The sequence below is a fragment of the Ascidiella aspersa genome, chromosome 4, assembly GCF_963924565.1.
Source record: "Ascidiella aspersa chromosome 4, kaAscAspe10.2, whole genome shotgun sequence".
Lineage (NCBI taxonomy): Eukaryota > Metazoa > Chordata > Ascidiacea > Phlebobranchia > Ascidiidae > Ascidiella > Ascidiella aspersa.
Genome location: NC_139450.1, coordinates 15,934,569 through 16,078,747, shown reverse-complemented (window position 1 = coordinate 16,078,747; position 144,179 = coordinate 15,934,569). Strand labels below are relative to the sequence as shown.

Below are 144,179 nucleotides of genomic sequence, written 5' to 3'. Positions count from 1 at the left end.
CATATTATTTATAAGTCAAGATTAAAAAAAGAAAAGGGCTTGTTTTAGGTTAACAAAAGTTTTATTAAAAACGTTCGGCGGTGTGTTATAAAATTGCTATCCTGGTCCCTTTGAGGTCTGATTTACATTATTGTGAGAGCCGCAGTACACTAGATAAGGGTGGTTCGAGACAGGGCGGATTAAGGCGGGGGCTGAGGGGGCTGCAGCTCCAGGCCAACCAACAAAATAGGCCCACCGCTAACAATTTAATAAAACCAACCGATGTTATCTTTGTATAAAAAGTTATATTCTAGAGCAGCGATTCCCAAACTGGGGTCCGTACAGCTGTTTCAGAGGGTCCGCAAGGAGAATTAGTCTTTAAGTTTTTAAACATTAGTCTATGTTTTAAACATTTATCTGTCATCATTATTGTCTTTAGTTTTACTTTATTATTCGATCATATAGCGTGTTTTATGATGCCTCTTGTAACATCACAAATCATCTGTTATACTGTACTATCCGTTGTAAGCGAATCGTTTGCCTTAGTTAGAAAGTTGTTACTTTAGAAAGAATCGTGACTGCACTCGTAGTGTATTACAAGAAAAATAGGTCAACTGACCCTTAATTTTTTATAGGGCCGCGAAATATCAAAATAATTGCAACGGGTCCACCAAGCAACAACACTTTACCTAACCCCAAACCCCACCCCTAAGTAGTCCACTAACTTCCATAATAACCCTAAAGCATTTTATAATCCCAACCATTACCCACCATTAACCTAAAACAAAACTCGCGTGCGAATACTTTAATGTTCGTTTTATTTTTTTTTCGTCATAACGGGACGTCGTAAAACAAGCACTCGATTAGTGAAAACCCTGTTCTGGAGCGAACTCTTGCGCAAATATGCAACTTAAGTTAAATCTAATCATGATAATTTTGGAAACAAATTATTGGGGCTATCAACTCTACAGCTGAGAGACTACACAGAAACCAAAAAGTAACGAAACACAAAAAGTATTTATACAGTTTCAAACATCGTAAAGCCATTATGGATTCCTGGCCCGAGTCCACATGGCCCACGTCGGTGCTCATACAGAAAAAAAATTGCTTTTAAGAAGCGGAAAACTTTTAATAGTGTAATCATAAAACATACCATGATATATGCATGGTACCTGGACTAAAGATATGCTATATTACCCGGCTAAAAAATAAAAAAGATTTGCACGCAGTGTAAAACTTGTTGTTTTTACATGTAGTTATAAGATGACCAAAAAAGTAAAAGGGTACCAAGGCCTGCTTGTTTTAAATATTTAAACGCATGAGGCACTGAAAAAAAAATAATAATTAACTGTTTTAAATTTAAAGTGCATCGCGGATTGCACAAATTTTCATAAGAGCAGCATATCTGCAATCCACGATCTAATTTATAATGCGTAAATTCACATTTAACGGAGCTTTATTTTGTCTATATTTCTAACGTGAATTTAAGCCACGGCCACATAGCAGCATTGGCTTTTGAAACAATAAACAACATTTCCGGTAGTTATTGCACAGAAACACAGATGCTATATTGTCTCAATGGAAGGCTTTTTAAAAGTTACTTTTCTGTTGAGCTGTGTTCTCGGCTTTTTGCAATTCCTGTCGTTTGTCTTGGTCCCCAGTATCATCGGCGCGTTTTCCGCACCAACGATTGCCGTTGTTGAGCTGTTTAGCTGCACAGTGGACCTGACTTCGTGTGGGCTGTCCGAATTCGGATTCAGGTTAGGTGATCCCGGTTGTTTCATGATGGAGCGGACGGGCGACCTGGGAGTGTTTTGCTGCAGTGAGTCCTCGGCGAGAGAAGTCGCCGCACTGTACGTTCCACGTGACACAAAAGTTCTTATGGGCAACTTTCGGTTGTTGCGCCCTTGTACTAATATAATTATACCGCCAAGCAGGAGTCCTATCGGCAAATAGAATACGACGTGTGCATAATCGAGATACCACGGCTCCCTACGCCGCCGTCTATTCTTGTACTTTTTCCGACTATTCTCGTAAATAAGTCGAAAGCCGTTACCTTGGTGAGGAAACACTGTTGTATAGTTTAATATGGTTGTACTGCCGTTAAAAAGAACCGCTATCACGCGTTTGCTGCGAATGTTTAGTGCCTTGACTCGAATCTGTGAGGCAATTGTCTCTTTGTTGGTGTTATTACTGAATGAAGAAATATTTACTTTTTGTTCTGTTGCTGATTCAGTGGAACTCGGGCCTTTACAAAAATCGCGACGAACTTCATCAAATTCAGCATAGTCAAGATTCGTGGAATTATTTTCCGTTGTAAACGTTTCATTATTGTCCTCGATGGCCGCCAGGCTGCCGTTATATGTTGTCACCACGAGCCCTTCGCAGCATGAAATGTCGGGGATGTCAAGGTGGTCTACGATGAAGTAGCCATACCGAGCTGACTTGGGACGTTCGATGCGCCAAACACAATGAAGGAAATTTGGCGAGTCATCAGGAGTGCTAACATTGAACACCGGACTTCGGAGCACCAAGTTGTTTTGCACTAAACCCCCGCAGATATAGTACAACAGCGATGCTTCGAACTTGCCTACGGGTCCTGTGCGCGTGTAGTTAATAAACAGGGTGTTAGTGGTCGAAACGGTGTGGGCCAGGAAGCGACCGATATCTTGAGGTCCGCGAAAGAAACTGAGAAGGCTTGAATTGGAAGGTGTGCCATCGTACACGTAAATTGTAATTACATATGGGTAGTAATAGTTGAACTGCACATTCGTCACCGACAGGCCAACCTATAAAAATACACAAAAAACAGTGTTTTTCACAAATGTTTATTTAGAGGCCAATCAAACCCTTACTCGCTATGAAGGTATAATCAATTATATATATTAACTAAGCTTGTAAAATATTAAGCATAACAATATAATTAGATAAAAATACAGACTCCAGCAAGAAGCCCGAAAATGGAATAATATAACGTCGGAATAAGACCCCTATCTATAATACTTACAAATAAAATTCCCATTAATGATAAAATCGGAATCAAGCTTAAACTTGTCGGGAAAAGACGTATACTTTATAATAATTAAATTTAAACAACCTCTTCCATAATACCAAAACTTTATCTAACTCCACAATTAACTAAATCTTTAACAAAACTTCTGGGTTCTTAAACGTCTTTTAACGAGGACCCCTAAAAATACTTAAGTACATGTAAATTAGGTTCGGCATAAGATTTATTATAAATGGCATCGTAAAACGAAGTTATATAACAAGTAGACCAAAGAAACATGTTGTTTTCGGTCATACAAATATAAAACTGGAAACAGTATAAACACATTCATAAACAAGGATGCAAATGTTTTTTGTGTTAAACTCTATTCATTTGAAAAATAAACGCGATACGCATTATATGGCATCTTGCGTAGTTTCATTCATATACTCTACTCTACACTACACTACAGTCCAAGCAATATTTGAATCTCCTTATGTGCATAGTGCGACACGCTTCCTATTGAAATTTTGCTGATTCAAAACAAGTTCACGCAATTTTTACGTGCTACGCACAATTAGACTGGGTTTTAGTAACATATTTGCGCACTATAGTTTGCTCGAGAACAACAGGTGTTGTTTAGATTAATTGTATTATAACGTAATGTTGTGACGTTATACTAAAAAAATCGCATGCCGCCAACCTAAATAAAATTTCTGGATTCCCCCTGTTCTCGCAATGGCTTTATGTAGTGGACCTTCAATAGCTCTGTCAAGATTATTATGGACCGCGACAAAAAAGTTTGCCGACCAATGGTCTATATTGTATTATAGATTATTCGCTGTTAATATTGTTAATTAATAGGTTAAATTACCAAGTTTTGCAAATTATTATTGATAATAAGGCTTACTGTGAGAAATGGTAGAGGAGCCCGTATCCACCATTCGCAATGAACAGTTTCCACCCTTCCGAGAGGCTGATCGATCGGTCTCGCGAGGTAGTCTGCTACCAAATGTTGTCCACATGCAGGCGCTTAAGATTAAATACTTCGTGTAATGTCAATTCATGGAAATCAAATTTAAAGCAAACGCTGTATGCCAACCAAGTTCATCGCTTGACAATTTTAAACGTTTTCATCGATCCCTATGTTTGACAAAGCGTATACACCGCGGTTAACAGTATCTGGAGTTGTCTCCGCTCTTGATTATTTCCAATTTAGTTGTGAATACAAGCTAACACAGTTAATATTGATGTTGTACCATCCTTGTCGGGCTGAGCAGGGCAGATTAATCATCTACCTCTACTTTACTCATTGTCAACAAACATGTGAGTAATATGAACTGCTATGACACAGACCGACATAATGGAAAACCCTTTACAGCCGGAATTTTTTAAAACATTTTACCAATTTAATTTTATTGTAATTTACCACGTATTCAGAATAAATACAGTTATTGCAAAAAGAGTATTCTTGCAAAAAGAGTAACATGAGACAAAGAAACCGCAAAACTTTAAATAGGTTTCTGACATGAACATTTTCTTCCACAAACAGTAAAGTTTATAAGTCATAAAAAATCGTTATTGCTCAGGTTTGTTTTTGTAATTACAATAAGGAATAGTAGCCAAAACAATTTTAATCCAAGTACATCAATCGAAAAAAAAAACAATTTCGATCATGTTGCGATTTGAATGACTCAAAATTTGGTCATTCATGTCAGTCGCTCGAATTCGGACTGTTGCCTAGGCAGGCGATCATAAATTATTTAAAGGTGACAGCATGTCGTTTATGCAATGGTTCCATACAACTGTGAGAAACTTGTCTGCAACTTGCTGTTGAGGACGGAAAACGTCATTAGGAACAAAATTTAAAAAAATTATAAGTTAAACCCATGCAAAATCATTCAATTCACATACCCGTTGCTTCTTTTAAAGTTGATCGACCGTTATTCGGTGATTCGTTTTTTGAGGTATCAATGTTCAATATTGATGAAGATTCTGCAAGTAGTACTTGAACGTTTAGCTGTTGGCAAAATTATGTTTAACAAATTGCTACCAGCAAGCGAATGAGACAAGCGTTTATAGCAGGGGTCGACAACCTTTTTCTAGTCGCGGGCGAAAACCAACTCAGAAAGGTCTCTGCGGGCCGCACAAAATGTTAACTAATAATTGTATTATTAACATGTTAGAATAGTGAATCAGGAGGGCCTCGGATCGTTTTTGCACTTAAAAACGTCCAATATTTTAGAATAAGTACGTTTTCCGTTTTTCCGCGACGCACTTGGCAATCTTCCACGGCGCAACGGTAATAAAGAGCTAATCTAGTTCAAATGACAGCATCAAATCGTAAACCAACCGGACGCAGAATGGTCATTCTTACGTAGTTAAAATAGTCAAAAAGTATGTGAAATAGACTCGTTTCTAATTTATGAAAGAGGCGGCGGCCGGATCCGGCCCGCGGGCCGTAGGTTGCCTACCCCATGGTTTATAGCTATAGGATACAAGCTTGAAGCTACCACGAACAGTGCAAAATGCGAAATCTGTTAATGAGTTTTTCCACACTTAAAAGCAATTCAAAAATCAAAATTAAAATCGAAAAATTACTGAAATCTTCTATTCTATCACATTTGATGAGTAGCCTATTTAAGCACGAGAAGTAGAAGATAGGCTTCATGAGTTTACATCTGAACTATATGGTTTTGTACCTAATAATTTAGTAATTGCAAGAATAAAATGCTCTATAGGCAAGCTCAACAATTAAAGATTTAGTAAGCCAAATTAAGACTGTTTGGCAGTGTTGTAAACAAGTCATTTTGAAATGACTGAAGTCCCAGTCAAGTGATTTGAAAAATAACTTAAGTCCAAGTCAAGTCTTTTGCAAAAATCACAAGTCAAGTCCAAGTTATCGGTTGTCCAAGTCAAGTCCCAAGTCATTATGAGAGCAAGTCAATTTCAAGTCATGTCATTGACATAAAAGCAAATTGTTAACCTTATCAAATTGATAAACTCGTCCGATTATAAGCAACAATTTGACTAAAAAATAACTCAAACGAAATATACAGCAATAAAAGTGTTTAATGTGTAAAACTTGAGATGAATGTTAATGAAAAACACTTAATTAAATCCCAAGTTATTTGACAAAATGACTTAAGTCCAAGTCAAGTCATTTGTCGAAAAGTCTTAAGTCAAGTCAAGTAATTTTGGTCAAAGGACTTAAGTCAAGTCAAGTCATTTGAAAACAGTGACTTAAGTCAAGTCAATGACTTAAGTCATTACAAAGCTGCTGTTTGGCCTCAAAATGGATGACATTGCTACGGCCAAAACATATAAAGCTTGTGTGAATAGTTTTGGAGAAAAGATTTGTTGCATCCAATAACTTTTTTGCGCATGGTTATCTTTTAGCAATAATTGATTTCTTGTATTTGTAGAAGCCACTTTGTCATATTGTGTTTACACAGAGAATTTTTGTTTTAATCGATGTGTCGTAACGGAAAATTTTCAGTAAAAATCTATGGCCTAAATTCTTTGCAACCACATTGTAATGTTTGCGTTACTCCTTGCAGCCAATGTGCAAACGATAAGCGGAAAGTTTTCGGTAAAATTCCGTTACGTAGATTTCTTGCAACCACATTGTAATGTTTGCGATATATCTTTGCAACGAATGCCTTGTTACACCAATTTTTATGCGTCAGAGCTGTATGTGATGTGACGTATATCCGTTTAATGTGAGCGCTTTGTTTTGAAATTCGCCTTATTATCAACAATCCAGAATTTTTAGAATCGAACGCCAGTTACGTCGCAATGTAGATCGAAGCGCTTTTGTTCAAGCCATATTGGGACAAAAATATTATTTCCGTCTATAAGAGTCGAGAGAAAAAGGTTTAGACCACGCCTTGTTATCACGTGATATTTTGTTAAGTATTATAAGAATTAGTGACGTAAATCTTTCTTTATCGCAGAAATTTTCTTAACTGATTCTCGTCTATAAATAGCGTGTTCAATCAATATAAAATGGGCTTTTATAGCTACTACTCAGACAGCAAACTCGAGTGCTTTTGTGACTGAACCAGAGAGAGGCTTTTACAGCTTTGACTGAAGACAGCAAAAGTTGACTGTTCATGTATCTGAACTAAAGGAAAGAATTGGACCTGAATGGCCTCACGAAAGACAGGCCATCTCAAATCTTGTAGGAGTGTGGTCGATTCATCTTGGCAATTATATAAATGAAGACTCATTAATCGGACCCGCACCCCTTCAAATTCAAGGCAAAATAGCATTGATATATTCAAAGAGATAAATTAAAATGGATCAGATTAGGTCATAAAAATCAAAAGTAAAATGTGTTACGTGCAAAACTTAAAATAAATTACTTAATTTTATAATGAAAAATACTTTTTGTCCAAATGATTTAGGTCGAGTCAAGTCGTCATTTGAAAGCCGTGACTTAACTGCGCTTTTGACTTATGTCATTACCACACTGGCACTGCTAAGCACAATTCAATACAGAGGTAAAATCAATTTTAGATTCAATGGTCAGATGAAACAGTCAACTAGAAAGATTTCAAGTTTGTCTTAAACTGGGGTATTGTCTGGTTTTTAACCATGGCGGTTTACGATTATTATATTAACTTCACTGCAACTGGCCGTCTGTCTCTGTGGCGCAATGGATTAGCGCGCTGGACTTCTAATCCAGAGGTTCCGGGTTCGAGTCCCGGCAGGGATGAACGTTTATTTTGTTAGTTTTTAAGCAGGATGTTATTATCGCAGCGTCTTAATATTGTAAGTTTCAAATCAAAGGAAAACACAAGGCGAGCTCGTAAATACAACTATACTTTAGGCTGGTTTAAATTATTCAGAAATATAAATTTTGATTTACCTCCATTTGAATACAGCTGTAGAAAAATCCAAATATACAGTATACGATTCATCTGATTCGTTTTGTAGATGTCCAAGACTTGTGGTATAGTTTCGATAACATTTTGTTCCTCATATATTATTATTTTAATCACTTTGCATTAAATAGCACATGTTGTTCGAAGCCTGTTAACATGTTAAACATGACGAATTTATAAGCAGTGAAAGATATAGACTTGTGTCGGCATACAACTTTTTGAGTTTGCAACATTTGAAAAACAGCTTTTAAATAAAATAGTCATTGTCTTTCTAATTAAATTTATAAAATAAGTTAATTTCCTGAAGGGCCTGGAATCTCGTTTAATGGCTTTTGGATTTAGGAAATACCTATTAAACATATATATGAGCCTTGGACTAAGAAGTACTAAAATACGGCAGTCCACATTTAAGGTCTAAAAACAAACGAATTACAGTTCACAAAAACAACAGCTAACGAAACTCGATGAGTGGTTTTATTGAAAAGCTTATGTGCAAAATAACAGTGTTTGGATGATGATATCACTTTTGTTGCCCGCTCACCTGTCTTGTTTTTACTTAAATAGCCTTATCCGAAAGAGTTTATTTACCCGACAAATACCGTATTTTTCAAGTTTAAACCGTCTGTTTTACATAGGACAGCAACCTTTTACTTATCGCGAGTAAAAGTCAAACTCAGAAAGCTGAACCATAAATTCGTAATAAATCTTAACTGACTTTTCGCTGTTGTTGTAACGTGTTGTTTTTAGGCATTTTTTCACAACAAATGTTGATCTAGGGCGGACCTAGGGTTTTATGCAACTGAAAATCAACAAAAACAAAATTTTGCTCTAACAAATTTCGAAAAGAAGGCGCCATCGCGTTAAAATTTGATTCAGCACCTCGTCATCGACGTTTCAACTAAAAATCGAGTTTATGGTGTAATGTAAAGGGACGTTGGAACACTATTTTCGTAAGTTGGAAAAATTATATTGTTACTAATTCCATAGTATGCACGGCGTCCTTGGGCCAAAAAGATTTCATTGAAACGCCAATATACGAAAGAAATAAATAATTCGCGTGAAGTATAAAATATGAAAAATCGACTGGTAACAAGTTTATAAAAGTGGTGGCGGGCCAGATGAATTACATTAGCGGACACCAGCTGGTTTAACACATCAATGTAAGGTAAACTATTCTCAAGCCTGCTACAGATCGTTAACAGCAAAGGAGAATTTTGACCACAAACGTGTGAAATCCGGAGTTGTGTAAGTCCAACCAATTGTTGTTAAGCAACTGGAATTCAAAATAATTTAAAAAAAAAATAAACTTAGAATTGTACAAAACTTTTTTTGCAATTGCGGTTATATTTTTTAAAGATGATAAAACGTGGAAATTTTTTTTATTTCATTTGTGTTGAGGTTCCTGGCTTTATGAAACATTTTAATGATGCACAGTCATTTAAATAAATAACAATATAGCCTACTTAAAGCTGGGAAGGAGAAAGTTGTTTGTTTTCTGCCAAACATTGCTCGTTTCTACGTCAGAAGATTAACTTTGGTTGAACCCACAAGGCGGCAGGAGAAACAAATTACAGTTATACGTCTAACAAAAAAATATTTAACAGCATGTGCTAACAGAGAATAACAAACGAAGTACAGGTAAAAGTAAAAATTACCTAAGATAAAACGATGTTTGTCAACATGAGTTCGTTTAACCATTTTATTTAGCTTCAAAGCTTAAACGGTGAGTCATATAGAAGGTTTTAAAGCGTGGAGAACTGTCTCGACTTTTTCTCTCCCCAGGGGTCTTACGAAAATGAAGATACAATGGAAACATTTGGACAAAAGGGTAATCCTGTCTTAAAACCTTTGTGGTAGGATGTGATAAGGGCCGGGACATCTTGGCAAAAAAATTAAACCGCATTGTAACATGATTGAACTAGAGAAAACCTTAAAGAACTTATGACACTTTTTTTTGTCCGAACCTGAAATACTGCCTATTAAAAATTATACCAATTTAATACCAACAGTCCAATATTTGACTGGTTAAGTGCGTACATATCGTAAAAAATATTTTGGACGTTCACGGGGGTAGGCGGGGGTCCCAGTAAAACAATTATTCTACTGTAGAAGAAGCCAATGTTCTCAAAACGCTTTGGCTTTACTGCAAATACAGAAATATGCACGCCACGCCTCACGGAACTAACTCCGCACTACATTAAGTCTCGCACCACATAGGCCTATGTATTATGCCACTTGTCTGATAGATAACCTATTTTTTCATTTGTAACAAAAACAATACGTAGGTTTACGAAAACAAAAAAACAACCAACATGTAGGGTTGCGGAAGACTAAAAGGTGACGTCTTTAGCCTCTTTTGGACAATAAGTTTTAAGCTGTTAAACACGTTCGTTCTTTTAATTCAACGTAGCTCTTATTCAAAAAACAAGCTAAACTTTCTTCCTTAAAACCATTAAAATATTGAAACACGAGATAATCTTTCAAGAAACTTTGGTAGTTTTAATGTTTCCTTGTAAACAAACTCAAGTATGGAAAATTTACAACGGAAAAACAGGGGTTAAACGATTAAACACAACCAGAAAACCATAGAGCCCTGTTTACTGTTCTTGGCTTGCAAACGTCTCGGCACCTGTCTGCCTACACCACATTCCCATGGTCTTTGTGAAGCGATAAGGCGGTCCAGTTTGGTTCAAGGCGCAAATATATGGGCTGCGTTGTGTCAAACGTTTCGCCTTGAGTGGAGTTTCTCCACAGTCGACATCGCACTTAATGCACCCTGTCACCATGTGGCCTCGATTCTCGCAAATTCTGACAGAAAGCTTTTGACGCAACTAGCTTGACCTGACGAAGCTTTAAAATCCCTTATTGATTTTAAGCGGCCTAATTCAACCAGCCTAATTGAGGCTTTTTTATGCACACGTCTTGCTGCAACACAAAACTCGTAATACTTAGTGTGCTCATATACCCTGCTAAGAAACATAAGTATGCAACAACAACCACACCTAAAACGATTTCAGAACCGCTATTGGAATTATTTGTATTTTCACTCAAATAGATAAATTTCGCAATAATTTAGGGCCACGGATACGCTTGTCAGCAAATCACATCTCTCTGCTTCAGATACGTCATATTGATCGTCGATTTTTTTAGCCCTTACGTTCCACCACTATGCATAAACGAAATTTTTTTGACAGCGGAAAAGAATTGATTTACTAATCGTTCTTGCGAAAGCGCGAGTAGCTTAATGGCTTGGGTAGTAGGCTGCAATAGGCTTCAGTTCATTGGGTTGAATGTTACATTATATGGGTATAGGGGTAAGTCGGTAAAACAACAGAGAAAATACGACAAATGTACGTTGGTGATACCAGACGTTACTTACTTTGTTGAGGTGTTGCGGCGACGACTTTAATTGCACCACGCCACGTCCATGAATAATAGATAACCAAATCGATCTATTTAATTTAGGAAATTATTTCCGACAGGTCTAAACCATTAAACCAAAGCGCCGAATGTGAAACGGTAAAAGTGAAAACGAATTGTTAAACTACAAAAGGAAAAAAATTACCGACATAAAAATGTTTAAAAAATAGAGTTAGCTCCACCAGGCAACATATCAATAAATATAAATCGCTCTTCTGGTGTAAACGAAGTATAAAACGTCGTTGTAGCTATGCGCAATAGCTGATAAACGCCCGTTGTCCGACGGCGCAGTACTGCACCGGATGACTCCGGCGCGTCACAGCTTATCGCATACTTCAGCGACGTCTAGAATTATTAATTTTAATCTACATTTTTTACTTCTCAGTATATAAGATGGCTAACGCACTCTCGTTTTAATTATTAACCCTGGTGAGGTCAGCTGGTATCTGCTGCCGAAACGTCGGTTTATACTTCGTTTACACCAGAAGAGCGATTTATATTTATTGATAAAAATGTTTTGTTGTTCAAAACACGCCTGGTAAAGAGTAGCGCTGTTTTTTATTATGAAATAAATAAAAACTATGTTGAGAGAGCGTTTAAACTTTAGCACTTATTCTGCACGTAGGCTATTTTTTTTATCTAGAAAAGAATACAAGTAAAAGATTGCCGGTCACATGAAATAAGTCACGACCAAGCCGACTGATGCCAAAACAAAATGTAATACTTAAACTCAAAGCCGGTTGTTGCATATTTACCGTTATGCTTTCTATTAACTATTAAAAACTCTGAGTTCAAATGCATTAAAAGAATATGCAAGTTAACATGAACATTGGCCACGTGATCATAGTACATCTAAAAAGCAGAACCGACTGTAATCCCATTAAGTCACAAAATTACGCGTTTGACCCTGAACACATGCTGCATTTATATATACCCGGGGTCACCAAACTACGGCCCGCACGCAAGATCCGGCCCGCCGGTTCAATTAATCCGGCCTGCGGCATATTTCCTTAAAGAGATGCTGTGTTGCACAGACTATCTTATTGTTCGTTGTGTGTTGTTTTCGCCTTATTTTCACTATTGTGTTCAAACTCGTTTAACTTTTCTGGACTCTTCACTTAACAAGGATGTAAGAAAACATTTATTGTCAACATGCCTCGATGGGGACTTTTTGTTCGATCTGAGCGATGGAGAAACTGAATTAAACGATTTATCTTATACAACTATTTGAACGCGCTTTAGCGGTTAGCAATTTAAAAAGCGGTTTTAACAAACGAGACGAGTTGCTAGACAGGATCCAAACGACAAATGAAAGCACAAGAGAATTTCTTCAATGTTTAAAAAACCTTGGAAATTTAGCCTACCCAGCCGACAGTGATAAGGCGATAAAAAATGAAATGCTTTATAAGGTTTTGCTGCGCGGCTTGAGCGACAGAACGCTTGCCGCAACTATTGGTAAGCCGTCACTATAAAGCGCAACTTTAGAAAGCAGCAAAGAAGATGGACACACGCGGATGTTACGTGTCAGCCTCCACAGAACATGGCCCATGTAAGCAAAAATGCCTTACACGACAAGTTGATGGACCCAAAAATGTCTTCCAAAATTCTGTCTCGTAGAATCAGATAAAGCTCCTGACCAATACCATTTATGGGTTACGACAGGAGGTGGTAAATATTCGCTTTGATCCGCACCGAATGTCAAACCGAGAGCCAAATGACCTACGTAAAAGCATAGCGGAACGGCGATTCTCACCGCAGAGAGGCAGTGCCTTTAGAGTGCATCGTCCACTAGACGCAGTAGGCTACCTTTAATTCTGCGGAATCGAGACGTCGTTAAAAAAATCCAAGTTTCAAAATATGTGGAGTTCGGCAACCATTGCTGCCGCGTTTGGAACATGAGCATCGAAGTATCAAGTGTTTACTGATAACTTCCGAAGCCGCCATGATCGACTCAATCCAACGAAAGAGGTGACGTGTGCCCAAGAAACGCAGGCCGCGGGGGTTATGGCACTATCGAAAGGCGGACGGGATCTCTTTCAATGTCAGCAACACAAGTGACATTTTTGACGGCCGGTCAGCATTCAACGGTTGGCTCCAAAACGTCTACAGAAGCGGCTTGAAGCACTTTGGGGGATGTTGCACAGAACATTTTATCGTCCGTTGTGTGTTGAATTTCCCTTAATTTCACTATTGCGTTCTCACTCACTTGGCTCTTCACTTCTGCACCTAACCTTCCACCTATTTATCCCATATTTATAATCACATTTGATGTTGACACCTTTATATCTTTTGTTCCTGTAGCACTCACACCTTTTTCTCGCGGTCTGCAGTTTTGGGAAGGCTTCATAATGGTGGACAGTCAGGTTTGGCAAGGCTGGGATTACCACCACTTAGGATCGTCCTCATTTACGCTCGATTTTAGTCGCTGGCCGTTTTATATCACGTGCCTTTATTGTTTTATATGGAAGGTTGCCTGTATCACCCGATATTGCATACAACACTGAGAGTTGAGACGTCTCGTGTAGTGCTCAGGCATCCGAAATTTTGGGCGTAACCAGAGTACAGTTCAAAATATTGTCGAATGCAATTTAGAACTGTTTCAATTAAATTTTAAACTGTACTATCCTATTTAAAAAAGGCTCACTACCGTTTTCTTGCATAGGTGTTTATATTTTATTCGTATAACGACAGGCAAGTTAGTAAAGTTCAATAAAAAATATATATCGCGCCGGCGATGGTCAGGCCTTACAGGTATCAGGGCCTTTATAAAAAAAGTTGATGAACCCTGAACACCATAGCCGCGTTAGGGTCAAGTATTAAAGAACTAGAGCAAGCCTGCAAAACTAAAAATGGTAAGGGTCACAACAAGCAAAAAAACAATACGCGGTCCAAATACTGAAATTAATATCGGACGACGTTAGAAAGTTATGCATAAAATGATGTCATAAACAATTGATCTTAAAATCATCTATTGTTCTCGAGAGAACTTCTGCGTAAATATGCAAATCCAGAATTGCGCAAAGTTCCCAAAAATTGCGTTGATTTGGTTTTAACTGGCAAAACTTGCGGTTTCAAAGGTGATTATTAGGCACAAAAAGGAGATTCGCATATGGCTCGAAATAACGGAATTTATAGTCTGATGTAACAAAATTCGAACAAACAAAAAAACTCGCGAGCTAAAAGTTCGTCAACCCCTGGATAGATATTTCACTAATCTATTATGCCTACAGCCACTTCAACTATTATGCTCACACCTAAACTATGCGTATTGTTATTTTCGCCATAAACATTACAATAATTATGTATCACAATCCATAAGCAAGTCCGCCTTGATTTAAAATGTAAGCAATTAACCGAAAAATGTTATTACATCGTGGGCCTCACGCGGGTCGCATTAAAGGTTGCGATGCCGCAGGGGGCCCACTGGCCGTACGTGCCTAGATTTACCCTAAAACCGAAAGAATTGCAAAAAAACGCAAAAAACCTGGTTTAATTTAAGTTACGAGTTGGTTGGCTTTGACACAGAACTAAAGGGAGGTCGTGTGATTTAAGTGGCCGCAAAATGGTTGTATATCCTAATGATGTCATTCATTTTCTTACACTGTATGTTTTAGAAATATAGTTAAGCCATAGATGGCAGGGAATATATGACAAAATAGGTGTTACGTCATAACAGGGCGTCTAAAACAAGTCACTTTAAGTAACCTAAAGTTATCGTTCGATAGACGTTGAAAATTTATCGCGATCGGTTACAAATATTAATATCGGTTATAGTCGATTTAAACCCTTATGCCCCATACCAGTAGCATCGAGTTTGGTATCTTTAGAAAGGTGTGGCCAAGGTCTACCACAATTTGTTAATTAAACGATGCGGAAATGTTTTCATTTTGTATTTTAGGGTGAATATTATTATTCAATATTAATATTTTTCATAACTCTTTATCATAATAAAAAAATATAGACCATTTTTGGTATTGTGGTATATTTTTATTATTTTTTTTTCATTTATATGTTTATTTTGACTTTATTTATCTTGTGCTAACTATTTATGCTTTGTAGCCTCTGGTCAATTAGATCGTGGTTTATTTCAGTCTGTTTATTTCATTTCTATCTTTGCTGATAATATTTCCAAGTTATACGGTTATTAAGTTAAATAGTACTAATAGTTGCACTATTTTACATAAACAATGATGTGAATTAAATTAATATAGCTGCTGTACTAGCGGTTTTACCACACTCACACCACACACGTTTATTCAAATTAATGTTTATAATAGCAAAAAATCATACAAATATTTTAAAATATAAATATTAATTATTGACAAACCTGATAAAAGATACATAGGCTACATACATCGATACATGTCCAACAACTGTAATCTAGTCCTTTTAAAGTCGCTTTTTGCCAACGATAATGGCTTATGTATCACAGTATACACCGGAAGTACACCGTCGCAGACTAACCGAACCTGTCGACCAATGATGCAAGCAAGCCAGGCTACAAAAACAACTAATGAGGTTTGAACTTGCGACCTCCGACCATACCGGGACCGTCGCTCTACAACTGAGCTACACACGGACTCCAGCCATAAGACCGGGATAAGAACAACACCAACGTCAGAATAAAACACACTTCGGAATAAGGCCAAAATAGGACTAATACCTAATGGTATTAGTACGGTCTAAATCGGAATAAGTCCTAAACGACACTTTAACTAACCCTAAACCCCACCCCTAAGTGTATCACTAACTCCCCTAATAATTTCAACACTAACCCATTTTCTAACTCCACCCATTACCCACCAATAACCCCAAACAGGACCAAAAATCCGAAGCCAAAACAGCGGCGCCCTGACGGCTCAGACTAGGGCGTCCAAACGTAGTTACCATGACGGCCGATGCCAGACCGATGGCTCCCGATCGTCTCATACCCTCTACCCACCGGTTCGGGCGTTATGTAGGCCTTCTTCCGATGCATTTAGGCCTTATTTCGATGAATTTAGGACTTATTCCGATTAATATAGGCCTTATTCCGTTGAATTTAGGCCTTATTCCGATAAATTTAGGCCGTATTCCGATGAATTTAGGACTTATTCCGATGAATTTAGGACTAGTTCCGATGAATTTAGGCCTTATTTCGACAGATTTAGGTCTTATTCGGACGATTTTGATCTAAAGCTGTACTGAATATTACTGCGTATTTGGCTTTATTATGACGTTGGTCCTAACACTATGGTTTTATAGATTTTTTTGCTTTAGGTATTGTTGCTTTTCAGGTCTTACTGTGTGTTCCCCTACACACGTTCAGAGAGGAAGGAGACGAATAACAAACCTTACGCCAATGTTTCTATATTCTGTTAATACAAGCAACTTCAAATTAAAGGGGATCTAATATTATTCAAAGAAATATAACCTTTAATATGAAGTTGTTTGCTTAATTTTTATTTTAAATACCACACATTTCCAATTGTCTAAATGGGCTGAAATATTTATGTTGTTGTCGAATTTATGTCGGCAAATAAAATACTCGAAACTTTAGCGTACGGCCGACAAAACATAGAACCTTAAGTCTACATTAAATATTCACCCGATCCGTTAGAAATCAGTGCATTTCTAAGCAAAAAGGTCTACGACAATCAGGGCATCCAATGGCAGAAAAGTCTAGACTTTTAGACCTTGAGGTCCTGGCAATGCACTGATTTGGACCTTTAGGTAAACTCCCGGCGTAGATAAATTGAAAATATTCATTAAAAGTTCAGAAAAGATAACAAAAAGTATGAGATAGGATTAATAACACTTGACCCACCTAAACCCTAACGCTAACCCGAATCCTAACCCAAATAATGTGCGTTATTTTAATAATTCTTTAAATGCTGGGGAAAAAAGCCCATACTCGGATGGGCATAAGATGGTTTCTCGTCCATTGTATTTAAGATTATTACGTCACAATTTGAGGTATTGGGGCATGAAGCGTTATAATTATCAAAATTATCGCACATTATTTGGGTTAGGGCGCTGGTAAGCGTTTGGGTTTGGTTGGGTCAAGTATTGTTAAACTTAATCTTCTTATGCACATTTGTTAATGCAAATTAGTGCATTGTCCAAGACCTCAAAGTCTAAAAGTCGGACTTTTTGATCCTTTGAATGCACTGATTGTCGTAGACCTTTTTGCTTAGAACTGCACTGATTTCTGACGGATGGGGTGAAATATTCATGAAGTTCCTTACAAAAATACAAATTGGGCGGCAAAATCCTAAAAATTTGTTACTCTGCTGTAACAGTTGGTATACTTATCCAGACTATATGTTATAAAAAATGAATATGAGACTTAAAATAATATTCAGCCAACACTGTTTCTTGAATCAACATTGAACCCATTCACCCCACAATAATCGCACTTCGTAGATCACGACCTGCCAAACCTAAGAACCATTAAATACTCCGGTTTATAAAGCACAAGAGAAAGTAAACCACACAAAACGATAAAACATGCAGTCGTTGCTGGGAATGATTACTTGGTAAACGTAAGCTTGTTTTTTTGCCCTTTTAAAAATCGCCAATGGTCTAAACATTGTTGGTAAACTATTTTGATTTTGGTAAACTGTCTGAAATTACAAGACTTCAAATTTAACAAACTGACTCAGCTCTATTTTTTACAACTGAAAATATATATGCTAGGCGTCACAGGACAAAAGCCTCAGCCACGCAAGGCATTCGAAGCAATTGAACCAAAACCAAATTGACATTCTCAGTTGCTGAAAGCCCGACAAACGACATTTATCTGCATCGTGTACCGCAAAACTAATAAACAATCTTGAAGGTTATACTCACACAAGGAACAGGTCTAAAAGAAAGGCAGTGCAGTTTTGTCTGTTGTCCAGTTAATAATTAAATTAAAACAATAAACGTTTATCGTTAAAGACTACGTTCATCATCAAATATATTACGTTGGAAAAAATTATGCAAATTAACTCAATAATGCATTTTTACCCCACGCTTGAAGCGTTTTAATTTTCGAAAACAATCACAGCAAATTTAACTAACTCCTGTTCGATCTCTTTATAAAAATGAACGCCTCGCTAACTTTAAAGCATGTCTTTAGAATGTGCGTAATACATCGTTAAGTAACATGTTTTATCGTGCGTTGTGTAAATGTGAATGGTTTCAGTTTGGTCCTACACGAGGCGTATCTTTTTTTATGGGAGAATTTTTTTTCCATTGCAGTCTTTAGCGCATTTAAGCTAAGATTTATATTTTATGAGAAACATGTGAGCAAGAGTTACACATTTTTAGGTTACATTTTCATGGCGAAATATGGCCGCGTAAAATTATAACTTGATCCGCCTCTGGTTTACAAAAGCCACTCGGCACAAATTTTGATTACGACGCATATATTGTACTGCACAGTAATGATCAACGCTGGTCATAGAACGACACACGCGCTGCAAGAATATTTACGCAGTTACTAAAAACTTCAAATAATTGTTAAGTCATTTGAAGACGAGCAAATAAGTAGCCTAACTTAAATAACGTTTCATGTTTATCAAAAAGTGTCTAAAATTGCACTGAAAATTTTGAGTGTCAGGTCACCACATTAGTCCTTTTTTATTCTTATCGTGATACAAATTAAAATAATGTCTTTGCCTTAATTTCTTAAATTATCTTTCTGCTGTATTTGATCAATGACGTTGTCTCCCTGAGTTAGATGGTTTTAACTCATGTTGGTTGAAACATTCTGTGGAACACACTGCGTTATCTAATGACAACATTCTGCTTTCTTAACGCTACCGATAATAAGTGCTGAACCATGTCAATCATTACCACTGAAACGCGAACTGACGAACACTTGCACAGTCTCTAGCATTAAGTTGTCTGGTACTTCAAATTAACAAGTATTTTTTGTCAATTCCCTGGTTGTGAGATAACACATTACTAAACCAAGCAAATAAGATCAAATTACCACAGCAATTATGGCCTCTGGCAGTTACAGTCAAAACATTTATTACTAAACATTGCAACACTCAGTTAGCTGAAATAGATTGAACAATAGATGGCATGTGTGCCAATTTGCCCTTTTTCTTTAAAACAGGCTTTGCCGCCTGGTTGCGCCTCAACGTAGTGCAAACCCAGTCCTTAACACTACTAGCAAACCTACACAACACCCATAAACTGTGGCATAGTTTGGTGCGAAACGCTTATATGCCCTTCGGTCTTTGTAATACCACAAAAGAGGCGTAGGGCAACCTGCTAACAGGTTGCTTTGAAATGCGGACAACAATTCGCGACCTCCTGTTGCTAAACAAATCTGTCTGAAATGCTGGCGCGCGGTAAGCCTTCCCTCTCGTATCAATTATGTCTACATCCTGTATATGTAGCCTACTCGAAAGCCAAATAGCTTTGCCGCGTAAAGAGCTTTTATCTCCCTTAACTGGCAAGTCTACAGCAAAACTTGCCAAATGTTTATTGTACCTAAGACGCACAAACCCTTTGGCCTTTCTTTGTTACAAGATATTGTGTTAACAAATCTACAACGTGGCCGGCTGGTGCAACCTACTTGACTTTTTCGTACCACTCGAAGTTGTTGGAGAAACTGAGGCAACAATATTGCAAACAAAAAGGGGTTGATCCACTTTGTAAGGTGAACGCTTCCATCGTACATTTGGCTGAAAAGCGAGTTGCGGGTGAAAGTTGTTGAGCGAAGCTTGTAGTAAGCAATTCGCGAAATAGATTTGGCAAACTTGTGTTTTAATGGACCAAGTTTATAGAATAAGACCCACACAGTTATAATTTATTCATTAAAACAGTTATCACATTATTGTTTGTTATAACTACAATTTCATGAATTTAGAAATTTGTTTAGGTAGCCAAGCAATTTTTTCGAGTTTAAAGGATTTTTGTTTTCATTAGTATTAAATATATTAAGCTTAAATCGTTTTGTATACTTATTTCAATAAAAACTATATTTGCTCGGATTTCTACGGAATAAAATTTTCCCAACCAAATAAATTTCTTTTCCACAATTTAAAACGAAAATGAATGGCTAAGTTCGGTCTACCCTGCCAGCTGCCACGTGTGCCATCTGAATAAGAGGTGGATTCAGGATTTTTGTTTAAGAGAGACCATTACATTGTTACGGCATAGGCTAATGTGACGTTATATTAGAGAATCTTAACAATAGGCTAATGTGACGTTATATTAGAGAATCTTAACAAGAGCATTATAGAACCGTATATCGCACAAGATTCTCATAGACAACCGTCGGTCTCTGAGACCACTAAACGTAAGAATCTGCTAGAGCTAAATAATATATATATTACATTTATTATTACGAGGGAGTTTACCAAGTTATGCATCCTTGTAGTAGTAACCGGATTGTTTACCAACATTTTTTACGTGGCTCTGCCAACCTTAGTCAATATAAATCGTCCTTTTCGTGAATCTCAATTATTTGTAAAGCAGCAGCATTTTTTGCATAGGCCTACGCGGTTTTACGTACCCAAATTACGAAAGTACATTTCTTCGGACTTGCAGATTTCTTTGGTGTCTGTAGTACCTAGCAGCAATATACTCAAAATATAGTTAAAATTTAAATACCGGTCAATTAAAATAATAAATCAGCAGACAACAAACTAGCATTTTTGAATATTTGTTGGTCCTAATTTCCCCCTACTCAAACCTATGAAATGCGTACTGTGGATATACGTTGCGCCGGTGAGCCTTGTAACAACTATTCGTATTTCTTTATTATCTTCGCCACTCGCTTTAGATCTCGTAGCTGTGTGAAAGATCGAACCACCAGTTTAGCTATCCTTTGTTACCCGTTTAGGTTTTGCTTAGGAGCATCATTAATTTTGCTCGAGGGCGCTACTCAAATTACACCATAAACTACATTACAGAACATTTATTGCGGTTCCCTAAACTTCTTAAGGATTTTCATCATGCCTTTCATTCAGGACCGGATTAAGGGTACTGTTGGCCTAAGGCTATTTACCAGTAAAGGGTCTAATTGCAAACGAAGCTACAAAAAGTAGTAAAAATACATAGGCCTACACGAAAAATTTGAAATTATTTACTGCAAAATAACACAAAAATAATATAAAAACATGTAATAAATGTAATTAAGTGTCATAGACTCAAAGTGTAGTGAAGTGAAGATGTGGGACCAGTGGGTCAATTTTAACGTTTTATATCTGCAGGTTTTATTTGCGTCATCAAATAGGATTTAGAGGTCGTAACGTGAAGTTTAATCTACCCTTCAACATACCAGAGCATTTAACTCAAAATGTAAGAAGAGAAGTGAATAAATGCAGCTACTTTATAGTTATTTAACACATCAGTTATTTTAAATTAAACTAACTTAGTTTGTCATTGCAAAGCTTGTTTTGAACTCCGCCGAGGTATTTTTTGTATGCAACTTTGTTTTGTCACTACATTCGCCTAGCCTATTCCTTTCCAAATACGCTGTGCATAACCTAGCTGAATATTGGCCTTAAAATTGACCTTGAGTAACCCAGTAGCATACCTTGCGCGTTTCACGATGGAATGTTCTTTTGCAAAATCTTTAAGGAAATTGCGAAATCTCTGGACCAGGCATTAGGCTACAAGTTAGTTGCATGCCCAACAGCATTTGATGGAAACTTAAAGATTAGGCGAAGGTTATCGTCAAGTAATTGGCTGCCCGAAAAAACTCTAACGCCGCACTATATGGCTGAATATAAAGTAACACAGTAATTGTTTCGCCACAGCAACAGGACTTTATGCAATCTTGCCACTCGCAAACGTAGGATAAGTCGTAAAACTTTGCGATAAAAGTTATAAAACGATACAATATTCTACTTTGAACATCCCTACTTGCGAGTAAATCAAAGAACGTGTCAGAAAAATGAGTTACAATACGTTACAAGAAAGGTTATAATTAAATCACAAGTTTAAGTTAACAGGCAAATTTTATAAATAAAGACACTTGTGTAGTTTGGTTTTGCAAACTACGACCTAGCTATAAAGTTATGCCCGTGGGCCACCAATGAGCTCTCCGTGGCTCCCGAGTGACTGGTTCCTATGATCTACTGGTCCTACATCTCCCCTATTGCAATTTATGGATAGCCTATATTTAAAATTACATTTTCCTTGCCTTACCGCCAAGGCTGCGGAGTCGGAGTCGGACTCGGAACTCGACGGAGTCGGTTTGTTTTGCCGGAGTCAGACTCGGGACTCGAGTAAGACCGCGTAAAACTACCCCAGTCCCGAGTCCGACGTGCGCATGCGCAGTATCAAATTTTAAAACAGTTAAGGCGGCAAAATGTAAGTTGTAAAAGTGTAATAGCAAATGTGAAATAATTTTAACCATGTAATGCGAGTGGACCAATTATGAAACCAATATGAGTGGATTGCAGAAAGTTGCGTAAATGGGTAAAATACAGGTTGTAGAGTCAGAGCTGGACTCGGGAATCGGGAGTCGGACTCGGGTGTACTTTTTTGGCCGGAGTTGGATTCGGGTTGTTTTTAATCGACACCGCAGCCTTGCTTACTGCCAGCATACGTGTAGTTGGTTCACACTAGACGCGTTTTGCTCATAGCGTTAGCGTCTGGCGCAAAACGCTAGCGTCGTTCAGTTCAGACGTAAAGGGTTGCCAGCTTTAACGGCAAATTTCCTCGCTCCTAACCGAAAGCGTCTCAAAGTTGAACTGTTTCAACTTCCGTAACCGAAATTTAAAAAACGTTTTACGTTAACGCCAGACGCCTCTAGTGTGAACCAACCTTATGAATGATGTCATCGACATTCAAACCTCTAACAACATGACTATCTATGCTTAAAAGGGACAGCCATAAGACCGAAATAAGAACGACATCAACGTTGCAATAAAACTTACTTCAGAATAAGACCAAAATAGGACCAATGTATAGAATAGTGGTAGTACCGTCTAAATTGAAATAAGTCCAAAACCCGTCAGAATAAGACCTAAAAGGGTCAGAATTAGGCCTAGACAACACTTTACCTAACCTCAAACCTCACCCCTAAGTACATCACTAACTCCCTTAATAATTTTAAACCTTACCCATTTTTAAACCCCACCCATTACCCACCAATAATCCCAAACAGGGCCAAAACACAAGGGGGGCGTGAGAAATTAACGAACTCTGTATAAATTATGACTAAACATTAAGGCGAAGTGATATTTACCTGTTACTAACCTCGAATTAAACATATGGTATCAAAAAACAGTTACAGGTATATCCTTCGCATTAACGCAATTACCTGGAAATAAATTGCTGTTCTACTTTATGTTTTTTGATTTTGAAAAGTGGGGCGCAAGTATTGTTAAAATTGTAAAAGTGGAGCGCGTCTCAAAATGTTTAAGAACCACTGCTATACACAGTTATCTCAAGCAAAAACATAGTTTGAGATGATTAAGCAAAAAACAGGCCTGCAATTCTGTCGGCTGGCAAATGAAGATACAACACAGTTGACATGTTGTTGAATGTAGTCTAATTCAAAACTAAATTTTGATAAAATTTGAAACTCTATAAACGACAATTTGAAAAAGCTTACGGTACTACACTTTTTGTTAATTTTGTAACGAGTTTTTGCATTGTGTGAACGATTTGAATTTAAATAATTTTAAACTAATGCGCACATTTTGACTATAAGACGAAAATAATCGCATTCTTTCGCACTTTGCACGAACGCTTAATTACTGCCTTCTAAAATGTTAAATTTTTTTAAGCAAAAACTCTAGGTACAGTGATCGTTACCACAGTTGTCATAAAAAACATAAAAAAAATCACATTTAAACAACTAATGGTCAGTTAAACTTTAACGGCCCGCAGAAACCTTTCTTGGTATTACTTTTTCCCTCCTAAATGATTAATTTGTTTTGATGAACTAAAATATGTAAAATTATTGTAACGACAATATGAAAATCTGGATATGTTACTCTGCGTATGGCAATAAGACAAATAGTAGCCTAGAGTTGAACATATCCGATTTTTTATGTCATCCACAAAGGACTACTTTCTAAATACAATTTGAATATGTGCAGTTTTATAGGCTACATTTGGTAAAAAATGTCCATTTTTGTGCAGTCAGGTAACGGACACAGTCAATTTAACAATGCGGGCCTATAGAAGGTATGTTAGAAGTAGCCTACTTGTCTAATACTAGGGTGGGATCGGTGCCTATAACACACCAAACGTAGGCATTCCAGCCATGGGATCTAACTTAGAGTTTAACACTTTGAAAGGTACCCGTTAAAGTTTGTTTTTAAAAAAGTAGGACTGTAATTAACATAGAGGTAGGCTAAGTTTTCTAGCGCCAAAAAGCGCTTATGCGCTGAACAACTTGCAATATATTATGTTTACACTATTCAATTTAATCCATTTTGCGCTTTTTATAAAAAAACCTTATAAAACTTCAGAGATAATGTTACAAAGTTACGTCGTATCTTGACGCATGTTACAGGCAATCTTATAAACTTTGACAAAACCATGAAAAAAACCGTTGCGCAAGTGTGCAACTAAAATTTGTCTAAGAGAAGACAGTATTAGGTAAACGTATAGTTGTTGCGTTTGGTCTTGCGCCCACTGGATCCCGTTGACTGTTTACACTTGACAGGGGTTACACTAGTAGGCCTACTAGTTAATGGTAATGTAATGTCTAGTTACCTAACCTACAACGTTGATTTTACCCAATGACGTCACGCGCGACGATGTGTGACGACAAGGAAGTAGCAAAACATCGTAAACAAGTGTGCCAAGTCGAAGTTATTTCGTGTTTTTAAACTTAGTTTGTGTATTGTTTTACAATTGCAGGCATTATAGTGTGTAAATGGTCGGCGCTGGTCTTCAATCTTACCACAACGAACATTATTTGGGTAAGGGTGGGGGTTATCGTTTGGGTTGAGGTTAAGCAATATTATTAAATATTAATTGTAATACTGCTTGACCCGGCGCTGGTCTGAAATCCTTCAACATTTTTCTCCGGGGGTTTATAAGGCGCTGGTCTAGAATCCTACCACATTACTAAAACAACGCACAATATTTGAGTTAGGGTGTAGGTTAGTGTTTGGGTAAGGGTGGGTCAAGTATTGATATATTCATTATTTAATAATAATACTTGACCCACCCTAACCCAAACGCTAACCCCGCACCCTTACCCAAATAATTTGCATTGTGGCAGGATTCTAGACCTGCGCCGTTTATAATGCTAACTCTATTTGGGTTGGGGTGGAGCTATTGTTTGGGTTGATTAAGTTTTAATATTATATTTATTCTTATATATTTATGCTTTACTTGCAAATTGACTTGACAACTTGTTTCGTTAGTGTTAAAATAAATGTGGTAGGATTCTAGACCCACTCTCACCCAAACACTAACCTACACCTTAAACCAAATATTTTGTGTTGCTTTAATAAATGTTTTAACACTGTGGTAGAATTCTAGACCAGCACCTAATGGTGTTTTGATTTAGCGTATATACATTTATGACTGAAATATTTTAATTATAAATGATTTTTTCAGTTTCATATAATGTTTTTTCCAAGGAGTAAAAAATAAATTAGCCTCAATCAGGCTAACTTTCTGGCTTAGTATCGATTCCAAAGTAATTTTGACTGAGATTAATATGCATTCTCTGATGTGAAACAACAAAATTGGGAATCATCTGGAACAGAACCAAGCGGGTATTGCCAAGAACAAAGATTACTTTTTAGTCTAATAGAAATTTGTTGACAGTTGGCACAGATGAAATTTTAACAGCTTATTAAATCAATGTTTTCTGTCGCCTTAAATATGGTACGAAATCGTTAATTGAATATACACCACCAAGCCTCAATTGAAAACTTTGAATATTACATGGGAGAGATGTTCAAGCCTACTAAAATTGCACAGCTGTAAAAGCTTATATATATATATATAACTAACATCTGTATATCAATTACAAAAATAGGGTAAGAGAGACCATTTGTTGACTCGAGTTTGGGCAGCTAGATAAATTTTGCAGTGATTTTCTGTATAATGCGCAGCCAAGGCTAAGATTGCAAAGGCAATCTTTCCGACCTATTTAAAAAATATTGGTAAAATACAGTGCATCTAACTTAACCAAAAATATTATTGATTGTTCGTAGCCTAATAAATTTCTTGAAAACACATAAACAATGGTATGTAACTATTTTTATGTTAATTTGTATGGAATCATTTTATCAATAATATTTTTTTAAACAAATGATTAAAAACAAAGAGCCAAATGTTTTTTTAACAAATTGAAAGTGCAGCACATTGTTATATGATCTGGTTGTGTTTGCTCTAACATGCACTTTTATAATATTTCCTTAAAAATGTTGTTTATTCACCACTATTGGGACATATACATGTCTTGGTGCTTCTAAATTGTTTTGTTAATACAATCACAGTATAATGGATGGTTATGGTCACTACCGTGGCTCGGTAATGTATCCACCCCAAGATGAGGAATCTATATATGATGAATGGGGTTTTCATCATTCAACCAATGTGGATGTTGATTTTCTTCTGCCAACAGGAATTTATATTCCTCTAGATGTTCCGAGAAATGCAACAATCCGTCATGTTAAACAAGTATGAATAAGTTTTAAATGATAACTATGATCAGTTTTTTTTGTTGCTGCCAAAAATACTCTTATAAGAACTATTTATGTGAAATCACTACGCCAACAGGTGCGGATCCAGGTTTTTTGTTTGAGGGACATAATATTTTTAACATGACCTCATAAATTTTACATCCCAACAAAACATTATAATCATTTTTAATACAGATGCGGTTCAAGCGAACCAGTGCGCAGACATAGCTGTGATACAGTCTAAACCAGTGGTTCTCAACCTTTTATGCTTCGTGGCCCCCTTTGAAAGGCTCTTAACCCTTGTGGCCACCCTGCTTTTAAAAAATCCCATTATTGTGTTTAACGTATTTTCACTTGTTTTACTTTTGGGCAAAATACAGCCTTAAATAACAAATAGAGCCATTAATCAACGAACAAATGCACTTATTTTCTAAAAATTAACAAATTAATCATTTAAATTCAAATTAACTTAGTTAGTCATTACAAAGTTGTTCTTAAACTCCGCCAAGGTATTTTTTATATTCGGTCTGTTTTGTACAGAGCCAAGCGATGTCACAACATTCGTTGAGATGATTTTTGATTTTCGTTTTATTGATGCGTTACTATTACCCGACAAATAAGCTGTACATAACCTCGCTGAATATTGGCCTAAAATTGACCTGAAGTAATCCTGCAGCGTGCGTTTTCCTATGAAATGTTTCTTATGCAACTAAATGTGGCAAAATCGTTTCACCTGGTATTACACGTTAGTTGCTTGCCCAACAGCATTTGCCGGATACTGATAGGCGAAGGGTCAGCAAGTAATTAGCCGCCCGAAAATGGCTAGCATGCGTAAAGCACAGGCTAGCGTAAAGCATCACAGTGCCACTCGCGTGATAAGTTCAATTAGACAAAACTTTCGGCGATAAAACGAATAAAATAGATCCAATATTCTACTTTAAACATCCCTACTAACGAGTCAAAGCAGTTGTCAGAAAAATGTGTTTACAAAACATTTACAGTCATATTAAAAAAACATAATACAATTTTTTTTTTAAATAGTGACACTTTGTACCTAGTTAGAGAGTTAGGCCAGTGGCCCCCCAATGACCGCTCTGTGGCCCCCCAGGGGGGCCGAGGGCCACGGTTGGGAAACCCTGCTCTAAACGCACAAAGCAAATAATTTTTGTTTATTTGTTTTAAATCAGCCAAACTTCTAATAAAAGCATTTAATGTTTAAGGCACACAAAAGATAGACAAATGTTGATCAAATATCGGAATTTATAGTTTTGAAGTGATTATGATTCACACAGTGCAACATGTAATAGTATGCATAGTGCCTTTGGACTTCCTAGATTTAATATAAATCAGATAACAGTTACCAGTATTGTATTTATATTAAAACTGGGCTAAAAGTATAGTTTGGTAAAAAAAACAAAAAATAAGCAAAAATTCTCATCCACACCAACTTTAAAAATACATGTGGAGCTATAACATGAAAACTAAAAGATAATTGTCTGAAATATTATAAATAGCTTGTGGCCCACTAAAAATAGCTAAAAGGCCCTTTAGCATACAAATTATGCGCTTAACTTGGTTAATATTCAGGCAGTTTGGTGCATGTCTTAAAATGCTTTGCCGAAAATGGTTTGGGGCACTTATTACTGTGTCCTAAAGTTTAACTTCTTTTGATGTTTTGTGATGTGTCACACCAAGTTATTATATAAGCCGAAAATGTTATCGCGTTTTTTATTGTTTTTTAGTTGTTATGGGAAGAAGCAATACACCACCCTCTTTTTAATCAACTTCTAAACCAGGACAGTTACACATTTGTGTACATCACAAGTGCTGGCTTGCAGGAAGAAATTACAGACGAAAACAGACATTTGAGTGAGGTACCTTCAATTGATGTTGTACTAATCTGCACTGATGTTTTGTGTGAATTTGTAATCTAATTAAACTTAATTGTATTTAATATCAAATAGGTTTATAGCAGGGTTGCGGAGTCGGTTAAAAATACCCCGAATGCGACTCCAGCCAAAAAATAAACCGTTTGACTCCGGCGTCCGACTCTGGTCAAATGCACGATTTCGTTGAGTCAAGTCCGGCCCTGGCTTTACAGCCTGTATTCCTCCAATTTACGTAACTAAAATTATGTAGATATTTAGCAATCCACTAATGGGGATGTTGTATACCTTATTCACTTACAATACATGGTTGAAAAATATTCCACCATATGCTATTCCACATTTACAATTTCCAGTGGGCGGCCAATTTGTTATTGCGCATGTCGGACTCGGGACTCGGGTAGTTTTACATGGTCTTACTTGAGTCCCGAGTCCGACTTCAGCAAAACAAACCGACTCCTACAGTAAAGAGTCCCGAGTTAGACTCCGCAGCCCCGGTTTATAGTCAGTGTTCCTGCTGAGCACTTTATTTGCACAAGTGTACAAAATGTCAGCACAAATTCTTTTAGAAGTGTTCACTAAGCAAGCTAAAAATGTATACCAATAAAAAAGGTCTTTCACAGCCCCTGAGATTAATTTTACATTTAAAAATGTTGTGCAAACTTTTTGGCACCTGTGTGGTAAAAATAAGTGGGAACACTGTTTATAGTGGTATATTTTTACTTACTTTATTTTTCTTTCTTTGTTATGCCTAAAATTTATAATTTACTTGAAGATTAAAATTATGTTTATGTAAAAAATCATTTTATAAAATAGAAGACTTTCCTCAATTTAAATATTTCTTTTTTAGTTTGATTTGATTCGGAAATTTCCAGTTCTAAAACTTATTCAATCACAAGGAAACATTGAAGAAAAGAGAATTGTTCACAACATTCACCAACTAGCTGGAATTAAAAGTATTAATATAAAAATAAACTTTCAGTGGTAATTTACTAATAATGTTGATTGTTACAACCTTCTGTCAAGTTCTGTGTAACTCCAAGTTTAAATGATGCTTTTTGGCTAGAACAGGGCAACATAAAGCAATACCGAGTCAGAAAATACTACTGACTTGTAAAAAGAGGCATTTTTATAGAATAAAAACCTTTCAATCCTGTAATTAGTATGTAAATTGTTTTTTGTATAGCCTTTTTTGTAAAGGGTTAGCATCACAAAAAGAATTTTTTACCCATTCTAAGAAATTGACCATATCAGAGTTAAGTTGATGTACTGTATGTAGAGAAATGTTAAAAAATTGTATTTAGTAAAATGTTAATGTATTAAATACTCTTCTACGAAAGATTTTTGTATTTGTAAAGATGTTCGAGTTATAAAAGTTTTTTTATGATCACAAACTTAAGTAAACTTATATACACGAGTGTAGTTTTGTTCTTATCGTATTACTTGTTATTTTCGTTTGTTTTGATTTTATTAACTACATTTTTATGATTGCCCTACAGCCAACCTAACAACCTTGTTTAAATTAAATTTCTCGCTTGAATTTTTGTTTTATGGTACACTGTGCTTAGTATTAAAATCAAGGGTAAACCAACCAACCCATGTAAGTTTGTTATTCACGACATATTCTTTTGCAGATGAAAATGACCTGGATGTTGACGCCGAAGCTAAAAGCTTTAGAAAAGAAATGCGTGAAGAAGCTATTAAAGCAAGCATAAGAAGAGGTTCACTACATTGGAAGGTTTGTGTACAGTTGTTATTCAACTATAAGACTATTTAAATGCCAACTCTGGTAAAAATGCGCTTAGAATAACTGAATAACAAATAATTTAACTGGACACCATTATCTTCAATTTCCCCTCTTCATCAGTGTGAAGTGTTTTTTTGCCTTAAGTTGGCACATGATAGCTATCCTACGTACTTTGATAATCATACCTTGTAAAATGAGTTAATTCATTGAACAAATTTCAGGATCATAATCTTTAAACTGCAATAGAGTACTTTAATCAAAATTAAAAAAAAATTGCAGGTCCTCCTTGAAAACCACTTTCCTCCAACAGTAGTACCTTGCATTAATGAACAAATGCATATGCAGAAGGACTATGGGCTAATTCAACTAAAATATGAAAACACAGATGTAAGTACCTGCATTTTCATATTAATTTAAATGATTTGTGCTTTTTTATTTTAAGTGTAGTGCAAAGTTTTTTTTTTAAATCTAAAGTTTAAACCTACCCTAATTGCAACTGTTTATCACTTTACTTGCACAATTTGTTCACGTTCTCGTTTAACAACTTTCACTTTTTAAGCTTTCACTTTGGATCACGATCGATATTTCCTTGTTTGTTTTAGACACTGCCTTTGTCGCAAACGTTGCCTGAAATAAACATGTTTTTTGTTTACTGTGATAACACATAGGCAGGTGTTTTTTTTGTTTTTTGGATTTCTATGTTAGATATGAGCCATTATAATTCGTTTCAATACTCAGGATTTAGCCAACTTATGTTTAATTGCGATCGACTAGAATTTTTTTTAAAAACTCTGATCGACTGGTTCGGTAAAAAAGTCACAAGAACACTTATTAAACATTTTAAGCGTTAGTTGCATTCCAAGCCAGGGGTCGAGATTAATTCATTACGTCAACGCTTTAAGAGGCTTGACCAGACAACACATCGACATTTTAATGTTCTTCTTGTTTGTGTGACAGCTACTAATGACGTCATATTCGGCGCGATCGAACACATATTCGTCGCGATCGACCAGGTGAAATGCGACGATTTTCTACCCCTGCTCTACAATATCTACTACAGCCGATTTTTTAGTGTATTGTTATATCTTGTTAAAAAAAATAATGTACAACAAGCAGAACACCATCTTGTGAACAGTAGGATTGATGGCTTGGTCCTCATCCAGATTTTATTTGTTGAAAAATTGTACATATTATACCGATGATGTGTTTATTCGTTTTCAATTAGTAGATGTACTATATAATGGAAATTGAACAGAACATAGATTCACCAATTAGGTCAATTAGCATAAGCAAATAGTAAAGTTCTGCTTGTTCGCCAAAACCATCCTGCACTTCCCTTTCGTTCTTTGCAGACCTCCTACACGATAAAGGTGAATCCCCGCTGGCAGACGTACGACTTGACCAAGGAGGCGTTGCAGACCTGGGACCAGAAGTCCAAGAACCGTTTGCCTTCCACTAATCCCGACGACTACGTTCTCAAAGGGACCGGTATGGAGTTCATTGTGGGCGACCACCGAATTAACGCATACAAGGTATTCTGCAAATTTCCTTAAAAAAATATTTATTGCGCTTTAAGGAGTCAAGTTGTGTTAGAATTATATAAAAATCAATGTGCAGAACCCCGCTTTAACAGGTTTAAGTTTAAATGAAAGTACAAAATATATACAGTGTTAATTAAAGCGCGAAATAATAAGGAAGTGACCGGATTACGAGAATTGATTTTATAGTTTATAATGAGTACAATTTATTTGCAAAGTCAACTGGTGCGCTTCCAGCACTACAAATAGAGAAGGCAATGCTTTCAGCATGAGCAACACGCCGTTTTTTGACTCAGGGGTAATTCTATTGACCAAAATCACACACTAGGTTACCCACATGTAAATACCTTGAAATCAGCTACTTCTTTACTGCTACTCTGGATGGACATACCGAGTAAAAACTGTCTGGTAATTTTTGAAAAGGAAAGTACAACCTATAGTTTGGTGGTTGTCACATTTTAATTTGACCTCAAAAAACAACAACACTCGCTTTCCACCCCAAATATAGCAAAAACTGTGCTGCGTATTGTAAACTCTCGTCGCCTCACGCCGCTAACACAGCAAATGTTTAAAATCCCTTCAACGCAGTGTTTACGCGACGCAATGATGGCGCGCCGCGATTCCTCCAGCTCGAGCAAACCGCCTCCTCTACTCACGATGATGCACGTCGCCTCCGTGAGGAAAATCCTTCCCGAGTCGCACCAGGGACTGCAACTCAATCAGGTAATTCTCTGCCGCGGCTTGAAACGGTCATAAACCTTTTCGTGACCAAAACAATCTGTGCCCTTTTTAGTGTCGTTATACCTGAGCAGAAGTTAACTGGTTAAAACTACCTAGTGGTTTTGACAAAGGGAAAATTGGGTCTTGAAATTAGTTAAGGTCTTGAAATTAGTTCATCATCCTATTGAAAGCTGACTTTGACATTATGACATGGAAGCCTAAGAAGTGCTTGATTTTTTTTATTTGCTAACATGTTTACCGAGTCTATATGTTTGTTTTTGTTTAGAACTCCAACGCTCCGCCAGTTCCGGACAAGAGAGGACGTCAGACGTGGAGTCTGTGGTCGATGGACATGAACTACAACCCGCAAGTTATAAGAACCGGCAACGTCAATGCCATGTTGGAAAATAACAAGAAGGTGCGGCTGCATATTACAATTGAATATAAAATACGTTAGCAATCTGTTTTCGTCCGAATTGTTTTCTTCGGTTTAGTCAAGCGAAAGTCTCGGCCAACTGTTCGTTATTAGCTTGCGCACTTGGTGTCGTGCAGTGCATGTTTGTGTTCTAGGCAATCACACGGGACTAGTGGTAGCTTAGTAGCACTAACGCCGGGAATGTCTACTTCTTTCTCCATGTAACTGGTTTTACGAACTTCTTTACTAGTCAACAGCAAAACTTTTAAGGTAAATGTACCTAGGTGATTCTTGAAGGATTTTCGGCGCTGATTTCCGAAAATAAATTTTGTTGACCACTGTTATTTTCCCTACCTTTCTTGTTTCCTTGGTCAAAACAACGGATTTCTTTTTTCCGGCATATTTTAGCTGTGTTTTCCAGCGGCACGAATAGGCCCAAGCCAGAGTTGCTTTTTTGATAACAGCATCTGGCTAGCAGAGAAATCTAAGCCGGAATTTCTTAGCATAATTGTTACAGATATGACTTTTCTACAATAACGCAACAACCCATTTGTATCACATGTGCTAAGAAATAACATGCGGAATTTCGGTCACTTGAACTTCTTTTTGAAGTTTTTTTTTAGTCGAGTTGTTTGTTGAAAGATTTGTTTATTAAGGGGACGGGGCACGAGGCCATGGCCCCAAGCAATGATCTACTGTAGAGTGTAACGGCCCTACTTAACCACCCCTTTTATTGAAACTATACTTTTTTTAGACTGGAGAAATATTATGTCTATCGCGAAATACAATTACAAACTGTAGCGTTTACTCCTCATTCAATCAAAAAGGTTCCCGGTCACCGGCTCACAGTGTTTGGTAACTTTTCTGTTTTTTTGCCTTTCAGCTTGTGGTCCACATCGGTTTATACCACGGAACCGAGACGCTCTGCCCGACAATCTACACCAAGGAGCCGAAGAAAGAACTGACAGGTCGGAGCATATTTTTGTGTTGGTTTTCGTCACCTAAAAAATTTGATAATCTTTATATAGCTTTGTAACAAAACAAAAAACTTGCATAAACGACGACCTACAATTATAGCGTTCTATCTATTTTTTTCTGTACGGTTTGAAAAATAATGACGTGTTAACCGTTTCTAGTTTCACAAAGGGCACATGGTTAGCGTTTGACGTTGTTTAAATTATTGTGGTTTTACACTTAGTGTACTGCTATTGTTATGATTGCACAAGACAGTTCAGTGGTGGATTTTACTATGTGAATTCAAGTGTTTTGAAATAGCAAAAATGTAAAGTGTCGGGTGTTTTACAACGACACGTAGGCGTAGTTCACATTTTAATGGATATGTTTCCAGCAATGTGACACAATCTTTTCCTCAGGTAACGAATATGTGTGGGAGGAAGTATGCTTTTTTGACATGAGCACGCCCAACCTGCCGCGTAATAGTAAGATTTGCATCACAATCTGCACAATGAATACGAAGAAACTGAAAAATACTGGAAATAAGAAGGGAAAACAGGTAATCTTTTTATGTAAACGTTGTAGTCTTATTCTCCCAATTAGCATGCGGCATTTCTGTGTCTCTGACGTGGCATTATGTTCATTAAATTTAAAAGGATGTATATTTGAAAGAGTTCAGCTGTTTTTAACATCTGTGTGTTGTCTTTGGTATTACAGGACAACAACCAGAAGAACTATATGCACAACAACGCCACTCCAATCGCTTATGCTAACATGATGGTGTTTGACTATAAAGGAAACCTCAAAACCGGACTGGTAGGTTGCTTAATACTCTGACGCTGATCGCACCTTTTTAAGTTTATTAATGATCCACGGACAGTATTGTAAAACTCTAATAAAATACAAAGTATTTTGCGGGGCCAATAAAATGAGAAAAATAAATAACAATAACAATTACAAATAAAAGTTTGATAAGATCGATGGACTAGCTTCACTTTAAATAACTTTTGTTTTGTATTCAGTTCGTAAGACAAACTTGTCTTTAGCGAACCCCCTAAAACTACTTTAGGGGCTTTTCAAAATCCATCTACCCCACTTTGGGAACCACTGTTCTGAAACAAATCAAAATAGGAAAAAACTAAAAAATACAAGTTGAATCCAAATCATTTGTAATTAATCAGGTTCTTGTTTTCCATATTTGTCAGATTAAATTGTACTTGATGTTGCAATCAGTTGATCCTTGACTTAAAATTGTTAGGAATTAAAAAAAAAACTTACATTTGAATCTCAATTAGAATTACCGTTTAGGACCCCACTAATTTTTTTAACACGAAATTTGAAAAAAAAATCTCATACAAACTACTTACTGTGTAACTGCACACAATCTCTCGAATGACAATATTAAAAATCAATAACAAGGATGTGATCCGGCTATTTATCAATTCATTAAAGAGGTTTCGTCGACCACAGTTTAAAAAACACTATGGCTTGTATATAATAGCCTCGCGCAGTCCCAAACTTAAACTCTGTTTTTTCTGGAAGTATCGACTTTACTGTTGGGAATGGCCGGAAAATCTGGACTCGAACAACCTGCATCCGCGAGGTGGCTTAACAACTAACCCCGACATTGAGAACGCCCCTTTCATAGAAATCGCCCTTCCAGAATACGACAACAACCCGATTGTGACCTACCCGATCCAGGAAGTGGTAAGTTGATTTACACAATCGACAGGCTCATTAATATAAGACATCGAAACTAACTGAGTTTGTTTTTTATTTTTTATACACGTTTAGGAAATGTACCAAAAAATTTAAATTTATTTAAGTGAATTATGGAGTTTGTTTATTTTTTTGAATTCGTCATGTTCCGTTTACAACAATGTGGCAGTTTTTTTCTTCAAAAGAGAGTTATCACACTTTTTCGATTTTTTTACCTGTAACCAATTATCTTTAACTTTTAATATTATCTTTCCCAACCTAGGGGTCGTCAAAACATTCCTTAGAATTCCAGCGGCTGGTGTGTGGGATCACATATATTATAAGGTTTGCTAATTGGTCCACGTCGCGCGATATACGCATTCTACGTCATTACGGTAAGATTTTCGCCGGCGAACGGTGTATAAGTCCGTCTTGTGCGTAGGTGCTGGAGACCGCAGCTATCGAGACGACGAGCAGCTCGAGTAGCATCTTTCCCAATCCGTCCAAGATGCATCTCTCTCAGCTTGCTGAGATCGTAAAGAAAGATCGATTCGACGACCTTTTCGACAACGATCGCAACCTACTATGGTATAGAAATGTTTTTTTAACACCTGAAAGCTGCTTAAGAAATAACGTTATATGGTTTCTATTTTCCTAAACTCCGCCTAACATCTGAATGCTGCATAAGAAAACGAGAAATTATAATTTAGGTTCACGATAAATGTGGGCAAATATATTTCCAGATGTTTTCTATTTTTAGCAAGTTTAATCAAGAATCGAGTATATCATGATGTATTTTGATAAATGGGCCTTGCTTCTGACGTCCTAACCTTCTACTCTTGGTCAGGTTTTTGCGCCTTGATTGTCGCGAACAGTGGCCGGAAGCTTTGGCTAAAGTTCTCACGGCCGTTAAGTGGAACGACTACAGAAATGTAGCTTTGGTGAGTATATGCATTTTAATAGGTTTTTTTGTGACAAAATAAATGAATGTTCTTTACGATTATACTTTAGCGCAGTTAAAATGCTCCCTTTTTTGGCAAAATTTAATAAATTGATATTTCTATTTACGGTAACATTAAGTTGGTGAACCATCCATTACTGCTTGCAGTAACAACTGTCATTCGTTGAATTTTTCCTGGACGAAAATATATGCCTAAAATAATTGTTACCTAGGCGCAAGCGATGTTGGTTTCGTGGCCGCCTTTGAGCCCCGATCGCGCCATGGAACTTCTCGACTGTCAGTTTGCTGACGAAAGAGTGAGGGACTTCGCCGTGCAATGTCTCAGACAGCTTCGGTGAGTTTATTACAGTATATAGTTTACCAACGATTTTGTCCTGTCAACTTTATAATACTATTCGTTTTTCGCTTCACAGTTATACAATATTGGTGGTAACTACCATACCGTCAATTAAGTAATGTTGTTACATGAGGGTGATTGAGGGTGTATCTGTTACATACTGGGTTACTATTACACTGTGCAACCGTTGTTTTCAAAAACCTTTGTATTATATTTGCTACTAAAAATACACGACAACGAATAAAATTAAGTCGAAACTAAGTTTCAAAGGTGCTTGAAAGCTTGAAAGATCCATTCGATTTAATTTTGTGCGACTTTATTCGTGATGTTGTGCATAGCGATCGACAACATGACCTTTTAGTTAGCAAACGCGTAACTGTATTTTTTTAGCGACGACGAGTTGCAGCAATACTTGATGCAGTTGGTCCAGGTGCTTAAGTTCGACTCGTACCTCAACAGCAGTCTGGTTCGCTTCCTCCTAGAACGCGCCTGGAATAACAGGAAGATCGGACACTTTCTCTTCTGGCATCTCAGGTTTGTTGGCCATGTGTGGTGACTTCTAGCATAACTGCAAAAGAGATACATGGTATAAGTGCTTTTTCGTCTGCTCAAATTCCACTGCGTTTTTTTTTAAACAGACATGCATCTGCAGAAAACAACGTAGATAGATTTGATAGAATTATAAAAAGTGTTCAGGGTTTTAAATTTCCTTGCGTTCACCAAGAAAAACCCTAACAATTAAAATAATCGCAATTTATACTATTATAAAAAGCACATGATTATTTGCAGTGGCGTGGTGCTTGAACAAAATTCACGAGGGATTGCGAGGTTTAAGGAAACAGATTAAAATATTAATTGCTTAAAAGAAGAGAACTTTGCTTGTGTTTCCTGAAAATGAAGGGTCCCGATCATTTTTATTTTTTAGGGCAGAGATCAAAAACACATCTCTCAACCTTCGCTTTTCCCTTATCCTGGAGGCTTATCTCTATGGCAACATTCCTCACATGAAGATCCTTTACAAGCAGTTTGACGCGTTACACAAGATGAAGGCGCTCAACGAACGGGTTGGTGTGACGTTCTTACCTTTTCTTCCTACTACGTTAGTCGTTAAGTCAACCTAATGTGGGTAACAACAAAATTATTTTTCACGAAATGTACAGAGCAGAATAATAGCTGTAAGAATCGTGTTGAATCATTTGCTAGTAGCAAGAAAAGCATGGTATTTTATTGGGTTTGATGTTGTAAGAACACCTTGCACGCATCGTAATGTCCCGTTAGTGTATGGGCCAGCAACCGTCATAAAAGGCCACTAAGTGGTTTCTTAGTGGTTCAATAACTTTGTAAAATAATTTCAATTGTTCTATTTTCTTATTTTAAGCCATCACTGGAAACCGATTTGGTTGCATAAGTGGTGCCTATACACCCCTTCATACCGCAGGCTTAAATTTGCGTTAAACGGTACGGCTTTACCGTTCTGCAGGTGAAAGGCCCCGAGTTCAGCCAGAAGGACATCAAGGTACGGGCGCGCAAAGCACTGCAAGAGACCGCCAACCAGGATTCGTTCGCCGAAGCTCTCAGCGACTTCGAGGACCCGCTTAAACCAAACTTTAGACTAGGAAGGCTCATGTAAGTCAATGTGCGACATCGGTATCTGTCCCAGCGTGTGCGGCATTTCAATGTAGATTGCTAAATTGTAGCTTGGTCACTCTCTGGTCACTAAAACGCTATGCTCTTAAATTAAAAGAACAGCTAAAAATCTTTAAAATTAGGTTAAAGTACTTTTGTTTGCTTTCCCTATTTCTACTAAAGGCAATTGAACAGCTTATTTACTGCCTAAATATTATAAATGAAATTCCGGAATGTATTTTAAGAAGACTAACCTAAGTCTGCGTGGTTGCTATACTTGGCACTATTTATAAATACTACGTCGGTCGTTGACATCCTCATTACCACTTTCCAGAGTCGAAAAAATCAAAGTAATGAACAGCAAAATGCGTCCCCTCTGGCTCGTCTTTAAGAACAAAGAGGAAAAGATTTTGGAGAACGTGAGCATCATTTACAAAAATGGCGATGGTAAGCAATTCCACTTGTCCGAACCAAGGAACTTCAGTTAACCGTGTATTTATGTCCTACTCTCGGGCGTCTAATAGTTTGTAAGTCTCATTTAGGATTAATAAAATTAAACACTAAACGATTAAACGATTAAACTTAGAGAAGAATAAATGACGACCGTACTAATTAATATTACACTTTGTCTCTGCTCCTGTAGATTTGCGCCAAGACATGCTAACGCTGCAAATCATCGCCATCATGGATATGCTGTGGAAAGCGGAAGGTTTGGATCTTCGGATGATACCCTATGGTTGCCTGGCAACAGGCGAGCAATCCGGAATGATCGAGGTAACAATGATTTATATATATGGTACCTTTGTACAACAGGTTGCAACTAGTGTTCCTAAATGCTTTAAAATTTGACAAAACATTAATTGGACCTGATTTAGAATCTGGAAAACGTATAGTTGCAGTGTGACAGCTACTGCTGACCTGGATGAACAATGAACAATTGAACATAAATAAACTTGTCTGTGTAGGTTGTCACCCAAGCCAACACAATCGCGAACATACAGAAGAGCAAAGCTGGCAAGATTGCGGCTGCATTTCGTCACCAAACCTTGCTTGAGTGGATTGAGGACAAGAATCCATCTAAAATTGAGTAAGTTTTTGCCATGCTTACTACTTGCGAAATGACAGGTAGGCTCGATACATCCGTGGGACGCAAGATTGACCTGTAATAGGTAAATTTAGTTAAACATGAAGTTTAACTAATTATAAAACATACTAATTGTCTTTCTACCGTGCATCGAAAAGACGCAATACCAAAATGGTCTATTTCTTACGCTCTTAAGATACTATAGGTTGAGTACACTATGCACGAATCTGTAATGTTGCTTGATAATAGCAAAGCCGAAAATGTTGAGTAGATCGACATCATCTTGTTTAAGACGTTTCGAGACGTTTAAATCAGTGCTACTCAACCGGGTATACTGTATACAAGTGTATACCAGATCTAAACTAGGGTATACAGCTGGAGAAGGGTGTACGAAAGATATACAGCTTAGATCTGTTTTAGTGGAAGTCACAACAGAGACAGCAATTGGCATATTTGTAAACTTTTAACCGGACCTGTTGTGCGGTTATTACTCGCCAACCTGCTTTGTGCTTTTGAAACAGATCATTTTGGATGCGTGTGCCATGTGGTTCGCATTTGACTTTGGGATTGTTGCGTCATTAATGCTCAAGTACGGGCGTGTGTCCGCCTATTGTCAGACATTTTTCTTTTTACTTTGGAATATTGCTAGTTTCGCTGAGATGAAGCGCTTGAGTGAGTGAGAATTAGTACGGTAGCTTGCTTCTATTGCAATCTACAGCAGCTACTGCTACGTAGCACGTTTTCAGCTGCGGCTAATTAAGGCTAGTACGGTGCTAGTTAGTAGTACCAATCGATTAGCGATGGTTGGTCTTACAGTTGAAGTCCTGGTGGATTCTTGAGCAGTTCTCAGTTAGCATTTAACCAGGTGGGTGATACCAGCACGAAAGATACCGCTAGGTAGCCTATTTCAGATGGGAAATAGTTGTGACTAATTTTTGAAAACTTTGGATTTAAAGGTTGCACTGTCTTTGTTTAAATACTTTAGAAATGATAGTAAAAAAGAATCTGATGTAGCCCCAGTCTCATCTTCTGCAAATGAGCTTCTTCCTGCTAAGCGTCGTAAAACAACGCTAAAATGAAGACGAAAGTGGAACGATGATTTCATAAATTGTGGGTTTCGTCGCCCAATCGGTGAAGAAGGAAATTCTTATCCATCTGCTCAGTGCCTTTTTTGCTCGACCATATATGGCAATGTTAATGCTGTTAATTTGAAGCTCTTAAATCATCTTACAAAACAGCATCCAGAACACCAAAACAAATCTAAGAAGTTTCCTCAGTCAAAACTAGCTGCTCAGCAGAAAAAGAGCAATGTGTTTGATAAGCAAATGGGACACCAGTTAATCCACGACAAGAACATATTACACTGGCCAACAAAAAAATTTTGACATTGAGGGTAAGAACGATTTTAGAGTATATTAGGGGCGCTGAGCTCGAAAATGCCATTAGTTTTTGCAAATTGGCTCTAGTTTTTGAGATATGATCGAATTTAGGTATTTTCGTATCTTTGAATGGGGGTGGCTGGGACAAGAATGAGCAAAAGATAAAGACACAATGTGATTACCTAGATGAAGAAGTGCTACATATATATATTCTTTTCCACATATAGAACACAAAAGCTGCCCCATTTATTCGTATTTTTATCAGACTCTCCTAACATATTGCAATTTGTGAGACTAATCTTCCTATACCACCAGTATGCCTAAGCCTACACAAGAAAGACGACAATTTGTGAAAAAAAAACAGTTGAAATTTCTCCATGCACAAGCTATTCACATATATAGGCCATTCCTTTTTAATCCAGTGTTGAACAGTGACCCGACTATCCCAGTAACAAATAAAGCAGGGATATTTGGTAGCCGCCTTGATGTCCTAAGAGAAAGTTGACCATTTTCAAATCTACGCATATCTTCCAGTTATGCTCACTATAAGACATTCTTCAGTAGCATCTTTACACTTTGGTTGAATGATAGTGCTCCTTTAAAACGATTAAGTGGCCAATTGGAACACAGGCAAACTTATTTCCGTTGAGAAGTAGCACACATTTCAAACTTGTTTGAGGAGCTGTCAATGAATAACCTTCATTCTTCTGGTTTATGTTCAAGTAGACCCATAGATAAACGAAGTACTTTGATTTTATTACAATACAGAAAAAATCTTCTTAGGATAAAAATTGCATTAACATTTCTTCTCTGACCCGGTAAAACATTATGCTTGTTGCGGAATCAAGAATGTTACGGAGACGAGAAGACAGGACTTCAGACACTTCTTTAGATAAACCTAAATCACGAACAAGGTCGTTTAGCTGATCTTAAGTAAAAGGCTTCAGTTTACTTTGTATTTATGAAGATGTTGAGTCGGTGTCAGTGCAGTTGCTAGTATTGCCATCTTCGTCTTCCACTACATCCAACATCGCAGCTTTATCCGAAATAAAATCTGGCAGGGCCATAAAAACGGGAACAGGAATTTGAGGGCGGTATGCAACTGACCGTAAAGCAGAGTTAATGTTGGGGTAGTGGCATGACTTCTTCTTGTTTCGGATCCAACCTGACATGTCATTCATGCAAAAATATCAATCATCGTGGTGATTCTTAGGCTCACGTATGTTACTGATTTATGTAAGAGAGAGAGTAATCTAAGGCCTGTTTTACCTCCCAAGCGAGACATTTGTACCAGACATCCCAACATTAAGGCAAAATTAAATAGCTGCTTCACATGGCTTCAGCTTTTATTAACTCGTTGCTCACTAGCATACATTTTTCATGATATATAGGAAAAAGCCATATCTCAAAAACTAGAGCCAACTCAGCAAAAGTAATGGCATTTTCGGACTCAGAGCCCCTGATATACCCCTAAATTGATCTAATATATCATGCCTTTTGAAATTTTTTTTTGTTGGCCTGTGTTATTGGCAGCGCTGAAGATGTCACATCACATGATAGTCAAACGCCCATTCATAGAACTTGAACGTGTAGTGTTTCCTTTACCTTGTTTAGAAATTGCGGCTGACTTAGTTCATGGCGGAAGAGAAGCAGTTGATAAAATCAAAGAAGTTCCACATTCCGACACTACTGTTGCACGATGTTGTGCCGTTATATCCGAAGATTTAAAACAGCAACTAATTAAGAAATTATTAAAAGCCCCGTCTTTCGGCATACAGTTGGACGAAAGCACTGATGAAAGCAGTGGAGTCTCAGCTGATGGTGTTCTGTAGATTTCCGGACGTAGAAGCTAACATAATTGTTGAACTTTACCTGTTCTGTCAACCAGTTGGAGAAAGAGCAACTGCTGAAGCGATTTTCAAAAAAAATGAATGAGTTCTATGAAAAGGAGGGGTTAGATTGGTCGAAATGTAAAGCTGTGACAACAGATGGCGCTGCAGCTATGCAAGGCTCACAGAAGGGTGTGGTTAAGAGAATACAACGACTGTCACCCAAATGCGTAGGAATTCATTGTATTCTTCACCGCGAAGCATTAGTAACGAAGAAACTCAATCTGAATCCAGGTGAGGTTGGTGGTCAAGAACATGAATTAAAGGATGTTCTACTGGAAGTTTTGGCTATTGTAAAGGCTATTCAAAAAAGTGCAAAGCAACAGAGCTTTTTTTTCAAAACTTTGTGATAAAATGACCTCCTCTTCTAGTTTCTTTCCCGTGTGTTTGAACTTCGCAAACAATTAGAGGCATTTTACACTGAACACGGAGACCCAAGTGCTTCCAAGTTTCGTGACATATTCTGGATTGCAAAATTGGCCTACTTGCCGTCGATTTTTTATCGTTTGAACCAAGTGAACATCAGTCTTCAACAGAGAGGGGTGATATATTTCGGTAAACTAGCAAGATCAATGCACTGAAGATGAAAATTGCACTCTGGAAAAAGAATGCTTTGTCGAGGAACTTCAATGACTTTCCTGTATTAAGTCAATACATAAAAGAGTCTAGCTGGGAGTTTGAGGACATTTCTACTGAAGATAACTTGTCTGCCCTTAATGTTGGTCAGTTGAAATTACTTATTTTCCTGAAGATAACGACCAATGTCTGGAAGCAAACTCGTGGATTATCCAACCATTTAATGAAGAACCAACTGAGGATGAGGAATTATTGGAACTACGGGCTGATTTAAATCAAAATACTCATTCCGAGAAGTGGATTACACATAATTTTGGGTTTCTCTTCTTGAATATCCCGAATACAAAAATCTCGCGCAAACAGCCATTGATGTCTTGGTGCAGATGCCTACCACTTATTTGTGTGAAGAAGAATTTTCCAGTCTTGTTGAGATCAAGTCAACAAATAAAACTCGATAGTTGACATTGATTCTTTAATGCGGGGAGGAATAGAGAAAGAGCTAACACCACGTTATGTCCAACTTGCCGAAACAATGCAACAACAAGCTAGCCATTAAATCGACTTCAATTTTGACGTTTTTTGCACTTTGCGTACGTAGTTTCTTGTGCCCAGTTCAAGACTACTATAATCACTTTAACAAACAATTAATTAATTATTAGTTTTTTTTACCTCCTGTGCACAATTAAACATTGCTATTTGTGAGGTATACAAGTTATTAAAAATATAGAGCAGCACTGGTTTAAATAATGTTGAAGAGCACTGGTTTAAATAATGGTCCGACTATAGAAACTTAGAATGATAACAATTACGTCTCACCTTTTATAAATAATGCGTTGATTTACTTGTCAGTCACATTAACTGAATATGATACAAGTTTGTATCAAAACGTATTAATCAAGATATGTTGATGTACTCGACCTTTTTGGATTATAAATTTATTCATTAAACATAAGGTTGACTTTTTCATTTTTTTTGTTCGGGGCGAGCATAAACCGAAGTACATTTTCAGGCAAGATCAAGCGATCGAGAACTTTACGTACTCGTGTGCTGGCTACTGCGTGGCCACCTACGTGCTTGGGGTCGGAGACCGGCACTCAGACAACATCATGGTGACAGAAAAGGGGCAGGTAATAATTGCATTTTAAAACATAAACCTAATGCACATTGCATATATAGAATAGCGAAACGTTAACCTTCTGGTTGCCAGAACGTTTTAACTAAAGACGGCCAACTGGCTCATGTTGATTACCACTACTACCGATAGACAAAACTTAACCGGTAAAAGTAAAAATAAAACAATCCCCCGTTTTATTTAAACGAAAAAACATTTAGAACAACCGTTAGCAGCCTCCAACTCCAGTACAGCAACATTTTGGATAACTAATGATTATGTTATTAAGGTAATATAATGTTGAACAATAAACAAACTGTTAATTAGGTACACCAATAGCATATATAATTGTACAAAACTTGTCCTTGCAGCTTTTTCATATCGATTTCGGTCATATTTTGGGCAACTTCAAATCCAAATATGGCATCAAACGCGAGCGAGTGCCTTTTGTTCTGGCGCACGACTTCGTTCACGTGATCAACAAAGGCAAAACTAATGAAAAAAAGGAGTTTCAAGTATTTCGGAAGGTAACTTGAATGAAACAGATTTAAATTAGGTTTTCAAGTTGAATATTTTTGTTTAATTAAAATAAAAATGCTGTTAAAAATATCGTCGTTTCTAAGCAATATTTCGCCCCTTCAGAATGAGTCGAATTACACAACCGATCCTCAAAGATCGAAATGTTTGGCGTCTGTACGTTTCAATAGCGGATTGTAGCAAAGTCTATATATGGAAATCACGTAAAAGAGTGACCAAGTCATTATATTTACCTTTTTTCTTAGCTTTGTGATCGGGCGTTTATCATATTGCGGAAGAAGGGTCACCTCTTTATCACTCTTTTCTCACTCATGCTGCACTCTGGTCTTCCCGAGCTTACGTCGCTTGTAAGTTATTGTGCTGTACTTTATGCATTAGGACCGTAAAATTAAAGTGGAAATTGCGCTGAAAAAAATGCATGATATTTTCCCTATTCAGGAACATTTGGAATATCTCAGAGAAACGTTAGCTCTCCATCTAAGTGAAGAAAAGGCACTTCAACAGTTTCGCAACAAATTTAACAAAGCTCTTACCGAAGCCTGGTCCACTTCCGTCAACTGGTTCTTCCACAACGTCACTAGAGACAATAGGTGATGACGTCGAACTTTTCTAAAATCGTTTGACTTGCCCATTTTTGTGTAAGGTTATTTTGGTTTGTGTGCTTATGCGACTCAACTAAAGGATACAAATTGTTCTATGGAAGTGCCCCATATATCTCCAACAACTAAAAGTTGTTTGTTGCCTGATTTTTATTTTAAGAAAACTTACTACGTACGTTAGTTGTATAAATTTTTTCTTGAATCAGTATTCTGTATATGCAAACAACCAAAATTAGGACTTACGCTGATAAAATTATACGCAAATTTTTTTTTTAGTAAATTTGGACAACATGGTATGATCGCTGTATTCCAATAGGTTGTTTGGTATGGTTTGTCTGAACGAGTTTTGTAAAACAGTTAAAACGTTTTCTCTTCACCTTTAAATAATCTTTACGTTGCTGTGCAATCCATAATTGTTTATTATTATTATACCTTCGCCATACATTTTTTCTATCGTATGTGTTGCGTAACTCGTTAAGTTTTTGTCGCTTGATCATCAGAAGGAAACACGTAGTATCTGTACCAGCTTCTTTTAAAATCATCGATTTGTCAGCGCAGACTTTTTAGTGGCTGTTTCGTTTAGGTACCTTTAAGGATGAGTTCATGTGTTGTTACTGAGCCCCGTTTTGAGTTGGTGCACTTCATTGTCACCCATGTCCCCAATATGAACCCTTTTGTGCACCCTTTGGATTGCACGCTCATCTAACCGTTGTTTTGCAAAATCCTAGTTTGAGCTGTTAACCTCATGACTCGCAAATCTGTGTTCATTGTTTCAAGTTGTTTCTTTCATTTCAAAGAAAGGCATGCCATAATTTTAAGTATGTCATGCCGCTTATTTAAGCAGATAATATTTGTTTTTTGGTATATTGTTATAGTTGCTGCTCCTAGACGATTTGTTGATTATTATCTTCTATACCAAATGAAAAAATCTTGGTCTGTGTAAAAAAATGCACATTTTGCGAAATTCGCAAAAAAATTACCAAGGGTTAAAGTGTTTAAAATGTCGAAAAATTTGGTTTCTGTCATCGATATTTTATAGTTAATATGAAATTAAAATTAAAGTAATATATTTGTTGTATTTACTTTTGTTTTATCACTTGCCCTTTTGCCGTTTTAATATTCCACGCAAAAATGTCACTATTGGTTCTTTAAATTATCAAACCATACACAAATTGTGCTTTGTAAAAGCCTCGTCACATATTGGACTGGTTGTGTATGGTGCACCTTTTACTTTTCCACGTTCGAGACCAACTTGTTTTTTTTTTTAGTTTTGTTTCTCAAATCACTAACGGCTGATCACTGTTTCAATTCTTTGTTTTTTTAATTCCCGTATATTTCGTTATTTACGGCCAATTTTTTTTGCTGCATTGCCACTTAGTCACTGAGAGTTTGACACTGCGTTCGACTGCTCTCCCAAACCCGACAACTTAAATATGTAACGTTACGTCACGTTACATACCAAGCTGTGAATCGAATGCAAATTTATCAAGTGAATATTAAAAGGTTTCTTACGCAGCATGGTTGGTTGTTTCTTTGTTGTGCAGCACCAGATTTAAAACATTTTGTTCGCATGAGTTTATGAGGCCGTATTGCATAAACATACGCAAGTGTAGTTAAGTAAAGAAAATGTTTATGATTGTATGATTTGCAGTTTAAAACTACTTTTGATTTGTTTTAATTGCTTCTGACGACCAGCGCCTACTGTATATTTGGTCAAAACAATCTGCTATACAATTAATCGATCTCTACATCGCAGACAAAAATGAGGCACCAAGTCCACACGTCATCCCAAACTACATTACAATTATGATTAATCAGCTGTTTATTGTTATCTCCAGTTTGATTGTAGCCTGGTACATTAAAATAACTGGCATACGAAATAATGGTTATCTTCAATGCAATTAGAAAAACGCGACAGCACAACAAATTGACTAGGATCACCCACATTTTATAAAAAAAGCGTTTTTTAAAACGCAAATTTCGTCACGTAAATACAGGGATACATTTTTACTTCTATATGAATTTTTTAACTAGATTTTTAATTGAAAACCAGATTTTTAATTGAAAACCCTAGATTTTTAATTGAAAAGTGAATATGATCAATTTTGTTGTCGAAATAGTATGGCAGCGCTTCTCAACCGTGACCCTCGGACCCCCAGGGGGCCACGAAGCGGTGATTGGGGGCCACGGGCATCTCTCTATAGCAGGGGTTCTTAAACTTTTTTTACCGCGGAACCCTAAAAAACATTTTTGTTTCGCACGGACTAGCGAAGGCAAGAAATTTTTAGTGATGACGTCATAATACAAACAGACTTCAGAAATTTGGTGTTTTCGGTCTACAAAATGTGAAATAAAATAAAGTTCAAGTATATATTCAGTGCAAAAACGTTTTATTTTTAACTATAGCCTACTCTTTTCTTTGAAAAATAGATTGCTTAGATATACACTAATAGTTCAATTAGGCCTTCATGGACCCCTAAAACTGGCTCACGTACCCCCAAGGGGTCCATGGACCCCAGTTTAAGAACCCCTGCTCTACAGCTAGTTAATGGTATTACGAAATTTCTACCGTTTATATTGGGTAGTTCGATCCGATAAAATTTAATTGTTTTATGCTAGTATAGAGATTTTCTTCAAGTCACAAAACAAACATTCCATCGTAAAATGTGCTAAGTTAGCAACAGGGTCACTCAAGGTCAATTTGTGGCCAATATTTGGCGAGGTTATTCCCGGCGTAATTGTCAAGTAATAGTAACGCATCAAAGGTAGTAATTACTTTGTATTCTTTGCAACATGTGATTTAACATATCACATTTCTAATGAAATATAACCAAAACACAACATTGTTTGGCGCTCTTTCCCTTATGTACGTGAAAAGTTATACAAAAAACAAAACAAAATAATGCCGCATACCACAACGCATATTGTTTGGGTTAGGGTGCGGGTTAGCGTTTGGGTGAGGTTAGGTCAAGTAATATTATGTTTATTATTAATAATAACTTGACCCACCCTCAACCAAATGCTAACCCGCACCCTAACCCAAACAATATGCGTTGTGGTATGCGGCATTTGAAGAAAGTTTTTTTTTTATTAATTTTCACGTACATAAGTGAAAGAGCGCCCATTGTTTTTATTGCACTCACTTGTATGGGCAAAACAAAGTTTTGGCAACAACCTGGTGTTTCTATCATGTTTTATGTTCTTGTTTATTTTATCGTGTATTTATGCACTCTTTAAACTTCTTCAATTGGCAGTTATTTAGAAAGTTATTCATTTATTGGACTTCGTTTAATGGCTGTTTTTGTTACTTACGTGGAGGAGTAAAACAAGTAAAAACATGTAAATACAATGCCAGGTACTTTTTTATAAGCAAAGGGCCACGAGGGTTGAGAGCCTATCAAAGGGGCCACGAAGCATTAAAGGTTGAGAACCACTGGTCTAAGCAAAGTCACTTCCACGCTTTGAAGGAAGTCGAGCAAAGCGTGAAATTCTCTCCGAAGCGTAACTTTTTTCTAGCTGTGTGGGGCTTGAGTTTAGCAAAGCGTGGAACTATGGAATATGTTTTAATATACTATGTCGAACGTTTGAAACAATAGAAATTAAATGCTAATTACGCTTTGCTCAGCTCAGCGCAGCTGTAGTGTAAACGGGCCTCAGTGGCTTTGGGTCGGTCATTATCTTTAAGATTTAAGCTGTAGACGTGTTACCTTAAATGCAAAAGTTACATTACAAAGATATTGTCGGTTCGCAAATCTAGAAATATGCCTTTCTATCGTTCAAGTTCGGGGGAAATGGCCACGTGCCCCTGGATCCTTTCCTGTGTGCAGCACAGGTTGAGCAAAAATTTTGGTTGAGAACCGCTTCAAAATGTCTTTGACTGAACTCATGCGTGCCACCACGTGACATACTTGTAAGCTTGCTCGACATACTTGTCAGCTTTTAATTTATTATTATTAAACAATAATACTTGACGCACCCACAGTCCCACACCCAAACGCTAACCTGTACCCTAATTCAATATTGTGCGTTGATTTTATAATTGTTTGAAAAATCCTACCACATTTTTTGTCCGGGGGTTTGTATTGCTAACATTTTCTATATATTTTTTTTGTCAGATATTTACACTTATTAGCTGAATTACACATTCTAAATGGAAGTGGCAGCTGGAGTATTTAGCAAGCTTCGCAACACCTTATCCAGTACAGTAGATGGTATAAGTGCAGCTTTGCCTGGCAATCCTCTACTGCGTGAATATGATACTGGGATTCAAGTTGGAAGTGCTGGACCCAGGTTTTTGTGGAAGATTTATCGTGGAACAAAGAAATCAACAAAAGCAGTAAGAAAAACATTTTAGGCGCTTGTCTAGAATCCTACCACATTTATTTTAACTGTAATGAAACTAGTTGTGAAAGTTGAAATTGCAAGGAAAGGCATATAAATATGTTAGAATAAATGGCGCTGGGCTAGAATCCTACCATAACGCACATCATTCAGGTTAGGGTATGGGGTTAGCGTTTGGGTGGGTCAAGTATTATTATTAAATGGTAAATATACTATTACTTGACCCATCCACACCCAAACGCTAACCCGCACCTTAACCCAGTGGTTCTCAACCTGTGGTACGTGTACCACTGGTGGTATGCAAAGTCATTTTGGGTGGTACGCTGTACGCAGTATGTTTTTAAGTAAAATTACAGTTTTACCAAAAGGTTAAGCTTTTCTTATTGTAATAAACAATACATTCATCGTAATTCGTAATGATTGTATAGTTAAATATTTTATGCTAGGAACTATTAGCCCATCTTTTCCGGAACATCTATGCAAATTTTTAGTGACATTAACGTTTATTGTTCGTTTTTGTCAGGGTTTACCTCACCGTCCGAAGCTGCGTGTTTTTTTCAGTGTAATTGGGTCACACGTCTTGCTAATGCGAAACCAAAATCAAAGGCAAAACGCTTTTTTCGTTTCTTGTTTGGTCGACCGTAAATGCAGGATATTTTTTTGTCTTTCGCCTTTCGTTATTCGTTCGGGTTGGCTGATGAACAAGTTGGTGTTCGACAATTAATAACAGTCAATCAAGCAGTTGCTGTAATTAATCGGGCCCGCTGCCTCTTTAACAAACTATACACGAGTCCATTTTAAATACTTTTTGAGTATTTTAACTACGCAAGTGCGAAAAATTTTCGCGCTTCGCGCGAATGTTCTTTTAACGTCCGGTTTTTACGTTTTGATGCTGTCTATTGAACTAGATTAGCGCTTCTCTACCGTTGCGCCGTGGAAGGCTGCCAAGTGCCTCGCGGCCAAACGGAAAACGTATTCAAAAATATTGGACATATATTTTTCAATATTTCTTTTATTTTTATTTTCGGCAATGTAATAAAAACTTGCAAGAAATTTTAAACAATGCCATTTCCCCCCCCCAAAAAAATCGCGCTTCCTTCGCTCGCCAGGTGTGTACTCAGTGAAAAAGGTTAAAAACACTGAACTAGATTAACTATTGAAGTGGCGTTTTTGCAGATGTTGCGCTAATGAAATAACACCGGGGAAAAGCGATCTTCGTTTAGTATTGCAGGTGGCGAAAGACGTGCTTTTAATTTAGCGTAGTCACATAAATGGATTTACCAAAATCGATCACATATATTTCACGGACTTGTTTTCGTTTTTCTCCTGAAGTTAACGATTGTGCACTAAGCGGTTTCGCAGCTGGCGCCTGGCAGGAGTGTCAACGATGTACGTGTGACGTTGTGTTTTGCGTCTAAAAGTTTGCTTTTGCTGGACGTTAATTGGCTGTTTCTGATGATTTTTTTATTAATTATGACGTCATTACAATCGCTGTTTTATGACGTCATTAGGGATGTTCAAAGTAGAATATCGAATCCAATTCTGCCATTTATTTTGGGTAATTGGAACCGATATAATTTAATGTTTTACCGCCGATTGTTGCGCCTAATTGCACAAACGCTTATGGTAAGTTGGCCTGTCGCTGCGGCGACCAATTTAGAGAGCTTGCTTTAAATGTAACCTGGTAGTGCAGTGTCAGCGTTTTTTCGGGCGACCAATTACCGCGTCTCGTTCGTCTAATGACCTTCGTCTAATAATTAAGTGTCAATCAAGCGGGCGAGCGATCAACGTGTAATGTCTGGTGTGAAGTTCGCAATTTCCCTAAATGCGTGAAGTTGCAAAAGTAACATTACGTTGTAAAACGTGCTGGCCGTCCACAAAATGCGCTATAGGGTTACTTAAGGTCAACTTTAGGCCAATATTCAGCGAGGTTATGCAGTTATGCACAGTGTAATTGTCCAGAATTCGTTAAGTCAATAGTAACTTTGTATTCTTTGCAGTACATTATTTGACTGCATAACAGATCACGTTAGTAAAAAATACGCCCTAAGACCCAACAATGCTTGAAAAAACAGGACCGAATTGATTAAGACTTATGTGTGCAGTGTTGCATTGTAACACTATTGGCAAAAAATATAAGTGTTGGCAACAACCTGGACAGTTGACATATTACAGTTTACACTGCTTCAAATGACAGTTGTTAAGAATGTTAAACATATGGGAGATTTTTTTTTATTATAATGTACACATGTTAGAAAATTGTTTGGGCGATTTATTGCTGTGATTGTGGGCCCTGTAGGGTAAATTAAGATTAATCCCTTTCCCAAACAAAATCGAGGTTGAATAATTTAATAAAAATATAGTAGGATTCGCTATTCTGGATTCGTTATTCTAGATTCGAAACCTATTATTCTAGAATACCTTGGGATTCTACTTTGAACATCCCTAGACGTCATATCTGTCAATATTTTATGACGTCATTTACGTCAGACGGAAAAACGGGGAATTCCCGAAGTTGAAAATTCGGGACCCCCCCTTTTTGGATTTCTGGATACGCCCCTGGCCATAACCCAAATATTGTGTGTTGATTTAATAATTGTTTCAACGCTGTGGTAGGATTCTAGACCAGCGCTGAATTAATATATAATAATACTTGACCCACCCGAGCCCAAACACTAACTCTCACCCTAACCCAAACATTGTTAGCAACATAAACCCCCCAGGACGAAAATGTTGTAGGATGCTAGACTAGCGCCCAATTTATTTAACTTATAAATTAGTTTATGCGCACCAACAAAGCTGCAATACACAAGTCTGAAAGCTGTTACCTTGTTGTATAGATTTTGTTACAAAAAATAATTTTTGTACCAATTTCTTCACGTTAGACATAGTTGTCTAGTCGCCAACATTCTGCCGTAATGCTCAGCATACAATATCTTACTCCGCTTATAAACTCATCCTTATGTGGGCATTTAGTGACAACTTATATGTTGATAAGATTTTTGAGCACCCTTGTTAAAAACAAAAGCTGGCATCTATGAGCACTAACTTAGTGAAAGGCTCTGAACAGTCTGGAAACGGACACTTTTATTGCTATGTTGTGTGTAAGCTTGTCTCAAATCAAGTGTTGACTAAATTTTAGGAATGTTCAAAGTAAAATATTGAATCCTTGGATTCGAATCCAGATGGGATTCGAATCCAATTCTGCCGTTTATTTCGGGTAATTTTGAGAAATTCCCCTGTCTGTTCGGATTTGTATTAACGAAAAACTATTTTTTGGTATAACTGTAAACGTTTGTAATAATAACCCAAAAAGTATTATTTATATGCTTGGTAAGTATATATTTGTTGAATTTCTAGTCCTGAGAAATAATGCTTTATATATATAGTAGTACTAGTTTTTGACTTTAATCAGAAATTATGCCGAATTTGAGTCCGAAATCACATGTATCAAAGAGGGAGGGTTTGTCTGAGTCAGACATTTTTTCAAAAAAGTGCACACTTAATTAATACTGGTTTGGACAAAAAAATTGTTATATAAATAATAAATGTTTTAAGTATGCCATCAAGCAGGTTTTAATACTAGTCGAGGATTATTGTAATAAATAGAATGACATGTTCAGATGATTTTTTTTGGTTTAGGATTGAACTAGTACCAGTGATCACGACACAATAAACAGAACCCTGTTTTTGATTGTTTATTTTATTAAGGACGTATCAATTTGGATTTTGGAAAAAAAACAACTGGATGAATTTAATCGATCAGATCGAGAGCTTATTTTGGAAATTTTGCGCAAGGGCTGCCTTCAAATGACCAAGTTAAAACATCCAAGAATTTTAACTGTTGATCATGCCATGGAAGAATCAAGGTGATTTATTCTTTTGTATAAAATATCTTTGTTGCAAGTACCAAACAATATGGTAGATAGCAAAAATAAAATAATACAAACGATATTAAGGTTTATAAACTACTCTTTTGTACATTATATACTTCAGTTTGTGACCTCTTCCATGCGCTCTCGGCGGTGTAGTCCTCTAAAAACTACTCTAAACACACCCTTCCCAAGGGGGCAAGGCCCTTGGTTGAGAAATAGTGATTTAGATACTAACCTTTAAGTAGGTTTATAGACTTTAAAACCTTCATCAATGTATTAGACCAGTGCTCTTCAACCGGTGTGCACGGTGCACCCTAGAATGCACCAAAATATTCATGGGGTTCACCAGTACGAAAAGGTATATAAGGGTGCGTCACAAACTATCAATAAACCATTAATATTTGACAATCAGGATTGAGAAAACGTTTGAAATGCTGTTTTATGACATGCAATACTACTCGCAAGCAGCCTGCAGGCATAATCGAACTCTCCCTCACAGTGTGTAAAACTTCGGCTGTTCTGCTCGGTTTAATTGATATGATGATATTGATATGCATAATGATTTGTCATATCATTTTTTACCTCAGTTTACCTTTTAGGTAAACAGGGTGCATAAGTTAGTGTTAGTAACAACAACTTTAAGGGTTCATCAAACCAAAAAAGGTTGAAGAGCACTGTATTAGACTGCTGGAAAAAAACAAGCCTGTGATGTAATTTTGACTCCTGTATCACGCAAGCTTCTGAACACTATTCATGTGTTTAGCTAAAAACACATATATAATCAATTTACAAAATAAAGGCATATCCTTGAAGTAAATGCCAAACCTGTGTTTCTTAACTGTTTCGCGGCGACTCTATTCATTAATTAAACCAAAAGAAATTGTGTTCTTAGAAAAGAGTTTGCAAATAAGCAAGACATATTTTGTACCAATGCAGAGTTGTTTTAGGTTTAGGGTTCATCTGTACACAAGCACTATATTTTACAATTGTAAGATTTAAACTATTTATGTGTAATTGCTTCTCCTGAACTTCAAAGTTAGTATTGTTGTACTTTAAGTTTTAACCCTTAGTTTCAAGAAGCGTTTTTTTTTAATTTTCCCCTTCTGGTTTACATTTAGTATGTTATAACACATATTTTAAGGAAATAATTTAATATTATAGCTACTTACAAAAGTCTGCCAAAAAACTTAACATTTTTGTGAAATGTCTTATGCTCTTTCACTAGCTTACAAACTTTACATTTTGGTGATATCTCAGATACTCTTTCACTATATTTATCCAAAGTATGTTTGTATGTATTTTATTATTCAGGGATAGCATTGTTTTTTGCACCGAGGCAGTGTTTGGAAGTTTAGGTAATGTTCTCGGAAAAATTAACAATATCTATGAAGTACCAAAAGAATTAATGTCATTCAAACTACATGAAGTTGAAATCAAATATGGCCTTATGCAGGTTAGTTTTAGAGAATTGTTTTTGTAAAAAAATCAAAAAGATAACAGATTACATCAGTAACACGTAACCAAATTTTTTAAGGTTTAAATTTTTTTTTGGTTTTTTTCAGATATCTGAAGCTCTGTCATTTCTACATAGCAGTGTCCATATGATCCATGGTAACTTGTGTCCAGAAAGTGTTATAATTAACAAGAGTGGAAGTTGGAAGTTAGCCGCATTTGATTTTTGTGTTTCGAACTCTGGAACACTGGCCGAAGTAGGCTTTGTTGCTAGCACTTTAACCTATGTATCAACGTGTTGTAGTTTACTTATAAAAAAGTTAAACATGTCAAGAGAAAAAAATTAGGATTACTGAATCGTAAGCACCTTAGAACATTAAAGACACATGTGCTGTGACATTCTAAAGAAATGGTGTTTGTATTTAAAATCTTCTTGATTTAACTTCTTGATTAAAGTGCTGCACCGCTTACAGCTTGTCACTTGTACCTTTATATTAAATACCAGTTAAGTACAATAAAAAAGTTTAAATAAACATCACCAAATGATTATTTTTTTTCACTTTTTTTATTTTTTAAATTTAATGTTGATAAAGACTTAAAATTTATTGCTGGGGGTTCTGTGAAAACCTATGGTTTTGCAGATCACCATTTGAAAAGTGCTGCTCTATATTTGGTAGTCTATGATTGATTGGTTGTGCAGTGCTATGTTTGTTAAGTTCAACACTCCAAAATATTTCAGCCAACATACAATTGTAAAGACTGGGACACCTCACTGCCTGAAGCCTCTCTCCCGAATCCCAACTATCTTGCTCCAGAGTATATTGTGCGAAAATCATGTAGCACTTCAAGCGACCTCTATTCCCTTGGCGTTCTTCTGTACGCTGTTTATTACAATGGAAGGTCATTGTTTGAATGTGGTGTCAAGGACATTTATAGAATGATGCCCAAACAAGCAGACCAGGTTAGTTATTTATCACTGCCAAGAAACAATATATGTTTATCTTCAAATTAAATGAAAAAATATACTTAAAATCCTGAGATACTCTACAGTCTACACTGTTTGTTTACTGACAGCACTTTGCTATGTGTGTGCATGTTTTAATGAGCAATTGCTATGTAATAAATGTGAATATTTTTTTCTTCGAAATATAACATTGGTGAACACTAGGGCCCGCAAAAGTCAATAAAGTTAAATTTTTTGAAGGACCTCGTCTGTCCACGAATCAAAGAATAAAGTTTTTTTCAGCACCTAGGGGACTGTTTCTAAGAAGTTTATAGGTTAAAATAAAGTTAAAATTTACAATAAAGTTAAAAATTTTAAATAAAATCAAAATTTGTCAAATTATGGCTTTTGACAAAGTTTTTTTGTTTCTTCAGAGTAATTTTTGTAAATATCGTCGTGGAAGTATTGTAAATCAGGAACTGCGACACAATTAAACCATATTAACCCATAAAAGCAGGCAAAATGTCACAATGCCCACTTGGATGAGCAGTAACTTTTATCGCAAATCGTCCATTTTTTAATTTATTGTTACGTATTTAAATAATTCTTATAAAACGATTTATCTTGATATACGTGGTCTTTTCAAAGATCAACAATTTGGATTTTAGCCTAAGCAAGCTAAAATCGATCGCCAAAAAACCCGATGCACTTTTTATAATCCATAAAACAACTTGACTTTGTGACAAAATATTTTGTTTGGGTCTGAAATCGACAACATATTATGTTTGGGTAACTCGCATCAATTCAAGGAAGAACTGTTGCCTCTACAAACAAGCAATTTCATTAGGTTAAAATAAAGTTAAAATTTGATAAAAATAGAGTTAAAAAAAAATTTTTTTAGGGTAAAATAAAAATGGCCCTAGTGATCACTGATCGTTATGTTTCACTTACAGTTAGAAAACCTTTCCCCCACAAAATTGGAAAAAATTCCTTCCGAGGTCAGATCCCATGAAAAAATGCTTTTAAGTCCAGATCCAAATGTCCGACCTGATGCAGACCAAATGGCCAAGGTAGCATTTTGTTGAGTTTTTTGTAATTAAACGCGTTAATAATTACACTTTTTAAAGAAGTTTAGAAGTTTTATTTAACTGGATTTTATTTATTTTTAGCTACCCTTTTTTGAGCATGTCGGTGTTATGACTTTGCAATATTTAGACACACTTTTGCAGCGGGAGAATTTACAAAAGTCACAATTTTTTAAAGGACTGCCCAAAGTACTTCCACAACTTCCAAAGGTATTTTTTCATATATTTGAATTGTTCTGTTTTACCACAGGAAAACGTTTTCTGTTGACCATGCCATGGATTTTCACATTTGATCCTGGTAATATTATTGTTAACATTAAGCAAATGAAGTTGCCTATGTATATATGTTGTAAAAACAACTTTTAATTTTTATTTACTCAGAGGGTTGTCATTCAAAGGGTACTTCCTTGTCTAACCTCTGAATTCAGCAACCACGACATGATTCCATTTGTTCTACCCAACATTCTTACAATAGCTGAAGACTGCACTAATGAGGAGTTTACTGGCGTCATTTTCCCACATCTCATTCCTGTGTTTATGCTACAACAACCAATTCAGGTTGCTTACCAAGCCTTTAATTTTTTTATGTGCCTTGAATAAAAACTGTTTTATTTTTAAAAAACTTTTTTTTATTTTTAAGTTTACAGCTGTTTATGAGTATTTTGTTTACTTTTTTTAGATCCTCCTAATCTTTCTTCAAAAGATGGAGCTCCTGCTTTTAAAAACTCCCCCAGATAAAGTTAAGGCTCACATTCTTCCAATGTTGGGATCTGCTCTTGATGCCCCCTCTAACCAGATCCAAGAACTTTGCCTTAGTATCATTCCTACCTTCTCCGAGAGACTTGATCTGACAGCGATGAAAAGCAACATCCTTCCCAGGATAAGAAAAATATTTCTTGAAGGCGGAACTACTGCTGTGAGTTGAATTAGTCATTTTTTATTCTGAACACAGTTGTTTGTAAATTGTTAACACTGCTTATTCCAAAACCATGAATAGTTATTTGTCTCTCATAGTCAAACAATGTATAACTGGTAAATTTGCTTTGCATGCCAGATTCGCATCCATGCCTTAGTATGCATTGGCAAAATTTTGCCGAGCTTTGACAAGTGGTTTGTACAAGATGAAGTAGTTCCCTACCTCCACAAAATCAAATCCAGGGAACCAGGAATTTTAATGGCAATGCTTGGAATTTATCAAGTTGCACTAAAGACAGATAGATTAGGTATGTGTCGTAACATGAGCAACGTTTGTTTGTGTGTAGTGTATAGTGCTAAGTAGAATAAATAAGTCTATAAGTTTAAGCTGCACATAGGTCCTAGAGCAGTTTTTTTTACCTGGGGTATGCCCTATTGCCCACGGGGTTTTGTTTGTATATTGAGTTTACTAGTGACATGCTATTCGCTTACGCTGGCAGGTATGATTTCATGCTGTCCTACGTTTGCTATACAAAATCTACATGTGTAGTTAATTTGGAAATTTGCGAATTTTGTTCTGGTGATTTTTTTAACAGTTGTGTTGTGTTTGAGGCCCTTTGTCACCTTTTGAATTTTATTCGCTAACTTTTAGACCAAATGATGCCATTTTTTGTCATAACAATCTGACACAGTTGTTCGTGACTTTGTTCACAGGTGTAGGACTCCTGGTAGAGTTTACAATTTCGATGCCTAATTGCGCACAACTTTTTTCACGTCACTTTCGACGTAACCCTAATGTCGTTGCAACAATAATTCATTCCCCCCTAAAAAAATAAAAGTAATTAAACGCTGCTTAAAATTTTTGTTACAAAAGGCCATTGTCAACCCTACTGATTTGTAAGCGACCATACTAATTAGTTTGTTACTTGTTAAATACCCGACAAATAAAAGTTTTTTTTTAAAACAAGTTCAATGAGATTGCTTTTCACAAACCCATAACTTATTGTGCATTGCAATGGTGCAGAAGCGACATTCTTATTGCACGAACACAACTATATATTTTTAGGTTTTTAAACATTTTTTGTCAGGTTTGACGAAAGAAGTCATGGCAACAAAATGCCTTCCGTTCCTTATTGTACTTTCGATTGACAACAATTTAAACTTGAAGCAATACTCCTCCTTTATGGTCGTAATCAAGGTATACCATACATATTTTGTTTTTCAATGTGCGTTGCCGTCGTTAGTCTTTTAAATGGTAACAGTTATTTAAAGTAGAATTTCGGAATTCAGATATTTAAGTCTGAAATATGCGATTCCATTTATGCCATTAATATTTGGTAAAAGTAAAGGTTCTATTTCATTCAAAGAGCAGACTTGCGTTATATGTCCCCATTTTTAGAGAAGTGATTGTTACAACGTATCAAACTATTTCCCAGGAAATGTTACAAAGGGTAGAGAAAGAACAGTCGACTAAACTTGAGCAACTTAGTCGAATGCAAATCGAGCAGGATGCCGCCCTCAGTTTTACCAAGGGGGATGTGTCCGCAACGAAAACGGACCAAGCGGTAATGAAAAGTAATTTTTGGACAAAAGATTTTTTTCGACCCTGTATAATGTATATGAGATTCATAGTGTCAACTCTACATGTACTTACGCTGTGTAATATACAATAGTTCGAGACAATCGCTTGCTTTTTTACAGAAAATTGCTGTTGACGATTTCTTCACTCAGTCGAACGCTTCGGCAGAGCCGATTGCCAAGCAACAGTCTGTGCAGCACCATCAACTAAGTCTGGAGGACAAACAAAGACTGGCTCAGATGAAGGAGCAGGAGCGAAGGATGAAGAAGGAAGGAGGGGCGGGATTACAGCCTCTCAACATCGCTAAACCTCCGCCACCGAAACAACCTATGGTTTGTTTTAGTTAGAGCAGGGGTTGTTTTTAACGTTTTTTGTATGTTTTACCCTTTTCCAAAGATAAATATCAGATTTACCCCCAATATATAAAATAGTGCTCATTTATTGAAAAAACGTAGGTAACAAATTACATCAGTAATATTGCCGTTATCGCTGAACTTTCTAGGCCTAAATTGCACAAAAAATAATATACACCCTATATATTAATATACACCCTCCCAGACACGTTGCCTAAATCCATGCTGTGACTTCCAAAAAAAACTGATGAATTTAAACAGCAAATCACATAAAAATTAACTAACTAATAGATAGAGATTTTGTAATAAACTAAAAAAGTATCAATTAGCGAAGCATAACCTTACCGACACTCGACGATTAACAAACTAGGCTAGCTTTAATTAGCAGTTGATCTGAACTAGGAAAGTAGGATACGAATACCTTCATCTGGCAAAATTTTCCTGTCCCGTCAACTGATGTGGATATTTTGATTCATAGCTCATTTGCCCCCTAAAACGAGGAAATTTACCCCAGGTTAAGAAAGGCTGAGTTAGAGTGACGGAATTCCAACTCTAGTTGTTTAACATATAAATGGACCAAACGAAAATATAGATTGTTTTTGAATGTTAATTCTTAATAGCACAATTATAGTGAAAAGCAAGCGTGTTGTGTCATTCATGGGTGTTTCATTTTAGAACAAAACAAAAGATTTGACCTCGACGTTGATGCAAAGCAACCTAAGTTCAATGTCGTCACGGTCTGTGCGTCCAACCCAGCCAATGCAACATATGACGATAACACCACGAGCTGCTTCACACAACAATCAATCGTTTGCTCAGAGCAACGCTCAACCCTTCAATTCCCAACCACCGATAATGCAACAGTTCGGTCCCATGTCGTCGTCGCCAGCTTGGCAACAAACGTCGCATAATATGAATGGAACTATGCCCAACAGTATGTCCACGTCGTCTTCGTTTCCAATACAAAGCAACCCCTTTATGAGGCCGCCTGCGCCATCGATGCCCTCACAGCATAATACGTCTTCTCTGGACAGTTTGCTGAACATGCCCTCTCAGCAGCAACGACCGCCCATGCAAGGACGCACTCAAGGTTCTAAGATAACGCCAACCGGCAACATGATGTCACCTCAAGGTAGCATGATGACACCATCAGCAACGCCCTATTCTTCCGCCGTCAATCATAACCCAAATGCAAGCTTAAGCAAGCAAGACCTTTTGGACTTTTTAGGGTGACTGGTTTGTAAATGAATTTCATCTTTTTAAAACAGATGTTTTATTTAAAGTGATGTTGTTGCTGAAGGGAAGTTCAGTTTTTTGCAATGGTGCCGATTTAATATTTGTTATTGCGTAGATAAGAATTGCGTCGGTCTAAGTTTTAAATATTTTGCTAGGACCAATTATTTTATATGTTGTATCCCGTGTCGTGCGCGTCATTTAATAGATCTACACGCTCTGCAAATGTAATGTAATTTTGAGGCAATGGTCTGGTGCCACCCTGGATCCGCCCCTGATTAAAATAAAAGTTTATTTACACCTAATGTTCCTAAAAATGCAATGCTTGTAATTTTTTTTATATCCAGACTTTGAATTCGGTGCAAACGGAATTGCGATATGTTTCAGTGCAATACATGTACGTTCTTTTCAATACATTTACAATATGCGCTTAAAACTTATCTTGCTGTATAGAGAAAGCGACACACGTCTGATAATTCGTTTTTTATTCCGATACCCATTCAAATGCCAGTTCGATCGGATACAAATACTTTAAGGTAGAAAACTCTGCATCGAATTATTCACCATGACTAAAATACACAATTATTTGGCAACGTATATTACCCCCGTATCGGACCAGAACATAACACTTGGCATCGGGTATCGTCCACGTGTTTATATTATGTGACCTTCCTATAGATCCGGGGTCTGTGGATCCCTTTGGGGTACGTGGACTAGCTTTAGGCTTTAGGGCTATTAGGCGGTCTATGAAGCCCTAATTGAAATATTAGTGCATATTTGAAAATCGATCATTTTTAAAGTGTTAAATTAAAAATAAAACCTTTTTGCACTGAATGTATATTGAAACTTCATTGCGCTTTCACATTTTTGGCCGAAAACAGCAGAATTTAAAAGGTTATTTGTATTGTTAAATCAATTTATATCGTCATCTATAAAACTCCTTGCCAACACTCAGAGGCGTAGCTAGGGTGGTGCGGGGGGTACATATGTCCCCGGGCGCCAAGGTTTGAGGGGCGCCAAAATGAGGCTTACAAATTTTTCACAACAAAGTAAAAAACCGACCACAAGCAAGATAGCACCAGCGGCTATGGCAGACGTTATCTGATTCGCCACCCACACCCAGACTGATGCTGCTACCAGCCAAGATACTGATTCTGCGTGCAGCTGGTTTCGTCTAACTTAGTGATTCTTAACCTTTAGCCTATAAAACCGCGCCCCCTTTGGTAATTGTCCTGCGCTTTGCGCCCCCTACGAAAAGCAATTCGGTATTTTGGAATTACATATTAGTTGGACAACATAAAAAAGAGTAAATGTGTTTCGTTGGTCGCACGTAGCGCGAAAAAGTTCTGTTAAACATGCGATGGTGCTCACAGAGACTTTGTGTTAAATACAACTGTCAACAAAACAGGAAAAAAAACAAGAAAATAAACGAGAACTTTTTTGAAGTTTCAATCGTTAATTTTGGGGGGAGAACGGAGTTTGTACAGGCGTAATAGTGGAGCCCAACCCAATTGCACAACTATAGGCTACCGTATAATTGTTCCGACTAAACATAGCCCTAATCGGTCGTAAAAGTAGCAATTAAATAATCCAACAACTGAAACACTATTAAAAATTAGTAGCAAAGATTGCAAATCCATGAATTAGGCTATGTCTTCAGTCACCTACACGTGTAGTTTTAATGTAAAGTATAGGACATCATGAAAATCAGGATGAACACAAAACTAAACCATTAAAATTACTGTAAAAGCCAAGACTCATTTCGTGATGATTTAAGCCAAGCTGCAGGCCAAAACAAAACACTCGATCTGGGGATTGAGATGGACCGACGAATCAGGCGACGTAAGAAAATGCCTGGAGAACTGGCAAGAGATGCAGTGGTCTTTGTCAGAAGAAGAAATTGTGCGCGTTATGAAGAATGTTTTTGATCGGCTTCAATATGAGATGACAACACGTTTTTTCACGACTGAAAGATCTGAACAATAAATTTGGATATTTGCTTGACGTTAAAGACTGTTCTGACACAAATGGGGATGCAATGCGTCGAAATTGTGCAGATTTTGCACATTTCTACGACACGAACATCAATGGCAACGATATTTTCATTAAAATTGGTGATTGCCGAATGTTGCTCAGTAACTGAACTGAAGCGCTACCAAAAACTCCTTTGGAGTTTCTTGGTTTTATGGAGATGACGTATTTCCGAATCTGCGAATTCCGCTACAAATTCTTTTAACAATAGCAGTTTCAATTGCAAGCTGTGAGCGGTCGTTCAGCAGATTGAAACTTATGTTGTCTTATCTGCGTGCATCAATGGGACAGGATCGTCTCAGTAATCTTGCTATTCTTAGCGTTGAACGAGAAACATTGGAAACAACAGATTTCGATGACATGATTAACCAGTTTGCGACTGTGAAATCAAGAGAAATAATCTATAGTTGTAAATCATTCATATTTGACAGTGACTAAGTGAGTCAAGTGTAGTTTGTATAACCAAAACGCTTCTTCTTTAAATACATTGTTCTGAACGGTATGCTATGTTAATTCAATAAAAAATGTGATTAAACATGGAAGAGGGGCGCCAAATTTATAGTTTGCCCCGGGGCGCAAAATACCCTCGCTACGCCTCTGCCAACACTGGCATACGCAAAGCAAAATACTTTTGAGGGGTTAGCGAAAAAAAGTTAAAAACTCCTGCTACAGTTGCAGTGATAGGTATTTTAGAACTTTAAACACAAAAACATATTACTTCGAATTTGGTTTTATTACGACGTTCTTTTTTAAATTTTAAGTTTATTCCTGGAGTTCGCATTAAAATTGAATTTTCGTTAAATAAATAACCGGTAAAATGACACCAAAGGGAGATTAGCAGCTCGAAATTCTTGGCGTAATATCTCCGGAAGTAAACAAGATATCGATTAGAAATTTTTACACATTACTCAAAGCAACCCAAGTTAGCCAACAATCAAACTTTTTTGTTATCAGGCTTAAGTTGGTTTTGCGCGGTCCGCCCTATAGCTGACATCGCCGCGAATATAGCGATGACAAAAAAACTAAAAGTCGCTATGTCTTTTATTCTTATTGATGGTGATAAAACAATCGGTTACTCGATGCGGTCACAATTTAATACCACTTCTTTTAACTGTTTTCTTACTTAAACCCTTTCGTGGAAGACGCCGACCACCGATTACTCGTTACGAAAAAGGTGGATGAAGAGCATGTGGAAGAGTTGGAGGAACAGTTTAAGGAAGAGGTAGAGGCGAGTGTAGAAGACAACGTTTAGAGGAGTAGAGTTAAAATGATGAAGATTAAGAGAAAACAGTTAAAAGCAGTTGCATTAAATTGTGACCGCATCGAGTCACCGATTGTCTTATCACCATCGATAAGAATAAAAGACATAGCGACTTTTAGTTTTTTTGTCATCGTTATATTCGCGGTGATGTCAGCTATAGGGCGGACCGCGCAAAACCAACTTAATCCTGATAACAACGTGTCAAGGTTTTGATAAAACCTGATTGAAGGATCGGCCATGTTGCTTAAGTGATGCAGCCTATAAAAACGTTTATGAATTTTTAAAGAAATATTAATAACTTTTCCCCGAATAATTGGAGGTCGAGTGATATTTCATTTTAAAGAGTAGACTCGTAGATATCACCCTATGTAAGTCACTTAGGGCACATTTTAATTTCAAGGCCGAATATGACTGAATATTAATGGTCGTAAATATAAATAATAATATTCGTAAATATGAATATTAGTATCTTTTTTTTAAAGTCTGATTGCTGGCTAATTTAAATTGATTTGAGTGATGTGTAAAAATTTTGAATGAATATCTTCTTTATTTCTCGAGTTATAGGACATTTGCTTTTTTGTCTGATTTGAAATTATCGTCGTTATGAATTTTTGAAGGAATATTAATAACTTATCCCCGAATAATTGGCGGTCGGGTCATATCTCATTTTGAAGAGTAGACTCGTAGCTATCACCCTATGTAAGTCACTTAGGGCACATTTTAATTTTGGGGCCGAATATGACTGAATATTAATATTCATAACTATGAATATTAATTTTCATAAATATATAATTGTTATTTTTTTTTGAAAAAAAGCTTGATTGCTGGCTAAGTTAGGTTGCTTTGAGTGATGTCTAAAAATTTTGACTGAAAATCTTCTTTATTTCTCGAGTTATGGGACTTTTGCTTTTTTGCCCGATTTGAAATTTCGTCGTTTATGAATTTTTGAAGGAATATTAATAACTTATCCCCGAATAATTGGCGGTCGAGTCATATCTTATTTTGAAGAGTAGACTCGTAGCTATCACCCTATGTAAATCACTTAGGGCACATTTTAATTTTGGGGCCGAATATTACTGAATATTAATATTCATAAATATTAATATTAATATTTTTATGTTTTTTGTTAAAAAAAGTTTGATTGCTGGATAGCTTAGGTTGCTTTGAGTAATGTGTAAAAATTTCTAATCAATATCTTGTTTACTTCCGGAGATATTACGCAAGAATTTCGAGATGCGTACTTCCCTTTGATTAAAATGACACCACTTAATTCACTCAAATATAACCTTTAACCAATGATACTATAATACCAAGATAGGACAGAACGGCGTTAACCAATCAGATTCATCTGCAGCTTCACGCTCTAGTTAGATCCGTTAACAGCTGTTTGTCGTGTTGTTAAAGGTGCCAAAATACGTAAATATGTGCGTTTTGCGAATATATTTGCCCGATTTTAAAACATTTCGCCAACTTTGGTATTATTTATTGATAACTCAAAATTCATGGATATACTTCTGACATTAAAAAGTCGGCGCTGGTCTAGAATCCTACCACAACGAACATTATTTGAGATAAGGTGCGGGTTAGCGTTTGGGTTAGGGTGTGTCAAGTATTATTATTAAATAATATATATAATAATACTTAACCCACCCACACATAAATGCCAACCCAAATGTTGTGCGTTGATTTTGAATTGTGGTAGGATTGTAGTCCAGCGTCAAAAAGTCTTCCCTGCAAAAATAGCGTGAAATGTGCTATGAATAAGGCAGTCACGGATCCAGAATTTTTGTTTGGGGTGGGCAGGCTAATTTTCGCTAGATAACGTTAGAAAGTTACGTTATTACGTCACGTCAGAATGTTTGTTAAAACTTGACGTCACAAAGTAACATATAAACGTGACATCATAAAAAGTTGTCTCGATGACAATTTTTCTGTTGTTATTTTATTACATACAGATATGTTTAATGTCCTATTATGGAGGTTAAACTATTATTTATTTTGTATTTAGACAGTTGGTACTTGCAAAACCTTCTAAATGTTGTATAATATGTATATTTATATTTTAGTTTAACATAATCATTTGAAAATTGTCAAAAAACGTTTTATCGCAAGGAAAAACCTTATTTGGCACATCGGCCATGAAAAGAAGAATGCCACAACAAGTTAGGAGAATATGGCCTAAAAACACAAACATTTTTCACACTTGTTGGACAAAAAACTCTCGCAACAACATCAGACCACAATCATATTACTTGTTTACCACTAGGGTGCTATGTTTAAGAAAATGTGATGGTTGTTTTGGGTAGACGCAAGATTATTGTGGCTATCTATAACCTGACATTTTCTATGTTCAGTATACTTTTCCTTGATAGCTCAAATGTGGTGTTTTTTATGATATGTATCTAAGTACCGGTATATATTTAAAGTCCAGGCAAATTCTAATTAATTGTACCTTTCACTGACAATTTAGTTGTGGTATCTTTCGTTATGTTTTCAGTGACTAAAAGGTTTGAGAAGAGATTAGAATCTTTAATCTATAAAACTATTTGTAGATTTCCAAGAAAGATAAAATATTATTTACTACTTGAGATGTCGAAACACTGCTGCATTCCTGGTTGTCCTGGAAAGCGTCCAGATGTTTTATTTAATGTTCCTGCGAAAGCTTTTTGTACTGGTGAGAAACAGGAATGGGCTACCAAAATGGAATGTATTATTCTTTCAGTAAGGGCTGATGAAGGAATAAGAAAATTATATAAAAAAGATAGTGTAAAAATATGTTCAAGGCACTTTAAGGAAGACGATATTGTTCAAAGTAAGTTTGACACAGAAGTGACATATATTGTGTAGAATTACAATTTATGGTAGCTGTTGTAATTTATTTCAGAAAAAAGCGGAAGTTTCTTTCTAACGGTGCCCTGCCAACCTTAAATATGCCTATAAAAGCTCAAAAATATGCAAACACGAGGAAAGTTCCGAAAAATAGGATATATGAGAAAACAGTTGTGTACAAATCGCTCGGATCATTTTTGTCTGCAGCAAAGCTTTTTACTAAAAAATCAATAAAGTGGGAGATTAAAACAGAAACAGAAGAAGAAATTTGTTTAGTAAAAAAAAGTATTTATCACCAACATGAATTTGCTGTATATGTAAATCATTTGTTGCAAGTAGATGTACATCATTTTGGTTGGCCCACTAGTTCATCCTTGGCAGCTGGTATAAATTTAAGCTATACTACTGTTCATCAGCTTAATTGTCAAATTGAAAGCAGTTTAGTTTGCAGGGGAATTAATTCTATAGATGAAAAAGATTTAAAAGAAAAGGAAATAGCCAGACATATTTTAACAAGCAAATGCAAGTCGTTTCAGGAAAAGGCAGTACCGAGTATAATTCAATATGCAGTAAGGTAGAACCTTTTTACACATTTGAAAGTTTTTGTGAACCGCGGTTGTGCAAAAGCTTGTCAACAGTGTCACTTATTTTCAATTTTTAAAATAGGACAAATACAGCTATCAACCAAGATTGATATTTAATATATCATTTTTTTAAGAAATATCATTTTTTTAAGATTTGGAACAACATTGAAGGTCATTTCGGAAAGAGGTTCTTTTTCCCTTTCCTTTATTAGCTAGTTGCTTTTCGATGAGTTTTTTCTTTTGAAAAAGCTCAGTAATCCTTTTTGCATATGCATGGCCACGAGTACGGGCGTACTTTTTAACCATATCCGAAACCCTTTCCATCGCTAGTTGTGAAGTTTCAATTTCATGCAGCATGTTCATTTGTTTTAGATTATCAATAACTTCCTCAGCAACAAGTCCGGAATCAAAATCCTGGGGGTGCTTTCCCAAAACATTTTTTATAATTGCCTCACTCATGCAAAATATTTTTTCCGCCATAGGATTGAGGTACCAACATCTCTCTTCATTTTTAGAAAACTTTCGAAATTTTTGAAAAATTGGGTCGCCAGTTTTGTAATACAAGGATCTTATTACTCGGCCACCAATATAACAACACACATCTTTTTCTATCTCACTTATTGGATTTAATTTTGGTTTATTCTGTTGATGCACCTGTTCTTTTTTGTTCGTTAATATTGACAGAAGTTCTACTAAAGCTGCACGTGTTACTTTATTTATGCTTTCATCTTGAAGCAATTTAATAAAATTTGCCACAAGAGATGATGCGGTTGTAGACTTGTTAAACAGCCCAACAATATTTTTAGATAGACTCTCTTCCAATAATACGTTAGCACCAGTGTAACTTTGTGCAGTATTTGATGCTTCTGTCCAATATTGTTGCAGTGCATCTTCAGTTAGCATATTCTCTAAATCTATTTGGTTATAGGTTGAATGTTTTTTTTCGCAGTGAGATTTTAGACCTTTTTGTGTTAAAAATGTTTTTGCACAACTTTTACAAAGGTAGCAGGAAGCATCCACAGAAGATGTTTCAATTTCAATAATAATTTGTTCAATCGCCTCATCAAAGTTGGTTGTTCTTTCTTCAGCAAATTCATTACCAAAAACATCCATGATTCAATACAATATGCCTATTGTTTTATTAAAATTAATGGTAGTAGGCTACTTAATGATTTTCGTTACTGAAACTTATCAAATGGGGAAACAAAATTAATAGAATATGAAGCTATAAGAATGAGACAATATTACAAACCTTACACGTAAATAACCTTCAAAAGTGGCGGTTTCTTTGTAAATAAATACGTTTATTACCGGTACAATTTATTTAACAGTAATGCCATGACGTAAAACCTTTTCAGTGCAAAATCGCATGTCAGTTTTGCTTTTGCTGTAAGTTTGCGGGATTTACCGCTAAAAAACAAACTAGTTCTCGTATAAAAATAAAAATATAATTGAATCTATCAGAAGAAATGTTCTGAAACCAGTCCCTTAACACGCAATTGGACAACGAATGACGATGATGAGCAGTTTTGCCCTACCGGTCGGTCTTTCACTATTATTAATTTACCAAATAAATAAATATGTCAATTTTAACTTTCGAAGGAAAACGTTACAGCTTATTTAGCGTGCGCAGTCAACCTTTTAATAAACTAACTGAAGCGTGAAGTGTCAGAAGAATAAAAGCGAGAGAGTTGTCAAAAACAATGAAAGAGATAGGGAGAAAAAAGAAAAAGGCGTTGAAGTGTCCAATCTTGGTATTATAGTATCATTGCTTTAACATACCGCTGCTCTGGTTCACTGACTCTGGCGACCCTAACAATTAACTAGTATTTATGGTTTGCCGCTACACCCGCCAGACGTTTAAATTTAGTGATACTAGTTAGTTGTCATTTGTAATGTATATTTTTAATAAAGGGAAGCACTCAGTTTGATGTTTTACCGTATAATGTCCCTGCTCCCTGGTAACGAAGTTATCGTTTAGAAATGTTCCCACATTAATCCAACCAATCGGGTAACACTAATTTACGGAATAATGAATGTTCGGAACGCTCACAGTATTATTATTAAATATAATAACACTTGACCCACCTTCACCCAAACGGTAACCCCCACCCTAACCCAAATATTGTGCGTTGGTTTAATAATTGTTTTAACGGGGTAACACTTAAATTAGTGAGCGTTCCCACCATTCTTCATTACGTAAATTAGTATTACCCAACCAATCTAACATCCAGCAATCATACTGTTATAAAATAATAATAAAATTTGGCGCTTAGCGTTTGGGTTTGGCTATAGGTTAAGTTAAGCAATATTATTAAATATTAATACTTGACTCACCCAAACACTAACCGACAACCCAACCCCAGCCCAACAATTTGCATTGCTTTAATAAGTTTTTCAACGCTTTGACGTGAGGGGCTGGTTCAGAATCCTATGCCACGTTGTTTTTTGCAGAAATGATTTTTGGTAGTAAATATAATAATATTATTTGATCCACCCACTTGCAACCTATCCCATGTAATGTTAGCAATATAAACCCCCGGACGAAAATATGGTAGGATTCTAGACCATCGCTAAAAATGACTTTCCAGAAAAAGCTATTGTTTGCCGCCCTTACTTAGAAAGTAGGGGGCGCTTGTCTAGAATCCTAACAGTTGCAAAGAAGAAATAAAAATTGGAGGATAAACAAAATAATAATAGTTGACCCCAGGGCTTTGGAGCAGGCGTAAATGTTAAATTGCTCCGGCTCCAGCTCCGGAGCTCTCTTTTATCATAGGTTAGCTCCAGCTCCGGAGCTTATTAATACCACTGCTCCAGCTCCGGCTCCATTACTTAAAAAATGTAGTTTAAGGATGAACGCTTAATTTGCAATATCTAGCGTTTCAAAGTAATCACAAACAAAATACCACAATAAAAAAGCTAAAAAAACACCACAATGGTTAGTTAGAAAAGGTGGCGCCAAAAAGAGGCAATAATTCTTAATTTTGTGAAGGGTTGCTGTTAAACTATGTGACTTCAGCCATTACTAATAGCATAGCATCTTATGAAATACATCGGAGCCGGTGCTATTTTTTAAACAACTGGCTCCAGCTCCATTTAAATTTTATGTAGAGCTCCGGCTCCGTTTAAAATGCACGGCTCCGGGGCTCCGGCTCCAAAGCCCTGGTTGACCCACAAAAATCCAAATAGTTATGGCATTACAAACCCCTAACGAAAATGTGGTAGGATTCTTAAACAGCACTGGGTATTAATATTCATATAAAAAATCATAACTGTGAAAATTTTTACACAGCTCTCAAAAAAGCAAGGACACCAGTAATAACAAAGATATTTATTCTAAATTTTCACACATTTTTTCTTAAATTCAGTTGACTTAATTCTGTGAAGTTATCCAACAATATCAAAAAATATTATTAATTATATTATTAATGTTTATATTTATATCCAGTCATAATTGGCTTTAAAAATCAAGCATACTTGGACATGCACTAGCGTTTAAACTAAATTTATAGGACTTAATACATTTTTTAAATATAACTTTTCTCCTTTTTGTTTTAATGGGTGTACAGTGACCCTGCTAAAGATATGTGTTATATTGGACAAACATTTTTATTAGGGCATACACAAATTGAGGTCTTAATATTTTGGCTTAATTTATTAATGATATTTTAATAACACGACAATATATTTTTTACATATACATGTATGGTGCACATATTTTTATGTAGCTAATGTTTGTAATACATGGTTTATTTTTAAACTGTTTTCTAAGGTAGTTGTTGTTTGCACGTCATCATGGGCAAAATAAATAAGTTAAAAATAATAGATTTTGGTTTTGCACCGCCAGAAGTGGTCTCAGATTTCAAGAACTACCAAGATATTTTGCTCAGTGAAGCCATTGAAAAACTCTTAAATAAGTAAGTTTAGTTTTTAAGCACTTTTTAGTTATGCTGTGTTTTAAAATGTATTGCAAAACAAAAAGCATAAATAAATTTATTTTATAGAAAGGACACAGTCAGAGGACTGTATTCCTATAAAGAATGCACTAATCCTGTTAGTTGGATGGTCCAAACAACAAGTAATGAAGATGATAAACTACTTAGAACTTCCTTGGAAAGACTTGATGCCTTTGTTTCAACATATCGACTGGATAGCCGTTCAGCAGCATTAGAATTACTTCTTTATGCTACTGGTACACCCTATTTTGTAGGCCAGAATTTCTTTCACGTTTTATGTTTTTTTAGTTTCCTATTTAAAAGATTAAAAAAACATCCTCAATTTTAGCATAAGAAAGAATTGGATAAATCAAGATTTGAAGCCGAAATTTATTTTATTTCTGTTCTTCATCCAGAACCAGACCCTGTCATTCAAGATGATTTTGACCAAAAATATGAAGTGCTAATTACACATGATAATGACGCAGTATATGAAGAATTTAATGAAATTGAAGGTATAACAGGGATAGCAATTCTGTTTCTTTGTAAAAGTAAATTTTAACTAACAAATTAAAAATTAAGTTTGTTAAACTAAAATAATATTCTTGAATCAGTGCAATATGCCTTAACTCAAACTTGTGTAATATTAGAGGTTTTTTGCAAAAAGGAGGTAACATTAATTAGTTAAGCTCATAAGTTGAAAAAACAAAATGGTATGCCTTGTTCATGCATTCCTCTTAACCTACTACCACATATACTACTTGTTTCTTTTGCCGTTATTTTCAAAAGTATTTTTTTTGATTAAACGCAAAATGGTTTATCTGATATTGCAGACAACTCAGCCATCGAAAAACAGCCTACTGGCATAATGGGTAATCAGCGAAAAAGAAAATGCACAGAAAAAGCAATATGTTGGATTAAAGAGAAAGAAACTAAGACTGCACAAGATCGAAATAAAAGAAAGTACCGAAAGAAATCAAAGTTTTTAGAAACTGGAAAAAAAAATATGAGCAAAGAGTCTCAATGCATTTGTAATTATTGTGGCAAAGTTTTAATGTCGTGAGTTTCCTAAAATCTTTTTTTAAAGTAATAAGTGTGTAGAACAAACTTTTTATTGTGAATATTTTGCAGAAGAACTTCCTGTTTAATACATGAGCGCACACACACAGGAGAAAGGCCCTATGTTTGTACATTATGCAGCACTTCCTTTGCACAAAAAGGTGGTTTAAAAACTCATTTGCTCATACATTTTGACAAACAGTATGATTGTAATCATTGTGGACAAAAGTTTACCACTAAAAGAGGTAAGATTTACAAATCTGTTAAGGACGATAAATGTATAGTATTATGCTAAAATGGTGTTACAATACTGGATATTACTTCGGAAAGCTAGAAGATGAATTTTGATATACAAACTATGTTTGGTTTACCAGTCTGTTATATTTAAGTAAATACGAAATAAGTGACAAACATGTTTTAAATTAAATATTGTATTTTTAGCCCACTTGTGTTCTTGCTATGGTTCATAATGCTCCTCTTGTTTTCCTATGGTTGTTATCCACCGACCACCACATCGCATTGCGATTAACCTTAGATTAATTTTTTTCTGTATAGGATGCGGAAGTCCTCAAACTATGCACCTTGATTCAAGGCCTTAGATTTTTAACAAACCATACAATTATATATAACTTTAATCATTCTAACTAAATAGGCTGTAGGTAGATGCAAAAGTTCAGCAATGTAGTCCATTTTGCAAACACAACATGATGTACATAATTTTTGGCTAGTTGAACTACAGAAATGCCCAAAAATGAATGTTAGTTATTTATACACCTAGTAGGTTTTTATTTTTTAGGGTTTTTTCCAGCCTATAGGCGCCGTGCATCCATCGAATTCATATCAATATAACTTCCACCAACTTAGTATATTGAATGCATTTTATTGTTCGCAGAAATGTATTTTTCAAATATAACAATAATAGTTATGCCCCTATTTTAATTAAACCACAAAATAACAATTACATTTATCACGTTTCATATTTTACCTACACAATTTCATTGTGACCATGTATACAGCAGTGGGGACTTAAATTTAAAGCCAAAGAAACACAAAAAAGTTTATTCTCCTTCGTAATTTTAAATTGACCTATTTTCCATCGCACAATATCCTAGGATCAACATTGTTTAATAGTTGTCATATTAAAATGCCATAAAACTGAACGTTTTAACAACCAGAAAAACGTTTTTGTAGATGAAATTTATTTCAGCCCACTAAAACCGTGTTGAGTTGACTTAGGCCTTCTACTTGAAAAGGGTTGCCAAAATGCAATAAAGTCCTTAACACATTTGAGTATTTGAGCTCTAAGTAGACATGCAAATTAATATAATAATAATAAAGGCGGACGGGTTTTAAATACCTTTATTACATAACAATCCAAACTAATAAAATCGGCACATATCTTAATATGGTTATTTAAAATCGAATAGAAATTGTAAAGTCTCGCGTGCTTGCCGTGCTTTGCCTGCATATATGCAGGCCAAATTTTTCCAATGGTACAAATAGTTACGCCGCACCCTTACGAGACTCTCTCGGCACACAGTTTGAGACTCACTACTTTAGATGAATGCTGACCAACTATCCCTTGTAATCATCCCAGATGCGACTAATTTGTCGTTTTCCGCAGCGTTGCTTGAACACACGCGCACGCACACCGGAGACAGGCCGTTCAAGTGCCAGTGGTGTGATCGCAGCTACGTGCGGCGCAGCAACCTGGCCGAGCACGTCACGCTGCACACCGGCGAGATGCCCTACAAGTGCCGCTTCTGCGGGCGCAGCTTCCGCAAGTGCTGCAGCAAGACCAAGCACGAGAAGATCCACTTGGAGGACAAGCGACACCAGTGCGCCGCGTGCGGCAAGACCTTCGTGCAAAAGTACAACTTGGACACGCACGTGCGCCGACGGCACGCCAACAAACAGGTCGATCCGCCGACCATTTCGTCGCCGTCGTCGCCACCATCTTCAGAGACGCAGTTCAACGGCGAACAAGAAGACGCGTTGCCGGAAATAGCCAGCTACGAGGAAACGTAGGATGCCAACGCCAGATTACACGCCAAACTTACGATGTTTCGCCACATGTAGCGTAACGCTCATTGCTACCGGAGGGTGTCACTGTTGAGCCGAACTAAGTTGTTTTCAGAATTTTATAATGCAACAAAACGACGATACTTTCATTTAATACTTTAGTTACCCTATAGGTTATTGGTAATTGTCTTAATTAAACTTAATATCTTTTATCTGGTTTTATTTTAATATCAACTATTGGGTAAACGTTTTTGTTTAGGCATTAAATGCTGTTAATTTAGGTTTGGTGCTTAGTTTTACATACAAAAATGATTTTTTTGTATAACTCGACCTGCATAGATCAAAAATAGACGCGAGCCATTTTGAAAAAAAAACTTTTGACATTAACTTGTTATTAACTTTTATTTGAATGTACAACATTCGTTCTAAACAGCGACAAAAATTGAACAGGTATACAACGCAAAGCAAAGCAGTTTAGGGAGCAATGTTGCATGTGGAAGATAGCTTTTGAGTTTTATTTGCGATCACGTTATCGCACACATCCTTGTCAACCTGGTGCAAGTCTGTGACGTTGTTCCTCCACATCGACTGACAGAGCATACACCTGTTGGTCGCAGTACCCACTGTGTTGTTTCCCTTGCATGACCAGCATACTTTTTTGGCCATTTTGTTACAAACAAAACCACGCTTTCGGTGAATTCTGTACATTGACCTGCAGTGGTTCTGTAGTAAGAAATTTATTGTTATGATAGTTTTTGTCACATTTTGGGCTGGTTGAATGTAAATTTTCTTTTGCTTTTCGATACGAATGAATCCGACTTAGTATAAAAAAAACAAGCCGCCTTTCATCATTTTTGAAGAATTTTTTTTTGTTCTCCATTATATTTATGTTTTGCCTTTTGTATAATAAAACCATTTTTTGGGACTGGTCGGTGAATTAAAATACCTGAGTCCTTTAGCAAAATATCTTAGTCAACTTTTATTGAAATTTGCCAGTACGAACACGTATCTCTTATAATAAATAGCCAAGTTTGTCCGCCGGTCGCCGGCAAATGTTCGCAAAAGGTTTTTTTTGCGTATGACGCAGTTTGATGCCGGGTTTATTTACTTAAATATCAAGTCTAAACAAATGCTGTTACAACCTGAAGTTTAACGTTTGTTAGTTATTTTGGACACATAGATGTAACTGGTTTTTGCCACTTAAAAGTTGTATGACACGCTTAGCCAAGTGATGTGTGCTATAGTCAAGTATTTTGTCGTACCATGGCAGAAACAACACACAAGGCTGCACTTAAGGGTGCATGTCAAATTGACACAATACTTTTTAAACCACCAGCTTTAACATGCGACTTCTACAAATTTTTATACTACGCTAGTCGAGAAAGCGCCAAAGCAATTTTAAGGGGGGCGCGACCTTTACTCCAATATTTAACTTTTTATAGTGATTTTATTTGTTTCATGTTGCGTTAGTTGTTAACTCTGCTGATTACACATGTTTAGAGAAGTAACTGAAGACAAACAGTTAATATGTTTGTGATTTGTGAACTTAGGGGCTTCTTATGTTTTAATATAGTTTATCGTATTTTGAGACAATATTTGCTACTTATTACGGCCAAATGGGGCTGTGTTTAGTCAGAACAGCATAATATAGTTGATAGAGATCGAAGTTGTGCACCATGCCACCCTCTCCAGAAACTGTGGTTTTGCCAATTTAAACAACAAAACTACGAAAAAAAAATTCGCTTTGCGCGAACCTGTCATTCATATATGACATATTGGGGAAAACTGAGACATTTTTGCGCGAATGTGTAATGTTATCTGCAGTATAGCCTTTTGCATTGTGTGTCCTCACAAGCACAATTAACGCAATGTTTATTTATTTACAATATCTTTGTCAAAATCAGCTCGATGTAAACCAATATATCGAGAACGAGCAATTTTTGTGTGCCTCCCAGATTAAAGTTTAGCCAATACAAACCAAATAACCCCAATTTTTTTCGCGCTTTGCGCGATAAACTGCCAAATTTTCTATTTTCATGCTGAACAAAAAAGGATAAGAATCACTGATTTAAACAAAATACACAACGTTGCAATTTTTATTGATGTTAAATACCCCACACTTTTTAAAGTCATCGGCTATAACATGCGACTTCAACAAGCTTACACAAGGCTGGTACTACTCGAATTAGTGAATAAATGGTTACAGCGCGTTCGAACCTTTCTTTAATGACGTATTTCATATCCAAAACTGCTTTTTAGGTTATATGTTAACTTTTTGGTTTCACGCTGTTTTAACCAAATGTTAATGTGGATTTACGGAGACAAATAATTAGATCTTTAGGGCCACGCAGATAACTCAAATGAATAAACTCGCCATTCCATTTGTGCCGCTTTCATCCAGGCTATAAGGCAGGGCTGGGCAATTATTTTTAACTGCAGGCCGCATGAGAAACTTAAAATGTTGTGGCGGGCCAAGTCAAAAATAGGATGTGAAATACATGCAATATAACGTCATACACTGACGGTATTAAAAAGTAAGGTAACTTGCTATTACATTTAGAGTTATGCGAAAATGTGCAATTTAAGTCAAATTTAAAAAAGGTCACAACACGTTGCGCAAAGCGCGAAAAAATGCTACTATATTTGTTTTAAAATGCCAAATTTAATTAGATATATTGGCGTTTGTCAAGTTGTGGAGCGCGTAGACCCCAAAGTTAAGATTAAAATACGTAAAAATTTCGCACAAAAAAACTTACAATGTTTTTTTTGCTTTTTGAAGCTCTCTAAATTATCGATGAGTTACTTGCGGTATTACGGTCATATTACAAAGACGATATAAATCAGGAGAAAGACACAACATTAACTAAAAAGGGGGTTAGTGGACCTTTAAAATCATCCGGGTTGCTTTAAAATGTTATTACTTTGTTTGGTTTGTGGTTTAGTATAAACGTTGCCATTTGTATAATTTCCTTAAAAGCAAAAACAGATATGGGCCAAAAATTATCCGCCTTAACTTTTATGTCTTAGATGCGAAAGGGGTAGTTGCCAAGGTTTTAGTTTCTTACACGTTAGTTTGGTTAAGACTACGCAAAATGAATTTTAGAATCGTTTTGCAATCAATATATTTTATTCATTTATTTATTTTTACTTTTTGCCGCTTCAAAACAAAAATCCCATTCCCAGAGACAGCGACAAACTGGCACTTGACGCCTAAATACTTTACCTTCAAGAAAATTTTCAGGCTTTTTTACCTTTTGATCCAATCTGGCAAAATAGTTCACGAACGTCATATAAATAAAACTTCTAGCAATGCTTCCGTGCTTTCTACGTTTGGTGAAACTTTATTACATGTTGACCTTGCCTCTTCATGTATTACCGCGATATTAAATTCAAATACGGCGAGGTATTTGTGGAATGATCGAAAAATATATTTGATAAATAGAATTTACATAATGTGTACGGCCATGTTACTGAATTCGGGCCAGGTGACATGTTTAAGAAGCAAATATGACCAATCTCTTAAACTAATTAATTTCATGACGTAGCTCAACGTCGTCGCTAAAAATGCATTCAAATTTAGCATTTTGCTTGCTGCGGCGTTTGTACAATTTTTATTTGTTTAGGCCTGGTGTTGATATGTTGGTTGGAGCCACATGCACAGCAAGCAGGTGCTAACAGAGAGGTGTTTATATTCACTAAGAGAAGCCTCTTTCTTAAAGGCAGGCCCTCCCGATTTTGCATAATCATGGGCTATCCAGGGCTGTGGAGTCGGACTCGGGACTCGATGAGTCAGTTTGTTTTGCTGGAGTCGGACTCGGGACTCGAGTAAGACCACATTAAACTACTCGAGTCCCGAGTCCGACATGCGCATGCGCAGTACCAAATTTTTAAACTGATATAACTGGAAAAACGGGAAAATGTAAAGGTGGAATAGCATATGATATACAGGGTGTAGAGTCAGGGCCGGACTCGGGACTCGACAAAATCGCACATTTGACCGGAGTCGGACTAGGGACTCGGGAGTCGGACTCAGTTTATTTTTAAGCGACTTCGCAGCCCTGGCTATAACCCTAACATTGTTGAACATGTTACAACGGAATGTAAGTGATAAAGAGCCCACAGCATGATGGATTATGTCATTTTGTTTACTCAGACAAAATTCATCTAGACTTCGTATATTATTATCGAGGTTATTGTAGGTGTAATTAATTATTTTTGACCTTTTATAATTGAACTTTTGAATACTCTATTTAACCGCCGTGCATTTCACCTGGTAATTTATAAATAAAATTTGGACGTATTTAAACAACTAGCCCAGGGGTGGGCAAACTGCGGCTCGCGAGCCTCATGCAGCTCGCCGGCATGTTTTTTGTGGCTCTTCTAGTCGAATCGTAAAATTCCCCCCAAAATTGTAAAGGCTACCAAGAGTACCGTTTATGAACGTTTGCATAGTTTCCATTTTTTATTAGGGTAAACATCTAGAATTACAATAAATTTAATCTAGAAACATCTAGATTTTTTATAGAGAAATCTAAAAAATAATCTAAAAAGGATTTTAGAAAATATTCAATACATTTTAACAAAAAAATCAACTTTTTTAAAGCTTAATACTGTATAAAAATTCATTAAGGGTCTTGCTTAAAGCTTTAGATCTAAGATTTTCTGTTTTATAAAATATTTTACTGAACATGACCAGTTACTGAAATTTTGATTTCATACCGCATTGTTTATTTTTCAATTCACAAAAATTTTAAACTTTTTAAATTACTGAAATATTTAACCTGGATAGCGAATCTGTCACTATTTAGATTATATAATATTTTTTTACAATAATAAAATAATTCAGAATGGCAACTATGAACGCTTGTCTATTTTTCTTTTCTTAATTTAGGCCAGAATTTTGTTTCTGACGTAACACTAAACATAGAATCCGAAGAGTTAGTTAACAGCAAGTCATCGCAATTTTATTACAGGTTTCAGAGATTAGCAAATCAAACAAAAGAATGATATTGATAAATATTGTTCGCGTATTTTTGTTATTACCCTTATTATTATTGTATTTGTTATTACCGTTTTATTATATCACAATTCTGTTAACCGTTTTTGTATTGAAATAATTATGAGGCTCTCTGTTACTTGTATTTTCTATGAAATGGCTCTTCCAGTCAAAATATTTGCCCACCCCTGAACTAGCCTATTTTAGCCTATTTAAATAGTACTTACGATAGATAAGGCATGACAGTTTGTTATGCATAAATGCCTCAAGGTTTTGTTTCCAGAAACACAGTCAACACTGCAATTTACTTTTTGATTTCCTTCACCTTGTGGTGCGCATACAACTGTAAAGACAAAATATTTAATCATTTATCTGGGATGGCAAACAATTGGTATCTTCTTTTCGCTGTTAATTGTTTTGCTTTGCCGCTAATCCATAACGTATTTTGCAGCACGGTGAACATCACCCTTAAACTAGATAAACGTTATTTATTTTACTTTTCACGTGTTTTTTGTGCAGCTTTACGTCAGGGACACTAAAATTTTGTTCCGGAAATTATCTTAATGAGCACAACTGTATCGAAAAATGTGCTTCTCTGTATGGGCCCCAATGCGTCAACTATTGTTCTACTACACGATATACAGGGATTTTTCGCAAAACTTATTTTATGCCACAATGCGCACAATGTGGTGGCGGTTTACAAAAATTGACAAAAAGTTTTGTTTGGGTCGCCTAAATAGGTTCGTTATTAACGGCGTCTATGTCAGATATTATCGGTATAAAATGTGTAAAAAATACGTCGTTCAAAATATAGAAAGATAATACTTACCGAAATAACAAACTGTAAGAAACACCAACAATTCAATCGTAAAATTCATTTTAATCTCTACTTTATCTGCACAAAAATGTTACCACATATTAAAAGCATTGCGAAAAGTAAACCATCTATATTCCTCATTGATGGCGATATTGAAAGGATAAATTTTGCAAAAAGAAAACAATCGAATTTTTGTGCAAAGTTTAAAACATTTACACCTAATCATGCGACCACTCTCGGGCTGGGTCATTGCAGTGCTAATCCCTGTGGTAGATCCTATAGCATTTCTAAAAATTACTGGAGGCCGATCCTTTTGACAGAAAAACTATCGTTTAAACTTTTGTGTGACGGGTTATTCTTTGCTACATACTATCATCCTAATTTAGAAAACAAAAAGCAAGTAGAAATTTCAATTTGATATAGCCTACTCGTATATAGAAAATTTGGCGACGTTGCGAATGTATAGTTTGTTTGATATAAGCGTTAAACTTGCATTTTAACGTTTTATAAGACCAATGCGTTGGCTATTTTCGCCAAGTATCAATCAAAATGTGTGCTTATTTTACATAGCCTATACCTATTATAGGGTTACACGTTATTTTCACCAAACAAATGTTTTTAAAATTTCGACTATAAACCCTTTTTCCAAGCATGGTGCACTTTAATACCTGAATTATTACCTTTTTATCATACATTCTATCGCCTAAATAAATTCATTTAGAAACTTGTTTGTTTCGCTTACTGAACGAACATACAGGGATAGCTTAGTATAACCAGTCTGCCTTTTTAAACACTTTTACACATTTCTTTTTACGCTTCGCCGAAAAGTCAGCAAACACTCTTTGGACATGACCTATGTTCGAACTGCATTAGTGCTTTGACTATTACGTCATACTACCACCTAAATTTTCACACACCTTCTTCACAACAAACGAATTATAACACTGCGTGTCTCCTGTTTGCAGTCGTATGTAAAACACTTCTCTTGTTGACATGCACCCGCTATTTATGCTTGCCTGTATGGCCGCCAGCGAGCCCTTTCGAAAGATAATAGATACCTTCCATGACGTCACAAAACAAGATTCGTGTCAAAATTTGCTTCGCGATATGACACGCGATTGTGTTTCCCGACGTTACTGCAATTTGCTCAAGCAAAATACGATCCAAGAAGTCTAATTGGCCACTTGCTGCCACTGTCGGTACGCTAGAATTCTGGTAATGATACAATGTATTTATGTAAATGGCGAACATCGTCTGAATGGTTAATGACAACTCGTCGCATCGAAAACTAACGGCTGCCTGTTGACATTTATACAAAAGCTTTATTCCCGAGATAATCTTAATCGGTGATTTACTTGCTTTAGGCCATTTTGTTAGATTTCATGTTTTCGCTTTCAAGCTGGCGAAAAACGAAATACGGCAGAAGATCACGCCGTAATATTATACTCAGATTTCTACTTACATCGTAATCGTTGCTGCTAGGCTTTGGCATAATGATAATTTCTTTCGTTATAGGTGTTATAAATCGATCCTCGGATCTATGGATTTTTCTGTTCTTGCAGTTTAAAATAACTACTTCGCAAAAGTACGTTTTTGAGCATCCCGAATTGCCATTCCTTTTATATATACACGACCAACTTCAACAACTTGAAAATATACGAAGAGGTAATAAACCACCAAACTGTGTTTCTATTAGTATTTTTTATACTTCCACTTTTTGGCAACTCTACTAAAGTCAAACTCTCGATCTTCGAAGGTATTTCGATCGGTTAGAATTAAGGAAATATTTAATACTTCGTTAATCCAGTATAGTTACATCTTTAGTTTCTGGAACTCTTAAAGGTTTTAACACACCGATGCTTTGCAAGATATTTCTTGTATTGTTTTTACGGTTCCCCAATCTTTTATGCAAGCTTAGTCTACCAACTGACGTAGCCCTGAGTTTTACAACTTGCATAATATCTTTCTGAAATTTTATTTGAACATTCTGGAAATATAGTGACCGAACATTTAAAACAAAATGCATAGTAAATAAGCAAATATATTACCAAATAACTATTGCCGTGTCATTGATCAGAAAGTGAAAATGGAAGACGATGATGCATTAAACAGCAACACAATTGGAATTCACCAATATAAAACGGAGTTGTATTGACACGCCCAATGTATTGTTAGCGATATTTCGTCGCCGTCCACCGATGTCGAAACGTATTATGTTTCCTCCTTACAAAGATCGAGCCACGTGATACTGCTCTTAGTATACCAAAGCTAAGCCAGACTGGCCTCATAAGAAACGTGAAGATGATCAGGAATTGGGGAACTGGAAATTTGTGAGTAACACTGTTAAGCTTTACAACAATATTGTTTTTTTGTGTGTATATTCTTCGTGTTTTTGGTAATAGGTCAACTGGTTGTTTTTTTCTAATTCACTCCTTCCGGTTAAAAAGTTTTATTAGGCGCATCCGTGGACATAGCACAGTCACGCTTGCTGTACGTGTGATGTGTTTAGCTGCTGCAACAACTAGCAATAACGACACCAAATAAACATATGTATACTTTTACTATACAACATTTAATCGTTAACTATTCATGCCATAGGATTAAACATTTAAACTTTTCCAACAATGCTTTGATTTTTTTAAAAGCTTTATCGTTCACGCAGTTACCAATTTCGTGACTGTAGCAAAGTGATTAGGTCAATAGTTTGGCACGTTTGCAAAATACGTTCCAAAAAATGACGCAATGATAAAAATCGCAAGACGTCATTATACGCTGAAATGCAAGCTCTCACTCCCGTAGACCTACGAATATATATTTATTCATGAACTTTTACATCCCATTTATTCCAAATTGGTATAAAGCATATTTTGTTTGGAACACAGTTTAAACGAAGCAACGAATTAAAAACGCACTACTGCGTGTAGCAAGTTGCAACAATACGACAAAACTAAACTTTAATAATCCCATGTTTTTCAATTGTCTGTTATTTTTTTATCTGTCAAAGATGTTGAAATGTTTTCTTCTTGTTTTCCTATAAACAGAGTTTTGTTAAAATTACAATAAAAGCATTTATGCGTCACAGCAACCGGGAAAAGTTGTCAGTCGTCAAGGCGCCGGCTCCACCAGGCTGCGACGTTAGAACACGTATTGTGCCGGTTACCATGGGCGGCAGTGACAGCAGCACGGAACATAGCAGTGACGACGGTAGGCAAAAATTTCACATTATTTTCTAAATTAGTTATGCCAACTCGCCCACTTTTGCTATATGCAATCATTTGTAAGCGTATACGCATTTTAAATTTGTATTTATTCATAAAGTATAATGGTAATCGTGAAGTACCCAGCTAACACAACTTATGCATTAAAACTTTCTACAAGCTGACACCTGTTTATGTTAGTCGTTACACCAGGGGTTCTTAAACTGGGGTCCATGTACAGCTGGCGGTCCGTGAACTAATTGTAGGGCTTCCATGAAGGACGAATTGAAATATTAGTGTACAGGTAAAACTAATCAATTTTTTAAAGGAAAGATTTTAATCAAAAGTGAAAGGTTTAGCACTGAATGTATTTAGATCCCCCCCCCCCCACCGTTAAATCATCGGCATATTCTGAAGTCTATTTACTGTGACGTCGTCAGTTTACGAAAAAAGTTATTGTCTACCGTGGTCCACAAAGAGCCAAAAAATTAAGGGGTCCGCGGTGAAAAAAGTTAAAAAACCCATGGGTTACACATTGCGGCTTGCTGACAAGTTAGCATTTTTAGATGACAGCCTATCGACTCTGTACGAGGCCGAAGAGGAACCAGCAACGCCCAAAGACATCGAAGATGACTACTATGACGTCGAGGATATCCTTATGGATAGAAACTCGTCAAGTACGCTGACGGTAATTCACCGGAAGGACAACTCTCTCGACGACGTTGAGGACATCCCCATGACGCCCAAGAACTCTTCCTTGGTAAACGTCAGCAATGACGTCACCATCGTAAAAGCTGCGGCAGTAACGAGGAGGTGATAATTATGGTCTTAACAGGCATTCTTAAATACGCCGGCAACTAGACTTAAATATAGTTACGGACAGCCTTATATATATATACCTTTATATATATATCAAATTACAAAATAATCATTAAATTGGACCAAACAGTGTAGGCTACTCTGTTACCGGTTTTAATATTATTAATCTCAATTTTTAGTTTGAAAGTTTTTTGCTTATTTAAATAATTCTTAAATAAAAATTGTTCACAATTTTTGCCTCAAATATGTCCATATACTTGCATTTCATTGTTTAAGGTTACCTGACGAATCAAGCTTCCTGGGAAAAATACGCGGAAAGCTGAAACCACGTGAGTATAGGCCAGCTAAGTATTGCCGCATTATTTATAGCTCATTATAACTCCACATATCGCATTGGTATGTCATATCGTGTATGGTACTTCAATATTTCATATAGTGTCGCAACAATGCAAACATTGTAGATTGGGTTCCCACCGGTATCTCTGGCTTGCCCGATATGTTTATAACTTGAGAGAAACAAAGCTATAATCGGGATGGCAACATCACACAAGTCACAATCCACATTCTTTTGGGCGAAGGTCGCGCGCTCTTAACGAGATTTAAATCGCTCCGTGACAAAGGGTGGACGCGTTTCAGTATCGACTTTCATTTGCTTCGCTTTGGTCGGGTCGCGACTTGGGCCTCTCCACGATCCCCGCGTGCCTTGTGATGTCATAAACGGAGACGCGGCAACTATCCGTCTGTCCAGCGTCGATCTGGTTTCGCTTTTAGCACACGCCCGTCGACTGATGGTTTACGTTCGGCTGACAGCAACACTAGACGCATTTTCACAACGACCAGTGTAGTATACCTAGTAAAAGCGCTTCAGCTGTTGTGAAACATCGATAAGAGAAGCAACAAGGCGTTGCTGCTTTTTGCAAAAGCACATTACTACAGCGAATGCCCCATCTGCTGCAGAAATCATCGCTAAGAGACAGAAATTGGCCCAGGATCGCCCTGCTGCTCATTTAAAGCCAGATATTGATATGACGTCTTCGCAACATATCTACGACGAGGTTCCCAAGTCACCGGTTGATGACGTGCCGTCACTAAACACGTCACGTTCCTCTTTATCATCAGGGTAAATTTATTACCATTTAGTCAATAATGTATTTTATTTTTTTTAAACAATCGCAGTTACGACGACCGCATCTTACCCTTGCGATATTGATTTTTTTACAGGTTTTCCTTACAAGGAACAACGCCACGTCAACCGCATTTCGTAGTAGTCGCCATTGACTTCGGCACGACCTACAGGTACTCGATTGTAAATCCGTTACAATTCATCTTCCTGAGGTGACAACATTGTTTACGCTGAGTATTATTATGATGCAGCGGGTACGCGTTCAGCTTCGTTCACCAGCCCGACTCTGTACATTTGATGAGAAAATGGTCGGGCGGCGATCCTGGAGTGACAAATCAAAAGACGCCAACAATTGTTTTGCTCCAACCATCGGTAGGACCAAAATAACTTTAGCTTTATCCAAAATTGGCATTTATTGGTTCCAGGTTTTAGGGTACTCTTTAAGAAAATATATTCCAGTTTCCCCGTTTTGCGAGAAAGGGCACTAACAAGCCAAAAGTATGTACTAATTAAATCACGTCTTATAGCAAATCACCAGAGTTGCACTCTTTGAATAATACGGTACGTTAATTTTATAACAAAAATGGTATTTGCGTGTAATCGCAATTAAAACCTACATTTCTGGGGTGTATGCCAGGGTAACCAAAAATCACTGTGTTGCTTAAAATATTTTGTGTTAGAATGAAAAAGTTTGCTTTTGTATATAAGAAGATAACAACTGTCACTTATAACTTTTGCGATTGATAAATAATAATACCAGATCTTTGCTGTAAAATAAATAGGTAATTTATTAAAAAAAAACAATAATTTTGAGTATATTATTTTAAACTAAGTAATATAAACTATGGATTAAAACGCTTTAGCGTACATCTTTCGTTTAATATCGGCAAAACAACCGGAATACTTCTGACCAGGCGTAATCACACCAGTTAGTAATGTATCAAATAGACCAGGGCTCGGCAACCTACGACCCGCATCCGGCCCGCCGCCTTTTTGACAAATTAGACACGAGTCTATTTCACATACTTTTTGACTATTTTAACTACGTAATTGCAAAATTTTCTGCCAAGTGCGTCAGGCAACTACGGAAAACGCATTAAAAATGATTAGACATATATTTTTTCATTTTTTTTTCATTTTCGGCAACGTAATAAAAACTTGCAAGAAATTTAAAAGAAATACCTGTACACCCAAAAATAAAATCGCGCTTGCTTCGCTCGCCATGCGTGTCTTGGCTTAAAAGGTTAACAAACATTGAGCTATATAAACTTTAAATGTTAGCGCGAAGTAGTTTTATTACACTTTTCTTTAGTAGTATGGATGGCGACGTGTGAGCTCGAATTTTATACGAAGCAAACGCCTTTTTTCGCGCTTTGCGTCAACACTTTACTGCCTCTGTAAATGTAATTAAACACAGTCGTCAGGTAACATCACAATTCTTAGTTATCATTTTGTGCTGCCCGCAGAGACCTTTCTGAGTTTGGTTTTGGCACGCGACTAGAAAAAAGTTGCCGATCTGAAATAGACCATTCTAACATAAGGGTCATCTAAAAATGCAATTGTCTTTGTTTTGTTTTTCAAAAAAAATTGACTGTAGCTTTATTTTTAACCTTATCAATCAACAGGGCGAATTTCACTCATTTGGTTTCGAAGCACGAGATTTTTATCATGATCTGGATGTCAACGAAGCGAAAAAGTGGATTTTCCTTGACCGTTTCAAGATGAAGCTGCATTCCGACCAGGTATGAATCAATAGTATAACGTTGGGGATTGCAGTAAAGAAGCAGTTCGAGAACTGGGACGTTTTATGGTAAACTATCTTTTTTGTGCCTTTGAACTTAAATCTAATGTTTTTTTTTAAGGGCAGGTGAAGTTTTATTTTCAACCCACTGCTATTTTTAGCATTTTATGAAGACTACTTTATTTTGCGATGCCCTGGTATTTGGCATTTCCCATGTTCTATACTCACCAATTTGCGAGTTTATATTCCAATGGTAACAACCAATTGAATTAAACACGCTTAGAACAACTCGTTCATTTATTTCTTATAAAAAAATAAGTGTAACAGTTCGTGTGTTGAACTGCAGAATTTAAGCAAACTGACACAGCTGGAGTCAGCTAATGGAATCCTGGTTCCAGCCCTTCAAGTGTTTGGACATGCCTTACGGTTCTTTAAACAACACGCCCTACAGGTTGGTGCACTGGTTTTACGTAACGCCTGAGTTCTACAACAATTTAGGATTTTCGAATTAATAAATTGTTTGACGAGTTTGATAACGAACGTGAGATAAATTTAAACGATCAGAGTTCTTTACTCACTAATTTGTTTTGGGCTAACCTTAGATAACTTGGTAATGCGTGAATAGTTATATCCTAAATGTAGCACACAGTATCATTATTTTTGCACAACATATTCTTTAAAGCAGAATTCTTCTGAACCGGCTTTACTGTATTAACTAGGTTCGTGATAAAATAAGGCAATGGTAAGTTAAATTTAAATTGTACTATAATTTATTTTTTTATTTTTTTACTTATATTTTGGTATTCCTTAAGCAATACAGCATTCAAATTACCGGGCCAAACGTCGTATCACTTTCCTGTGATAGTGGCTTAAGAATTTTTAGTTAGAGGATAATTACTACTTTCTATTTTGATCTTTTTAACACTGTTATCACGTGCTTAATTGACATTTAGTCTTTTACTCTTTAACCTGCGTTTCATTTACTATACCGGTTAAAGAAATGTGCAACATCATTGTTATGTTCGCCAGTTTAGACTTAGATTTAACACTATCATACCTGGAAACTGTCATAACTGATCACATCTATTTGTTGTTCGCATATTTAGGCTCGACTTTTCGTGTTATTAAGCGATAGATATTAAAGTGTGTACAATGAAACGAAAGTTAGACTAGAATTTTATTGCGGATAAACCACGGTTATCAACGTTTTCAAGTTTGCTTTGCACTGGATATGACTCGTCAAACATTGTCAGTATTTTGGGAATCTGTCAATTTTTTCTTTCTGCACAGGAGCTTTCCGACGAACTGGGCACGCGCATGCGCAGTAACGATGTCCGCTGGGTTGTTACAGTTCCAGCTATCTGGCGACCTCAAGCGAAGCAATTTATGCGACAGGCAGCTTACCAGGTATCAAAATACAAATTATATAAAAAAACAAGATTTATCTAAAGAAAATCCATTAGCGAACCTGAACCATATGAATAAACGAATGTCGACTTGCAGGTTGATAGATACAAAGGTTCTTGCGAAAATTTTACGTTTCGTGTTACTCAACACTATAGTTTAACGTGTTTTGTCAAGGCCGGCCTGGCTTCGGAGCACTTTCCTCAGCAACTTGTGATTGCCCTGGAGCCGGAAGCCGCGTCCATCTTCTGTCGAAAGTCGCGCCTCTCGCAAATCCAGGCCGGATCGGGCGATGACGTCACCGTCGAGGAAACCCTGACGATCGGCAGCCAGTATATGGTGGTCGATTGTGGCGGCGGGACGGTCGACGTCACAATCCACGAGGTCTTGGCCAGCGGCGGTTTGAAGGAAGTGGAAGCGGCGAGCGGCGATGCGATGGGAAGCGTCGCGGTCGACCGCAGCTTCGAGAATCTTCTGCGACGGATTTTTGGCGCCAAGTTCATAGAGACCTTCCAGAAAAAGAGGCCCATTGGATGGGTGAGAGGGGCTGCATGTTTTTGTTACTTCACGTAAGAAAAGGCCGCATTGACAGCATTTGGCATTGATATTTAATCAAATGAATTGGTAAACACAAGCTAAACTAATTAAAACAAAATATTGAACGAAACTAAAACCAAAAAATAAAAGTAGCTGTCAGAGCATAATTAATCGGTTAAGGCAAAATAATGACTTATGTGACAGATAAAAAATTATGATCTACAAAAAAATATAAATTAATAATTTTATTATATTGTTTTAAACATGTTTGCAGTATAGCCTACAAAGAAACAATATGTGGTTACTTTATAGAACGTGGCCCACATAATTTTGTTTATGTTGCAGTATGTGACTTGCCTTAAATAGGGTGGTATAAGAAGTAAAATGGTTTGGGTATAATTGTAGGTTTATCATATTGTTTATATTTTGGCAACTCAAGCCTGAAACTAACCGCACCACAGAATATAATACCGCGCATTTCACATCAAGGTGGACATGATGATAGCCTGGGAGTCGCGAAAACGTTCAACTAGTCCTGACCGCATTTCTCCACTCAACGTCGCCCTCCCGTTTTCCTTTATCGACCTTCACCGTAAGGTCAGGGGATTTGCCGTGGAAACGGCGCTGCGAAACTTCTCTGATCCAAACATTAAGTGGTCGCCGCAGGTACGTCAAGTGCAATGCATAGCAATACACAAAACAACACAATTTTTTGGAAACTGGTATTAGCACAAAGAACACATTGAAAGGAACTTTATTTATCAACAACCTTCAAATATGTGACAAAAATTTCGCTTTGGGGGACTACAGGTGTTATGAGGTGCGCCGGGCTAAAATTACATAAGACATTACTAGAAAATAAAGACATATTTCCCAGTATCTACTATCTTGTTAATCCCATCATTATGCATGAGTTGTTTTACCTTTTGTTTATATCATATCAATATAAAAAATATTGGTGAGAAATACATATATTAGTATTAACATCCTGTCACCGGAATGAAAGTAGGGTTACTGTAGATGAGCAGTTTATGTTAATCAAACTCTATTGTCACCCTGGGGCAAAGCTTTGTATCATCTGGTATACATCCACACTTCTACATCGATTAATACCCAGGATGGTACCGCTTATTTAACAGACGTTTACTTTAAATTCAGGGCATGCTACGAATCTCGTCCTCGCTCATGCGTGACCTCTTCACCGTCACGCTCGACTCGATCGCCTCCCATGTGACTTCACACCTGAACGATCGCATTTCCCACCTCTTCCTGGTCGGGGGCTTCGCGGAGTCGAGGATGCTGCAGAGTGTGGTGATAAGGGCAGTAGGGGGAAGAGCGAAGGTCATTATCCCGACCGATGCCAGCCTAACCATCCTCAAGGGCGCCGTCCTGTTCGGCCTCGACCCAACAACGGTTCGCATGCGCACCAGTCACATGACCTACGGCGTAGGTAAGTTAAATGCTTTGGGCGTGAACAAAGATTGTTTTTGATGGTTAGAATTCATTTAGGCCAATCCAAAATAAATAGAATCGGAAATAAACAAAAGTGAAAACATTGCATTACGGGTCATTTTGTTGTCACGAGCAAATTAATTTAAACGTGCTTAGATATTCCGAAAGCATTTTTGTTATCGAAAGTAAATATTTTCGTATTTAAACCATGTACAAATCATATATATATATATTTTTTATTTGCAAAGATAAATCATTTCTATCGAAAAAGTAGCAAGTAATTGCGCATTACTGGTTAATTCGTCGAGTACCTTTGGAGGTCATTCTAAGAAATATCTTCATAGTGCAGACTAGACTTGCGTGTGTAAGTCGTTAAACTTCCTTAAAGAAAACCAATGCCTTAATTAACAGGAATACTAAACAAATACAACGCGGAAATCCATCCCGTTAGCAAGAAGCTCGCCCGTGGCTCTACGATCTGGTGCAAGGACGTCTTCGACTCCTACGTCAAGTCGGGCGACGCGATCGCTCTCGGTGACGTAGTGCAGCGCAGCTACGCCCCCGTGCGACCGGACCAGAGTGAGCTGGTCATCAACTTTTACTGCTGCGCGCGCTCTGACGTAAAGTTCATCGACGAGGGCGACGTTTCCAAGAGCGCGACGCTGCGCATCAAACTACCGAAAGCGTCGCTAATGGCGCAGCAGCGGCGGCGTCGAGAGCTGCACGTATCGATGATGTTCGGCGACACAGAAATCAAGATAGACTGCGTCGACGTGTCGAGCGGAACGCGCGCCGATGCCAAAATCGAATTTATTTCTTGAGGTACGCGATGCGTGGCGGCGGCCAGCAGGGGGTCAAAGTTCAATCATACGCGCGAGATTGCAATAAAAGTTTACGCGGCTCCCGGTGTTGACTCAGTTCACTATCGCTCGTGCTTAGGGTCGGATCTGATAAAAAAATACGTTTCGCAAAGAAATTTCTAGTGACAATAAACAGTTAGAACAAAAATGACGGAACAGAAAGAATCGACCAAAAAGTATAAAGTTTGGGCTGCTGTGGCCGTAATAATGACGATTGCCACAATAGTCCTTGCAGTGTTGTACGGACTCAGTTTGAATTCCGTTACGGAGGCAGCACGTAAGTCATTGGCCAATAATTATATTATGACAGATAATAGTAATTAAAATTGTACTGTCTACTTACTATACATATTTCGTATCGTTATAAATATCGTCGTTTATAGTTAAACAAATTATATCAAACTTAAATGCCTGGATGTTTTGTCAGTAGTACCGTTTCACGAAATGATGTTTTTAATTACTTTCTCAGAAATGGTGCTCCATGTGTTACTACGTTAAATTTATAGGTTACACGATTGGACTAATTGAATAAAAACCGAACATAGATGCCATTTTCCTAATTAATACCGAAATGTAAGGCCGATAATGTATTTGTTAGTTTCAAAAGACTATTTCAGACCTTGAAATTACTACGCAAAAGAAAATTAGACGTTATATAAAACAAGATTATCAGGTACCTTTGTTTGCAAAGTTCTGTGTTTCTTTTGTGCATCATGTATGTTAATGCAGTTTATCGATCAACGTCGAATGTATGCTCGGTGTTATTATTGGTAGTACAAGCTGAATAAATTGATCTTGGTTGTCCATCTTTTTTGAGTTGTTCGACTACGTGACCACGAATGTAAATGAATTAAACTTACCTTGCACACAAATTTGGCACACTGAAGTTTACTTTATTTAAATCAATTTAAACCGTTTAGCAATACTGTAAACATTGCACGTTGAAACAGCATTGAATAACAAATAGCGAATTTTTTAATGATTTTATTTGGTGTATGTCACTTTTGTTATTTCAGCCACCGATCCGGAAATCTGCGAAACGGAAGATTGCATCACAGCAGGTTTCAACTCCCTACTTGCCTGAGTTAGAATTCAAACGTTTTTGTTACTAAAAAGTCTAACATCGAACGTTTGAAATAGGCAATTGCCCCAACTTCTGTCAGAATATCGCCCTAAGGCATTTTCTTCATCTGCTCCCCAGCATTCTTTATTGATTGCTACCATTGTGTGCCTAAATTTTAAATTGGGACCTTATTGATCGATTTTAATTGTATCCTAAATCGCCCGCATAAAGTTAATGCTCACGTAAAGCAGAGGTAGTTTTCTGCCTTAAAGTGTAATTGTTGTACAGATAGATAAGCACAGATAGATAAGCCAGCGGTGAGTACTACCTAGAAAAGATGCTTTTTGTGATTTCTACCTAAACTATCATTTCTGTTTCAAAACAAAGTCACATGTAACATAAAATCACTAATTGTTTTTGATAACAGACACTGTATAAAAAAGCCTCGGGTTTTACCACAACGCCTTTTTCGCGTCTCGTTAACACATGCCTGAAGAGTACGTTGTAAGTCTAACCCAAATTGACAAAGCAACGGTTTCAAAACAAAACGAGTGCTATTAACTATTGAATTGGATTGACTGTTTTCTAATATCTTTTCAACGTAATATTTAAAGTTTAATTATTGTGTATAAATTATCACCATTACGACATTTATTACCCGAAAAACATTAGGAAAAACAGACTTAAAAGCATAGAATCGTTTTCGATGCTTGTTGTCAACGTAGACCCGGTCGATGCACCCGACAAAACCAAGGTCAAATATTGATAATTGCGTGCAGCCTCTCGCATTTTGAACGCCATGAATCAGACAGCCGATCCGTGCGAAGACTTCTACCAATACGCATGCGGTAACTGGATTCAAAATCACATCATCGCATCCGATCAGTCATCGGTTTCCACTTTTAACGGACTCCGTGATGATGTTTCCGCCATTCTAAAACGTAAGTGTATGTTTGCATGGTCGTATATCGTATGATCTCATCAACCGTTCCAGGTGGAATGTTTATCTATTTTATAAAAATGCGGTCGTGTCTGCTTATCTATAAACTATGCCTTATATATGCCAGATAGAGTGCATAATCTTCATCGATGTCCAAACATAAGGCAAAAACATAAATTAACAACTAAGTATAACGTCTTACACAAGCGCTTGGCATTGCTTACCTGTTTTTTTAAATTTGTGTCATTAATACAACGGATCCGCTTAACATAGGAAAATGCAATGTACAGCAGAAGGGGTGAAAATTTTATGTTGTGAAGATACACATGCAGTCCGTACAGTGTTGCAAACAGTCCGCGCAATGTTTGCGAGAGTGGTAAAAGTTTAACCAGCAAATTATAGCTGTGACGTAGCATTACAGTAGATAACCCTCATGAGGTCGCCTTGTGATTAAACCAAATAGGACTGTTGGTTGCCGCGTAAATGGGCAAACAAGTGATTGCATTGAAGCAAACAAATGCTGCTAAATGTGCGTTGTGACGCTTATGGAATCGCTACGGTCCGTTGTTCAATGATAATCGTTTTATGTGTGCCTGGAGTTATTCATTCTCGACCTATATTTAATTTGCAGCTTTAACAAACAAGTGTCTCGGGCGACACCCTTTGCTGGTGTTTGGTGTAGCCACGGTGAAACAAGATATCGCGAACTTTGTAGGAAACCAGTTTTTTACCATTTTTTATCTGAGCCATCTCAAGTTAGACTCGTTAAGGGGATCTTTAAGTGGGCTACGTGTTCCGCCAGTGTGCAAGAGAAATTGTTGGGTAACCAAATATATTTATCGTATTAACGCTTTAAAGATTTTCGACAACAATCCACTGCAGTAGCCACTTTTGTCTGTGAAAGTCTTTTAAAACATTGTCGTTATTTCGTATGTCAAATAAATATGTGGAAGTTGTTTATATTTAGGTACTCACTGTTGGGAGAAAGGTTTCTAATATTCTTTCAGTTTGAACATGACTCGCGTGCAAATTTCCATAACAATTTTCAGATGTAAAAAGCGACATGCTTTATTGTTCTATTTGGGCCGTTATTTTCACCCTTAAACTTATGAACAGATCCGTATATAGTGTTCCGAATTTTCAGATGTTATTTATTGTGAAGCAATGCTAAACTTAACGAACACATCTAGTGTATGAAGTCGTGACTAAAATATTTACAAAATATTTTTTGGTTTGCGGATATTCAATCGCGTACAGTTTGTTTCAAAATAGTTAAGTGAGAAAGTAAAGTTTAAGAACCCCAGTCTTAGTTTCACAAGATATATCGCGGAAACAACATTAGGGGTAGTGCGGGACCCATGGAACGGATTTGTTTTTTCGGTAATCTCTTTCGAAATACAACTCAAAAACACTCGCGGTTATTTTCTTCGGAAAGCTTACAGCCATGGGTACCTATCATGGAAAAAATAATTGAAATTTCGACATATCCTTCTAAGTTTTGTTTTAAATATAAAAAACGTAACTTTTTGTTCCATCGGTCCCACCCCACAGGACCTATGGAACACCCCATGGGACTTATGAAACAGAGCATGACTGCATCTAAAAACACTGCGCTGAGTATTCCTGAAGTGCATAACTACTCAGTTAATGGTGTAGAAATAGTGACACAAGAAAAATTATTTTACGAGATAAATTAAAACACATGGAAACAAGCACAAAATGCTAAAATGACTTTTTTTTATTATTTCTAATAAAATATGCCGGGGTTAATTATATCAAATTGTTTTTCTTTTTTAGGAGAACATATCTGCAAATATAATAATAATCAAATGTACGATTTCGTCGAGTCCGACTCTGACTCTACAGTCTGTATTCCGCCAATTTATGTAACTAAATACGGTGGGTATTTAGCAATCCACTCATAGGGATGTCATATAAGTCATCCAGTCACAATAAATTATTTGAAAACATCCATCATATCTTATACCGCTATAACAAACTGCAATTGACGACAATATCGGTTTTTGGTACTGCGCATGTGCACGTCGGACTCGGGACTCTGGTAGTTTTACGTGGTCTTACTCGAGTCCCGAGTCCGACTCCTTCGAGTGCCGAGTCCGACTCCGTAGCCCTGGTCCTTAGTGAACAACCCCTTATTAGATGTTCTTGTCTTAAAAGTTGGCATACTACTATCCTTAAAATCTAAGGATACGATCACAAAATGATGGAGAAACCAATGGAACAGACTTCTAATCGCCATTATTAATAAAAACACTCATGGCTAGCCAGTACTCTGAACCAAATTAATCATACTAACTTTCAACATGTACCTAAATGTCCCCTCTCTCCACAGAAAAATATTCACTGCTTTACAATTGCCTAAAGACTATCAAAACACCTTACGAAGATCAAGCTAAAAAGTACATTTTTCACCTGGAAAAGTGAAAAAAATGGAATAAATCAACCATTTCCAAAAGCACGCTGTAGAACATTTTAGACAAAGTTCTGTACACAAAATTATTCCCTCAAACCAAAAATTTATTTCGTTCTGCCAACAGGGGGCGCAATATGCCAGTGTTCCATTGGTCCCCATGTTCCATGGGTCCCGTACTTCCCCTAATCTTTTTCAAACGAAAAAAAATAGTTTTACTATATGCATGGGAAATTGCTTTTTGTTACATCTAAGAAATCCATTGCTATAATACGTAACGTATTGATTGAGCCTAGCAACACAATGTTGGATTATTTTCTTTAGATAGACCCATTTGATAATAATAATGTGTAAATGTTTAACCAATATTAGAAATATAGAGCATACTTGAAGCCTAGCGTGTTTACATATTAGATTTAAAAAAAATAAAAATAACGATTAGGTAAATCAAAAAGCAAACGTTGTGGCTTTCAGCACAAAAAGAAAACACAGTTTGTACACTGGGGCGGATCCACCCCCTCCGAACAAACTGTACTTTTTGCCTGTTTTAACTACGTAAAAGCACAAAGAAACTTCTTGATTTGCACTTATCGATAGCTCCCTTATGACGTAGCATTTGTACTGAAGTAACACCTCTTCAATTTTAAACTTTAAGAAATAGAACTGCTTAATGTTTTTAAAGTTCGCTTTTCGCCTTGTCGTCTGGCTTCCATCTATTGCCCAGAAAAAGATTCACTGAATGTGTAATTAAAACGTTGATGGTTATAATAAAAATCATACCAAATTAAAAAATACCAACAGCAGAAAAATGTATAAAACTATAGTATTAAAACTAAGGACATAATAAAGCCGTACGCAATAATATCCACGACAGAATAAAAACTTAATCGTCTGAATAAGACATAAACCTGTCAGAATAAGTCCTAAATTCATCGGAATGAGGTCTAAAAGGCCAAAATAACCCCTAAAACTGTAGATAGAGGGTATGGGACGATCAGGGACCATGAGCCTGCAGCATCGGCCATTATGATGTAAACGTTCGGGCGACCTAGTTTGAATGGCGCCGTTGTTTTGGCATCGGATTGTTTGGGCTGTTTGGGGTTATTGGTGGTTAATGGGTGGGTTAAAAAATTGGTTGGGGTTGAAATTGTTAGGAAAGTTAATGATGTACTTAGGGGTGAGGTTTGGGTTTAGTTAAAATGTTGGAGAGGCCTGATTTCGGCCATAGGTGCAATTCCGAGGGGTTTAGGTATTAATCCGATTTGTTTGTGTTACGACTATTAGGTATTATTGCTCTTTTGGTCTTATTCCGAAGTGTGTTTTATTCCGACGTTGAAATTGTTCTTATTTTGGTCTTGGCTGGAGTCCGAAAAAAAAATACGTTGTTGTATGTCAACCTTTATGTGCAGGTGTGTTAGAAACAGAAAAGGATGGCGAAAGAGAATCAATAGTGAAAGCAAAATCATTTTACAACCTTTGCCTTGATACTGGTAAGACCATATTACATAAACTCCCCCACTTTCGTTATAAAATTTACAAAATAATTTCCACCAGGAAAAATCGACAGTAGTGGGGCAGATCCGGCCGTAGACATTATTGCTAACGCTGGAGGTTGGCCAGTCGTCGGGGATGCTTTCGATGCTGCAACTTTTCAATTTGAAACTACCCTTGCCAACTTCCGTTCAAAATTTAGCACATACGCTATTATATCGTCATGGGTAAGCGCTGACGATATGATTTCGACGGCTAACATACTGCAGGTAAGCTTATTATGTAACTTGATACAAATGTTTTTATTGCGGAATTTTATTATTCAATACCTATAGTTAATTAACTTAGTATATAAGCTATTGCTACCAGGCATAATATCAGGTTTGTAGAGCTCTTCTGGCAAATGTATTTTTGAAAAAATTTGTTAATTAACTTAGGTTTAACCAGGCCTATTTCGTCTACTTGTCTACAAACAATTCCGAAATATTTGTAATGTCATGCCAGGTTAAATTAGCTTTATTCAAAGGTGTTTTTGATGTTTAATTATGTTTAACGTTTTGACAACAAAAACACACATAGGATTCCAAACCATCAATTTAAGGTTCATTTCTTTCGCCAATATTTGAAATTTACAGCGCTATGTTGTGGTTTTATAAGGCTTGTATAATAAAATGACCCCAAAAAGCAAGAAATACTTATATCTGAACAGTTGGCTAAATTATAAGTATTCAGTTGCCACTAAGGATTAGTTTTGCGTGTTGTATGGAGCGACATAGTATTGCCTTAGGGAGATCAAGTAAATTAAGCTAGGCGTAAATACTTTTCATAGTATATCCAAGTAAGTTTATTTAGTTTGTTTGAAAGGCGTGGCGTTTTTACGTCAAAAAACTAACCCGGTGGCAACAAATTGAAAGTAAATGTACATCTCGAAGCAAATGTCTATAGGTTCCAATGTTGGCCGGGCAAAAAATTCCGTGATGTGGTAATAAAAGGTCACCAGTCGCCTGGCGTGAACCAAATTGACAGTGGGCTGTTGGTTAAACAACAAAGGTCATGACGCCCGAAGCGGGATTGTTTTTCTCGCAATGGTGCTGGAAAAATATATTTGTTGCTAAAATGCCATATCCTAGGAACATCTGTTGCCAAATTTTTGACCTGAAAAATTAAAATTTTGACGAATTTTGACATAAAAATAATTTGTTTTAACAAAATTTTGACCTGTTAGAAAAACATTGGTTTAAACAACATATTGTTGTCTGGGGTACTATATTAGTGTTTTGGCATCGTCAACCGCACGTTTTTGATGTTTTACTGACTACAAATCGAACACGATCATCAGTTATTTTTTCGGGTTAATGCGAAACTCATGAAAATGCTTAGTTGATATTTTTTGTCATTTCAAAAAGACAAACATCTAAAAAATACTGAATTTAAAAATTGTGGTGGTAAACAGTCAAAATACAACGTAAAAATGATTGCAGAAACCAACGAAGACCAAGTTATCGAAATACGAAATGGGATAATTGCAAATCGCAAGCGACAAACACAGCAAATACTGTTCAATACATTTGTCCAAATCAGAGAGGCCTCGGTGTGTAATTCTGCTCGCATATACCGTATTCTGCTCTAATGAAGATATAATACAGTTAACATGCCGTTGAATATAAATCAAAACTAATTTTTTTTGAAATAATTAAACAACGAATTTAAAAAAAAACTGAACGATTTTTTGAAAAGCTGACTATAGTTATTTTTTTAATTTTGTAATTGTTTGATGTGAATTTTTGGTCGATTCTGACTTGAAATAATTGTGACAAATTTTAACCTAACGTGTAAATTTTGACAAAAATTTGACTTTTTTTTGACAAGTCAAAAAACAATCGCCCTATTTATTACACAAAAAGTATACAGCCAATCAATCGATAAAAAGTTAAAGACAACCTGCGTAGAAATATACGGTGCCGAACTTGTCTGTTTATATATGAATACGGGACTCACAATTTGGTGATGCTGTGTAAGATAGGGAGTTTGGTGGGGGAGGCGATTGCATTGTATGGAAGAAAACAACCTCTGTTTAACAAATCTTATCCGGTGTAGCAAGGAGCCCACAAAGAAGTTTGTTTTTAGGCAAACACAAACCTAACGTTTTGTAGACGGAGCATTTTATGATGCAAGAATGATGATCAATACCATTTCCCACCAAACGTTTGTTGCAGTAATGACGTGCACAGACTTGCTTTTTGTTCCTCGGATACGCATTTCCAGCAGAAAGGGCATGACGTTCGGCAGGAGTTCAAACTAACTGAGCGACCACAAACGCCATTTTCAGTGGTTTTGTTAGTCACGCAACTGATTGACAGATCGTGATGTTAGTAAAAGGTTGACTCTGTTCCCAAATGAGTTTACTAATGGTCTTACATGCCCAACTTAAACAAACCTTTTACATCCTATTGGAAAGTGCATGGTGGTTGATAACGGTTGTATACATAATCTAAAAAAAAACATAGCGGAATGGTGGCCCAACAAACCTTTCAGTTACAAGGCTAACCGATAAGAGGGTTGTATAGAGGCCCGTTCTTATGGCATTTCGACTGTTTCGCTTATAAAAAGGTTTACAGGGGTAGATTACCGGAGGGGGTATAATATGGGTGTTGTATCGTCATTAACATTTCTCCAGCTTATTAACATAAACGCATTACAAGATTTTTTGCACTTAAAAAAAAAGTTATACGATGTGTTTTTGTGGAAACATTCAGGGCAAAAGGTTTACAACTTGTTTGCGATAATTAAATTAGCTCAAAACAAATTATTACGCCACGTCTCCTTTAAATAAAAAGTTCGTCAATTTAAACCTAATAATTGCAAAAATTCGATGTGTTACACTATGGCATTAATTTGTGTCATTTGAAAATTATTTTCATCGCCCCTTCCAAACAAAAATCCTGGATCCGCGTTAAATTAGAAATAAATTGCATTTTTTTATTCATTTGTGTTTGCGTTAGGTAAACCTACTGCATCTGTTTATGACAAAATCTTTATATGAATTGTAGATTGATCAACCCAGCCTTGGCATGCCAAACTTGGACTATTATCTGAAAGACAGCTACAATAAATCAAAGCAAGGATATAGAACATTTATGATTGATTTTATGACGGAAATTGGCAAGGCCAAGGGATACTCTGATGTAACTAATATTGTTCAAACAGTTGATCAGGTATGCTAATCGAAGTGACGTTCTTTGTACGTTAATATTCAAAAACTATACATACTACGACTTTATAGTTATATAAATCGGGCGAATTTAGAATTAACTTAATTAGTTGTAGTAAAACTTTTAAACTTTTTTCATAGTTCGTATAACTGTACTTGTATTCAGATCATCGAGTTCGAAACTGAATTAGCCGGGTCTATGGCACCTGCTAGCGAACGTCGGGACAGCTTGGCCATTTATAAGAAGTTCACCATCGCAGAAATGGGCACAAATGTTACCGACACAATTCAATGGATTGATTACGTCCAAACAATGTTCAGCAAAATTCCCGGGGCAGAGTTTACAACAGATACAAACGTAGTAACTTACGCTCCAAAATATCTCAAAAATGTGACTGCTATAATTAACAATCGATGGGAGTAAGTTACATTTTGTAATTGGTTAGTACAGAAAGCTCTTGTAGATTGTTGTACCATTTGTTGGACATTGTAGTAGGTAATGCAATTATTGTGGCCATTGGTGTATTTAGAGATTGCGTTTTTATGTTTATAACACGCCAGTGGTTGGCTTCAGTGCAGATCTTCTTTTCAGGCTTGTACAAAATTATCTGGTATGGCGCATCATGAAAGATCGCATAAGCTACATGAGCTCAGGTTTGAGGGCCACGTACGCCACCTACCGACAGGCGGTGTCCGGAACGACAAGTGAAGAGGCAAGGTGGAAGACCTGCTCCGACACCACCAACAGTTACTTTCCAATGCCTGTGGGCTCACTTTTCGTAACCGACGCCTTTCCAGAGGCTAACAAAGTGGCCGTAAGTGTTTTTAATTAGATGACGCAATGGTAAGAACTTCATTTGTGATGAATTCAAATCATTAGCGTACTTTATACTTCGGTTGTCGTTCTTTGGAAATGTTTTGATACGTAAATGCTAAAGAATACACACTGCATTGATTTTTATGCCTTTATGTGTTTCGGTAATACATTAAAATATTTTTTATTGTGCTTTTTATAGCAAAGTCCAATACTCAACTGGAAAGTGTGTAACCACGATTTTTATTTCTACCTAAATGTGGTCATTGCTATTTTCAACTAAATTGAGCATATTAAAAAGCGATTAAAGTTATATCAACAACTTGCTTAAGTCATATATGGGTAATTTTTGTGGCTTCGTTTGTCCTTGAAAATAAATCATACCGTCGACTCAGGATTAGCATTAGTTTTGTGATAAAAACTGTTTTGTAATACAAAAGTGTAAATTTTATCTTTTGTTGTACGCCTGCTGCTAAAAGTCACCTAGCAAAACAAAATAATTGGCTCTTAAGTCTTCACTTTTTAAACTTCAATATGTTGGGAGAATGCTTTTTCGCCGAATTAAACCTTAAAAATTGGCTCGTAGAGATATAACGTTGCCCAATTTAGACAAAGAAACATTAATTTTTTTGCAGACAGTTCAAATGGTGGAGGACATCAGAACGGTTTTTAAAGAGCTGCTGCCCGGCAATGACTGGATGGATGACACAACGAAAGCAGCGGCTGCTACTAAAGCAGATCAAATACGACCAATCATTGCTTACCCAGACTACATCGTAGATCCCAACGATAAACAAATGGACGAAGATTACAAAGCGGCCGTTGTGTCGGGGGTATATCTGGAAACAGTACAAAACTTGATCGAATTTAATGAAGACAAGAGTTTAACCAAGATAACTAAAGAAGTCGATTTTGATGAGTAAGTGCGTGACTTACACAGGTCAACAGCTAATATTAAACGGAGATGGGAACGATTCTTTCTTAAATGATTTTTAGCGTCAATTTTAAAACTGTCTGATTTTTTTCTAGCATATCAGGTTTTTAAGATACTCACATTTTTTTAATACTTGCCTAATGGCGATGTAATAAAGATATTGCGATATAATAGTAAAGTAATTCAAGCAGCATTTAATCTATGTCAAAAGTCACATTTGATAAGAACAGCATATATATTATAAGGAAGATGTTTTTTTGATGAATCTGTTAAAAAAGTGGTATATTTTTTTATTATCCTAAATTAGAATGTAGGCTACTTTACAGCTGAGTAAGAATGGCTGTACCGCATGAAGTACCTATGTCCGGCTTCCGCATTATGAAAGTCTTGAATTGTCTCTGGTAAGTTTCAAAATTTTCGTGAAGAAAGTTTAACCCAGTTAATCTGGCGAGTTTGCGTAAGGATCAAACAAATGTTTAAAACTAATTCTGTTTCCCAGAAAAGTGTAAACAACCTTATTGGAGATATGTCTCTTTTCCAAAAAATTCAGACGTACAATAAGATTTAAATAAAAAAAATTCTTTAGATTGATACAGTAATAAGAGATTGCGAAAACAAAACTTGTACCTACTGAACAGTAGGTGCGGACCCTTTTGCTACAGCCATAATATTATGGATATGCAAGTCGGATTAACAAAACAATGCTGCTTCTGGTACTTGTAGAACAACTGTACTACCAAGATCATTATATCAGACGAGACCATATGAGAAATCCTAAGTGACTGACTTCGAAAATATTACAGTATTCTCAGGTTTTAAAAAAAACAACAACAAGGAATCTTGATGGACAACATATTTAAAGAGTGCCAAAGGCACATTTCAAAATGTTGGAATTACTTGCTTTGCAGGCATTTAATGGTTGTGGTCTAAATTTTTACCAAATGTAACCGCGTTATAGAATTTGATGTTGTTTCACCTAGATGGGTTAGTGCATATCATTCAAAATTTCTGCATTCCTACTTAAACTTTTTTTAAAAAAACCTTGGTGCTGTTTGTGACAAACAGGGTAGACCATTTAACATCGACATTAGTCAATGGAATCCCGTCACCAAAGTTTTTAGAATAAGGGAATATTTGACGACACCTGTTATAGATGCTGTATCGTGATGACTCGCGCCATTTGTACAAAACAGTAATATTTTAGACAAGTCCATCTATTTTAGCTGTGTATTGTTTTAAGTGCGTTTTTCTGGAAACTTAAATTTACAACATCTTGAAAATGTGATGTGCTATAGAAAAACTAAAGATAGATTCTGAATGAACGCAAAATACATTTCAAATCATAAATATTCAAGACAATTGTTAAGACATTTGTTCATTTAACATAAGGTGTAATATCGCAGGTGGATAACTGGCCCAGCGATTGTGAATGCATTTTACTCGCCGTCGCGAAACCAGATCGTATTTCCGGCAGGAATATTGCAACCCCCTTTCTACGATGCCGGGCAGCCGACCTCTATGAACTACGGTGGAATAGGAATGGTTATTGGTCACGAGGTAAGGTGTCAAATCGAGTGTATTTATGTGACCCGTTGGAGTGAATATAATTGCAAACAAATCGTTGATAAGATGCTGCCACTTCAAAAATATATCAGTCTGCAAAATCAAGACAGCAATCCAGATACAAACGAGATTTTTTTTTCATTTTCCTTTGGATGGCAATTCTAACAAGAACGCAATTTTTTGCAATATTGTCCTCAAGTTTTAATGTTTACGTTTATGAGTCGCCGTTCGGAAAAAAACTAATTCACTTAAACGAACATCTTTTTTGTCCGATTTAGCTTAAATCATAGTGTAATTTTGGTCGATATAAGTTAAATAGGAAAATAGTTAAATTGGACAAAATTAATTTCCAATTTAGGATTAATCATACAACATCTAAATCGGAATGTAATGTTGTCTGAGTGAGGTTAAATCAGAAAACAATTAAATCGAAAAGTTTATATGTCCCCCTTAACTAGTGGTTCTCAACCTTTTATGCTCCGTGGCCCCCTTTGAAAAGCGCTAAACCCTCGTGGCCCCCTTGCTTTAAAAAACTAGCCTTGTATTTAATGTGTTTTCACTTACTGTACTAATCCTCGATAACAATAAATATAGCTATTAAACGAATAAAAGCACTTACTATTGCAAAGCTTTTTCTTCTATTTCTCCAATTTTCTTTATTCGGCTTTGTTTTATATTAAGACAAGCGAATGTCATTACATACGTAAAGACGATTTCTGGATTTCGTTTTACTGCACGCCAGATCATAAAGTCTAGCTTCGCAAAGTTGCGAATTAAACGCACATTACGACAGCCTTCTTGCTGAGAAGTGGGTACAAATCTTAAAAAACTGAGAAATCTCTGCACCTGCGACCGTTATCAGAAAGTTATTGGTCGCCCGCAAAAACACTAACGCCACGTTATTAAGCTACACGAAGCGGCACGATATAATTGTTTCGCCACAGCGATAGGCGGTGTTAATCTTGCAACTCGCGTGTGTACGACTATAGGATATACTTTCCGCAATAAAACGAACAAATTTGATCGGTTCCACTTACCCGATATAAACGGCAGAAGCGGATTCGATTACAATTTGGATTCGAATTAAACTGGCAAATTTTGAAAAATATTACAATTGGGTAGGTTAGTTTTGCAACACTACGACCTAGCTAGAGGGTTATGCCCGTGACCCCCCAATCAGCGCTCCGTGGCCCCCCAGGCCGAGGGCCACGGTTGAGAAACCCTGCCCTAAACTAAATTACAAAGAAATAGTGGTTTATAGGGCGTATCAAAATTAGTCAAATTTAATTTCTGCTTTGAGTTCAAATAAAATTGGTTTGTGTTCAGGCGTGGGCTCCTTTTTCAATTGATGATTGACGTTATTACTCAAAACTTCAGTAATCTGCCATTTTTAAGCTAGAACAAATGCGTATTCTTCGATCTAATGGCCCTAACATTGTGATAATAGTGTTCGTATCATTTCTCAGAATTTAGGTGTCTCCTCATCGGTAAGACATACCAATTTTATTTCTTGCGGAAAAGTAGAAAAAAAAACGGAAAGTAGAAAAAAACTTATAGTGACACCCCAGCAACAAACATGTTCCTATACACAAAACAGTTTTAATATAGCTCAAACATCATAACAGGAAATTTACTAACTTTGATACGCCCTATAAACCATTTGCGTTAAACTTACAACGGAATGTAAGTCTTTCCAAATAAATTTAAATAGACAAATATAGTTTCCGATTTAAATAGTGTCCTATTTAACCTATAATTCGCAACGAAATGTTGACCGATTTAGGTTAAATCGGACAGTTAATTGTTCCGATTTAAATATTGCAAACTTTGTCCGTATAAGCAAAATAGTATTTTTTTAAACTGCGTTTAAGCACGTTCCGGTTCCACAATGTTTTTAGATCACACACGGCTTTGACGATTCCGGGGCACAGTTTGACGGATCCGGAAATCTTAACGACTGGTGGACCGATTTTTCCAAAGAGAACTTTAAGAACAAGTCGCAGTGTATGGTCGACCAATACTCGGCCATATCGTGGGAAGAAGCACGTGATCAACATGTGAGAAATAAAGAGGCCACAAATTTGTCAGTTTATTACAACCCATACTCCAAAAGAATTTGCCCACTTCTGATAACAGTTGGCAAAACTGTAAATTTGGGTTGATCCACACATTTTCCAAATCAGAGCTAGCTTTTATTACAGTTTATTGGTAAAACTAGTTGATACGGAATTGTGGTCTCTAGAAATTTATAAAACCTTGAATAACAACTGTGCCCACATGCAAGGGTTAACTAAGTATTTTTTTAAAGCAGCTTACACGATGTTTGATATATAATTAAAGGATGACTGTGACATTTTGAATGTATTTTTTGATTATAAAAAAGTAAACGACACGAACAACGCGCAGTAAAGCACCTAGGCATTAGGCCAAAAACTGGAAGCGACAGTGGCCCTGTGCTCCCTTACCACACCTTATTAACAAAATTATATCGTGAATTCAAAGCTAAGGAATACTAACCTTTAATAAATAGCATGTAACAATTTCCAATAATTATATTTTCAGATTAATGGGGAACTGACACTTGGGGAAAACATTGCCGACAATGGTGGTTTGCGTCAAACCTATTTAGTAAGTTTATTTTGAGATGACATATATCACCAAAACTAAAACCTTAACTTAAAACATAGCTTAACGTCGAATGTTAAGTCAAAGTGTCGGTAAAACCATAACAAATCATTTGGGAATAAATAATCTAATACATTTTCCACAGGCCTACAAGAAATGGCAAGAAGTAAACCCGAAAGGGGATTTGAGACTGCCAGGCTTAAGCAAATTTACACAAGATCAGCTTTTGTTCATTGGTTACGCTCAGGTGAACAGTTCCCGACAAAGTGACTTCATATTTTGTAATATTTTTAACTGAACAATAATTTAATTTAGATGGGAAACAATTCACTTTGTCTTCTAAATTAACTTGCTTACAGAACTGTAAAAATTGTTACTTTCTATAAGGTGTGGTGCAGTAAATATACAGAGGAATATGCAGTTCGCCTGTTGACAACTGATAGTCACAGCCCCGGTGAATACAGGTAGGTCACATCCAGAAAGAAATGAACTATACCAATTTTAAATTCATTTTAACAAAAGTCACAAAAGTAATATGGGCTTTTACATAAGATTAAGCTATCACACACCTTAATAGTTTGTCAGCATGTCCAATTTGTCTTAACATAGGGTGGTTGTTCCTTCCCAAAACTTCGAGGAGTTTGAAAATGCCTTCAATTGTAGAAGAGGTGTGGACGCAATGGCTCCGGATCACACGTGCAGAGTCTGGTAAAACAAAAGCAGGGTTACGCCAGATCTTGGCGAATGAAACAAATGATGAGTTCAATTATAATTCGTGTGCGATATGTTTATTCTCAAGTGCCTAATATTTTTCATGCATTCTATGTTTGCATTGTAATCAAAATTTCTGTAAATATATTTAACAGATGATTTCGTCAATAAACGTTAAATATTACTATTAGACCAGTAAATCTATAAGTGAAAAAAGCCTAAACCTCAAAGTTCTAACAACGGAAAGTTTTTTTTGTTGATCTATCACAGGAAACGTGCCAGGAATTAAGTTTCAAAATAGACCCAGCTAAATTGTCGTGTCTAAGACGTTATAATGACGTCATCTATACTGCTTATAGGCGTCAAAATTCAAAATGGTTATAAACACTCGAGGTTGATCTCATATTAAAGAAAATGCTGTAACAAAAAAGTCTTTAGGGCCTAAACATAACCGCAAACATAAATTCGGTTAGTTAATGATACAATACACTCAAATATTTTAACTACCGTACTTTAATTTAAATACAACTACCATTCAGACTTGTCAATAAGATAAAATTTCATACTAGCCATAGAGACCTGTAATGGATTTTATATATAAGACAAAAATTTTCAAAAACAAAAATGTCAGTTAGGTGAAATCTCTTCACACTCACATAATAAACGTAACTTTTGAGGAAAAAGTGTGTTTATACAAAATAAATAAAATCTTAACCAAGCAGAGTTTGGAAGTACGTGTGAACTTTATAAGCCTCCCACGATAGGACCAAATTAGTTATAAATTAACTATGGTTAATCGAATTGGCCACAAGTAGGTGATGTAATATATTGTCATTAAAAATTATAAAACTGGTCAGGTGCAGGACGATGATCTTGATTTTGGAGGGGAGCATAAACATTTTGTAACAGTGTCAATACAAATGCCAGTGTAATTTTTAGTTTTGCCGCCACCAAAAAAACAATGTTACCAGAGAAAAAATGGCGGGATACAATCTGTATACTAGTGATCAGTGAAGACTACCCTCAGGTAAGTGTTTTTTATATAACTTGAACACTCAGGTAACTTAACATTTTGGTAATTAAAACACCGGAAAAAAGCCTAAAAACCGGGACGTCATGGTGAGCCTAGTCATATCGCTCTAAGTGCAACAGCATTACCGACGCTTTCTATGCTTGTTTCTTTGAAATCGATATGTGTGCTTTAAACTCTAGAAAAACTGGTAACTTATACAAAAATAATTGGGCTTGCCTTTTAACCCAACCTGTCGCTTCTTGATGGTGATATTTCGATTTTCGCTAGTCTTTCTATTTTGTTGTTTAATCTTACCAGTAATATTAAAAAAAGTTTTGGTCGCTTCGCGAGAATCTAATATGGCGGTTGTATTGTATTTAACACTTAGATCAGGGGTGACGAACCTATTTGCTGTCGCGGGCCACTTTGTCAGTTACCGCTGAGTAAGCGGGCCACACCGCTTTCAGGCTCATGGTGTTAAATTTAATTATTATTAGTATATTTTATTTAAAAACAATGAATAAACAGTTGAATTCTGAATTGATGGTTACTGTATGGATTTACAGAACAGTTTCTACGATTCCTGTATGATATACGCCAGTGGTTCTTAACCTTTTTTTAGCCGCGCCCCCTTTTGTAATTTATCTATGCCCCATACGAAAAGCAATTCGGCATTTTATGATTAATATCAGTGAGACAATATGAAAATAGTTAAGCGTTATGAAAAATAGTTAAGCCTAACCTAAACGAAATCATTAAAATCACTGAAGAAAATTAAATAATTAAGTAAAGCTCGCGCCCCCCAGAATTGCTTGTCCAGGGGGGCGCGCCCCGGGTTTAGAACCGCTGATATACGCGTTATTTAATTCGGCTATCAGCTTATGATATCGCATCGCAAAGAGGCCCGCGGGCCACGTGTTCGTCACCCCTGACTTAGATGATCCCCAACTTGAAAAGTTTAACAAGATCCCCAATTTGAAAGTTTAACAAGTATAAACGCTTAAGGTGTTTTTTTGCACCAAGAACAGCAAGTTTCAAAGTTAAATTGGACGTCAAGTTACGACCTAAATTTTTTACCTCAACTCTAAAAATTCTCAAATATTATGTTTAACTATCATGATTCAGTGGATCGTTTTTATATCAGTTTGGACGAGTTAAGGTCAATTCATTATGCTAAATGTGGCACTGGCTATCGGCACTTTGGATGAAGAGAATGTTAAGACAAGGAGGAATATTCTTTAAAAATTAATGAAGAAAACATTTTCATATTAGCATGAAGGTTCATAGGTAATGCAACTGAAATTGGAAGGTTACAACGCACGTTAGTTTTGCGAGAAAGTTCCACAATTAAGACCCCCCTTGATAAGTGGCCTCCGTATATATTAATCCTATCCAATTGAAGGTACTTAAAAAGCAACGCTTGCGGTTAATGTAAAATTGGAATAAACCATTTTATAAAAATCTGCTTTAAATTTTAATTTACCGCCTAAATGAAAGAGTAGGTAATAATCTCGACGCTTGCGCTAGCATATGCGGGATTTGTAAACTTGTCTGTGAGAGTTTGAGGCCTTTTTTATGTTATACCATACCACTCTGTTGGTAAGATCGTTTTTTTCTTTGATAGTTGTAGGAGATTGGGAAATGCAGTTGCCCAAGGAATTTTCTTTGAAGTTTTAATTTTTTTCGACGGTCCAACACGTTCCTCCCAGAGCGTTGCCAAACGTATAATCTTGCGAATCACCCCCTTAGGAAAATGGGATCTTTTTTGAAAATCATCTTTAAGTTCGTCCAGTCTCCCTAGGCGGGTAAGCTCCCTATAAACTATACCGGTACTCAAAAAAGAGTGATGAAGTGGCATGCCGTTGATACAACAGCGATCACAATTAAGCTGTTGGTGTGATGTAGTCTTTTGTAATCAAACCACACGGTGAAACGTTTTGGAAACATTGAGAAACATCTAAAAACTCAAGTAGGTTAATTACCATCAGTAGCAGTGTCGATTGTTCTAAAAGTAAGCTTTAAAAGAACACACAAAATTCCCGAATAAATTTTAACGGTAAAATATACATATTTTTCTTAAATTTTTTGGAAAAATTTTTTACAACAACGATAAGAATGGTATATATTTACAAAATCAGAAAAAAGAATAATCAATATTAATATTTGCAATAATTTTCAAAAAAAATATTATCTACGCACCAAGAAACCAAAAAAATCGTGTAGCGCTTGATCACACCTTTCCAACACCACACATGACTCGTTGATAGTTGAGGCCATGCGTTTTTATCACCGATAACCGATACTAATATTCATAAGCTATCGCGGTAATTTTTAAACGCCTGTCACTTGCTCCATTCAAATTGCAATCAAACAAAAAATTTTCAAGACACTTTTTTGGTGCGCAAATTTTGTGGCATTTGGAAGGAGGCTAGGACTAGGTGTAAGCAGAACTCTTTTGCAAAATCGTTTGGCACGTATAGACCCGGAACATCCTGCTATCGATCATGTATTATTTTATTGCCTTCTGTCCGATATAAATAATAACTATTCATCTTACTGCAGGGCGAACATGGATCATTAGACGTATTAGAAATGCATTGCACTGTTTTCCAATATTATTAGGATGTTTTCTCAGAGTTAAAGTAGTAACTGGTACTTTGTTAAATGCTTCTGAAAATGAAATAAAAATAATGATGTGTCATGTTTTTTAAACAAGAAGTAGTTATCACTTTTTAAGCCACATGCAAATGTAACCATTAGTCATCAAAAAAGCGATTTGGATTCTGTAATCTGTATACTGTATAGTGTTTGGCTCGTTTTGAACCCCTTATATTGCATTCATATTTGTGGTTTATCGCAGCAAAATTGACGAAAGTCTTTTGTACGATAAATGTTCCTAAAGCTTTATTTACCCTACTAAAACATAATAAATATGTGGACTAAGAGCGGTGAAAAACTTTACCGCTGCGGACAAAAGGGCTGTAAAGGAAATATTTTTTCAAACATATGGAGTCTAATTAAAAAAATACACTTAATACCTTTTTGTTAAATTTATCTAATTTTAATTCACTTTCCTTTCCTACATTTATAAAAGGAATATTTTCTTTTAATACATTTATGAACTAAAGCTACCAATCAAAAATTGAGAGGTGTTTTTTGTTTAGCAGCAAAAAAAAAACAGAAGACAACTAGTAGAATAAACACTATAAGTCTTGTACAGACTAACCTAGTGGTTCCCTAACTTTGTGGTCAAACTTTTGTTGAAAAATAGTTTGTGGCTCATTGTGTGCCATTAACTTTTGGCAGCCGTTGACCCAATCGTCCAAATCACATATATTAGTCTAGTATAGGGGTTCTTAAACTGGGGTCCATGGACCCTGTGAACTAGTTTTAGTGGGTTCATAAAGGCCGAATTGAAATATCAGTGTATTTTTCCAATAAAACAGTTAAATTAAAAATAAAACGGATTTGCACTGAATGTATTTAGACTCCATTTCACTTTCACATTTTTGGACCGAAATCAGCACAGTTTTTGAAGTTTATTTGTATTGTGACGTCAATTTATGACATCATTTTTGAAGTTTTTTCCCTACCCTGGTCCACGCAAGACCAAAAAAAATTTTAGGGGTCTGCGGTAAAAAAAGTTTAAGAACCCCTGGTTTAGCAACTGAAATGAAAATCTCAAAATTGCTTTCGCCCATATAGTTGGACAATTTTTCTATAAACACATTGAACAACAACACACAATATCACTTATTCCTCTTTCCGGTTTTGAATGGAATATGTCTACTAGCAGGATAAACAAAAAATGCAGCTACTGAATAAGAAGTCATAGTCATATACTATAAATTTTTCGCTATAACAAGAAACGTAAGATATGTTAACAATTAATTATTTTAGTAAAACAAAACAAGCAGAATTTTTTTTCGGGCCATGACCCCAGTTAGGGAACCACTGGACTAAGCATAGCAGTTTGGTGAATTAGAAAACAACCATGTTACCATTGCTTCATTCTGTTTATACGAACAACACTGTGTACTACATGTAAAGTGGTAAGATTGGCTAGATCACAATTGTTTACATGTTTGTGTTCATTGGGTTGTAAAATTAAAAACAAATTGTTGGTAACTAAAATTTATCAGTTTTACCATCTATTTAAACTAATGTTACCACTGCACTGTACTTTATGTTTTGCAACCCAGTAATTGCCACTGTACTGTAGTATACAAACTTTTGCATTACCAGGAGACATAGCGAATATATTTTGTTCCAAATGGGCAAGTCATGGCAGACACTTTTGGTATGTCTCACTGTGCTTGTTCTGGATAGCAAGGTTTCTGCTATATCAAAACCAGTGATTGCTGGATTACAGAGCAAGTGGCCAAACACACCAGTTATTTTGGAAGCTAGGTAAGTGACAACATTTAAAAAATGTTGAAGTGCAGCTATACTATTTATGGAATATGTTTAAGTCCTATTAAAGTTCCTAACATGCTGAATTGTTATGTAGTGCATAATTCTTATGTGAAGTAAAGTTATTTATATGAAATATTAAATTTGTAGTGTTACAAAACCTTGAATTTTGATTTTTTTAGTGAATTTTTAGCAGACGAAAATGCGGGCTTGTTTTGGAGCTATGTTGATACTGTGGTTAACTTTGGACTTGTTAACTCTGTACAATCTGCACGGACAATGTATGAGGCCTCGCTAAAGGCTGCTAAAATGGTCTTAAATGATGGAGATGACTCACTTAAAATAAAACTTCTTAAATTGTCTCTTTCCCTAAGAGCTTACTCACCAAGAATTGAGATGTTTAACCAAGTATGTTTTAAAAAAGAACAACTTAAAAAAAACTACTTATAATTTAAAAATATTGTATATTTAGATTTATAAAGTAAAGCATCAAACTGTTTCTGCAATGTCCTTAGTTACTAAGGCTGTATGTACACAAGATAAATGTCATTCAGTTAACCAAAGTTGTTGCTTGAGACATAATATATTTTGTTAGGTAGCAAAATCAGTGGACCCCACTGGATGTGACCTATTTTTTGATGTACATGGAAAAGTGGTTTGTGACTTTAAACAGGTTCACCAGATAGTGAAATCGTTGAAGGAAAATAACAATGCACCAGCTGTTTTCAAACAAGACCATGTTTATCCTGGTACCACACTTTTACAAATTTTATTTTTTGTATGAGTAGAATTGACTAAAATTATATAAACATTTTTTTTGAATTATGGAAGTGGTTCTCAAACATTTCTTGCCAGTTCCAACCCTTATTGAAATGTTTGTTTGACTTGCAACACCAAATGATAACATTTTCATTAAATTACTGAAATGTTTATACCAAATCATTTTTTTTGGGTTTCATAAAAATCATGAATAATTGCTGTATTTTTTTTTCGCAACATTAAATTTGAATTAATATGTCATGGGATAATAATAATTTGAGCATTTAAGTACCACCATTAGGTTTAGATACAAAAATGAATCACTTGTTGGATGGCCTTAGAAAAAAAATATGCACCAGGGCTTTATGACACACAAGTTTAAGAACCTCTGATATATATATGGTGACACAGGTGTTTAAATGACTTCAATAACTGGAAGTAAACTTTTCAAAATTGTTGTAGTTTCACAGTCACTGAATCGTTCTGTGGTATTGTATGGTAACATTGAGGATCCACAATTTAAAGATGCTCATGAGTTTATGAAACGTCTTGCAAATGAAGGAATTGCAAAATATGTATTTAGGCATTTTATCCGTGCAAGACCCAAACGGAAAGCTAGACTCTCAGGCAAGAAAAACATTTTGTTATTGTTAAAAATATAAAAGCACACCTTATATATGTTTTGCAATGTCTGTTTTTGTCAATTACTTTTCATTACAATTATTGCTTAAACATGATGATATTATAAAGTTATTTCCACATCAATTGTTCTTAATTGCAACACACTGTTATAGTTGATTTAACATCAAATAATGTACCTATACAGACTATGTTTTTGTCAAACAATAAGAAAATGTACACCTTCTATATTTTTTTTCAATGTCTGACTTTGTCAATTACTTTTTACAATCAATGATTAAACATGATAAATCAGGATGCTATAAAGTTTTATTAATATTAATAAATCTTTATTGCAACACTGTTATAGTTGAGTTAACATCACATAATATACCAGTGTAGACCATGTTTCCTTTTTATTGTGTTTTTAGTATGTTAAGAATAGGAAAAATCACCATTTTTATTTCAATGTTTTTTTTGTCCAATACTTTTCATTACAACTAATGAATAAACATGATGATATTATAAAGTTATATATATCAACATTAATTATTCCTAATTACAACACACTGTTATAGTTCATTTAACATCAAATAATGTAACGATATTGAACATGTTTTTATTGTGTTTTCTACTTTAATCAAAGGTTATGGTGTTGAACTTGCTCTAAAAAGTACAGAGTACAAAGCTCTGGATGATAGTAAAGTGAAAGGTTTGACATATAAATTTTTTTATAATTTTTTTAAATACTGTTATTAAAACAAGACTAAATGGCAGATGACTCGGAACATTCCACCAGTGAGAATGAAGATGACATTGAAATTGAAGGTTTCGATTTTCCCAAGTTACGCAAACTTCATCCTAATCTTTCGGAACAGTTGACTAAATTCCGCAATCACCTTACCGAATCAACCAATGAAATGGCTCCGATGAAAGTTTGGCAACTTCAGGATCTTAGTTTTCAGGTTAAAGTGCTTCATATTTTAACTTTTATATGTTTACAAACACCTATCCCATCTAAAACTTTGTTTTTCAAAAAACCTTAATTTGGAAAAATATTTTGTGTTTTTTTAAAACTTTGTTAAATCTGTTGGTTTTCTTTTTGCGTCAAGGATTTTGCTTACACACTTATGTTAATTACATATCATAAGGTCAACAACATGCTTTAACAATGTGCAAAGTGACACATTGAAGTTTATTCAAGGTATCCCATTGATTTAAGTGGTGTTTGCATATATTATTTGAGAAATGTGTAACTCTTTAGTACATTTGGCACTGTAATAAACCTTTCTCTGTTGGCCTTATTTTGTATTTCTATCAAAAAAAAATGTTCCATACGATTGCAACCGAGCAAAGCTGTAATGATTTTTGGCTTCACGATTTTGTTGTTTAGGCAGCTGCAAGAGTTCTTTCATCTCCACCTGAGGAGCAAATGAAAGTGCTGAAAGATATCAGTCTAAATTTTCCAATCAAAGTCAGGTAATTTATAGTGTATATATAGTAAATGCCTAAAAAAGGGTTTATAACATAATTTACAATTTGACATGTTGTAATATGTTGTTCAGGTCCCTTGTCAAGCAGCAAGTCTCTGATGACATCCGGGGAGAAATTAAGATTAACCAACAGGTTTCTACTCTAACTGTTTGTTTACTAACTTTTCCATGTTAATTTTGAAAAAAATGCTCTTGCAAATATAAAATTTACACAACACAATTCTGCAACATTGCAGCAATTGGCAACTGTCTTTTTGTTGTAAAGTTGTAAGTCTCAAAAACCAAGAAAATGTGCTCATAAGTACACATATGGCATTACAGAGGTTACAGGGGTTTGAACTGGATGCTGGTGACTCACTATTCCTGCTCAACGGATTACAAATTGATGTTGCCGATTCTGACATGTTTAAGTAAGCAAGCTTGTTATCTGCACCCTTTCTGTAAAAAAATAATTTGATTACAGCTGGATCACTACTGACGGTTGTAAAATACGTTTGACCGCCAATGAAATGGGTGCAGATAATAGTTATACATATTTTTATGCACGCGTGTAAATCGTAATGTTTTTATGTACCTCTAGCGGTGGAAGATGCGCTATGGCCTTTGGCCCGGCAGCGCTTACCTTTCCATAAACCGTCTCCCGGTCAATCTCGACTTCCTTAACTTGTTTTCGTGAGTGGTAGAAGTTGAAAAGGTGCCATGAAAAATGATTGTAGCTGGTTTAAGGGTACTTAAAGCGGTGAATTGTATACTTGGTAGTCAAACTAATGTTTCCACTAACTACGACAGATTCGCAAAATAAGCAAACATTTTGTGGAAATTCCTACTTAGTCATTGTAACGTAGTGAAAGACGCTGTCCGAGTTATTTTTTTGTTTCGATTTGGGCTGTAGTTTCAAATTTAGGTTTGTATTTGTTTGCATACCAACACAAAAGTAGGTAATTGGACAAGTCAAACGGGACTCGTTATTCTTTTGTGAGACCAGGTGTAGCCAACTTATGTTTGATTGCGATCGACTGAAATATTTTTAGGGACTCGCGATCGACTGGTTCAGTAAAAATCACAAAAACACTTATACAACATTTTGAGCGTTAATTGCATTCCAAGTCAGCGATGAAGGTTAATTTGTTACGTCAAAGAACGCTTTCTTAGGCTTGTACAAACAACAATTGGTCATTTTAATGTTGCGCTTGTGTGCGATAGTTACTGTAATGTCGTAACACATATTGGACGCGATCGACCAGGTAAAATGCGGCGATCGACCGGTCGATCACGGCCAACGTGTTGGCTACCTCTGTGTTAGACTATAAAATTACACATTGTTCTATATTGAGTTTTGCAATCGCATAATTGCGGAATTTATTTTGGTTCCCTGGTGAAATACAACAAACCAGACGTAAACTGATTTCTTGAGTAATAGTGTTACAAAATGTGTTGCAAGTTTATTACGGCGCATAAAATATTTACCAAGCTAATAACAAATTGCCTAGTGCTGATGAGCGCATCCGATAACTTTTATTTTGTTCGCTTCACTAGGATCCTGGACGTGTTACACAGTGAGGGTAGGCTGATTGACGGACTCAAAAAGTTAGATTTAAATAGCGACGATATCCAGAAGATGATGCGGGTCAATCTGCAAAACGATGTGCCTGAAAATTACATGCTTGATATTCGCGACAAGTCCATTATGGTAAGGGCCCGGTATTGAAATTTTACTTTTTTATCTTGGCCACCGGTTACTTCCTTATTAGAGATGTTACGGGCTGGGAAAGCGTTCTTCACTCAGGGGGAGTTTTAAAAGCTGAAAGTTAATAAGCTGAGCAGTTATAATTTTACACCGAATTCCTGATTAGGCGAATGATTTCGGTGAGCCGTTGCGGGAGAAGTTATATAAAAAAGTTATATTTGTTCGTCTACTGATCTAAATAACGCTTAACAAACTTCGGTTCTAAAGTTGGATTTTAGCTTTAAAAAGCAATTTTATGTCAACTGGATTAAATGGTTAAAAATCACTGAATTTGTGTACCATAAATACCGACATGAGCGTTTGGTTTACTAAGGGGTTCTTTCAAAATATTTTAAATAAAAGTTGTAAACAGGAGTTGGCTGAATCAAACTGTCATTTGTTTTTTACTAAGATTTTTTAACGTATATCCCCGGGGCATTAGAGTGAAAATCTACAATTTTTGTTAAAATTGATGAAATTTTAGTTTAAACTTATATATTTATTATGTGGGTAGCGGCGGGAGTGGGGGAAGTGTAGATCGCAGTTGTGCAACATTCATAGTACTTACTTAAAATATGTTCATTCAGCGAGGCATTATTTTGTCTTCTTTCCAATTACTTGGCGATTAGAATTCCTTCACTTAATCTTTATTATGCGTGAATCAAATGCAGTTGGACTGGTGGCTACATGAAGTGCCACGTGTGGATATTTTGCAGATTTTATTCACTGTTAAAATCCCTTTGTGTTGCAAAAGTATCACGTCAAGCAATAGTAATACGGCATTAAAAAAGTACCGTCGTATTTTGCAGCGAGTTTTTTAATGCTTAATAGATCACTTGTTTCCGAGAACTTTTGAGACGCATGTAAAATATAAAAAAATTGTAAAAGTTTGTTATGTTGCTTTATTGCATTACTCTCTTAATATGATCAAAAGTAATTACCCGTTATTCCATTTTTATTTTTATGTGGTAATGCACTAAAAAGTATTTGCGTAATGGCTTTAAATTTCATTGTTTTTTTTATTATGAACCATTTTTGCGTTTACGTAATGTTATCCTTTAAAGGTTACCCCATCCCCCAATTCGGTCTTGACCAATATATCCCCTAATATATATATAATACGTACTTGCCGAAAACGCAATGGTCGGGGGCTCGGGCGTCCCTCAAACTTTTACCAATAATTTGTCGGTTGAACAGTGGCTGAACGACGTGGAAAACGACGAGAAGTACTCGCGCTGGCCTTCCAACCTGCACGAGATGCTGAGGCCAGCCTTTCCCGGCACCCTGCGAAGGATTAGGAAGAACATGTTTCACCTGGTAATCGTTTGCGATCCCACGCACGAAGACATGAAGTACCTCGTTGAGTCAGCCGAGATTTTTTGGGCGAACGACGTGCCTCTCCGAATCGGTAACTGGCGTTTGGCGGCAAACTTTTAGACTGTTAAGAAAGTCATGCTTTTGGGGCATATTGCTTTAAAAGTGCATGCCAACATTATGGTAGTCAAACTGGCTATTTTTCGTGCATTCTATTGCAAACAAATGTATTTTCTTTTCGTAAATTTAATTTAAATTATTTCCAACATTTTCGTTGCATTACAATTTTGTGTTAGTTTTTTGAGTCTTTGATTAAATCAACATATTTGCTCATATGTAGCATTTACCATTTTGACGAAAAATGCAATTTTGCTCCTGTTTTAATACAAGAAACGCCACCTTGTTAATTTCGAAACATAATATTTACCAAAGCCAAACAGGGTTTGCATTTACATCTCAAACGCTTGTCGATACTTTGAGGTTTCTCGATGGTGGTTGACGACTCGCCCAACGTGGATGGCAACAAAGATGCTGGAGTTGCTCTGGTGAGAGCTTACAACTACGCTAAAGATGAGCTGGATGATTCTGAGAAAACGTTCTCCTTTTTTGCTGGGGTAAGTCTATTTCCTTTATTAAACTCAATATTTGTTTACGCCAAAATAGCTCAATAGTAAAAAAAAATTCACACAAAATTTTTGACTTTTAATTGATTGTTATCAAGGTTAAGTTTAGAAAAACTTAAACTTACACAATAGAGCAGAGTAGCACCGGGATAACGTTAATTATTATTTGACGGCTATAGATATGGAGTTTCCTTTCGAATAACAGAATCTGCCTGAATGTATTGACAGCTATTCTGTTTCGTATAGTTCATATTTAGTCTGTGAAATATATCGACAAAACAAAGACGTCTGTCGCTTGTGGCAGATATTTAAATCACTGGGCGAAGATGACGTGATCACCGTTGAACACGTGAAAGAAAGACTAAAAAAAAAGTTTAAAGATGCGGAACTCGATGACATTTTCGGCCCAGAGTAAGTTCGTGAATGCTTTTGTCCATTTTGCTTGGATATGAAGTGATTTTAAACACTTTGGAGTATAAAATTACATTACAAAAATCCCTATTTTAAACATAAGGAGAGACCCCAGATGTGATGTTAAACCTAAACAAAAACAGGCCCCCGAAAATGACATATTTTAAAGAAAGGTTCATTTTTGTAAAATCACTTGGGCTATTAAGAATGCTATTTGTTACCAAACAATTTGAAAATAGTACTAAAAAACATTAGCATCGTGTTTCTCCACGGAGTTTATACAACTTTAATATTGAACGTAAGTATAGAACAAAACATGTGGCCCTTTGTTTATAGTTCAGAGTACGATGAACAACGTAAACTGGGCAAAGCGTTTTACGCCAGGTCTGGGTTGACCGGCGAAGTAAACGTTTTGCTAAATGGAATGCTGCTAACGGAAGACGACATTTCACCTGACAACTTTGAACAGGTACGATTCAAGGATGTTTAAATAACATTGCCAACCAAAATACAGAGAAATCTTTTTTTATTAGGCCCCTTACTGGTTAGACAGAATCTGCGTTTGAATCTTGTTTAAAGATCACTCGAACTACTTAACATAAGCATAAATATTACAACGAAAGCCGTGATAAGGCAAAAATCTGTACATACAATGCTCCTTGGTCTGACCTGATTGTATACAGAATAAAAAAGCATGTTGCCATTTTAGTTTTTTGCATGCGTTTACAATTAAGTAAACACTTTAGTAGCACAAGTCTATTGCTTCTATTTTAATCTGAGACGTTTAATACAGCTTTCACTTTCAAAAGTTGTTTTACAAAAAAATCGCTTTTTTGTACTATTTTGGCTATACTTGTATGTAATTTAATTTTGTCTAGCAATGGTGAATTTATACGGGAAAGTAAAATGGGGTTCTTCCCATTACTTAAGAGGGAGGCCGGAAATGGCGTAATAAAGTGTGTTTTAGTCGAGAGCCCATTCCTCTTGGCAACTCGTCTCCACTGGGGAGCAGGTGCCGGCGTAGAGATAGGGCCCGAGTTAATACTTTGCATGACACAAGGTAAACGATTTTAACTTATTTGTGGCGGAGATAAGGGTCCGTTGCTTGTAAGGCAATAGCGGCTAAATTTGTTTTTTAGACATGATTAGGATTGGTTATCGTTTGTTCTATTCTACCGCTCAAGGAAACCCAGAGGGAAAAATGGCTGGAGTCTCGACTCGGTAGGGTTCAACAACATTAGCCCTTCTTTTTCAGGTGGTGATCGAAAAGATTTTAGATGCCACGTCGGGAATTCAGCGCGCGGTTTACATGGGAAACATCGACAACAAAATGAACGTGTTCGACTACTTGATGACGCGACCTGGTGTCGTGTCACGCTTCAACGAAATTATTCTCAAAGCCGAAGACAACTACCTGAGTTTTCTCGGCTTTGCTAAGCCAGGTCGGCAACTTGGTTCAATCGTTAATTTTCTCGCTTCTGCGGGATTTAGTATGAAATTATAAAATTTGAAATGGTGTGAACACTCGATATACGACATGATTTTTTAGGATACTCTATGACAACTTGCACTAAATGAGTAATTATCCCCGAGTTCACCATTTCTTTATTTCGATCAAAGGTTGCATTGTTTTTGCAATGGTTTATATGCCAGTAAAATCTTCTAGAGTTTTTCAATTTAATTCTTAAAACTAAAAAATGTACATCCTAAGCCAACCGGCTTTGTCACAGCTGGATTTCTAAATTTATTTTATATTTTTGTAGAAACCACTTATTGGAAAGCTAAGGAATTTAGCGAATTATCATCCACTGATAAAACTGCAACTCTTGCAAAGTTTCTTGGCCAGTCGTAAGTATTTCCAATCAGGGTTTAGACTAGACCAGTGCTTTTTAAACTTTTTTAGTTTTGTTCACCCCTAGCATATATCTCCAGATTTCATTCACCCTTGTCTCATGATATGGTAAAACTATCTTGTCTATATATATATAACAGCATAAAATTGCTTAGGTTGTTTGATTGTTTCACAAGCTATCATCCGTTTTTGACGGTTCACCCTTATTCACCCCTATCGGTTGGTTCACCCTTGCAAAAATTTTATTCACCCTGGGGTGAACCATTCACCTGATTAAGAAACACTGGATTAGACAGAGTCTAGACCAGGGATGGCGAACCTTTTTAAGTGAATGGGTCATAGACGAGACCTTAATCCTGAAAAAAAGCAAAGTGGGTCACAGATTTAATGATATCAATGAGAAACCTGTTGCTGCATCTTCTCTGCAAATCTTGTGATCCTAGGCTGGTAATGTGTAGTTTTCAACTTAACACATGCAGCACTATATCTGAGCTGAGACGATTTCTGGTACTCGATTTTGTGAAATTCATGTGTGAAAACATGACTCGCCATGTTTTCAAACGAGTTTGGTAGGGAATTCCATTCTGTGAGGATTATATTTTCCACACGGCGTTCAATTGCAATAACTTCGCTGCCATCCATTTTGTCCTTCAGTTTTTTGTAGGTGGTAATTCAAATCTATAAATTTTTTTTCCAAATTGCACTTTCTTGGAAGTCTATCATATTTCCAAAGTTGGAAAGACGAAGCCATTCAAACTTCGACAATTCAAGAGTTTCAAATTGAATTGTATGTGGGGAAAGAATAAACTGCAATGTAGAATCTAGCTCTCGGAACTGGGCAAATCTTTCTGACATTACATCTTTGGCCTGCTTCGTCAGCAAAACATACTTGTCGAGGGCATTTTTCTTTTGGTCGTGAGCTAAATCGGTGCTGGCAAAGTGCTTCTGTAGCTGTGGAAAATATTTCAGCTTACCTTGTTCAAGGTCTGCAGAAAAGACAGCGAGTTTCTTTTCAAATGCTTTAACATGCCCAAACATCGACAATGCAGTGTTTCCACAACCTTGCAATTTAGTATTTAAAATATTGTTATGCACTGTAAAATCAGCAAAGAAATGCAAATCGGTCAACCACATAGTTTCTCTTAATTCGGGATAATTATGATTTTTTTCAGCTAAAAATAGTGTTACTTCTTCCAACAACTCAACAAATCGGCTTAATACATTGACACAACTCAACCACCTTACATTATTGTACATAAGTAATCCAGAAAAAAAATTCACTATCACACGAGTTCAACAAATTTGGAAACTGGCGTTTATTAAGAACATGAGCTGCAATATAGTTCAATATTTTTGTTACAACAGTTATAACGTTTTTAAGAGATTTCAGGGATTTAGCGCAAAGGGCTTGTATGATGCAGTGAAACTCAACAAAGCTGCGCTTCAACTCCTGTTTTAGTAACTGGACAAATCCAATATGTTTCCCAATCATGCTGTCAGTCGTTATCGATACAATATTTTGCATGTCTATCCCTAGCTTAGTAAATTATTTCTTTAGTTCAGTCATTACATCGACCTCTAGTTTTCTCAGATATATCATTAGTTTAATGAGATCTTCTTTCATTATATTTCCTGCTCGAAATCTTGCGATAACTGCTAAACGGGAAGATGAGGTAACATCTGTACTCTCATCCAAACAAATTGAGAACAATCCTGCATTCCTTAAATCTAGTAACATCTGGTCAGTAACATCTTCGTTCAACGCAATTATTCTATCCTTTACTGTGTTTCTTGCCACAGGTAGCTGATCAATTTTTTGAGAATAGCAGTTTTATTTGGAAAATCTTCAAATAGCATCTCTGAACATATTTTGAAAGCTTCTTTTACGTAAGCACCGTCAGAAAGTGGTTTTCCGAAGATATTCTTAAAGCCACTGGTTTGCTGTTTATGTTGCTTTACTACTCTCTGAATCACTTCAAACTTTTCATTCTCTTTCATAGAGCACAAATTATCGTGATTGCTCTCGAAATGACGGTTGATATATTTTTTTATGATATTCACTACTTGTAAAATAATTTACAGTCAAAGGTCTAATTTAGACTTGCCTGAAAGGTTAGGATAACACCAGCAACTATTTTTAACTGTGCTCAGTGCTAAATGAAGTATAAACTGGCTACTAAACACAAAACGTCATTAAAGGTTTGTGAAGTCATAAACGTTTCTGAAGTCATAAACGTCTAAAACTGGACATATTTACAAATACAAAAGTTTAGTCACTTAAATATTTGTTAACATTTTATTACATTTTTTGAACCTCAAGTGGGTCATTGAGAAGGCAGTGGTGGGTCACTTCGTGTCAGTGGTTCGCCATCCCTGATCTAGACTATCTACACGAGGAAAATTTAATAGTGATTTTTGTTTTAGGCTGATCGCTTTTCAAAAATGCTTTCGCTTTTTTGCTGTAACATGTTGTAAACTTTTTTATGATATTGCAAATTGCACCTTTTTTATGATATTCAGCGGCTGTAGCACGAGTCTAGAAAATTTACACGGACCTGTTACGACGTGATTTTGCAAATAGTTATGAGAGCCTACCCAGCATAATGGATTCTTACATTTTGTTCAACAACGAAAATTCTAGTAGATTTTTCCTTTCCTAGTTATACACACTCTTGTTTAAAGTATTTCATCTAATCTAATTATTTTTCTACCTGAAAGTGTTCAAGACGAAACATACAACGCACTATACCCAACATATGCAATGTTATTGTAAATTACGGTGGAAAGAGTTTTTTTCTTTTTTTTTGTAGTTACATCTCAAAAAGTGACGGCAGCAAGTTTATTCGGCCAGTGACGATGTGGCTGGTGGCAGATGTCGAGAGCGAAGACGGAAGGGCGATTGTTTACAACGCGTTAAAACAAGTTGTAAGCACGACTGCTTTATAATAAATCAATTAGGGGTCTTTTGAAATGCGTAACGCGTGTAATGTTAATTTAATTTGTTGTATAGCTTTAATTGCAATTATTTTTTATTGTGACTTTGAAGTCTCGACAAGTTACATTTAGTTCATTTATGTTGATGTGTGACGCCTTGAATTAGTAATTGCACCCTAGCATTTGCGTAACGTTTAAGAAAACTTCACTATGCGTTTTCAGGGATGCGTCAGTACTTTATAGTCTTCAATCTTTTTCCCTTGTATTTTATAGAAGTCGAGCAGCCACACGCGACTAGCGGTTATTCACAACCTTAAGATGGAAAGCGGAGTCAATAACGCGATGTTTGCGCGAGCTTATGAAGTGGCGTTGGCAACACAGAGCGCCAACAACGCCAGGAACTTCATCACCAAACTGGTCAGTAGATAGTTGATCATGTTCATTTGGCTGTCGTCTATTAAAGGACTACACTGATAGGATTGTTATTTTATGACTCTAATATTATTTTATACAGAATATTATAATAGTTTATAAAGCAGCCAGAGTGGACTGTGTCTTAGACAAGTTTATTTAAGCAATATTTATTAAATTGTAAACACCACATAAAAACAAATAGTTTCATTTAATAGTCATACGCCGCATTTAAGAAACATAACAATAAGTGGTTTTAGGCGAAGCTGCAAAGGTCAAACGTAAATATCATGTTTCATGTGTGTTTTTTGTTTGAAATGCTTAATCATGGTTATACTGACGCTGTGTTATAAAAATGTTAGCAATAGAAGGTTAAGCCTTTTTTATATGTGTCTTGCTTTCGCATCAATCAATCAATTTGCACAGTGCACTCTGCGCAGTGCACACCCTTCTTAAATTGATCTTTGAGTTTAGCGTTTCGTTTATTTTCCCAAAATTAAGTTATAGGTCCTGGTATCTTGAATGTGGCCGCGCCCCCTTGAAACAACTTATCGAATATAATGTGTTGTAGCCATAATTATGTGCAATATGCAGGGTTTTTCAAACAAAAAGGAACATCGCACAGACTGTGCAAAGAGGCACTTAAATGTAAAACTCACTAGTTATGCGAAAGTTGTTTGATATTGGTTCTCTTAAACGTCAGTTTGTCAATGTTATTATGTATATCAGCATGTAAAGAACAAAATATGTGTGTTATTAAGTTACAATTATCATTCTTTGCAAATCTAAAATATATGATTTCATACAACACAACATATGCCATAATATACACGGCTTTGGGTTCAAAGATTTCCTTTACATTTCGCATTTTACTGGTAAAAGTTGGCTTTTGGAACTTCCCCTGACAACACTATGTGTATGGTGAGAATCCTGCTGAACTGTAACTATATATATATAAAAAACAAAAAAATAATATTGCCGACAAAAATAGATTAAGTGATTGCCTGATTGGAATAAAATGATATGTGTCAGCAACGGAAATAGTTAAAAAAAATGATTTGTTTAAAAAAATGTGTACTAAAGAAATTAGAACAATGTTTATTTCTCAGTGAGCCTTTTGCGCCCCGTGCTTTGCTGCACCGCTCTGGGGGCGCGACCCGAGTTTAACAACCCCTTGAATAGGTGAACGTGGAAGTTAGGCTAAAATATATAGTCATTCCACAAAAAATACAATGGGGCTTTGATAAATCAGTTAATAATAAAATAATACTTAAATAGCGTCCCTTTTTAACCGATTTACGTGACTTCGCGACGGAAAACCTATTGAACTAGCGAAGAATGTCCAATTTTTTTTCAGATGAAAGAGGAAAATGCTCGCAAGATCGTCACTGGGGAAAAAACCTTCTCGGATTATTTCGTGGGCGGAATGGATAAAAACGCCTTCGAAAAACTGATGACGCAACCGGAAGTGGCCGTGCCCCAATTGGCCGCTCACCTGGACTGGTCAGTTTCCGTGCTTGGCCTTCGTCGCGGACAAACTGCGGTGGTTGCTAACGGAAAGGTATGTCCGCATGTTCCTTTTACAGCACATCTGAAGTTGGCCCTCTATTCTGTAAGATGGGAAACATTGAGTTTAGGTGCAAAGTGGTTAACATATAGATTAGGGTTGTTCAAAAAACACTTTTTTGTCAAATTTCAGTGGGGACCCCCTGGAATTGTTAGGTTGTGTGTAAAAAACCCACAAACCAAATCTGAGCACGTTTGGTTCAGTATTGACCGTGCTACGTCAATTTGAAAATTCAGAAAATGTGACATTTGTACCATGACTACTCATTTTTTTACTGCAAAACAGGTTTATTTATGGCTATTCAATTGCAAAGCAATGCAAAAAAAGAAAAAAAAAATTTTTAGGGGGAGGACAATTCATATTTTTCAAAATTTCAGCCCAAATCTGAATTTTCAAATTGACGTAGCACGGTCAATACTGAACCAAATGTGCTCAGATTTGGTTTGTGGGGTTTTTAGACGCAACCTAACAATTCCAGGGGGTCCCCACTGAAATTTGACAAAAAAGTGTTTTTTTGAACAACCCTAATATACATACATATCAAAGTACAGTCCAAACTTTTAACAGTTCAGCAATTACTTTTTACACGTAATATGTGAACTCTCATACTCTTTTGTAACGACCCAAACACAAGACACTGTTATGAAGCTACAACCACATATCGTATTTCATTTTTTTAAATCATATACATTTCAGGTGATCGGACCTCTCGAGCCCGATGAGAAGTTTGCCTCCGATGACTTCCACTTAATCGAGTCTCTCATATACTCGACAGCAGCAAAAATCATCGATTCGGCTGTCAAGTCATTCAAGAAAGAACTTACAGCACCACAAGGTGATAATAATGCGCAGTACTGTTTGTCAGGTTTAGTCGGCCTTCTTTAAAAAACGATTTTTCGTGTCATAAAACAGGTTTTCGCTTCTCTTAAAATTTTATCAGTTGTATTTAACTTAAATCAAACGATAGATGTCCATATTCGACCCCAATTCGTATGATGAACCACATAGCAAGTAAAAAATCAAATAAACTGTTAAAAAAGACAACGATAGCACAACATTTTAGTAAATGTTATATTACCTTACAAATATTTGCGAATACCTGAATGGAGGACAAAATTGATATTTTTAAATTAGGAAAAAAATGTTGTTGTTACAGTTTGTTAACAACAGTTACGAAATATTTGATTCAGGGAACACTTAATATTAATGATGCGACAGTCGCACCTGACTATATCTTGATTGATTAATCAATATTATTAGCTATAAAATCCACCGGTTGCAAAAAAAATAACACGTTACGTTGAATCAAGTCGTTAAATTAGGTTTTATTGCTGCTCAAATTATTTATTAGGCCTACTAAAGAAATATTTGTTTTTCTACCTACTACAATGAAATATAGATAAGGATATCTGTCGTGCAATCTCAATGCACAATCACCTCCAACTTTTTTGGAGGGTTTATATTGCAAAAGGTAGGCCTTACCACAAAAAATAATAACCTTTGATTGGCCCGAATTTAGAATTGTCTCTTTAACATTATGTTTTCTTCAGTGTTGGCAGTCCCAACAACTAAATGTATCTAATATATAAAGTAAAAAAACAGCTCCTCTGGTAATTTTATTTCTTGACCAACGTTTCGGCAACCTATGCAAGCCGTCTTCGTCAGGGTGAATGACATTGAACGCTTGTACAATAAACGGAAAACACACGAAGAAAAAAAGCAGAAAAAACGCGAGCAACAAAACGATAATGGTATCTAAATGTCATTGAACAATTTCTCACCAATTGTCAACAGGAAGCGACCTGATTATGAAGCTTAACAGTCACCTTGCCTCGCAACCGAAGTCCGACTTGGAGCGACGTGACCTTTCCAACTTGCGACAGCAGCACAGCGTCATAAAGATCGCGGGCACGGAATCGGAAACTTCACCTTACGACATCACCCTAGTGGTTGACCCAGCCAGTGAGAAGGCGCAGGAAATTATCCCCATTGTTATGGTAAGGGAATCAATTTGCAACAGTAATGTGCGCCACGTTCTTTCTATTCATCTTCAATTCAATGCTCAACCACCAAAGGTTATATATAGCGGTTTTCTGCCTAACATTTAACCCTTTATTGTTTCGAATTTCGGTGGTTTACAGGTTAATTGTTCGTTAAAAATTAAAATTATAATTGCATTACAGCCTTTTGTGAAGCTCGTGTGTTTTCTAGTTAAGATTTGTCATATTCAGGTGCTCCATGAAGCACTTGGAGCAAATGTGAAGATCTACATGAACTGCCGTGAGAAACTTTCAGAGTTGCCCATCAAACGATTCTACAGATACGTGATAGAGCCTGAACTCAAGTTTAAGGTGATAAAATTATCTTTCATTTTACCAACGCCAAGTCTGAAAGTAGTATTTACTATAAAACATTTTATATGTATAATGATATAAGTATATAACAAAAAAATTAATACCGAGTGAGCATAACAACGAATGCTAACACCTGGTAACACAGGAATAACAGCAACTTAACAGGGTGTCTTGCAGCATAAGCATTAGACATGTGTTGCCATATCTACAAGATTAGTCATGCATTAAAGCAATCATATATTAAATCAGCCGGTAATAGAATGTTATAAAGCAGGGTTTCCCAAACTGTGGTCCGCGGACCACTGGTGGTCCGCGACCACTGCACAGGTGGTCCGTGGCGATATGACAAGAAATTAAATGCTTGCACAGTCATATATGTTGTACAGCAGGGGCCGACAACCTACGGCCCGTGGGCCGTAATTTGTCCTTTGACAAACTAGACACGAGTCCATTTCTCATACTTTTTGACTATTTTAACTACGTAAGTGCGAAAAATTTTCGCGCTTTGCGTTAACGATCTTTATACATCAGGTTTGTTTACGTTATGATGCTGTCATTTGAACTAGATTAGCGCTTCTTGTGCTGTGGAGGACTGACCCCAAGTGCCGTCGCATACAAACAGAAAACGTCATCAAAAATATTGGACATACATTTTTAATTTTTATTTTGGAAATGTAATAAAAACTTCCAAGAAATTTGAAAGAAATGCCGGTATACCCAGAAAAAATCGCGCTCGCCAGGTGCGCCCGGAATACAGTATGTTAACAAACACTGAACTAGATTAACCATTAACGTTATCGCGTTTTATCAAAGTGGTTTTATTACACTTTTCAATATGAATAACGACGTGTGGACTCGAATTTTGAACCTAACAAACGCTTTTTGTCCCGCTTTGCGCCAACACTTTACTGCCTCCTTGAAAGTAACTAAACACGATTTTAAGTGCAAAAACATATCCGAAGCTCGCCTGATTAACAGTTGTTCTAACATTTTAATAACATAATTAATTTTGTGCGGCCGCAGAGACCTTTCTGAGTTTGGTTTTAACCGGCGACTAGAAAAAGTTTGCTGACCCCTGTTGTACAGTATGTGTACTCTTTCAAAAATAATTAAATTGCCCCAGTTATTCACAACTTAATGATTTCGAAAGCTTTTGCTATCCAGTATCGTAAAGCTTACTTGTTGCGCTTTGAATTTATGATAAATTAATGTTTTAAGCAAGGGACGCAATCTCATCCGTCCCATTGATGTTGTCAGTTTTGTAAATATATAAAATTTAGTTTTGTTTATTTTTTGCTTTGTATTGCGGTCCTAGAAAAACAGATTAACAAAAAGTGGTCCAAAAAAGTTTGGGAAACCCTGGTATAAAGGACAAACAAATGGAATTAAGAAAAGTAAACTTAACGGTTTCAAATCAATAACGTTCCATTTCGACAAATCAATAAACGCTGCATATACATGACGCTCATCAGTTTCCATTGCTTGGAAGAACAAAAGCAAGTAACAAAACTTGTTTTTCTGGTGGTAATGAAATAAGGCCGATGTTGAAACTCGAATATAGGTCTTTTCTTGTCTTTGTCAGGTCGACAACAGCATGTCGAACGGCCCACACGCCAAGTTCATTGATTTGCCGTCCAAGTCCATACTGACCTTAACCATGCACCCGCCCGAGGGATGGCTGGTCGAGGTAGTTAAGGCTGTCCACGACTTGGACAATATCAAGTTGGAAAAGGTCGACAATTCGGTTCAGGCCGAGTACGAGCTGGAGTGTTTCGCGCTGGAGGGACACGCAAAAGATCTTACCTCGGGTATGCGTTGCTTTTGGCACCTAAGTTACGTTTGTCTCTGTCCCAGCTCCCAACTGTTCATATTCCGACTTAGTTTTTTTTATTTTGGGCTAAACGTCTGTAGTTACACCAGTTAGGCCAGGGGTCGGAAACCTTTTTAGCTAAGGGAGCCATAAAAGCCAAATGTCCTTTGTTGTATTTCCATGAGAGCCATATAATACTTTTTTAACAAGCTAGTTATAGGTTGGAAAAAATAGTAAATTGAGCAGGCCCTCTATTTTGTTCTCATTTAAAGGAAATAACATACTTAGCACGAATAAATGAACTAGCTAAGTTTGTTGCACTGAATATGTGATATTGGAAATCACCTTGATCCTTGCAAGATAAATGTCGACCTTAATTCCTGACAATTTATTCGATGCGCGAAATATATATATATCTATCTTTTTTTAATAGTGTCTGACCTGAATTGCTAGCTTTGGAGGATTATGCTGTTAGCTTAGTTTGCAGAAATTTGATTACGCATTTCCGATGGAAATAACAGGGCCTTTTGGATATAAAGAGATTCCCTCAAACGGGATAACAGTAAAAAAATAGGATTCGCGCTAAATCGCCGAAAAATTTGCTTCTATGTGTGTTAACAAGGAGAAATAAGGTAGGAAAGCGGCTGTGACCGCGTGCAGTTTTATTCAAATCATGCTACGAAATGGTAGCTTAGATTTATCTGCAAGCAAGATTCTTTCATCAAAAGAGCCATACGTCGCACGAAAAAGCCGTATACCCCTGAGTTAGGCGAACAGTTTACCACGCACATCGGGTGGTGTGACGTAATATGACGAGGGTTTCAATTACCAACACTAAACGAAGGTAACTAATAAACACGCAAAGAAAATCTTAAACTTTTCTAAATAAAAAGAAAAATGTGACATCACTTTTAAGACCTTATACACATTTTGGGGCAAATATCTTGGCTTGACCACTCCAACAAATTGTGTGCAGAAAAGCATTAAACGAATAGAATTTGGTTTATTGCTGTAAAATGTAAAGGGTGCTAAAAGGGAGGGAAATTAATAGCTCACAGACTAAAAATTCTGAAAACCCTAGGTAAACCATACTAAAAGGCTTTCTGCCGAACGCCTGTCATTACATAATATGCCGTAGCATTTGTAAACTATTTAATAATATTCGTGGGAATCCCAATTTTGAAATCGTCCAAAAACCTTGAGTTTACCAACCTAGACAATAACACTTAAAACGACGCATCATCCAAGTTTCGTATAAAACTAGCATATCATGATTAAATATATAACCCACTTGTGCATTTTGTAAGGATTAAGGTCGTGTTTGTGACCCGCGCAACAAAAAGGTTTGCCATCCCTGATAAAAAAAACGATGTCAGTATTTAAATAACCACTTATTTAGCTGCGAGAAACCAAATTGTATCTTAACAATTATATCAGCAAATCTAACAATTATTTTGTCTTTGTTAGCTATATGTTAATTCAAAACACACAGTGACTTTTGACAGACTGATACAACGTATTTGATCATTAAATGTCTATGATTGTCTTAGAAATGATTTGCGTATTAATAATCTTGCCCTATGTCTTTAAATATAGTCTTGGAATTTTAGGTTTTTTATTTTCAACTTGTTTGGATAGTGCTAGTCAACTGTTAGTTATTTTGTTAATGACATTTATACAGTTTTCGAATTATGTATGAAACATGTTGAGTGATTCACTAACTTTTGAAAACGTTAGTCTTTGAGCTTAGTTCATAAAAAAGCCGGGCGACCTTGTTTGGGGATTCATGTATTTCTTGCGTACGTTATCGTCACAAGCTTATTAATCGCGATTGTTTTACTTTGTGTTATAAATGTGTTTGACTACCTGGGACCGGTGTTTTTCCACCTCACATTGATTCTTACAACACTAAGGTACTTCTCCGCGTGGTCTTCAGTTCACGTTAGGAGTTAACAGCAGCTCGGTGTCGGTAGATACCATCGTGATGGCAAACCTCGGATATTTTCAGCTCAAGACCACGCCTGGTGTGTGGCACCTTAACCTGCGTGCTGGAAGGTCGCGCGAAATCTACCAAATTACGAGGTCGGTACCTGGCAAGCGTGGGAGACGTTTTATTAAAAATATGTTAAGTTTAATGTAAAATTTTATTTATTTTTTGCCAGCTGGATTTTGTTTGTTAAAATATAAAACGATTCGGTTGAAATAAAATAGTTAGCCACGAGGTTTAGCTGGCAAATTTTGATAACAAATCAAAACTATTTAGCTGAGTATTGTGTTGTGAAAGGTTATTCCAGTTATAACGGTTTCCTTAAGATAAATTTGATGTAAAATAAGTACGAACATAATTTTCCAAAATTTAAACATTCATACAAAAACATTAACTACACTCGCGTTTTATACGATGTTAAATGAAGTAATATGTTACAGCCATGAGAATACCGATTCTTCACACGGCAGAAATGATGTCATTGTGCTGATGGACAGCTTCAAAAGCAAAGTTATATCGGTTAAGGTGGGCAGCTTGCAAGTTTGCATGCATTTGATAGTTTGAGTTCGATTTGCTCATTGTTGTTGGTTAAACGGCATATTTTGTATCTTCTGATTTAGGTGTCAAAGAAACCGGAGATGGTGGACGTTGCACTTTTGGATGAGGAAGAATCAAGCGAATCAAAACAAGAAGATAAAAATGATTCTGGTGGCATTTGGAACTCTATCGCTAAGTAAATGATTTTGTTTGTATACTATATACAACAATTTTTTAGGCGTGTTTGTAACAAGTTGGTGTAACTGTTACGTACCAACCCAGACTCGATATTATCCAAACATCTTTACCACGCAAATATATATCATTTAAAAGCAGCAAGATTACTGGCGTCAAGAATCTTTTAGTTTTTACTCACAAATATTGCTGTCAGCAAATCTAAATTCATTAGATAACATAATATCACTGTTAGTGTGTCAGCTTTTTTTCTTTTTTTATAAAATGTTTTGTGAAAATGTAAATCACTACCAGGGACAGGGATATGCAACACAAATATCTCCCATCTTGTTGAAGCAACTCATACACCGTATTGCTGTATTTATTACCATGCCTCTCGGAACGCTTTTTGTGTTAACAACTTGCAAACTACACATATTTTTCATAACAGTTACTACTGACTTTTAACAACTTCGCAGTACGCTAACCGGGGGAAGTAGCGACAACGAGCACTCGAAAACATCAGGCGACGACCTCTCCGCAAACGGAACGGACGTCCTCAATATTTTCTCCCTCGCATCTGGACATCTTTACGAGCGACTGATGCGGATCATGATGCTTAGTGTTCTCCGCCACACCAAGACACCAGTCAAGTTTTGGGTACTCAAAAACTACATTTCTCCACAGTTCAAGGTGCGATTCACACTTACTTTACTGCAAATATCAAACCGTATCTCTGTTATACAAAAAAAGGCGAGTAAAACGTGGGTATCGAAGATGCTCTATGACTTGATTGTACGTCACAATGCTGCAAGTATTTTGGCCAAATGTTTCACAGTAGGCTACAACTCGTTTAAGTGTTAAACTTTAAGACCATTTGTATGTGAAAGCTAAGAAGTGTTTTAGTTGCATACTGTTGCGTTATTAAATTTTGGGTTTATTTTGATTTTTGAAGGTCCACCGGTCCGCAAAACTTGTTCTTAAAGTTTTACCGGTCCGTATGCTAAAAAGGTTGAGAACCACTGCTCTATGCGGCTACAGAGACAACAATAAAACAAAAAACTTTTCAGTATTTTACGTTGTATGTGCACGACTTTACGGTTGGACTATAACAATCCACGTTTAGTTGTCTTGGAATGGTTAAACGAATGTGGGACTAGCATCGAAATAAACAAACATTGTTCTATCTTAACCTGCTTATAACCCTTGATTTTTGCAGGATTTTATCCCACGAATGGCCGAGGAATATGGATTCGACTTCGAAATGGTACAGTACAAGTGGCCAAGGTGGCTGCGTCAACAAAAGGAAAAACAAAGAACAATGTGGGGGTGGGTACAAACGTTTCAGTTTGTTAGCAGATCTTTTCGTGTAATTTTCCATGGAGTATATTAGTTAAACCACATACTAACGTTATATAGATACAAGATTCTTTTCTTGGATGTACTTTTTCCTCTTGGAGTAGATAAGATCATATTTGTGGATGCGGATCAAATTGTTCGTGCTGATCTCAAGGTAGATTACCAAAGCTGTCTGTTTTTCAGTTTTCTCCGTAAGCATATCATCTGCCCATTTACTGTATATTGAGAGAAAAACGGTATATAAATTATGAAAACCATTAGGCTTAAAAGTCATATTATTTATAACTTATACTACTTTTGGTTGAACAATTTTCTAATGTGTACTGTATATGGTGGTTTTAAGCATTTTACAATACTTACAAGTTTTAACCATATTTTGGGTTAAAGTGATATCAATATTGCAGCTTATTCAGTTCATCTCCATATTCGAAGACAATTTTTAACTATACATTCTTAAAAAATCAAGTTGTATATGTGTAGTTGTTACGTGCGTACACAAAACCTAACTTTTCTGAATATGCAGGAATTACGTGACATGGACCTGGAGGGAAATCCTTACGGCTACACTCCGTTTTGCGACGACAAAAAAGAAATGGACGGCTTTCGCTTTTGGAAGGGGGGATACTGGGCGAGCCACCTTGCTGGACGGAAATACCACATTAGGTATCGAAAAACTTGCGCTCAGATCAGTGTTAGCCTAATCCAATATCGGGAATGTCTGTTTAATTTTGTCCAGCAATATCAAATTTTATACCAGTAAGACGTGAAAAGTGGCTTTCTTTTTACTCTTTTCAACCGAACTTATCGCAAACAAATTTTGTGTTAACAGCAGATTAGCATTGCTGTTTAGTCTGACATTTTTGTTTCATTCTTGCCAGTGCAATTTATGTGGTCGATTTGAAAAAATTCCGCCGAATTGCGGCCGGTGACAGACTGCGGGGACAGTACCAGGGGCTTTCCCAGGATCCAAATTCACTAGCAAACCTGGACCAGGACCTTCCCAACAATATGATCCATCAGGTAAGCACCGACATACAACATCAACATTCAACAAGCAAGTAATTTAAAAATTTGCACTTATTATGTTAAGCAATTTTATTCTACACGTTATTTGATAATATAGTGTTTTTTACCCTTCTTTAGGCCGCAGAACATTTTTGTATTTGCATGTAGGTGTAGGCTGTAGGGCAGTGGTCGGCAAACTTTTTTGTCGCTGCCCAAAGTACTCTTTTCAAAGCTATTGAAGGCCTACTAAGTAAAACGACTGCCAAAAAGGGCGGATTCAGGATATTTAATTTTAAGGTGAAATATAACATGGCGCCTTGGTGCCCAAAACACTGCCATATCATAATGTTTAACATACTATAAAACAAATGTTTAACATACTATAAAAAAGAATATACGCGCGAAGCGCGAGTTTTTTTTAAATTAGGTACAGTTTAAGTTGGCAAAAAATATAGTTCGACATGCTCCCAGGACCACATTTGGCACGTGGTGGTTTCCAAGCTAAGCCGATTTAACAATTCAATGCCACACCAACTTTTAAAATAAAGTGTCATGAATGTACGGCTATCACGCGTCCCACAACTACATTATAACACTAAGTTATTTAAAAAGTAACTCGCGGCCCACTAAAAATGGCTCTGCGGCTCACATTTGGGCCGCGGCCCACAGTTTGCCGACCACTGCTGTAGAGCATCAAAAAAAAATTATTGTAGCTTCGGGTTTACTTTGTCCTTAGAAGTTTTATATATTTTGACAATTTTCATACAATTTTTTGGCTTAAAAAAGTATTTGGGTCCGGCATTTTTACGAGGAAGGCAAAGGGGTCCGCCATGTAACAAGTTTGAAAACCGCTGGTTTCGACCAAGCTGTCTTAGTTTTTTTTTGTTCAACCTTTCAATTCGTTTTTTTTCTGCATTCACTTATGTAGGCATAATATAATGCCTTTTTTAAAAGTTGATTTGTTGTGCAATGCTTTAGCAGTAGATTGTAAACCACTGTATTATTTTTAAAGACTACCTAACGAGATTCAAACCACCGAAAAATCTCTTCTTCGTGTATCATGTTCAAATTTTTCAAATATCAAAACCAAAAAAGCCGTTCATGATTGGGAAAATGGCTCTTCCGAAAAGCTATAGTCAAATATAGCATCTTAGCTGACGCTGAAAATATTATCGGTAGCTTAAAACTGAAGGCAAAGCCGCTTTCAAATAACACGGTTTAAAAACGTTTGGATACAACAATGAATGGTAAAAAGCCCCTTATAGGCTTAGAAGAAATGCCAAACATTTTGAGTTTTTTACAAGCATGGCATAGCAGTATTTTTACAAGCATGGCATAGTTTGGGGAATTAGCGTCGGATGAAGCTGCCAACATGACTGGATGTCTCCTTTAAAACTGTGCTAGATATATCAGTAAAAATCGTAAATGAAATTCGTAGTCGAGCTTTAAATTCAAGGCGTATTAAACTGATATGTGATACTACGGGTTCACAGCATCAGCATCTTCTTCTTATTTACGGTGGTTGTCAAGAGGCGCGTTCTTAGCGGCTGTTTGATCTCAGGTAAGCCGCAAAACACTGTTTGCAAGTGACTTATTCTTCATTAGCATAATTTTTTATGGATGAAGTTTGAATGAGTAAGCTTGCAAATACTTCTTGAAGAAATGCGAAATCATCCTTTTCTTCCTAGCTTTCAACGTTATTTCCAGCAAATGACAATCCACGAAAAAAAGATCTCAGCAAAATGATGTCTTTATCGAAGATTTCAAAATTTCCAATTAAAGCGACCTTTACTTTTAGTGAAAAAAAATCCCTCGTGAAATAAATATCCGTCTCTTAGCCACAAAGCGGTCAAAATGGTAAAAATATTTTCGACAACTTACTTATGTGAGAACGGATTTTCTTCTATATCTCTGGTCTTAATCAACAGAGAAATCAAATCAAGCAGAGAGTCGATTGTCACTTCGCCAGCTACTTTTGAAACTGAGATGTGGCAGTAAAGGTTTTTTCTATCAACTGTATGGCTAAGCGATATTCGATTCGTTAATGGCATGGTTTTAAAGTAGGCATGCAACTTTATCTATTGTGCTTCATACTCGGGCCGGATTAAGGGTACTGCGGGCCCGAGTTTATTTGCTAGAGAAAGGCCCATTTTTTCAAACCAAGATACAAAAGGTAATAAAAATACATACATGCTAAATTGAAATAATTTACTGCAAAATGACATTAACATAACATAAAAGCATGTATTAAATATAACTAATTGTCATGGACTCATAGTGTATTACTATTACAATGTATATTTAAAATTACTATTTCCTAGCCTTCGAGGTAAATAGTTATTAACTCGTCAAAGGGAAAAAGATCGTTCTTTTTGTATGATCATCAGATTCATAACAAGCGTATAGCTATTTACATTTAGAAAACTCTCAGTGATCTTGGTCTGAATAATTATTCTATATAGCCACATGATTTTGTCTCAGTAGCTTTTTTCTTGAGAGAATCTTTTACATATGCCACAAATTGATTACATTTTTATGAGAAGTCTTCCCTAAAAACAATGTCTTCAGTAGCCATATTTATTGTAAAGTTGTCAATGACCCCAAACACTTTATTAATACTGTCATAAGCTACAATCCTTTTCGGCAATTTCTGAATCAGTTTATCACGGGTGGGAATGAATGTTTGAATTTGAAATGCTTCCTTGGGAGTTAAATGTGCTGATGGGCCATCATCATGTGTTTTCTTTCGATTACGAGATGCAACAGCTTTGTAGTTTGGTTGTGTGTTTTAGTAACTCCCTTTTGTTCATAGATATCAAAATTGCCCTTCATTGTTTGAATCACCGTTTGTAAAGATTTAAAGAGCCTAACACCTGTTGAACTATCAACATTTGAAGTTTGCAGATTAATGCTACATTTATCAAAAGGTTGTAGTATGTCATTCCAAATATCAAAAAATATGCCGATTTCCAGTAGTTGAAAAGAATAATTCAGACTTCAAAGAGTTATTTCAGACTGTCTCTTGTATCTGCTTTTTTTCATGTGCGTTATCCTGAATATGTTCAAGAGCAACATGTATATGACAAAGTGCATAATTAGTTTCTGCATTAACACTCCATCGTGTTTGTGAAAGTGATTTTGTAACTCGGCGACCTTTTTCAAGTGAATCTGTTGAGTTCTTCCATCTATGTTTTAATGCAGAGAAAAGTTGTGTACCTCTTTAGTTAAGCCAAAGAATGGCACAGCTTCAATACAGCGACCCACAAGGTTTAATGAATGAGCAGCACAAGATATGTAATCTGCCACTTTATTTTAAGGTGTGCTTGCATTCCTGAGTATTTTCCACTCATGTTTTTTGCATTATCAAAACCCTGACCCCTGCAAAGTCCAATATCAACTTTATACTCTGTCAAAAAGTTTGTTAGGTAAGATGCAAGCTGTTTTCCTGTATATACTTTATAAAGATAAAAAATAATATTGATTCAATAATACCGATAATTTTCATCATCCTTTGATCCATTTTTTCATCCAAACCACAAAAGCAAAATCTCTTTTAGAAATACAAATAATTATTTTCACCGCACGTTGTAGAACCTTTATCCAATGATTTCAAGTTTCCAAAAACTGTGATTCTAATTGGGCATTAATTCGTTAAGATAAATTACCTCTTGGATGAAATATGCCTGAGACAGCAGTGATATGTTGAGTGCTTTTAACATGTTTACTGATATAAGTAGGGTTTTTCCAGTCGTTAAAAGTTAAAACCCATACAGAATTGTCCTGATTTGTTATCAGCGAACAAACAGCAATAAAAACAGTAAACCTTGTGTGTACTGTGTGAATACCGAAGCCATTGTCGTTTACCAATCTCCTTATTTAACTTCTCATACTCAAACCTTCCTTTTAAAAGATAAGGACTTTGTTTTGAATACTAACGTTTTGTAGCTGTGAAATCAGATTCCCAGTTCTGGCATTGTTTATGGCCTTTTTCGCACCAGTAAGATAGAAATTCTTCATCTATAGGATAAATATTTCATTTTACTTGGTCACATGTAGGTATTTCTGTGTCAGTATGTGCAGCATCAATTTGAGTATGTTCAGTAGTTATTTCTGAAGTGTTTGCACTCTTATTTAATGCATCACCATCCTGTTCCTGACGCTCAGTTAGCTGTCCAGTTTCAGTCTTTAACGTAGAAGTAACCACTGCACCTGTTTTATATTTTGGAAATACTGGATCTGTATCAGATAAATCTGGCTGTCTTGTTTTGACGAAAAGTAGGTAAATAGTCTTGGAGTTTGCTTCAGCAAAGCTTCTCTTTTTCTTTTTTCTGCAGCCGTGTTTTAGTTTTTTGCATCCACTTTTTTCTTTGACATGCTGTAATTAGCGCAGCAATGTGGGCAAGCACACAGATAATAAAAAATACTAATATTTCTCTATCTCTCTCTGTTAATGTAATAAATGAAACAGTCAGGCAACCGAATTGAATTGGTTTAGATAATAATTTTAGTAGGAGATAATTCGGTAGTTACTAGTAATCGGGATGGCCAATTCAGAATAACTTCACTATTTCGGATCTATCCTATTCTGGATTTTTTACTTCAAATATTTTGAAGGAATATTATGAAGCTGTAGGCCTAGTCATTTAGTGCTGCTACAGTACCGGTAATTTACAAGCTGGAACTTGTCTAAAAACTGGTACCAGAAGCGGAGTAGCCTACCATAACTCCCGTAAGCATAGAGCCCTAGACCTAAATCAAAAAAACAATCTAACCTAACAACTAACACAAAAAATCTCATTCTAACTAGGCTAGAAAATAAATCAAGTCTGCTATTATTTAAAAAAAAAGAATGACAATAATTCAATGATCGTGCAACAATGTACCAGGTTGACAAAACTAATTCGCATATTTAGTAATGGTGACATCGGACGCCACAACTGTATTGGATTATAACTATTGAATACCAAAAAAACTAACTAACTCTAATCTAGGAAGCCCCTTGATCTTGAGGGCCCTTAGGCCTAGGCCTCACGGGCTTCATAGCTAATCCGGCCCTGTCCCTAAAAGTAATAAAAACAATAAATCACGTGAATTACAGAACCTTATCACACTAGTTTAGTTCTATTTAATTTAATTTATCTTATACTCTGTCTTACAAGTTACTTACACGTTAATAAAACTGTGAGATAAATGATTAAACAATAAATAAGCTGTTTCTATGTGATACAGTACAGAGACTACTGCATAAATGAAACGGTTTATTTATGCACTCACACACAATTAAGGCACATATTGACTCGATTCAGCCATTCGTTTTCAAGCAAAACTGTACTGGCACTAGATCTGTATCACTATCAGCTTTACAAACATTTTGTTTTCAAGTGGTTAATCGTAAACAAATTTGAAAATATTTTTTACAACTAAACAAAAGTTTTTTCTACTTAGGTTGGAATTAAATCGTTACCACAAGAGTGGCTTTGGTGTGCTACTTGGTGCAGTGAAGAATCAAAGCAAAACGCCAAAACTATCGACTTGGTAAAAATTACTGTTTTTCTGCATACATATTAGCTCTATTTAGTTCGATTTTATTATGTAACTTGACTTCATTGTTATCTGGAGGTGAACTCTTAGTTATTCTAAATGTTATTTTTAAGCATTTTTGTTGAATGATATTCCTATGTTTGGCAGAACTGTGGTGGTGTTTAATTAATTTTTATTTCCTCTTTATTCGAGCTAAACTTGCAATGTAAGTGATGAAGCGTGAAAATTCTAGTACTTTTCCGCATTGGTTTCCATATTCTTTCTCAGGCGAGTGGTTTTTAATTTGTTTAGTTGTTTCTTTGTCTATTGTAGTGCAACAATCCATTGACTAAAGAGCCAAAGCTAACTGCCGCTGTACGAATAGTAGCGGAGTGGCCGGAATACGACAATGAAATCAAGGCATTACAAGAACGGCTATCGAACTCGCATACGATACCAAAGAAAAGTGGTATGCCATTTGCAATTTACTGAGATTGTGTTATGTGTGAAGGCTTAAAAAAATAGTTTAACAAATTTGCTTGGAGTATTTAATTTATTTAAAATCTAAGATCAGGGAACTGATTTCTGCTTGTTGAGGCATATATTACAAAATTTATCTAATTCCTAGGGCATTTATTTCTTTTTCAGAACCTGACGAGAAGCAAAGGATTACGCATGAAGATCTGTAATATTGGTCAATTTCGACTTTTTCCTATGCATTTCACCTCGGCTAAATTAAATTGGAGAATTTTGTCACACATGCACTTGTTGAACCTCTGCATATAAATTGGGAAAATACTGAACTCCTATTTATAAATCGGCTTTCATTGATACATGTTCTCTTTTCTTTGTGATATTATTCGTTCTTGTGTTCCACTTTTGCTACGAGTACTAGGAAATAAGTCTTGTTTTTACAAGGTAAACGCACCACCCATCCGCTGCAGTGGATGTACACTGTGCGTAGTGCAATGTGTTTTCAAAACTTTTTTGATAAAATTTTGATCACGTTCAGGTATTCCTGGTAACCAAACAAGACTTTACCTAACGCTATACGAGACGCGTAACGGAAGTTGAATGCCAAAGTTAACTTAAAATACTTTTTGTGTAAGACGCCAAAGTATACAAAAAAAAAATACAGATATACAACGAGATAAGTAGGTCATCGTATTAAAGTCGCTTGTTTTTCTGCCAAAAATGGCTCTGCATCTTTCCACTAAATATTTGCGATTTGCTTAACCTTAAATACCCTACATACAATAGTTTAAGTAAACCTGGTAAAAAAGCATAAACATAAGCAACATTTGATTCCGTGTCAAACAATCGGACACCAGAGATCAAAAATACTTCTGTTTTAACCAGGTCGTTTTTTTTAAGTTAAATGTGAATCACTTTTTAGTTTCACATATGGTTTGAGTATCTCTAATATTGTTAACTACTTTAGTCTGACTCTAGTCTGGAAAATAAAGTATACTGTGCGCGTAAATCGCCCTGATATCTCCGGGGTTTTTTCTCGGGCAAGTTAAGAACATGTGACTTTACTAACAGCATACTTCCCGCGAAAAAAATACGTAGGTAATGTATAAGTATGCTAAAATTGTGATACCGGATACAAACAAAACGATCTAGTCTGTTTATTGATGCAACTCAGGTGTCCGATTCGCAGCCCGACGAAGGATTGTAGGCTATATTTGATGCAATCAGTAGTGGTGTATTTTTATTAACTCTGTAACGTTGTGGTTTTATAACGAAATTTCTTAACTTTTGGCGAACCCACAAAGCAACATGATTAGAACGCCAATCGTGACTGACGGCGAAGCTTACTTGTTTTAGACCAGTGATTCTCAAACTTTTTTCAAAAAATTACTCTACGGTCGCCAAGCAATTTTTTTAATTGCTCACGGCCCCCTTAAAAATATGCACAAAATAACTAGTTGTTTTTAATGGTATCAAATGAAGCGGGTGTACTTGTAGTCTTAACTCTAAGATTGGCTTGTTGATACGTCACGCAAAAATCACTTTATTTGAATGAAGCTATCACGATAAGTTTTTAAACCGTGTCCGTACAGCCCACAGTGGCAGTGCAGCAAGCTGTAAAAACGTAATTCTCATTAGCACAAAGCAATACTATGACGTCACAATTCAACTCC

General features: G+C 36.3%; 8 protein-coding genes and 1 non-coding gene across 10 annotated transcripts; 7 read left to right on the top strand and 2 right to left on the bottom strand.

Moving 5' to 3' along the window:
* Positions 1 to 823: 823 nt before the first annotated feature.
* LOC146148194 (uncharacterized) lies at positions 824 to 8,001 on the bottom strand. The gene is made up of 4 exons (XM_083387635.1): positions 7,842 to 8,001; positions 4,883 to 4,963; positions 3,879 to 4,000; positions 824 to 2,768 (listed from the first exon to the last, which is right to left on the bottom strand). Exons 1-4 carry the CDS (start codon positions 7,891 to 7,893, stop codon positions 1,545 to 1,547), a joined length of 1,479 nt encoding a protein of 492 aa, XP_083243761.1. The 5' UTR covers positions 7,894 to 8,001; the 3' UTR covers positions 824 to 1,544.
* Trnar-ucu (transfer RNA arginine (anticodon UCU)) lies at positions 7,615 to 7,688 on the top strand. Its single transcript has one exon. It is a non-coding gene; the product is annotated as a tRNA-Arg (tRNA).
* Positions 8,002 to 25,459: 17,458 nt separating the features above from the next.
* LOC146148193 (phosphatidylinositol 4,5-bisphosphate 3-kinase catalytic subunit beta isoform-like) lies at positions 25,460 to 47,443 on the top strand. The gene is made up of 26 exons (XM_083386664.1): positions 25,460 to 25,955; positions 26,685 to 26,868; positions 28,613 to 28,744; positions 29,607 to 29,712; positions 30,391 to 30,494; positions 30,783 to 30,890; positions 31,856 to 32,035; positions 32,630 to 32,764; positions 33,048 to 33,179; positions 34,060 to 34,144; positions 34,550 to 34,689; positions 34,848 to 34,946; positions 35,673 to 35,837; positions 36,271 to 36,416; positions 36,676 to 36,769; positions 37,002 to 37,123; positions 37,517 to 37,660; positions 38,052 to 38,190; positions 38,607 to 38,752; positions 39,087 to 39,199; positions 39,396 to 39,526; positions 39,718 to 39,839; positions 44,690 to 44,807; positions 45,163 to 45,318; positions 45,574 to 45,675; positions 45,767 to 47,443. The coding sequence occupies exons 2-26, from the start codon at positions 26,689 to 26,691 to the stop codon at positions 45,920 to 45,922; spliced, it is 3,255 nt and encodes a 1,084-aa protein (XP_083242790.1). The 5' UTR covers positions 25,460 to 25,955; positions 26,685 to 26,688; the 3' UTR covers positions 45,923 to 47,443.
* Positions 47,444 to 50,053: 2,610 nt separating this feature from the next.
* On the top strand, positions 50,054 to 62,386 carry LOC146148192 (SCY1-like protein 2). The gene is made up of 14 exons (XM_083386873.1): positions 50,054 to 50,263; positions 53,980 to 54,137; positions 55,455 to 55,596; positions 55,706 to 55,852; positions 56,335 to 56,556; positions 57,492 to 57,608; positions 57,708 to 57,833; positions 58,005 to 58,181; positions 58,303 to 58,539; positions 58,678 to 58,846; positions 59,627 to 59,736; positions 59,975 to 60,103; positions 60,240 to 60,449; positions 61,146 to 62,386. Exons 1-14 carry the CDS (start codon positions 50,078 to 50,080, stop codon positions 61,701 to 61,703), a joined length of 2,688 nt encoding a protein of 895 aa, XP_083242999.1. The 5' UTR covers positions 50,054 to 50,077; the 3' UTR covers positions 61,704 to 62,386.
* A 9,799-nt stretch (positions 62,387 to 72,185) lies between these two features.
* LOC146148191 (uncharacterized) lies at positions 72,186 to 76,843 on the top strand. Of its 2 annotated transcripts, none has more exons than XM_083387504.1 (6): positions 72,186 to 72,325; positions 72,413 to 72,600; positions 72,760 to 72,858; positions 73,177 to 73,402; positions 73,475 to 73,647; positions 75,027 to 76,843. In XM_083387504.1, the coding sequence occupies exons 1-6, from the start codon at positions 72,204 to 72,206 to the stop codon at positions 75,428 to 75,430; spliced, it is 1,212 nt and encodes a 403-aa protein (XP_083243630.1). In that variant the 5' UTR covers positions 72,186 to 72,203; the 3' UTR covers positions 75,431 to 76,843. The 2 variants fall into 2 exon arrangements, with proteins under 2 accessions (XP_083243630.1, XP_083243629.1); XM_083387503.1 differs by having other exon boundaries at positions 75,000 to 76,843.
* On the bottom strand, positions 75,611 to 81,310 carry LOC146148190 (uncharacterized). The gene is made up of 3 exons (XM_083387505.1): positions 81,250 to 81,310; positions 80,648 to 80,763; positions 75,611 to 76,147 (listed from the first exon to the last, which is right to left on the bottom strand). Exons 1-3 carry the CDS (start codon positions 81,296 to 81,298, stop codon positions 75,899 to 75,901), a joined length of 414 nt encoding a protein of 137 aa, XP_083243631.1. The 5' UTR covers positions 81,299 to 81,310; the 3' UTR covers positions 75,611 to 75,898.
* A 2,225-nt stretch (positions 81,311 to 83,535) lies between these two features.
* On the top strand, positions 83,536 to 92,504 carry LOC146148189 (heat shock 70 kDa protein 12A-like). Its single transcript, XM_083388589.1, has 14 exons — positions 83,536 to 83,567; positions 84,320 to 84,441; positions 85,001 to 85,247; positions 85,530 to 85,582; positions 86,211 to 86,373; positions 86,475 to 86,549; positions 86,628 to 86,748; positions 88,002 to 88,118; positions 88,464 to 88,568; positions 89,408 to 89,524; positions 89,699 to 90,058; positions 90,548 to 90,724; positions 91,217 to 91,508; positions 91,922 to 92,504. The coding sequence occupies exons 1-14, from the start codon at positions 83,539 to 83,541 to the stop codon at positions 92,329 to 92,331; spliced, it is 2,388 nt and encodes a 795-aa protein (XP_083244715.1). The 5' UTR covers positions 83,536 to 83,538; the 3' UTR covers positions 92,332 to 92,504.
* Positions 92,505 to 92,513: 9 nt separating this feature from the next.
* LOC146148188 (membrane metallo-endopeptidase-like 1) lies at positions 92,514 to 108,154 on the top strand. The gene is made up of 15 exons (XM_083388024.1): positions 92,514 to 92,686; positions 93,387 to 93,431; positions 94,213 to 94,374; positions 98,214 to 98,294; positions 98,359 to 98,564; positions 101,346 to 101,510; positions 101,673 to 101,926; positions 102,099 to 102,321; positions 102,956 to 103,239; positions 104,658 to 104,811; positions 106,716 to 106,874; positions 107,380 to 107,445; positions 107,588 to 107,689; positions 107,830 to 107,906; positions 108,052 to 108,154. The coding sequence occupies exons 1-15, from the start codon at positions 92,518 to 92,520 to the stop codon at positions 108,152 to 108,154; spliced, it is 2,250 nt and encodes a 749-aa protein (XP_083244150.1). The 5' UTR covers positions 92,514 to 92,517.
* A 3,800-nt stretch (positions 108,155 to 111,954) lies between these two features.
* On the top strand, positions 111,955 to 143,043 carry LOC146148187 (UDP-glucose:glycoprotein glucosyltransferase 1-like). Its single transcript, XM_083388346.1, has 34 exons — positions 111,955 to 113,575; positions 113,761 to 113,986; positions 114,174 to 114,327; positions 114,800 to 114,964; positions 115,602 to 115,667; positions 115,733 to 115,920; positions 116,349 to 116,434; positions 116,521 to 116,581; positions 116,770 to 116,858; positions 117,985 to 118,138; positions 119,372 to 119,582; positions 119,969 to 120,102; positions 120,416 to 120,522; positions 120,859 to 120,991; positions 121,778 to 121,964; positions 122,286 to 122,370; positions 125,185 to 125,299; positions 125,582 to 125,725; positions 127,077 to 127,280; positions 127,983 to 128,121; positions 129,081 to 129,283; positions 129,518 to 129,637; positions 131,223 to 131,448; positions 133,364 to 133,532; positions 133,878 to 133,962; positions 134,058 to 134,170; positions 134,628 to 134,841; positions 135,368 to 135,477; positions 135,568 to 135,661; positions 136,031 to 136,170; positions 136,386 to 136,527; positions 141,958 to 142,047; positions 142,366 to 142,501; positions 142,681 to 143,043. Exons 1-34 carry the CDS (start codon positions 113,439 to 113,441, stop codon positions 142,719 to 142,721), a joined length of 4,668 nt encoding a protein of 1,555 aa, XP_083244472.1. The 5' UTR covers positions 111,955 to 113,438; the 3' UTR covers positions 142,722 to 143,043.
* The last annotated feature ends 1,136 nt before the right edge of the window (positions 143,044 to 144,179 follow it).

Coding starts and splice junctions, on each gene's coding strand:
- LOC146148194 (XM_083387635.1), bottom strand. CDS start 7,893: ATGAATCGTATACTGTATATTTGGATTTTTCTACAGCTGTATTCAAAT. Junction 4,001..4,882: donor AACTTTAAAAGAAGCAACGG/GTATGTGAATTG, acceptor TTTAATCTTAAG/CGCCTGCATGTGGACAACAT. Junction 2,769..3,878: donor CTCCTCTACCATTTCTCACA/GTAAGCCTTATT, acceptor GTATTTTTATAG/GTTGGCCTGTCGGTGACGAA.
- LOC146148193 (XM_083386664.1), top strand. CDS start 26,689: ATGGATGGTTATGGTCACTACCGTGGCTCGGTAATGTATCCACCCCAA. Junction 34,690..34,847: donor GAAATAAGAAGGGAAAACAG/GTAATCTTTTTA, acceptor TTGGTATTACAG/GACAACAACCAGAAGAACTA. Junction 39,200..39,395: donor CATTTACAAAAATGGCGATG/GTAAGCAATTCC, acceptor CTGCTCCTGTAG/ATTTGCGCCAAGACATGCTA.
- LOC146148192 (XM_083386873.1), top strand. CDS start 50,078: ATGGAAGTGGCAGCTGGAGTATTTAGCAAGCTTCGCAACACCTTATCC. Junction 54,138..55,454: donor CATGCCATGGAAGAATCAAG/GTGATTTATTCT, acceptor TTTATTATTCAG/GGATAGCATTGTTTTTTGCA. Junction 55,853..56,334: donor ACTCTGGAACACTGGCCGAA/GTAGGCTTTGTT, acceptor AAAATATTTCAG/CCAACATACAATTGTAAAGA.
- LOC146148191 (XM_083387503.1), top strand. CDS start 72,204: ATGGGCAAAATAAATAAGTTAAAAATAATAGATTTTGGTTTTGCACCG. Junction 72,326..72,412: donor ATTGAAAAACTCTTAAATAA/GTAAGTTTAGTT, acceptor TTTATTTTATAG/AAAGGACACAGTCAGAGGAC. Junction 73,403..73,474: donor TGTGGCAAAGTTTTAATGTC/GTGAGTTTCCTA, acceptor AATATTTTGCAG/AAGAACTTCCTGTTTAATAC.
- LOC146148190 (XM_083387505.1), bottom strand. CDS start 81,298: ATGAATTTTACGATTGAATTGTTGGTGTTTCTTACAGTTTGTTATTTC. Junction 80,764..81,249: donor TCTTACAGTTTGTTATTTCG/GTAAGTATTATC, acceptor TTGTCTTTACAG/TTGTATGCGCACCACAAGGT. Junction 76,148..80,647: donor ACTGTCATGCCTTATCTATC/GTAAGTACTATT, acceptor TTCTTACTACAG/AACCACTGCAGGTCAATGTA.
- LOC146148189 (XM_083388589.1), top strand. CDS start 83,539: ATGATCAGGAATTGGGGAACTGGAAATTT. Junction 88,119..88,463: donor TGAAGCTGCATTCCGACCAG/GTATGAATCAAT, acceptor GTTGAACTGCAG/AATTTAAGCAAACTGACACA. Junction 90,059..90,547: donor AAAAGAGGCCCATTGGATGG/GTGAGAGGGGCT, acceptor TTTCACATCAAG/GTGGACATGATGATAGCCTG.
- LOC146148188 (XM_083388024.1), top strand. CDS start 92,518: ATGACGGAACAGAAAGAATCGACCAAAAAGTATAAAGTTTGGGCTGCT. Junction 94,375..98,213: donor TGTTTCCGCCATTCTAAAAC/GTAAGTGTATGT, acceptor CTTTATGTGCAG/GTGTGTTAGAAACAGAAAAG. Junction 98,565..101,345: donor CGACGGCTAACATACTGCAG/GTAAGCTTATTA, acceptor TATGAATTGTAG/ATTGATCAACCCAGCCTTGG.
- LOC146148187 (XM_083388346.1), top strand. CDS start 113,439: ATGGGCAAGTCATGGCAGACACTTTTGGTATGTCTCACTGTGCTTGTT. Junction 118,139..119,371: donor TTCGCGACAAGTCCATTATG/GTAAGGGCCCGG, acceptor TCGGTTGAACAG/TGGCTGAACGACGTGGAAAA. Junction 125,726..127,076: donor GGAACTTCATCACCAAACTG/GTCAGTAGATAG, acceptor ATTTTTTTTCAG/ATGAAAGAGGAAAATGCTCG.